Raw genomic sequence first — 106,837 nt, 5'->3', positions numbered from 1 at the left:
CAAAAAAGACTCCTGGCCAGTATATATGGTCGTAGGTCAACAATGGGGCCCGTTTCTTTAATGATCTCCGGTTTAAGACTCTTTGCTCTCCTGCACATTAGCTGACCTTTTAGTTGAAAGCAAATCCATCTAAAAATCTAGCCGTATTTTTGATCCTATTGATTCTCGGGATCGGCCGACCAAAGCACTGAACTGACTGAGCTATTAAAGTGCCATGGAGATTGGACGTGATATGTCTCCAAAATGGTGATACGGTAGCCTCTAGTCCAAATAGTGGCAACTATGATGCCGATGGCCCCGAGATAATGCTCGATGGAGAAGATCATACTCGAATCCTCATTTTATGTCGGATCCAACTTGAAACAACGAAGATAAAGAAGTCCTCTTACTGAAAAATATTCGGTAGAAATCCTCCGATATCTAAGTCAGACGGATTCTTAGGAAATAATGAAAGTATTATGAAAGCGGCAAAATGGCAGCACAAAAGTGTAAACAGGCTCTACAGTACTTACCTAGAGAATTCTCCGGAAGTGGTTTATATAGGCGAGGGTCGGTGCCCGTCATCGAAAATCGGAAATGCGGATGGGCTATTTTTGGTAGTTGATCACACATCCCGAAGATCACGTGTAGGCATTTCACTTGTGCATCTTGCTCCATGTATCTAGCATGTTCGTCACGCGGTTATGAAAACCATTTGCGTCATGGCCAAGATGTTGAAATTTGAAATTAAGACTCTCCGCATGCTTCTGAGTCAGCTATATAGTGGGCTTTGACTAGTTGGTTAGAAACTTCATGGCGAGCTTTAATTGGTCAATTTGCTACATCAGTAGTGGTCAGTTCCGAGGTGCATCGGATCCAAAGTTTATCTTTTCAAAATTCATATAATACGCCGCTATGATTGAGTAAGAAAAAAAGTGGTAGATCTTTTATAAGACCTGATAGGTCAATCCTTTAAAGTCTTCCAGTCTAAATCAAGCTCAAATATAATGGTCATACTTGAAGGCCCAGGTTTGATGTAGCATTGGCCTATGATCATCGTCAAGATACATAATTAATACAGTGCTCTATTACTCGTACCATATAAAATGCATGTAATGGTACCTTTTATATATGAATACTGAACAACGTAGAATCAGACAATCGAGTAAATCCTAGGCACATGCGGCCGCGAGATCTCTTCGGGTGGTTTGCAAAGTTCAGTCAGAGATACCTGCCTCTGATTGCCTCCATTATGAACTACTCTCACCAGGAACTCCAATATAAGTTCCTCCAAGATGTCATACCGATGTTCCAGGGGATAAGATATATATACTGCTTTCATAGCTATCTATGCTTTTGGTGCTAGCGGTAGAGTACTTCGTATAGCTAGAGATGATCAGTCTTGGATTTGGATTACCATTAGGCAGGTATAATTGTGTATATAGATGGATCGAATTACTGCTAATGTGAAAACGTTAACAACTATGCACATATATCATCTTTGTAGTAATATATTGTTTTAATACAAAGTACTCTTCTGCAACTTGGAAAACTACCAGCTTCGACAGCTACCTTCCCCCTTGCACCACTCCCCCGTTTACGGACCTGAATCGTATAGCTTATTTATGTTTTGTAAATAACATAATCTTAAATTTACCATTTTTTTAATGCAAAGCTAATCCCATGGATGTGAGGGCTCGTGGAGTTCCATTCAATGGCGGGTCTTTGTCGAGGACCGGGGAGGATGTTAATGGGTCAAAAGCCTTCTTTTCTTTGTTTGTTTTAAATTAAGATAGAGAGAGAGAGAGCTATTTAATTCTCATCTTTTCTACTTAGTAACTAGCCATCTCTTGGGAAGCTGACTCCAACAACATGAAGATACATTGAGAGAGAGAGAGAGAGAGAGAGATTATGAAAATAAAAGATTTTATTAGGAGTTTACAACTTCTACTATTATGACTCCACTTATCTTAGTGGCATGAAGTGATGTTATCCAAGCAATTACTGTGTCCTTTGCTACCCATGTATTTATGTTAGAGAGCAGACACATTTTACCAGTACTTCTGGCGAACAGTGAATCTTAACCAACTAAACCTTTAAATCCAATTCTTCAACCAAATTATATGGACAACTCGCAAAAACGAAGGTACCCAGTTTTAATTTGCAGAACTTCCTGGCAGGCCTGGTCGTCCTCGATTTCCCAGTTTTAATTAGCATTTCACGATTTGCTTGAACCGTCCCTTTCAGTATAAAAGTCGCAGAACTTATAATTATTTTGAGGGTTGAATCGATGATATATAAAGTAGCATACTCCATTAAGTGATCTAAACTCCTCACAAACATTTAGTACAGCAAAGTTTTTAAGATAACCTACTCTCTCCAACTTATTGCTCCTTCTTAATATATAGTAGCTAGATCACATGCTACGTCAATAAGGTGGTTTTCTGCTCCCCAGGAAACTCATTATCATTGAACAACACCAGACCGCCCCCTTTGCTTAGACCCGAGAATTACCTGCACATACCATAAGGAAACCACCAAAAGCTTGTTTATTTGGCCTCAGAAATCTGTCGACATAAGCTAACCACTAAAGAAAACAAGGAAAGTGTGTGAGAGTTAATAATAAAAGCATGAAATTAGTATAACAAATCTAGCTAGCAAACAAGTAATTCGACAACCTTCTGATGCATTATCAGATGGCTGTTATCAGGGGGAGGAAGATAGGGAAGATGATTTACATGGCGCAAAGTTGACAGTGCATTTGCCCGGGAGCTGCATGGCCATGTTGCGGTCGACACCGGTGATGGGTGGTCCGTCGACAAGTGCACAAAGGCAGGGCTGCCCCAAAGTCTCGACAGCATTGCAGCATGCTTCACTTGGTGGGGCTGGACTGAAGGATGCGACCGCCGGCCTGCATGGCATCAGCTGCACCAGGGCTGAGAATTAAGAAGGTTCTTGTGCACGCCTGGCCTGCTGCAATGCCCAGCAAGCCTACGGACAACACTAGCATTACAAGCCAAACTCTGGCCATGGTGATCTTGGTAGCAGCACCAGACTTCATAGCTAAGGGGACGAGTGCATTCTGAGATGCAGTACTCAGTGAGGTTGTGAGGGTGCTTAAATACATGAGGTCTGCGAAGTGCCTGAATTCAAGGGATTTTTGTGGCAGAGTTAATTAGGTGGCAGGGCTGATTTGCGTGTACTCGGCTGTATTCATTGCATGAGGTTGCATGGGCGGTTAAAAGTTGTTGCTGTGTTCATGCTTCATGAGGGATAATGCTGACGGGGAGGGGAGTGAGGGGGAAGAGATTGATCAATGTTTACATGGAAGTAGTTGTCAGGAGAAAGTTATTTGGTTGGATTCACATTTTAATTTAGTATCAGTTGATGCATGTAATAATGATATATCCACAAGAAATGTGACAATAATATGGTTCCATCAAATAAATGAAGGACAATCACAGATCAATTAGTTATATAGAAATGCATGGAGCCAACCATTTTAGAATTATGATGAGTTCACCAACCCCATAAAAACTTGAACTGCAATTGCTTTTCTAAACATTCATCTGAATTTGATCGTTTTTAACTCGACTAATTTTGAATGGTTTTCTAATTATGAGGAACGGTTTCACCGACATCTGCCTCAGAGAATCAGATTTTGAACTAGCGGCCAACTATGCCCATAAACTAATTTCATCTTGTTGGTTTGAATCAACGGTAATTATCTTTTTTGTTTGATGGCAGCATTTGTGGTAATTATCAATCTCTAATGACAGCACCCTTCGCTGATGGAATTTGAGTAGTTACCAGGTTCCATTTCGTTGATTAGAATTATGGTTTAGAAAGTTTCGAACTCCAATGGTGTTTGTGAGCAAATCTGAAGCCATGTCACTTCATCTACCATTATGTGTGTATCCATTCTTAGTTCTTTATGCCCTTTCTTTGTTTCTTGAACAGATAATCGAGCACTACTCTGTGGAGAGCTAAAATATCGATACGTTCTTAAGAATTTTCTTTTGATGATGTTTGACAAGAAATTAAACTCATATGGAAGTCTAGCAGATGAAGCATTGTAAGTCTTAGCTCTAGGTTGTACTGTTTTTTGTTGCTTTTTCAGTTGGTGTAGTTTTTGTTGTTGATGCTCAGGCACCTTCTCTTGTAGTCTCTCTTATTTCATTTTCTCGATGAACAAAATGGCCTTCTCTATCAAAAGGTCATTAATCTCGTGTTTCAGTTACTCGTTTGCCTTCACTTTCTTAAGCTTACAGATTAACATCCGACTGGTCATCGAACTCTAGTTAATATATTGAACATACTCTCACATGCAAACTTTGCAAGGACAAAAGCAGAGGAGCTGTCAATCTGTTGTTGTTAGACAGAAGAAGCCATGGAAGTATGTCTCGGAACTCAAGGTTTATATCCATGTTCATCCTTTGTTTAGACTAGCGCATCTATTTCTTCTTTAAGGTTGGTGTTGAAGACAAGAAGAAGCGACGGAGAACACATAGTTTTCATGGTAGTCATGATCATTAAGTCATCATGAGCTCTTGTGTATTCTTGACTAGTTAGCCTTAATATGTCCAACAACTCTTTTTCTTTTATTATTACTATAGGAGAGGCAAGAGCCACCCAGAATTTATTAAAGGAGATATATACATTTATATAGAACTGCAGTGAAAAATTACACACAGGGAAGAGTACAGCCAAGTAGCTAAGATGCTGAGCCATCTAGAAACAAAGCAGAGAACGAAAACGAAGAACAGCCACACCAGGATGTATGGAAATCAACCAGACGCTACAGACTTCCTGAATCCTGATTCACAAACAAGAGGATCATAGAGCCAAAGAAAGGAGACAAAAGAGCTATGTTCCAGTCAATGCATCCAAACGAGAAATGTCAAATAGAAGAATTCTGCCAGGAGAGGAAAGAAACTCGAGATCAGAACGGCTGGAAGGCAATTAAATTCCATGGCGTCATATAGGCTCAGCCAAGGCACCAGCCTCATCATTTACAGAGTAAAATGAGATCGAGTGTGGTATCACGGAGCCGAAATATTTCACAAGGCAATAGAGCGGATAGGGTAACCCGAACAAGAATTGCGACGTGTCATAGGGGTGACCGAGACAACCGAGAGCAACAAAGTTATCGATATTGTTGATTACTTTGTCGCTACAAACGAAATGGTTTCACTGCTGGTATCATTATCTGGTAGCTGAGAAGGTAATTTAAGCCAAGTCTACTAAAAATTACGATGAGTAAGATTCTGTCCACGATAATTTCATTCTAAACGCAGATTTAGTACTTAATGTCTTGATTCACAAATAGATGGAAAGATATCTCTTTTAAAACAAGTAATTCAGTTCCTCATCCACACAAAAAACCCTTATTTTTATTTAATGTCCGCAAGTTCCAACTGGAAATCATAGTTTAATGTACTTTTTGTTTTTAGTATTTGTTCATGTTCTCATCATTTTTAAATCATCTCTTCATTGCAATTTCAGCCGTCCTAAGAATAAGATGGCTTCTTATTTGTCTGAGAGCCTTCTCCAAGCCGAGGAAGGCCTTTAAGAACAACCTCTCCAATTTCCTCCCCCACATCACCAAAAGTGCCTACATCAAACTCTCACAGCAAAACCACTGACCATGGGAGGAGAAGACCTCAAATCTTATGCCATCCTCTCCTTCATATGGATTCTCTCCATGTACGTCATCCACGCCCTCTTCTTCAAGTCCCGCACCCGGTTCCGCCTTCCACCAAGCCCGGTCGCCCTGCCTATCATCGGCCACCTCCACCTACTTGCCCCCATCCCTCACCAAGCCCTCTACAAGCTCTCCCTTCGCTACGGCCCCCTGATCCACCTCCGACTAGGCTCGGTCCCATGCGTCGTGGCCTGCTCGGCTGAGACCGCGAAAGAGTTCCTCAAGACTCATGATCTCGCCTTCTCTGACCGTCCTCAATCCCAGGCAGTCAGCTACCTCACCTATGGCTCCGCTGACTTCTCCTTCGCCCCCTACGGCCCCTACTGGAAGTTCATGAAGAAGCTCTGCATGTTGGAACTCCTGGGGGGACGAACACTGGAGCGACTCCTACCAATAAGGCGTGAGGAGATATTGCGGCTCTTACAAGCCGTGAACACTAAGTCCGAGAAACGGAAACCTGTGGACGTGGGTTCGGAGCTTCTTAGGCTAACCAACAATGTCATTTCCCGGATGACAATGAGCAGGAGGTGTTCGGGGACCGACGGAGAGGCGGAGGAGGCGAGGAAGCTGGTCGAGGAGACCGCGGAGCTCACAGGAAAGTTTAATTTAGCTGATTATATTGGTTTCTGCAAGAATTTGGACTTGCAGGGGTTCGATAAGAGACTCGAGGACGTTCGTCGCCGGTTTGATGCGATGATGGAGAGGATAATGAAGGAGAAGGAGGAGGCAAGGAAGGAGAGGAAGGAGATGAGAAATGGTGATAGAGCGAAGGATTTGCTTGATATATTGCTTGATATATCGGAGGATGAGACTGCGGAAATGAAGCTGAGCAGAGAGAACATCAAGGCCTTCATTCTGGTATGACCGTAAGAATCCCCTGCTTCTTTTGTTCTTATTGCATTCTGCTGGCGTGGTTGTGTGAAAGGCTTCAGCAAGTTCTTTTATTAGCGAAAGTTTGATTTGCATCAACAGAACTATACGTTTTCCTCAAAGAGCTCCTGGTATTTTTCAAGTTTTTGCAACAAAAAATTTAAGGCTTGAAAAGAGAAAATATTTTTTTTTCATAATGTAGAATAGATAATTTACTTCATTAAAAACATACAATGCATCATAACTATGTTGCATTTCCATGGCAGAACGGTTTTAAACATATGAACATATGTAATCTATTGAATGTGTTGGTGGGTATATAACCTGAGAACATTAAAATTCCTTGAGATCTTCCTGAGCTGTTCGAAGCTCTGATAAGCTAGAATGAGTTTTGTTACTACAATGATCATCATGATATACTGCAAAGCATGAACTAGGGTTTATAACAGATATATTTATACAAAAAAGTATCGCTTATTCAGAAACAATTTGGTTTGGCAGGATATCTTTGCTGCCGGCACCGACACGTCGGCAATTACGATAGAATGGGCATTAGCAGAGTTAATCAATCATCCTAACATACTGCAGAAAGCAAGAGAAGAGATTGATGCAGTCGTCGGCAAGAATAGGCTGGTCGAGGAGTCCGACATCCCCAACCTCCCATACCTTCAGGCGATCGTGAAGGAGACGCTGAGGCTGCACCCAACAGGCCCACTGATCGTTCGAGAATCGACTGAGGATTGCATGATCAATGGCTGCAACATCCCAGCAAAGACAAGGCTCTTCGTCAACGTATGGGCCATTGGAAGGGACCCCAACCACTGGGTCGAGCCACTTGAATTCCAGCCAGAAAGACTTATGGTAGGCGAACAAAGTATGATTGATGTCCGAGGGCAACACTACCACTTGATACCATTTGGGAGTGGAAGAAGGGTCTGCCCTGGTACTTCATTAGCGCTACAGATCATCCAGCCAGCTCTTGGAGCGCTGATACAGTGCTTCAAATGGAAGGTTAATGGAGGTGGAACTGTGGACATGACAGAGGGACCAGGCTTGACACTTCCAAGGGCACAAGCACTGGTGTGCACTGTAGAGCCACGCTTGAATCCATTGCCATTCCTTTAAAAATGTGTTCTTCGCTTTACAAAGTTGAAGTAATCTTGGCCACACCACCTTTGCTGTGGGAATCCTACTTTTGATTAGTTGGGCGTGCCTTAGGCTTTTAGCTATTGCGCAAATTCTGTCATTATAAGGAATTGTGGGTGCACATAATTTAGAACTTTAGAGACAAGGATTGATCATTTGATCTCATGGAGGAAAGCAGCCTTCCAAAAGAAAAAAAAAAAGAGGAACCAACTACACCTACATATGGTTAACCTCAATTCCAGAAACAATATGATTCACTTGCTCGAAATAAGCAACAATATAACTCAATACAAAATTGCATCTATTCTACTCTCATGTACTGAAATCAAAGCTGGGGGAGAAAAGAAAGACCAACAATAGAAGCTAAATTGCAATGAAACTGTTGGGGGAAAAAATATGACATATTGCATGAAAATGATATTTGAAACATGATCATGAGGCTTGTTCCAGAGCCCGGGCATATGAGACGGGTGTTTCCAAATCCTACAGATGCGTTTTGGAGAGAAACAAAATCGGTGAAGGGTTAAGTGCAGCGCATGCGCGCGTTTGGACTCCGAAACCCAACATCTAGCAGGGGAGCCCCGTGTTTTCCCTCATGTGGGCCCGATGGTCACGTGCCCCGCGCAGGCGAACCATGATATTTATGAACTTGCCTGGCCATAACATATATTGTTTTATAACGGATTTTTGAATATATTCTTTATGAAATGTTTTATTTTGTTACAAGTGCTATCTCCTTTAAATGATGATAATCGTGTGAATCCTTATGCTTGATCCGGTAAGATAGTACATGGTCACTTACTGAGCCACATAGCTCATATATCTTCTGTTGTTTTTCTTTCAGATATATAGAGTGCTAGGAGCAGAGAGCCGGAAGATTTTTGGGTGGGGAAATTCATTTTAGATGTACAAATTTAGAGCTTTGTACTGCTCTATTTTGAAGAAATACTTTATGAATGAAATGACCCTCTTGTTTATGAATTATTAGTAATAAGGCTTCGTGTTATTGCGGGCAGTAGGTTGCAGTAGCACGGCCGTGCCGCTACCTGATCCGGGCGTGACAGCATGTATCCAAGATACCGAGCAGAACGTGAGGAGCACTTATCATTGGGCAAAATGTAAGAAGCAATTATAAATCTGCATGGTTAAATATGCTCCTCTTAGAGTTGGTCGCACTCATAGATCTCCTTTCTTCTGTTGCCCTATCAGAGCTCTGTCTAATTTAAACATGGAAAGATCCCCACTGAATCGGATCCGGCTACCTTTAATCTTTTAGATCATACTTCTAGTCTGAGCAAATCGGCCAACCTATGCCCATTTGCCACTCCATGAGATCGGATTTTGGGCAGCAGCACGTTCATTACTCTTTGTGAATCGTGCTTCATATAGTTGACTAGTAAAACCAATATTCTGGAGCTGCATCGTCGATGACCATCTTTTAACAGTGTTAATTACAATGATGGCATAGTGGCCGCTTCTAGCTCATAAAATATATAATCCGGTGCACCGTTACAAAAATAAGTGGTTGTGATTGGTGGTATGCACATAGTTAATTTCTGATTACCCGGTAGGTAAATGTTCTAGGTTGCCGACTTTCAGGTGCGGCTACCATGGAACGATTGTTTACTGCAGCCGTCTTTTCATGACTTTCGGCCCAGGCACCAGCTAGAAATCATGACTTTCGTTTCTTTTGACTCGACTTGCAAGGCCTTCCACATTTTCTGGTTGATCATGCAAAAGTCCTTGAAGTAAATGCATGGAGATGAGTAACCAAATATTGTGGTTCAAGTGGTTTATAGGAGTCATATACAAAATGGAAAAGTATATGCTTCAAGAAGAAAAAGAAGAAAAAAAAAGTGAGAGCATTCCACTGAAAAATAGGGGACAAGCCTCCAAGCGGGCGTCGAGAGTTTCGCCAATGAAAATTCTAGGTTGGAAATATATGGGTAGTCATGGAACGGATAGTAATGGAATGACCATTCAGGTCAAGCATATATTTCGAAAGGCAAATAGTGCTGCTGATTAGGTGGCTTTTTTTGTAGCTCATCACTCGGAAGTACGCCTGCGGTGGGCGAGACAGAGTTGCCGAGTGCTCTCCGAGATGTTTTGCTTTTTGATTTTTTTTATTTGTATCCATACACGTACTGTATGGTATTTCCACTGTCCGCAAAATAAATAAATAAATAAATAAATATATATATATATATATATATATATATATATATATATATATATATATATATATATATATATATATATATATATATATATATATATATATATATATATATATATGGGTTGGAAAATTAGAAAGCGCCTCCCATGGCTCAACCCGAGAGTTAAAAAGGAGAGGTGCAGCCTGGGCTTATGCCAATTTCATAACTTCATCTGCTCGGTTTCCTGCATAAACTCTCTTTTGGACGAAACCAAAATGCTCCAACCCTGACACAAAACGTTAGATACCATACCGAATTTTTCAGGGATTAGGCATTCCACGGTTTCCAATATCACAAGGGCATAACCATGCAAGAGTAATTTTATTCTCTCAGAACTCAAGAAACCTCTTTCAGGCTGGTTCTAGCTTTCAACTACAGCAGGAACCAGTCGGCATTCATAATCACACCTAGGATTCTAAGCACCAAGGGAGAGTGATAAGTGCTAACGTGGAGGCAAGGACCTCCTCACAGATCACTCCCACAGATACATAGCAGAAGCTGGCATGGTTGAAGAAGATCATACCCAATTATTTGGAAGTGAGAAGTTGTGAAATCTGAAGGACGCATCCCCTGCCGTGTCCCTACCGAGCGCCGCCTCGGATCCATCCCCGAAGACCAAGTCCCCTGGCACTTCATCTTCTGGAGGTGGCGGAACAAATGATGGTGGAGGTGCCGTAGCCTCAGATCGTTCGACCCCTCCGCTAAGATTGGAAGGAGACGTCTCCCACAAGAGCACATGAAGTAAGATGGGCCTCAATGCATGGCGGTGCAGCGAGAGCTTTTGGCTGAGAGAGACCGTGTCGAAGCATCGGATCGCTCCCGAGGTGGAAACCATCCAAGGAAGGACCTTCTCGTTCCCAACCCTTGAGATCACCAACAACTTCGATGCTCTTGCTGCTTCTTTATACAGCTCCCTGAGCCCTGATCGAGTTGCAGCCACCCCTATGCTGTCGTCGTCCGTTACTGATGATATGTAGATAAAACCCTGTACGAAAGAAAGTTGAAAAGAGCATACTTCATCTATATAAGAAGTTCACACCATTATGGCATGGCCGTATATAGCTATGAGCATGATATCAAACAATGTTAATAGCAACAATAAAAGTAACAACAAATTATCCATAAATATATTCATGAATGAATCATGAATAGTATGTGCAAACTCAGGTCGCATGGTGCATGGTCGACTCAATTATTCAAGGACAGGTGAAAAAAGAAAACCACAAACAAAAGCGCATGATGAGCAAACCACTCAGTGTTTAGAGAATATAGTGAAAATATTCTTGAGCCTTGCAACAGTGGAGATGAATAGGATATAAAGCCCAGAGAGAGAGAAAACATGCATGGACCGCGCAGTTTGGGATGACGCATTAGAATTAGAAAGAATACCTCTTCGGTGCGACTAATTGCAAAGCCCAGCCTGGTGTCGCCTTCCTGCAGTTTGACCTCCAGTGCCATTTCTCCTGCGGCCGGTGTGTACCAGAGCCGAACTGCCCTAACCACCCCAATGTCCACACCATGGTAATCCTCAAACCCATACAAGCTCACGTTTGCCAAGTCTGAAAGGTCGGCCAGCGATCCCATGTTTACAGTAGAGGAGGCTGTCTCTCCAGAGATCTGTCAACATAAAAACATCATCTTTTTCACTTACAAACTATATAAGAAAAGGTCTCACCACAGCCACAGGATCTTCAGCAATCTTTTCCCTAGCTATAGAGATCCCGGGCATTAAATTGAATTACCTTGGTGAGGAGGGCTTCGGTCTGTATATTCGTGAACACAATGGGAACTCCAGAGGCCTGGGAGGTGTTTAGCCAAGCATTGGCCCGGGCTAAGGTGTCCTCGAGAGAGTTGTAGCGAGTGGCTGAAGGATCCGATGCCTTTGGAAGTACAAGCAGCGACAGGAAGCAGCTCGAATTTGACGTGGGCACTGATTCCCTCATCGTCTTCTCCCAAGGATACGACACATAACCGTCTTGGAGCTGCGCTTTGTCCAGTGCGCACACCACCCTCGAGCTCCTCGAGCCTTCTCATATGGAGATAACATGCATCAGCGTGACGACATGTGTTTAGTCTTATATAATTATCTATGCATTAAATTTTTTTAATATATATATATAGAATTAAAAAAATTAAATAATATTTTTAGTTATTTTTTTAATAAAATTTTGAGCTGTGACAAATACCAGAGCAGATTCCGTCCATGATCTAAATGGACTAGAGGTGGAATTAGAATAAGCTCCACAGGGTTGTAGTTGACTAATATATGGAGTACAGTTTTTTTTTTCTTCCAGATATTGGAGGTACGGTAGCAGACAGATTATTTTTGTTTCGTGTTTGACTAAACAATAGATAAAGAAATAGGCATTCTTTAGTACACGATGCATCTAGAAGACTAGGACTAATTTCTATCCAGACTTAAACGTATAGCTAATTGTTTCATGGCAACGCGTGGGCATGGTTGGTAAACTAGATTACTTTTAACTCTTCACCGCTCACAAATCCCAAGTTGTGGTATATGACTGGTTTACGAGGAACAGCCCCTCGCCATGGTTTTCTTGAGCAACATCCTAATTATTTAATTTTACCAAAAATCCAGCATGCAGGTTTTTTATCATTATTATTATGATTATTATGTTTGTTACCATAATTTGAATCAGCACAACGGATTCCTTTGCCATTACAACAATTTGATTGGTTAGATGACCTGGTCGGATTTGTCGAAGAGATATCGTGCAAAAATTTTCTTTTATTTCCAATCAAAAAGCAAGCTACAAAACTGTAAACTAAATAAACTTCATCCAGATTATTGTAACAACTATATTAATTATTGTAACATCATGAAAACACTTCATTACAGTTTTGAAAAAACTTCAGATTGATCCAAATCAGCAAAGTTTCAATGGATTGCAACAGTAGGAATAACACCATAAGGGAATGCCAATAACACCAAAAGGAATGCTATTATTTACTAACTTCTCAAAAACAGAATATATAGTACATTATGGTGATCAAATTTCATTCACTCTTCCTACGATGATTATAGAAATCGAGCTAACTAAAAAGCAAAGTGTCTTTAAATAATGGCTTATAGCAGATGCTCGTACGCGCAGTTGCATATATACAACCATAATACCAAATGTTAACAAATAAAAATGCAGAAATCCTAAGCAGAGTGATATGTATATGAGCGCATACAACCACTAAAATTCTTGATGAGAATTATAGGAGCTCTCTACCAAGACTTTCTTGAGGTAGACTTTCTCATAAGCTATGTAAATGACCGAATACAATAAATTATGGGAAATTACCCGTTCCTATGCTGAAGAATAACGAAGTAAAAAAAGTTTATAGTCTAATTTTTCCTCCAACGGCTCATCTTTGATCCCTCCCTTTGCACCCATCTGAAGCTCAAATACAACATTGGGGGACCTCCCAAGTTTTGTCTTAAAATATTTCTTTATGACTCGTTTGGTTCATATTTTTCTGAGAAGTTGATTTCTGAGAATACGATGCCTGAAAAAATAGTATTAACATGTTTGCTTGATCATCGAAAAATGGCACATTCCACAATAGTTTATGTTTGGTTGAGCATCTAGTATTCTAGAAAAGTTGTATGAAATATCAATTATACTCTTAATATAGAAAAAGACCTTACCTATAGATTTTGATGGCTTAAAGGTATTTTTAGAAAAAAAATTCTAATTTTCAACCTGTGGAAAAGTAGTTTTTCTATATTCCATGAGAATGCTATTCTTCTATCTCTCTCTTTTAAAAACTACAACCAAACCAAAGATATTTTTTTGTTTTTATGTTGGCCATACTTTTTTTTCTTCTTTTTCTCAAACTAAATGAGTACTTAATTTGTTGAATCAATCCAAGTGGCACGAATACATCCACGTAGATCAGAAGATACTGAAATCTTTTTTCAGTATGTCTAATTAATCCACTACTAGAGTACTAGGTGGAGCGGAGTCCCTAGTCAATGGTGGTATATTGTCCATCAAACTATTAAATTCACCACCCACCACATTAAATAATACTAATTGCCGGCTGCAAAGACCCAGTCGAGCAGCCGGCCAATTAGAAACCATTTTAAATATTTCCACACAAAAACCCCTAACTTTAACACCTTCCCATAAATTCAGATTTGCTAAGGGGCTGACTGCAAATGAAGAGATCCATCAAGTGAAGTAAATCAGAATGATATGTGGAGGTTATGTGTAAAGTGCCAAAAATCGTACGCACAAAGCTCGCATAAAAAGTAGGCAGACGGGATATTGGTAGATAACAATATCGGACGGCAGATGTGGCATTCGCATAAAAATAATTCTATGAGGACGACGTTTGAAGGGCGTTTACCTTGTATCTCGAGGCACTCGCCTTCGGAGCGATCGACGAAGCCGACGGCGTAGTTGGGGTCGTGGAGAGAACGCAGGACGTATTGGCGGCGGCCGGCGGCGGGGTGGGGAACGATGCAGGCCTGGAGCTCGGCGGCGTCGTTGCCGCGGCCCCGGCGGGCCCGGACGTGGATAGACGTGTCGCCGCGTTTGAACGCGGCGTGGAGGAGCTTCTGGACGCCGGCCCGCCCGCCCTTGAACGGCGATCCGACGGCGGGGGAGTTCCCGATCTTGATCTCCTCCACCACGTCCCCCGTCTGCAGCAGCGGCTCCGCGCCTCCACCCCACTCCTCCGCCTTCCTGCTCCCCGCCACGCACTCGATCGCCACCACCACCGCCCCCTCTTCCGCCGTCATCTCTTTTTCCCTCTCTCTGCTTCCTCCTTCCGTCTAATGGCCATACCGGAGAACATCAAGGAGCTTTCTTGGTGAAAGATTTTACAAACAAGAAGATTGTTTTCCTCGAAAAATTCATTTTTTTTGTTGTTGTTATCGTTGTTGTTTCCTTACCTCTCAAGAATTCGTCGATCGAGAAACCGTGACTCGGACCTGGAGGAGTGGAATCCGAACAAGAAAGCTAGATTTCCTCCTCCAGAATTCTCCGGTGAGATCGAAAAGAGGGAGGAGAATTAAGGAGAGCAAATGACCCCCCCAAAAAAAATTCTTTTCTTGTATCCTTAAAAAACCTTCTTCATGGAGAAAAAGGAGAGGAGGAGAAGGAGAAGAAGAGAACCCGAGAGCATATAAACCCTAAATAGACTTGCTATGAGAGTTGCTGTTCACGGAGGGAAGATGGCGACGAGAGTCACGAAATCTAGAGTCCCCCCAGCTCACGCTCTCCTAAAATTTCCAGTAAAGAATTAATATGGTTCGTTGAATAAAAGAAAGATATATCAAGGGAAAAGTCTTGACGCAGCCGTCGGTTTCGTGCAAGATAGCGTTGTCTGGACCGGTCCACTGTACCGTGGTTACACCAACGCGGTTCGGGGGAGGGCGAGTCTGGAAAAGCTGACAGCCCTCCGATTGGTGGAGTTCACGGGTCAGATATGTATCGGCTTACTAGCTAACGTGCAAGTCTAACCGTGGGGGAGGACATGTCTCCAGATTCATAGCAGTGGAAGGATGATGCACCTTTGAGGAGTCAATCATCGGAGTAGAGTTGAGAGCAATCTGAAAAAATCTTATCCATGCTAGGCGTGCATTAAGCGCAGGTAGAATTCATATTAGAGGCGACCCGGCCTCGACACGACTCCAAATTTATAGCAGCAAAAGGATGATGCACCTTTGAGAAGTCAATCATGGAAGTAGAGTTGAGAGCAGTCTGAGAAAGTCTTATCCATGCTAGGCATGCATTGGGCGCAGGTAGCATTCATATGGAGGCAACTCGACCTTGGCACGACTCCAAATTTATAGCAGCTGGAGGATGATGCACCTTCTGAGGAGTTGGTCATCGAAGTAAAGTTGAGAGTAGCCTGAAAGAGTTTCATCCATGCTTGGCATGCTTTAGGCGCAAGTAGCATTCACATGGAGGCGACCAAGGCCTCGCTGGATATAAATAAATTCACCGGACGCCGAAGCTGCGAGTCGCATCCATTCAAGAATGGAGGGGGGAGTTGTATGCGGACTCGTGGGTTCCATGAGGTGTGAATAAGAAGGAAGAAATTTCTTAGAACTTCGTGGCTAGGTTTCATTTGGCTGCCAGCTTTCCTTTCGCTTCTGACCATCCTCTGATTTAGGTGGAGATAGGATCTTGCTAATGTCTATTATCAGTCAAAATCTAGGATTCTAGGCCTTTTTTAAGCAGACACATGATTCCCAACCACCCCATCTTTGGCCTTTATTTATCTATTTATTTATTTATTTTGTTTATTTATTTTTAACTAAAAATATAATCTCAAACAAAAGATACTCTTAGAATTAGACTTTGAGAAGTGCTTGATTATCGACACCTAGCCCAATTTTCAACCAATACACATTTCATTCATCTCCAAGAAAAAGAAAAAAAAAAAAAGATGACATGTTGCCTAGAAATGAAATTTACAGTTCGTCTTATCGTTATACTAATTTTTCATGGGAAAGTGATTTTATGTATAATTACCGATCTCAATCCAGGCTGGAGTGCGAGATCTACTCGTGTTCTATTCATGTGTTTTTTTTAATCTAGTTGATTTAATCAAATTAACCATTATAAGGACTTGTAAGTCCAACCTATCCATCTTAGTTATTGTGTTGTTTTTTCTTGTTTCAATTATCTATTGTTAATCACTAGAGATAAATATGGTAGTCAATAGAGCTTTGGTGAAGAATAGAGCTTTGATGAAAGTTTAATGGCAGTCAATAGAGCTCACATGTCAATAAAAAGCAGCTACAAATTTGAAGGGTCAAAAATGAGGATATCAAGTTCTAACATGTCATTTCATCAAAACCCACATCCCAATCCACTTGCTTTTGATCGCATCATTCCTTTCCTTCTTTTTTCTTTTCCATGCATTCGATAAGGTGTGCATGTTTGTTAATTTATTTTATTTTATTCAAATGCACGGAAGATGGCTTGGAAAGTAAGCTTTAATACAATTCTTTAATATATTTTAAAATAATTTTTTTTACATATATACCCTCCTAAATATATAAAATTATATGAATACCCTCAAAAAAAATTACTATTTATAGTATATATTTTTTTTATATGTACTCATACTATGTATCATCGTTAAAAAATAAATGGCTTAAAACTAAAATAATTGAAATACCCTTATGAGTAGATATATATGCAAGAAAAAGTTAGAAGGGTATACATGCGAATAGCAACTTTATGAGGATATTTATATAATTTTTCATATTTAGAAGGCTATACATTTAAAAAATAAAACTCGGCTGAAACTTGCCAAATCTTTTATGATTCAGTTGGATCAAAAGTCAAAAAAAGATTGAACCATATTATCAATTTTCTTTTTTAAGAAATCGACTAGGTCAAGTTGGAATATTAGGTGATCATGTTGGTAATATTATTCTCTATTTGATTTTGATATAATTACAATTACTGAATCTATGACATCTATATATTCTTCATTATTTTTAAAAGATTAAAACATATTGAATTTAAATTAATTATAGATACTTAAATTAATAAATTATTTTTGGGTGATTTGTAAATGTTGAGTTGTTTGTTTTTTATTCAAGAATTTCATAAAAAAATATAATTTATTTTATAAGAATTGATATTAACATAAGATCATGTGACATGATAAAATTAAATTTTTTTATTATTTTTTATCAAGAATAATTAAATTATTTTTACTGAATTTTGATATTTTTTATTTTTTTAACTATATATCTCCTAAATATGCATAAATGCATAAATATCCTTGCAAAGTTGCTATTTGCATGTATATCTTTATAAAGATTTTTTTTATATGTACTCATAAAATTTTTTTAGTAATTAAAATTTAAATCATTTATTTTTTAATGGCGTTAGATGATATGGGTACGTATATATATAAAAAATAAAAAGAAGGATATATATGCAAAATAAGTATTTGATAATGGTATACATGCAAATAGCAATTTTATAAAAATATTCATATTTAGTATATTTAAAGAGTATATATATGTAAAAAAAATTAAAATATTTTATTTCTTCTTCTGGGGGAGGGGGCATTATCGTTTTGTTTCTAGCTCTTTCTAGAAACAAAAAAATATATAAAAGAAATGGCGCCGTTGCGTCACTAGTCGCTGGTCACTGTTATACTATTCCTCCTTCGCGAGCCTCATGAGCATGGACCGCAGACTAGAACAACATGCGTCGGGTAGGACCAATCAGACCCGATTTGTATCGGATCCGATCCAGAATCCGGATCCATGTCTAAATTTTGAATCTAGAACCGGGTTTGGCCATGAAAACGGGTCAGATACGGGTATAATGTACAGTAGATGTTCTCCGGTTGGTCCAGACTCCAGACCCAATGAACCTTGGGGGATTGTAGCTCGCCAATTTAGATCCGAAGCGAATCCGACCCGTTTCAGTAGCCTGCCCGCTTAGCACGGAGTCACGGTCACGCGTGGGGTGGCGTCAGCGGAACGTCGCAACCTTCAACCTTTTATTCCCCCGGCTGCGTAAGCGTGTGTTCACGCGTGCCAAGAATGAACGGAATACAATTTCATATACCTCGTTACAGGACAATGGATTGGAGGACGTCGACAACGTGGCACGTGCCATTCCAAATGCAAGCGCAAACCATAGACGGATTATTGTTTCTAAGCTCAAATTTATGCACTAAAACTGCATAGGGTTTTGTGGGCATGAACAAGCTAATTATTTCGCAACAGCTCATTATGTACATATATTTCGAAATAGAAGGAGCTTACTTTTACCAATCCATCATATATTCATCCCAATCAAACCTCCATCCGCTTACTAAAGTAACAAAAAATAATATAACTTAATATAATTTAAAAAATTATTTATACTTAATTTTTATTAGTTGTTAGTATATACTATGCATATGCAAAAAAAAATAATATATATATATATATATATATATATATATATATATATATATATATATACAGAAAGCTATATTTTATTTTTTTTATTAGCACGCAGGGTCTCCGTATAGTTTTTAAGCTAAAAAATTAGGGGTAAATAAATGGATTGGCTTCTCTGCTTTGGTAGAAGAGTTCAATAAAGATTTGAACTCTAAAATCTAATTTAACTTGGGTGTGGTCCCAAAGAAGATGTCCGGCTGAAGTTTAGAGAAAAAAATTAGAAAAGCTAAAGCGTACGCTAACTACTTTGGAGCTATGCCGGGTGCCTAACTCCAAGAGTTATCTTTATATAATAGATGATGACAATATTAGCAAGCAGTCTCTTTTTTTTTTTTTTTTAGCTCCAGACTTCGACTATATATTTTTGGAATACAATAATGATTATAACTATACGTGCCACTTGCCATTAGGAACTAATGATAAAATAAGTAGATAATAACTGAAAAATAATAATGTTATTTGAAAAAAAAACCACTTATCATGAAGTATGATATTCTTTACATTTAAAATATCTGTATTTCTAAAATACAAAATAATATTATTTTGGTATGTAAAAGTGAGTTGAAGAACAACTATTATAATGCTGTGTACAATTATCATAATGTTTCTATAATGGAAATTTTATATTGACTGTTTTATATTACTGTAATAAAGTGGTGGTGCCCCAGCACCATTACACAGACCATTATAACATTGCAGAGGCTTTAATTTAAAATTGAGTCCAGGCTAGTCCATAGATGTGATGATCTGAGCCAAATCCACATCACATATGATTGGAGATTTGAACCACTGGCCGACTCGGTCCATTTTCCAAACTTGGGACCCAAATTCACAACCAGGGCTGCATTTGCCGTCCATTATCAAACATTTCAGAGAATTAATTAGTAGATGTAGAACTATTTAATATTAACTATTAAACTCGGAACAGTTGCCTTCCAAGAAAATCTCTTAGATCTCAAAATTTCCTGATAAGCTAAACAAAATCTATGGGGATTTAGTAATTAAAAATTATTTAAATATTAGTGAAAAAAATTGATGAAGCAATTATAAATTATACAAGTCCATGATGACTTGCGTAATTAAATAGAGATTTGATGTCAGCCATCAGATGGTCTGACAAGGACCCGCAACTTATTAAAGCACAGCAGTGCAATAACAGCGAATGATGAGGAGAAGACTTGTTCAAAGAGCAATTGTTCGTATGAAAACAGACAAATTGGATATCTATGTTGCATGAAAGTGTTGATAGAAGAGGAAGAGGGGAAGGCAAAAAACACTTTTAAGTACATCATTGTTCCCTATCTCATAAGAGATAATGCCATGTATGGCAACAAGATAAAGGTCTTTTCTCATGAACGAAACCAGGAAATGGCCTTAGAGAGGTACATTGTTCTGGAAAATTGCTACTTGATCCCTTCCATTACCATAGAAGTAGACCCTAGGGTAGCCGGCCCGTCGCAAGCCCAGCCTGAGGAGAGCCCCCCAAAGCCCAAGCCATCGCCTTCCATCCCAAGGAATCGCAGCAAACCACACTGGCACGGGCAACGGCGGCCATGGAGGGGGTGCCAGCCCCACGGTGGTTGATTCGGAGGTGGAGCAGGGCATAGGGGGCGGAGGGTCTAGATCAGACCGGCCGAGAGGTGCCACCAATGACCATCCACAGTAACCAATGAGGCCAACGAGGCGGCCGGGGCTGCTAGAGTTCATGCATGATCAATCTTCAGGGTGCCTCGAGTGGACGAAGCCTCATGGCGGTCAAGTTCATGTTTTCTCTCTTATTTCTTAGCTAGTTTTGGGTTCCATGAAGTGTGGATTAAACGGATTATGGCTTGTGTTCGGTACCCGTCTTTTGCTATCCTAGTGAACGGGGCACCCATGGCCTTCTTCCACTCCATCATCGTCCTGCGCCAAGGTTGCCCTCTATCCTCCTACATATTTATTATTTGTGCTGATGCTTTGTCTAGAGCCCTCTATACTACCTCCATGACCTAGGTGATTGAGGCCTATAGGCCTACCCTATCCGTTGAGCCGATCTCTCATCTCCTCTTTGTAGATGACTATCGAGCACGTCCTGTTTAGTTATCCGAGGCACGTCCTGTGTAGCAACTGGCCGGAGCCAACTAGTGTTTCTTGCAGTCTTCGACCCCGGTTACAACCTTCCTTGCTTACTTGAAAGGCTCCCTGCAGAGATCCGTCACTAGTGCTAAAGGTGTCAGTTCTGCTTATATTGCTTATCATATTTGGCTGAACAAAAACTTCAGGATCTTTGAGGGACAGAGATAGAACCTCAGGGCAGTAGTTGATAAGGCGCTTCACCATGCTAATGAGTTCTCCCTAGCGCAGATAGTCAGAGAACTTAGTGTTGTGAGGGACATCTGAGTTTTTCATTCAGCTCTTAGAGCTACTCAAATGATATTCATCTCTTGGAAGCCCTTTTCTCCGAGCTTTCTCAAAGTAAACTTATCATGACAGTGTGTCTGATTATGGGAGAAGATGAAGTGTTGGGTTTGTGATCAGAGATGCTGATTTCAGATTGGTTGCAGCTGGGAGTAGTTGACTCTACGACACTTCTGTTCTTGGAGCCAATCTCAAAGCCGCATAGGAGGAGATTACCTACGTGCGGCTCACCCTAGGGGCAAATCAGGTTCATCTGGAAGGAGATTCGGCGATAGTTATTGGGTGAATTTAGGGTCACACCAGAGCTGGTGAGAGCACCCACTGTTACAGAATATCTGGAACCTATTGAGGAACTGCATGGCCTCCCAGATCACCTATGTTTATTGAGAGGTGAATGGGGATGCTGGTTGGGTCGTCTCGTATATTGCACATCACTCTGGTGCCTGGATATATAATAGCTATGAGTTCTCACTACCCCCTCTTCATTATCTTCTATTTTCTGATTTTCTTACATGTATTCATATGAGGACGATATGATGTATCCGTCTTACCTTACCGAGAGAGAGAATAACAAACAACTGCCGAGGTCCGTATCAAGTAACTACCACTAATCCTAGATGCACGATGAATGTGAACAAATCAAAACTAGGATGGAAAGCGGCAGCAGTTGATGGCGCGCCAGAAGCATCTTTTCCTTGGAAGGCAGTAGTCATAGAAGTTGATATTTGTTCTGCAAAAATATCACAAACATTTGTCTAGTAAGAGCAAGAACAAGACATTCTTTTCCTTGGTTTTATTACTTGATTTCAGGATTTGAGATAGGAAACTTCTGAACAACGTAGCTTGAACTAGCTAGATGTACATGAGCAGGCAAGAAAAATCCACTAGAAGTGGAAAAAGAAAATACTTTTTGTTTATCGAAGAAAAGAAACTATTTTTTGCAGCTCAAGTTATTAAAACAAGCTACTATTATATTAACTCATGTTAAGAGACACTCGTCTCATTCCAAAGGGAAGCCCCAAACTTTATAGCCGCCCTTCGGGGAGCTAAGTAAAGCTCTCTACCTGTAGACCGGCTTCTTGAGGTCCTCCCTGGAGCCCAAATGCTTCCAATGACTTGCGTGCTTCAGGAGATCCTAGAGCATATGCATTTCTCATTGGCACTAACGGAGAAAATTTGTTGCTATCAGATGCTCCGGTTTGGTCTTTGGGGCCACTGGGAGTCTTCAAACAGCAAATTTCAGTTTTGAAAGGAAAATGTCAGAGAAGGTACAATGGTAATGGTGGGATTTTAATTTCACTTGACTGCTGTAGGATGACAGAAATTTGGAAAAGAAAAAAAGAAAAATTGTGATTCTGGACAATAATTGAAATTCATCCAGTAAATCTATAGCACAAAACAAGACCCTGCGAAGCTTAACCCACAACATTCATGACAGAAACAAACTCTGCTTCAGGCTGGATAATCCTTTTTAGTGCCCAGTGATCTACCCATGGAAATCTGTGGTAAACACTCAAAAGCAAGTAATCTCCTCATCACTACTTTCATACGTCAAAAGGATGGATTACAAGATCAAAAAGGATAGATTTGATAAAATTGAAAAGCACAGAAGACTTGGCACATAACAATTGAACTATATATCCACTAATTTCTGCACCTTAAAATCGTTCCATATGCTCTCATTATATTACAGAAGATGAAATCAGGAAGAGACAGAAAAGCGGGAAAAAAAGGGGGAAAGAGTACAGCCTTTTAACAATCCAGTAAATGGTGTTCTTTGCAAACTTTTCAAAAATGGCAGGCATCAAAATCCTTGGGATATGGAAAAATCTTCCAAGATTGGAACATAATTGTAACAAAAAAGGTGGCTTGATGAGAGACTGCCACCTACGAGGACATACAACATGCAGATTTGGTCCCACTTGGTGGCACCTCGCCAGGGACGACTATCTTAGTTCCTTTTAGTAGGCTTGAATTTCCCCCAGCCTCAAGCTCCTCATTGGCAACAAGAGCCTTCTTGCTAATGATGCGGTAAATCTCAGTAAGGACAGTCAGGAAAGCAGTCTCAACATTAGTGGCCTCAAGTGCGGAGGTCTCCATGAAGAACAGGTTCTCACGCTGCGCAAATTCCTTTGCATCCTCGGTGGGGACAGCACGAAGGGTTCCAAGGTCAGACTTGTTCCCAATGAGCATGATAACAATGTTCTTGTCGGCATGCCCACGTAGTTCCTCTAGCCACCTCGCCACGTGATCAAATGACTGGCGCTTTGTCATATCGTAGACCAGCAATGCCCCCACCGCACCTCTGTAGTATGCACTTGTCACGGCACGGTACCTAGCACCCATCACCAGACGGAGCATCAGAGTTAGAAGTCCCGAGGAACATGACACGAAACAGATATTCCAAAGGAAAATGAAATCAATAGCTTAGGTTCCTTGATCCTGTATAAGTACCCAAGATCTACCCAGCGAATAACCGATGTGGGACTAAACACACGCCCGCACAGGTCCTCACATATTACAAATGGTATCATAGCAAACCCGGCCTATAACCTATGTGGACTTGGGGACACTGCAGCACAGATCTATTGGGACTGATCACAGGCCGATCGTGGTGTTTGTGATTAGATTTGAATAGATTTGAACCCTTAGCCTGACGAGGACGTCAGGGCTTGAACGGAGAAAGTATGTGAGGACCCATGCGGGCATGTGTTTAGTCCCACATCGGTTATTCGCTAGGTAAATCTTGGATACTTATACAGGATCAAGGAACCCAAATAATACCTTCCGGCTAGCCTTTTTGGGCGAGGTCCTGAGTCGTTACAGTTAATAAGCAAGTTGCACACATTTCCTCATGGTTACATTATTTTGAGCTTCATGCATAATTTTTATTAGATATTAGTTAGGTGCTTAAATGCAATTTTTCTGTAAATGTCAGCATTAACATACATGAGGCTACAGCAAACAAGTAAATCTTAAAGAAAGTGGCTGAACTTAAGGATCATTCACTGATTATCTAAAAGGTTTTAGCAGACTGCTTGTAAAAATGTTACAACAAAATCAATGAGAATGGAACCACGGCTGAAATTCCATTTCTACCCTTCTAGGGCACAAATATTGGTTCATAAGTTAAGAAGCAAAGTTAACAAGGAAAAATAGTTACGGGTCAATCACATTTGACCATATCAGGAAAATATTTAATCTATTTAATGAAACTTAATAATATACAGATTGTTTGCATGTGTAAAGTTGGAAGAATAAATTGCTCTTTCTAGACAAAGATCTTATTTAAATTTAAAATCAGGTGGATAAGAATACCAATCGAACTTAAAGATGAGCCACCACTCTATTAAACCACCTCAACCTTGTTTTCCTGTCTCCTTGCCATCTGAATAGCCATCACTCTCTCACCTCTCCAACCATCCATTCCACATATCTTCCTACTAACAGCAAGAACCTCCTCTGAATCTTATGTTTACATATACTGTATATTTTTTTATATTCATAAACTTATTTTTTCTTTTCTTTTTGGACTCAATGAGCATCAAGGACTAGTACAGATAAAAGACAAACAAAATATAATAACAACAAAGACAAGATAGCAAAGGAGTCAACCCATCCAAGAAAAGTCATCAAAGATCAGACATTCATTCTCATCATACAGACAACATCATGACAGCCAAATTGAGCTTTTCAACTTATTCCGCACCTCCCATCAAATGGTGAGAATCATATTTCACAAAACTCAAAATCTACAGAAATTCTTGATTTGATCCAGCCACGATTGACATCAGGTTACTAAAATTTCATTAAATAGATTAACCAAGATCGAGTGTAACAATGAATAAATAACTATTACACCTTTCAAAGAAGATAGCACCTGGTAAGCCTTCTTCCTCTCTTCTAAATCTTACTCTAAGAAGAGAATCAGTAATAAGTCACTGATTAAACAAAAGCATGAAATTTAAGCAGGGAACCTAGGCTATATATCCCTACAAATTTTTAAACAAAATCTCCACATGTTTTTTTTCAATATATATATATATATATATATATATATATATATATATATATATATATATATATATATATATATATATATATATATATATATATATATCTTTTTCTCTGAGGGTAGTTTTCAATACAGATATCTTGCTAGGAATCTTAAGTGTTGACCCATATCGTCCATGCTGACTCTGTGATGAAGCCAATGTCGGCACCGGGCATGGGGTTGGTACCGACTATTGAGCAAAAGTTGGTGACCCTGTGTTACTTTTCCACTTAGGAGGGGTCAACAAGTTGCGTTTGAGTTGGGTTTGGCCATATCTGTACCCAAACCAAAAAAATACTTATTAAATCCAAATCCAAACCGAACCCAATTAAAACTCTGTAAAAAAGAAAAAAACTGTACCCAATTAAAACTCTATATCCATACCCAATCTTGGACCCAACAAAAGGTCAGGTATCAGGTATTTTGCTAAATTTTTGAAATATTTTTCAAGATTATTTAACACTATCTCAAAGATCGGGAACACAAAAAAAATAAAGATATACAAAATATTAAAAAGTTGTATCTAAAAGAGGATATCCATTCAACTATTACTTTTGTTACCTAAACATTCACGCAATGAAAAGACATGAAGAATGAAAACGATTCTATAATAATCCGGCTCAATAAAAATATTAAATCAAAACAAATATATTATAAAAAAATACCACCACAAGGATAGGAATTTGGTGGAACAAGTTGTGTTACGATTTCACTACTCTTTCACTTGATTTTTATCCTGTATGATTAAAAAGAAAATTTAATAGATACACACAAACATGTATTTTTATATGAGTTTATATATTTCTATGATGTACTCAGGTTTTTGGGTATCGATCTACCTAAACCCAAACCTGACCTTATGACAGGCCGATTACAGATTGGGTTAGTGGGTTATAAGTCTCCATTGACACCTTTATTTCCACTATATTAATTGTTGGAGGTACGTATATATTAGGAGAAGACCATGACAACACATAAACAAAGCAAATCTTATGTACATAAAAATCATTTAAGTAAATCTCCAATTACTGAAAATATTACATATAAGGAAAAACACTTCATTAGAGTTCAATAAAAAAAGCATAAATTTAAATTTTATCTACGTGAGATAAACTTTCCAACTCAAGAACAAATTCCACATTCCATGATTAGGTCAAATAGTTGCTTTTAATACTAGGAAATTTCTTAAATCTAAAAAACTTAGAGGTTTTATTATATTGAAACATTGATAAGACCCAGAGATCCTGCAAGAAAAGTCTTATATCTTAATCACCAATTTTTTTTACCTAATATGACTCTAATTAACCAATAACAATTCAACCTGCATATATGCCTTGTTCTTTACAAATATTAGACTCCAAAAAGTTTTGAATTTTACAAGCGATAATTATCTATTTTATTTACAAATATGGAAAAATAACAGCATAGTAAAAATTTATGGAGTCCATAACTTTAGAGTCTCATGAAATTCCACAACTCTATTCATACATTTTTTACTTATAGTTTTAATTATCATGCAAAATTGCAAAACTTCTCAATATATAAATGGGATTAAATAGTGGCAGAAAATTCAGCCTTTAGTATGGAGCTTACTTTCCGCTTACCAAGGTTTTAAATACCAGTGGCACAAAATTAGACCTTGAGTGTAGAGCTTACTTTCCGCTAACCAAAGTTTTAAATACTGGTACAGAACCTTGACCATTTTGTCATTGAATTAGTATAGTACCGGTATGTACAATACATACCAAGAATAACAGCCTGGAAAAATAAAAAGCTATTGGTATGCACTGGTGCAGTACTATCAATATGTATTGGTGTAGCTGGTACATAGTAGTACACAGGATTTCAACATTCCAGCAACCATACTGGCGTTGGTTCGTAACATCCCATTCTAGCGGTTTTTAAATCCTTGCCGCTAACAAATTTTATTATAAAAATATCATTGAAAATTTAATTTAGATGTTAGATTATGCTTTTTTAACAAAACTATGGCCATCTAATTAGGTTATTTTATAGTTATCGTAACTATTTTATGAGTTTCACGGTAAATCATTGAATTACGTGGCACTAAGATCTGAGCAGTGTAATATGTCTTGTTGATTATTTGAAAAGGCAAAGCATCTCTTTAGATTTCAGCAGAACCAGAGCATAGACAAGAGAGTTAAGAATTACCGCGTAGACCTGATCCACTTTGTTAAATAAGAAAAGGAATAGTATAATCCTTCTTTTTCATCAACATATCACTATACATGCTACCATGTGAGCAATAAATCAACTGTTGTCAGCCATACCATTTGGCTTCCAATTAAGCACGTGTAAGAATTGTGCTTTGATTCAAATATAACAACTATTCTGCTACCATTGACAACCAACCATGAACCATATCAAAGGTCATATGAGTGGAGCTAGAAATCAGATGCCAACAGGCTGCGATACAAGTATTTATAAACCAAACAAAATTCCAGTATCTCGAGTGCACAACTCTCATCACACAATGAAAAAAAATACGCAATATGAACCTCATGTAAGCATGAATACTACTTATAACCATCCCTCAAAAATAAGAAAGAAAATTCTAACAATAGTTCTTTGGACCAATGGGAAGAGGACGTTATACCCAGGAAACGCCATAAGAACCATGATATCATAAAATAGTTGCGGAGGCATCGATAGTTTTGAGAGAAAAGCCTATGATTTCCCAGAGATAATTGAAAAACAAATCACAGAAAAGCTCAGTTACCAACGGAAGAAAAAGGAATGAAACAAGAAGAATATAGAGATCAAGGGGTAGGGGTGGGGGTGGGGGAGCGACCACTACCATCAAAAAAAAAAAAAAGAGGTACACGTTCCTGCCACGGTATCCAAGCAACAACTAGGACCCAGAACTCGAAGAAGAAAACCAATCCATAACCTAACGATCCTATCCATAGAAGAGACTTATGACGTTTCTCAAAAAAATTCAATTAGAGATCAATTTAGACATTTAAGTGACACCCATAATTCAAAAAAGAGGATAGTTCACAGACCCTAACAAATCGATCCAAATAAACAACTCTTAAAAAGGCTCGATACGGCCGGTAAAGAATTATAAATTTCAAAACCCTATACAATCCTGATACAGATCAGACAACAGTGCTAAACACAGATCCAGAATCCGGTAGAGAGAATCAAAATTTGATGCACATATCCATGAAACTCTTAAAAAAATAATGTAAAACCAAACAAAAATAACAGAATTTCGCAGGGAAAAAACGAAAAGGAAAGAGAACGGGAAAATAAAAAGAAAAGAAAAGAAAAGAAAGGACCTACCTTTCTTGGCCGGCGGTGTCCCAAATCTGGGCCTTGACAGTCTTGTGGTCGATGGTGAGGGTGCGGGTCTGGAACTCGACGCCAATGGTGGCCTTGGAATCCAAGCTGAACTCGTTGCGGGCGAAGCGCGCCAGCAGCTGCGATTTCCCAACCGCCGAGTCCCCGATCAGCACCACCTTGAATACATAGTCGATCTTCTGGTTGAATTCCCCGTAAAGATTCGACATCCTCCCTTACTCTCACCGCGGTGGACCACAGACCCCCCCTTGCTCTTCCACGGAGCTCTAGGACCGAGGCGACGAGGAGAACCGAATCCGATTGGGAGAGATCGAGGAGGAGGTGAACACCATCAGATGCGGATATTCTTATTCTCCCTTCTCTTCAACTCCGTAATATTTCCTTCGGAGGGATCAGCCGATCAAAAAGAGATGAGGACGAGAAGAAATGAATAGGAAAACGAAAGAAGAGAAGCGAGCGAGAAAGAGAGAGCAAGGTCTATCTAAATCGCCTTCCCCCAGCCTTTTTTTTTATTTTTAGTAACTAATTTAATACTTTTTTTTTGGTGAATCATTTAATATTTTTTTTTTTTACCATGTAAAAATTGTTGCCTCCCAAGCTAGTAGAGATGCAAATGGCCGGGTCGGATCGGATCCTGGGTGGCCCCGATCCGACCTATTTTTTTATTCGGATTCTTATTTTGGACCCAGATCCAACCCGGTTGAAGATCGGGTTGGGTCGGATCGGATCCGAGTCGGATTGGATCCGGTCCAAATTGAGTCCAATTTTTTATGCTTTTGGAAAAAAATTTGGATAAATCTAATTTGATCATATCATAGCTGGGTGACCCATGACTTGAAAGACTTGCAATTGACCTCCAGTCAGAACAGGTGACCCTTGACTAAGTCGGTCTACAAGCCAAATTTTTTCATATCACACTATTTTTTGTTCATATGACTGATTGGACGGAACTTGGTGTCTCCTGGCTCCCCACTCACGAGGACAAAAAAAATCCCATACCTTCTTCCAAAATCCAATTCCATTGCAGAAAACTGGCACATGACCCATATTCAGTTCGGTGTTCCCTCACTTCCTCCCTGCAAAAGTTAAAAAAAATAGAAACCAAAAAACAGAGGGAAAAAAAGAAAAAAAAGCCTGCTACCGAGACACCAGAGGTATCAACAGTGTAATAGACCGAGAGAGAATACTCACAGACCAATAGTGCCACGACCCACACAAAAAAAAAAAAAACTTTCTTTTACTTTTTCCCCCTCTTTTTTTCTCTTTTCGGATCCATTCGGATTATATCCGTTCGGTGAACCCAGATCCGACCTAGAAAATAATTCGGATCCAATTTTAGGACCCGACCCGGACCCGCGGATCCTAAAATTCGAGTCGGATCGGATCTACGCGGGTCGGGCCGGGTCGGGTCTCGGGTCGACCCGACCCATTTGCAGCGTTACAAGCTAGAGACTAAACAAGGAATATACAATTTAATCTTAGTCTGGAGAAATTAGTCCCAGACAAATATAGGCATGCCTGCAAAGGCCAAACAGAGCCCACCTGTCATGTAGGATCTATCTGGTCATCATGATAGGGCCCACACAACCTCCAAGGGAGGGCCCCCATATGTGCGTGTATACGTGCCAATGTGCTTGCGCACGTATAAGCAGGCACTAACGAATTGAATCTTGAACATTGCAGCCATCTGCAGCAACTTTTCTTTCATGATTTTTTTTAATAATTTAATTAAAATTGACTAAGAGAGAACCATTTTATCCTATTCAACGGAGAGGACATCATCAAGGCATCTTGAAGCTAAATGATCATGAAGACGTTTCCTTATTTATCTTTTGTTAAAAATTGTAGATTTTCAGTGTTTTGAATCCATAATACTTAAGTTACAAATAGAACTTTACCGCCGTGCCAATACCCATCTTCTATATAAAGGAACTATGAATAAAGTACAGTCGTAGGTGCTATCAAACAAAAATACCAGATATATTTCAAGAATCTGATTGAACAAGTTCTCGCAGCTCTTCTAAAAATTCATGCGACCGGATTATATTTGTAACATTTTGGTTTGGGATGCATCAAACATACAAGTGATTCAATATGAGCTCCTAAGCGGCCTTAAAATTCAAACAAACATGTTATAGCTAAAGCGGAGTTTATCATACCTCTACTTTTGCTTCTCCTTCCCCCAGTCATTCCCTGGTTCTGTGGCCTTGTGAATTATGCTTTATTACGATGCAATAAAAGTTTTGTACAATGCCATAATTCCCCTCCCTGCCCTGTTACATGCAAAGAGGTGGAAGATGAGGGTGACGTGATATTGTAATCACCATGGAAGTTTCTTTGCTGACAGAACAGTGGACGACCAAGATTTGTCAAATCCCAAGTACAAAAGAATTTCATTCTACCTAGTTCAAGAGTAAATTGACATCAATTAAGAGATCAAAATTTTATCATCAGAGTATATATGAACCTCAGAGTTGGCATGAACTGCCATTACCTCAAGCAGATGAAGCATTGATGAGAGGTCATAGATCATAAAGGGAAAAAAAATGGATAGCTGAGTGTGCAGAAAAAGAAGTGAAGGATTAACCACTTCCGATTAAAATTGAATGAAATCATTTTTTTCCAATAGACTATGGTAATTAAATTATCAGATGTTATGACAGTTGTCAGGTAAACAAGCACAAAATTAAGACCAAAGGTGTCCTTTTGTCAAAATTGGAAACAAAACTCTAAGAGATTAAAATATCAAAAATATAGTGCGCTAATGGATGGAATAATGTAATATCTAGCTTGAATGATGTCCTTCCTTTGCATATGTCTCTGAGTATATTTGATCAAGCACTTCCGACACAGATGGCATTGCATCTATCTCTTGAAGTACTAACTTCTATATGCCACTTTCCTTTAAATTCCAATATCTGAAAATGAAGGAGTCCAAGGCATTAGATAAACTCAAAGTAGGTATGAATCATAAACAGAAACGGATAAAGAACCAATTGATAAAATAGGTTACAAGATGGTGGGTAGTTATAATTACTTTTCAGATCTTAAGGGCATCTCGAAGTATTAAAATGCTAGCAATTATTACTACAAATAAATGTCCAATCCCAACAGAACTTATTCTTTACATTTCAAATTTCAAGAAAGCCACAAAAAGCACATAATGTTCAATAACATATGATTCCATAAACTGGGCAAAATTGCCAATCATAAAACTTGATTGAAATGTCAAAACGTCATTAGGATTGCAGCACTAGGAAATGTTAATGATCCCAGTGCCTCACTGGCCGTCTATGCAACAGCCCTAGGTCCACGCATTGGCAACAATTACAGCTTTTCAGCTCAATCATTCTATCAATCATGAAGTAATATTACTGCCGTAAAACTATAATTTTTAACCATAAGTAGTATTAATAAATGCATGTGAGTGGGACTCCTGTTTAACCTAGCTCCTATACATATGAAATCAAGATTGGTTAAAAGTAAGAATGAAAACCTGGCACTGATGCTCAACATTCAAATAATGAAAATCCACTGCCCTCATCATGTTCTAAGGGGCACACTCGTTTTAAGGAATAACCAGTCTCTAATCTGCCTGTCAGCTATCTGCCAAAGTGATGGTCTGGAGGAATCATTGCAGTAGTAACTTATGGAGTGCTTCTCTAGACATATATGATGAATGTGCCGCATGAGGCCCACTTGAATGCATATAATAATGTAAAGAAAACAGCAGAGTTTGTGCATTTGTGTGCGTGTTCCCAACTAAGAACTATTATTGATAGTACACATAGTCCTGTGGTACATTATGCAAAAATTTGTCAAATTAGCTTATAAAATGTATAAGTTTGGAAACATTGAGTAATACCTAAGAAATTACATGCCGCGAAAGAAAAGTAGAACACTCATTCATGACAAATTTATATCATGTTGGCTTCTAATATTTCCAGGGTAACATATGCACCATGAGTTACCAAATGATGTATCATTTTAACAATAATGCAGATTTTCTTTTTGCCTTAGTTATCTGACGTTCTGCTCAGTTGTATTGGTGGATGCATCATGAAACAATTAAAAAGTCCAATAAAGTAGACCCTCAACCTAAAACCTTTCCAAACCGCACCTGAACCTATATCCATAACCTCAAGTTGAGATCTAATTAAGATAAATTCTCCGTAATTAACATATCTTTTCATCTCTTTAGTTCTTTCTCTAGCCTAGAAAGCTCCTGCTCTGGTCTAGATCAAATTAGAAATATGATGGCTGTTCCAAAACTTGGTTGAAATTTTTGGTGCAAAGTTTTAAAAGTCTCTGAAACTGATGGCAAAAAATTTGCAATATGAAACTAAAAACGTAGTTTCTATAAAAATCAAACGGGGAAAATACCAAGGTGATATTGAGAATCTGAACCCATCGCTTCTGTGAAACTCTGCTCTCTGATTCGGACTGAGTATGCAGCCTAGTTCTCTTGAAATCTCCGCCAGAAGATCCTGATCTCTTTGGTTTCAATGCCACAGCTGAGTCAGCTCTGTGAATACTATAATTTTCTACAATGGGATATACAGATCCCTGCCTCCGGAAGCAATCTCGTGATCTGGACATGGAACTAGCAAATTTTGACAAAGGTTGAGCCTGACTCTTGATTGCTAAAGTGGTGCACTCTTGCAGACTCTCATAGGTATGAGGACCATGGGAGTCTTTTATCAGAACTAACAGAGTGCTGCTTCGGGAACCTGTCTGTTGGGATGTTTGAGGAGCCACATGATTTTGCTGAGGTCAGACTTGTAACAGCTACTGAGCAGCACCACTGAGGACTACCATGTGTAACTGGGTCACATCATTGGCATTCTTTTCCCTCAACTGAAGAATCACAGTCTAACGACGATGAACTTGTGCCACTCAGGTCATAGAAAATATTATTTGTCATGATTGGAAGTTGCGAGCTAATTTTTGATGCAGTGGAAAATGGTCTTTGAAGCCTCATCAGCTGAATAACATGTATTCATATTCCAATTCAGTACTGTCATTTATAGAGAAAGCTAATGACGATCTTTTTGTTATATAAACCCAAAGTAATCAATATAGTTCCGTTTTACCTTTTGTTCTAGAACCACCATATCTTTCTTTAATCTTGTGATCACCATGTTTCCCCTTTTCGTGATCTCTTCCAGCTCTGCAATTCTCTGTCATAGAGAAAAAGACAAGATGAGACACCAATCATCAAATCTCTTCAAGCTAAAACAAGATTAAAATACATAAATACTTTAGAGGCTGCAGCAGTAGATGCATGTGCAGCAGCTGTCAGTTCCCTTATGGTGGCATCTCTCTCTTCACAATCCTTTTGGAGATTTGATGGTCAGGGAGATGCCCTCAACAAAGTTCTCTTTTAGAAATCCTATATCTATAATACGATGTCTAACACATATCTCCCACGGCTAGAGTCCTTGAGGACCTTGAAGATCAAACCACCAAACAGAAATAGGAAGACAATGAAAATAATTTAAAATAGGGGGAAAAAATGGCTTGAGAGAAGACGGCCAACAGATTTTATGTTCTGGCTTTGTCCACCCTCTTAAAGCAAATGATGGATACCTTAGGCTGTGTTTGAGGGTTAAGTTGTTTCACTTGCGCAGCCCGATAAAAACACTTTTTTGCAAGGGCAAATATATATATATATTGGAAATCTGGTTTGAAATAAATGCTTCACTTTATGTCCTCCAAACCCACATAGCCTAACTTGAGCAGGGAATGATACTCTCTTGGAAAGATGGAAGGGTTTAGCCCTCCATTTCTTCTTCCAACTTACACCACTTAGTCTAGTTACCCTGGCTTTTTTTCGTGAACCTGAGTAAAGAATGCGGCTTTTGATATCCATATAAAACTTTTCACAGTTCTTGTGGACATTTACTAAAGGGTCTTGCACTTAGCCCAATGATTCAGAACCCAGCAGTCTAAAAAGCAATGACTTCAGAGCTAGACCGTTTTGAAAACCAGACAGCTAAATCAACTTGGCCTAAATTGTAAATTTGATTGGAAAGAACTGTCAGATATCTCCTCTTCAGATGCAGTCCCCTTATTCTTTCTTCTTATTCCATTTTTTTTTCCTTCCTGATAAGTGTGCTGTCGAATCTCCTCATGTTTGTATCATTTGGAGACGCCTCACATGAAAGGAATAGGCATGCCTTATGAAGAAAGGCTGCCACTCTCCTCACACCTTCAATGTGGGAGTAGGCCACAAATTCCACCGTGGAAAGAGAAGACACGTTTAGAGCAAGAGAAGCCACATTTAGAGAGAGAGAGAGATTTTTAGATTTTAATTTCTATATATCATAGTTTGTCTTGGTGTTTTTCCTTTTCATTATCTTCTTTCATGAGTAACACAGATATGGGATTCATGATTCATTAATTTCTTTACAATTAGGAAATGCGTGCATAAAGATATGACCCACAAACCCAAAATATTGACATCAAAAAACCCTGTCTAAAAACTAAAAATTAAGTCCAAGTCTGAGACAGAACAACCTTATCAAAAGTTTAACTCAATGCTATCAATATATAATATCTAAGCCGGGAGTATGCAAATACCCGAGCAATGTTGACAGGTCAAATCAAAATCATGTTCCTAGAGCAACCTCACCTGAATGTCCACAGAAGATGTGATGCTGGAGCAAAAATCCGAACGATCAGACATCCTCTCCTATGTTCATGTGATCTGTCTTAAAAACATCTTCTTAGCAGTGTCCATTTCATTAACATCCTGCGAAAATCGCAAGAGATGAAAAAAAAAAGAAAAAAAGATCGTTCACAAACAACACCGCCAATTATTCTTATTCTCCAGAATGCAGCACTGCAAACAATCCCACTTTGGGGATTCAGCTCAGGAAGTGGATGACCACAGCTGCAAATTTCAGCATCTTTCTGTTGTAGCATTCCATCAGCCACAAACTGATCATCCTCTGGGAAAAAAATTTTCTGGCAATTTCAAATGATTTATCCTTTGAAGAGTTCAACTGTTCACACAGGTCGTCAAGTTTCTGCTGCAAGTTTAGTAGCACTTGGTCCTGCATGATCAAATGGTACCAAGTAAAAATACCTAATATATCCTATCAACCTGGACTCCTTGTAGAACCCACATGTACTAACTCTTCACTCCTTGTAAATAGTATGTAAATATTTTCTTTTTTAATAACAGTCAGGTGGGCCTCCCTCCTGTTTCATCAAAAAAACTACCTAATATCTATCGAATTCTTTGGGCATAAACAAAACTAAAGTCTAAAAGGAAGCCCTGCAATCATAAAATGAAACAACTAAGAGCAAAATCCTGACAGAACAAAACCTATTCAAGTTAAAAAGTTCTCTAGAAGATCATTTCCATACTAAATTGATATATCTGAGTAAAGGTTAATGTGTGGGCCTTATTTCAAACTCTCCCTGATTCTGGAAAAATTATTAAAAGCTGGTCTTAACACAGATTTTTTTATATAAAAATCCCAGCAGCCTTGCCAATGAATCATTCAGAAGAGTTGATTATTTTCCGCAAACACTGAAAACAACAAACTTCTCAAAAATTTCTATTTAATATTTTACCAGAAAAAAGTTTTTCATTTAATCACTAAGTGACTGATTTAGAGCGAGTTAAAAACATGTGTTTGATTAAAAAGAAAAATCTTTTAACCCAGCATCGGCAAAGAAGCTTTGAGGACAATAAACATCTAGTTCTACTCGACCTAACACTAATTCATAGATAAAAGATAACCTAGAACTGTAAAAGAAATTTTTTTCCTTTTCTTTTCCGCAAAGAACCATACCTCTTCCTGTTTTCCATCTTTTTTTAAAAAAACCATTAAAAGACATAATTTTTGGTAACCCGGAATAGATTAAAAGAAAATAGCAGCAAAAATAAAAATAAAAAGTAAAGAGACCTCGGCAGTCCTATGAAAGACGCCATGGGATTCTATTTCGATAACACTAAATCTCCGAAGAATACGAAATAAATGAGAAGTATATAGACCATATAATGGAAAAGGAAGAGGAATTATACAAAGATAATCGCACGATCCGGTGTATTCACCAAACCAGGGCTTCCAAATCTCCAAATAAATCCCAAGGAAACTTTATTAAAGAAGGAGATTTTTTGAATAAAAACTGACCCTGAGATCAACGGATCGCTTCTACTGAGATATCCTCTGAGGTCTCTTGGACTCGGCGGCGACGGCGGCAACAATGGCGACGATGAGGACGCGATGGAGGGGGCTGAAGAGCCTCCAAGCCGCGGCCTCCTTTGGGCTCAAGCCCCGGCCGACGGCTCTCGCGGGCGTGGCCTCCTGGACGCCGACCGGCCGGCCCCTGTAGGGAGACCCAGGCCAGCGTCCTCCTCGCCAAGGGGACCGCCCGGCTTAGCTCGCTGAAGCAGCTCGAGAGCCGGCGGAGGGATAGAGATGGGTGGGGCAAGAAGGAGGCGAGAGAGACGAGAGAAGGAAGCGAGGGAGTTGGGCCCCCGCCGAGCCGGTACGCGTCCTCGTCGTCCTCCATGGCGAGACGGTCGGGGGAGAAGAAGGCGAAGAGGCGTGGTATGAGAGAGAGAGCGGGGGGTGGTTCAAATTTTGGGCGCTGGGAGGGAAGGATTCGGAATGCTGGGTGTGTGGCAAATGAGGGCGGTGCCACCTGGACGACGATGGAGAGATTACTAGCTGCTGGAATAACTAAAAATTTCGGTAATAATACTGATAAAATAAAACACGCTCTTTCCTGCCACGAAGGGATTTTGTTTTGGCATGAATTAAAAAAGTAGCATTCTACGGCAAACAGATGCAAGACAAAGCCCCAAAGGATGAAGTATTTTTTGAAATCCGTGTAGATTGATAAATGATAAAAGATTGAACACTTTAAGATATATACAAACGAATGAATAATAATAGATGATGAAGCACTTTGAGATGCATACAAATAGATAGATAGCATCAAATGAAGTGTTTCAAGATCTATGCAGATGGATGGTTTATAAAAAATATAGCACTTCGAGATTTATACAAGTAAATAGTTGATAGAAGATGTATTTTGAGATCGATGAATAATAAAAAATGGAGTGCTTTCAGATCTATCCAAACAGATCGATGACAGATGATGAAGTGCTTTAAGACATGTGTAGAAGAATGGATAATAAAGAATAAAGCACTTTGAGATTTATGCATATAGATAGATAACAGAAGATGAAGTGCTTTGAGATCTATATGGATAGATGGATGACAGAGAATGGAACGCTTTGAAATCTATATAAACGAATGAATGATAAAGGATAGAACGCTTTAAAATGGTGCAGACGGATGGATGACAAAACATGGAGTGCTATTAGATTTGTGCAAAATGGAAGAATAATAGAAGATGGAGTGCTTTAAAATCTATACAAGCGAATAGATGATAAGGATGGAGTACTTTTGAAATCTATGCAAGTAAATGGATGATAGAAGATGAAACACTTTAAAATCTATACATCTATATATGAATGATAAAAAATCAAGTGCTTTGAGATCCGTCCACTTTGATGATAGACAATGGAGCACTTTTACAATTTACACATACGAATGTGCGACAAAGGACGACATGCATTTAAGATCTGCACAAGAGAATGGATGATAGAAAAAATAGCATTTTAAAATCTGTGCAAGTGAATTGATGATAGTGAATAGAGTGCTTTAAGATTTATATAAGCAAGCACATAACAATGAACGAAATACATTGGGATATAAATAAAACACTTTGAGATCTATATAAGCAAGTGAATGATCCATATAAAGAATAAAATGTTTTAAAATCAATGCAGGTGGCTAGATGATGAAAGATGGAGCGCTTTAAAATTCTAGATGAACGACAAATAATGAAATGCTCTAAAAACTATAATCACGGATGAATGCTATAAATGCACTTTCAGATCACGCGAAAGCCACGATATGATCTCTCTAAATTGAGAATATTTTATTTTTTTCTCGCTTCGTTATCGATGTAAGAATCCACGGAAATGATTGGACCAAAATGCAACAATTTTAAAGTTTCGATAGTTAATTGATACTTTCTAAACTTTTAGATCTAAATATAAATAGTCCAAATTTAAAGATGTGCTTATGTAAGTTTTCCTACAAAACTTAATATTATAGAAGTAAGATTGCTCTATCATAACGGGAAGGTCACGGATTCCAAACATGAAAACCATCTATCCATATATAGGGATAAAGCTACATATATGGTACACCATATGATGAGGGCTGCCTTGTGCACCAGACTATTCTTTTTTTCATTAACAAATTTGAAGTCAAGTAGACCAAAACAAGTTAAATTTGGGAGAAACAACAGGAAGGAAAAAGAAGAAAAAGAGGACAAAGGAAAAGCAGAAGAAACAAATCTCATAAGACTAAATAATTCTCATATGTTTTCCCCTCCTGCTAGTTTGAAAGCATGATATCCTTACAGAACATAAACTCTGATTAATCAGAGTACCAGAAAATTCCTATAACTCATAATTCTCTTTTTCAAAGAGCATTGGAAAATACAGAACTCCCCATCATTCCTGCAAGATGAAAAGATCCAATCATGATAATAACAAACAATCAAGACCAAATCCACAAGAAGAGACCAGTATATATGCAGTTCATTAAATATTTTTTCAATCAGATTCTATCATAAAAGTTCAAAAACCATACATATATGGGTGTCTTGCAGCATGACTAGTCCATGGATGCTTTCGTTAGTAATATGCTTTCCGGGGATTGTTCTGCATTATAAAAGAAATTGTACCCATATGCTCAACAGTTGTCACATGTGATAATACAAAACGAAATAAGATAATAAACAGGGTTTACCAGCGGGTTTGGTCTATAACGGTAACCAAGCATCATCCGCTTCTTGTACTGCTCATAGATGTCATCATCTGGTGCAACCTCGCCAGGTTCCTGTGCACCAACACCTAAATTGTTCAATTTGACATTTCTTGCCATCACAGGATCTGCACGGCCACTTTTATCGCTGCCAAGCCCCTCGCCTGTATTCGAAACATATGTTATAGCCAACATACAATCATCATATAATGTGATAACACAAAAGGATGACAGACTGTGGTGGAAAATGACGGGAGCCTGTTCACTTAGCTTCCTGTATGGAAAAAATGAGGCACACCTATTTAAGAACTAACAAATATAACCGGCACCTAATAGCATCATCTATGCTGCAAATAATGGCTAGCTCAAGAATCCAGGACTGTCTAGAGCACAATAAACTATCACCAAGTTCAGAAAGCGTGAATAACATCATAATTTTACGAGTAGAGCACTTCTCAGCATGGAAAAGCCATGAATCAACTGCCAAGTTGCAGCCACAAAGACAAGGGTGATACCATACAAGAGATGGTCTTCATAAGGCCATATCTATCACCAAGGTAATCTTCGAAGTAGATTAGGCTCCACTGGCAAAGGCATAAAAGTAGCCAGTCCTTCAAGGTTTAGGCTCCATGAGCGAAAGTCCAAAGAAATTAACAACACAATCATTGATATTACCTTCTTTCCAGCCCATCTTTGATAAAAGCTTGTGTCCAATATTGTCAGCCTGGATTTTATCCTTCTCAGCAGCCTCTCTAGCAGCTCTCTGTGCAGCAGCATCATTGCATGAAGCCAGAAACTTCTCCAGCTCGTCTGGTGGAATGTAGTCACCCATGTGATGGCCCTTCTTGCCAGGAGCTGCAAAACCGGAAAAAAAAAAACCTTAAAAGCTCTAGCTAATATTAGTGCCCTTTTCTTGCGCCTATTGGTGAACTATATAGATAATAAAATAATCATCAGAGCTACAAACTTTCAATGAGTCCTAAATCAGAAAAGGAGAGGGGTTAGCTTTAACATTGGAAATTTCGAACTCAACCACATATTAGTCAGTTTTATGCCATGCAAGAATATATAATATCAGAACGAAACTTAAAAAAAAAAAAAAGATGAGAAAGTAAGACCTTGAAGAGAAGCAGGTGGTGGCATTTCATCTTTCGACTGCTTCGGTTGCCTCCTTCGTTCTTCTTCTGCAGCTTTCTTCATGTAAAATTCCATCATTGCTATAGGATCTGAAGCTAGAGGTCCACTGGATTCACCTGTAAGCAAGCACGCCCAATGCAATCCGCATTCAGGGGACAATTTGAAGGTCAAACTTATTAAAAATCAATGCGTAGATACTTCATTCCGGTGATATTTTTTTCTAATCCACAGACCACACAACCCATTAAAGAGGTCATTTAGTTTCTAAAACTACATAATTCAACAAGATGTGGTCAATCTACACACAAACTTTCAGATCCATTTGACGACATGAACATGAAAAGCTGCATAAAGCTTTCAACCTACATGAACAACAAAGTGCATTTTTTGAAACTAGATTTATAACAAATAGTGAGTATAAATCTGTTTTATGAGGAAACAGAGAAAGTTGCTGGCTCCTCATCCTATCTCAAATTGGTGAGGGCCAGTGTTACCCAGACAAGGGCACAGGTATCAAACATCCATGTGCCCAAGAATCTGACACGGAAAGATTAAAAAACTTGGCCATGCAGACACTGCTGCACAAGTTAATTATATATACAATGCATGCATATTATGTGTCTACATATGTCGAATTTATTTCAAATCATTTTGAGAATTAACTTGTGTGGAATTCAAAATATTCAGACTACATTTAAGCAACAGTTTCTTTTAAGGACTTTTCTCTCTATAGTCTCCACACCCCCAAGACCATAGCACCAGATAAGAGCATAGGCTACACCCTTACACTCAATTACAGGTTCCCTCAGCCCCTCAAGAACCAATCGGGAGTTAAAAGCACTGGAACCATTGCCATGGCATTAGGAGGAACAAGCATGCATGACCTTGCAGATAAGCAGACCCACAAAACAAAATTAGGCTGAGATAGGACAGACTTTAGAAGAATACAGGCTGAAACAAGTCAACATACCCAATTTCTGCTGGATTTCCTAAATAGGCCCTTACCAATATTTAAAAAACCTGAGCATGATAGAACTACCAATCCAAAAAATTATCCTCATGTGCATAAACCAGGTTATAATAGAGTAGAAATAGAATAAAAATCCACTGCAAATTAAATATCAGAAAAGGTTAAAGAGGGCCAGCAACTGAATGAAAAGGAAGATATAGAGCATGCTCAACCAACTACACATTCCAGAATTTGTCATCCAGAATCTGAGATACGTGTTCCCTACTGATTCAACATATAAATCTAAAAGAGAAAAAAGAGAGGTTTTCTTCGTGGTTAGCCATGTCAAGAATAGTCTTTAGACCACTAGACTGAAGTTCTGATACACAATTGCTGGAACTAGGTGGAAAAAAATATTACTGCCAATTCCGGATTCCCAAAATTGCAATTCTGGTCCACGTTAGATGCAACTCACCAAGCTTCTGATGAGTCACTTTCGTCAAAGGAAAGATCAAAGTTTTCTAGAAGTAATATAAATCGCAATTTTGCAATTATCTTTTATTTTAACAAATGGTATATATAATCAACAGTAGAAATTATGCAATAAGAAACAAATATGGAAATTTAGATTTTGTAGCGAGACAGCTAGTCATGGATGTGATTCTGTAATCAAGCGAAAAAACATGTCAAATAATTTCCCTGCTAAGAAAAACATATCTTCAATTTCCAAACAAGAATCAACCTATTTAATTTCATAAAGAAAAAATATCACTCTCCAAATGGTCATTAGTACAGTTACACAAGAAAATAATGTTACTTAAGTACCTCTCTACCTCAACCAGCACACACCAACTTGACAGACATTCAAATGAAAGAACAGTAATAGCTCTCATGCAGTTCAACCAATAATTGTTGGGATATCATACAGCTAGAATATTTCCATTAGTGCCTCTAAAAACGCCAACCTCATTAACTTGCAAGCAAAATGCCAAATTCAGTGGCAGCTAATTTATGAAAACCACATTAGAACTAGCACAAAATGAAATCTTAAATGTACAATAGATTTATCCAAGGATGTCGATTGAAACAATTAATCAAATAAAAGATGGTAAAGGGTATACCATGACTGGAGACTGTTCCTGCAGATGCCAACTCCTCGTAAGTCCCATATAATGCCGAAGCAGGAGTTTGGTAATCAGAATGTTGTTGGGTGTTGCTCCTTTGAGAACCACTTGATGTTCTAGACGTTGAAGCACTTGCATTAGCTGTCAAAAAGAGAAGGTTAGAACTCTGAAGTCACTACCTAAATATATTAGATTGCATTCAGGCCCGAAAACTCTTCTCTTCTGTCTTCAAATTGAAGAAGCTACTCAGAATTTGGAAAAGATGTAAGACGTAGGCTACACTAACCAGCTTGTGATGCCTGGGACTCTTTCAACTGTGCAAGCGCCTTTTCTTCCTCAAGAAGCTGAAACTCATAGTATTTATAATCTGGACAGCTTGAATCAAACAAAAATCTGCAAAGCACGCAATTCAGTAAAAATCTTTAACATACTAGATGAAAAAAAAAATTCAGATTCATAGACATAAAAGACTACATCCACACACAATGTCTTAGCCATTAAACATCATGCTCATTTAAGATGTCTGCTAAAGAAGATCTGGTAGGTCTGAAAGTCTGATAATAGCATAAAAAGACCTATGAAGAAGCTCTTAAGATAAAGTTATGCAGAAGATCAACTGCTCACAGAATTATCACAGAATCAGATAGGCAAGCACCAAATCCATTTTTTGTGCAGGATCAAATGTTCTTAAACTACAATAAAACACGTAACACATCCCCAAATCCAATTTTTATCCACAACTGGCTCCTGAAAGAAAGACCCACAAAGTATGCTGCTTCAGAACTAGAGGACTAGGCTGCATCCCTGCTGGTGTCCACATACATGAAGAAGCTTTAACCAATGGGCATGGAAGTGATAGGACTGTTTGACCATTGAATCATGTTGAAGGTGAAGCACTTGCAGCAAGTTCTTGATCATCAGCAGATCCTGAGAATGGATCAAGGTGTCTTGCCATACTGAGATAATCATGTCATCAGATTATGTGAAGGCACTTGCTGCCATTTTAAGGCATTGCGCTAACAATGTAATCTAGTAATATATTTTCCGGATTTAAACCCAAAGATTCTTTTCTCCTGTCAATTATCAATATTTTGTGAAAAAAAACTGAAGTCAAACCTCCTGCATAAATTAAAGAAACTATTTTCCCACAGCACCTTAAATCCTCTAACTTTCAAGACATTCCATTATAACTCAATGTTTTCTTCTTTAGTTCCCAAACTTGTCAAGGCAGAGTTTTCGGCTGATCAAGCACATCAAAACCCTAAAACCTATTCCCATATCCCATAGCCATTCTATCATAATGCATGTGAACAAAGATTAGTTTGAATTTACGAATAAGCATAAAGGACTAGGAAAAATCTCTTTAGAGTTCAATATTACGGCCCTTCCTTGTGATCCCTGTCAAGCAAGTGTGGCCCCCTTGCAATATAAGAGATTTATCCAAGTACTAAATAACCAATTAACCAATGTATCCCGATCGACCCACCTTTTCAGAAAGTAGGACCCTTCTATTAGGTTCCTTGAATAGAAAGGAGAGAGACAAAGAGAGTATGGAGAGAAGGGAATAGTTTGTCATAATAAAATGGGAAATTAAGAGAAAGAATGGAACATGGCAGTTACTAGGAAGAGAGGAGAGGAGGGATGATGGCATGGCAGAGAAGTGGTGGCATGGCAGTAAATAAGAAACGAGTAGAGAGAAAGGTCTAGGCATTTTACCTTTCTCTATCATTAAAATAAGCTTATTTGCTTACCAAACAACTTTTTTCACCTTTCTGAATAGCACATCACATCTAACTATAGCTGGATTCGATTAGAAATATTTGGAAATTAAGTTATATTAGTATTAAATTAGATTTTACACAGAACAGTCTTCACAAAGCAAGGAGAGGAGGAGGGGGGAGGAGAGAGGGAGAGGGGAGAGAGAGAGAAAGGAAGGGGGACGGAGAGGCTATGTTGCACATAGAATCAAGTGGTGCAGTGAATAGAGGGAGGAAAGATCTTCTCAGCATCAAGAATGGCTACTAGGTTTTTCATCTTTAGAATTATTCTCCTAACACACCTTTTTTGTTGATTCTTCTGGCTCAATTTCACTTGCCTCCAGTCTAAAAAAATTCAACTGCTTGTATGCACATATATTAAAATATTTCATCATATTTCAGCAACGTTAGAAACTACAATTTTTGTTACCTAAATTCTCAAATCTAAAGAAAAATTAAAGTATTGTCGAGCTTCTTTCATGGATATAGTGCACAAATTAATATATATTATAATTTTGGTGAATAAAATTTTGACTCGTTCCATCCTGGAGCATACCAAAAATTGAGCACTTTTTTCCTAGCAAATAAGCACCAGCATCAGAAGTTAAGACTCTTGAGAACTGGATCTCATGTAGCACTAGATATTTTAATCTGCAAGAATATCTCATCCTTTTGATGATTCTCCTCACTGACATCATAACTGACTTTGCCCCTTAACACATACAATTCAAAAAAAAAAAAAAAAAAACACAAACTGAACGAGTTAGCATACAAGGAAATGCAGATAGAAGAAAATAAAGACCACTATATATCTATTCGAGTCGATGTCTTTAAGGAACGTGCTCCAAAAAGGATACTGTGACGTCTTTCTTTATAAGAAATTAAGATAATTACCATTGTTGCCGAATACTACTCATCAACAATGCATTACTAATAGCAAATAGACAAAATTAATTTAAAGTAGCTCCCTATAACAACAGTTTAAATCTACCATGCAGAGACATCAGGTCTGTTGTAAAAGCACACTTCATAGGAAAACATTTTATGTATCTGCATAGACTGTATGAAAGCATACATACTGAAAGGCACTCCAGGATTCCTGGCGTGTGATGCTCAAACTGCTACCATTTTTGCAAAACAAAACTTGCTAATTTGTCAGCAACTTTCCTCACTGCAGATCGCTTGGGATATGGTGCTGCATGTCACTTAAGAACATTAATACAAGAGCATGAACAAGGGAATGCAAATAACTGTTGTACAGGCGTGCCACATTTTTCCAATTCTTTCAATCAACATCTCTTCCACCAAGTTGATAGATATTTAGATACAGCTGCATTCATGAGACAAAGAACCAAGAACACTTACACAGATCATTACATGTGATAGAAACACTCTTGTGCAATGGCAATGAAAACTCCTGAAACTGAAAAATTATATCTCATAGTAAAGTAATATTGAATGTGCATGCAAACCTCAAGCATCCGAGATGCTCCCTCAATTTTTCGGTAAAATATCGACCAATTGGGCTGTCACTGAATATACAAATATGAATTAATATAAGGGTAGGATAAAATCAGAAAATTTGCTGAATTATGCAACAATGATCATCTGAATTTGGCAACTATAGATCACATGGAAGAAAGGCCTGGTAGGGTTCAGCTCTTGCATATTTCACACACCAGCTACTCTTACTGGATCACCATGAGAAACTTACAACCTGGGGTTGATGCTAAAGGGCGTTTTAATTACACTAATAGAACTGCAGCTGAAAAGTGCTTACCGAGCTTGGAAAGGAAAAGAAGAAGTAGCAGAACAGGAAGGTTGGTCCCGTGCACTCCCAGTCCTTTTGGTCAGTATATTAGCATAGAGAAAACAATTCTGCTTTCTTTCCAGATAAATCTAGTAGGTGACTTCAAGATTTGTTAGACCTTAAAAAAAATAGTAAACTGATGAAAGGAAAAGGGTAAGGGTTGCTAGCTCCTTTAACTAAAGCATCTACAATTTCTCAAAGAGAAACGAAGGCCGACCGACAATTCATGCAGTGAAAACTATATTCAGTAGCAAGAAACTAAATACCTACTGAATTCTAAGCGCTACAGTCCAAAGATGAATATTAACCATCAATGTAACAAATAATCAGATAGAATTGTTTGATTGATGTATGTAAATATTGACGGCCATTTCTGAAATACTGTCAGCAATCCCTTGCATCATTGAACATAGATGATTTTTAATAAGCAGAAAAAAGCATAACCAGTATCAAAGAAAACATTATAAGAACACATCATATAAAAAAGGATGAAGCATTAGCATGGTCTCCTATACAAATCCTCTATGCAAAAAGCAACTTAGAAGAAAGTCAGCTTCACATGGAATCCATTTAAAGCCCGATCGCGTTCAGAGAGAGAGAAAGAGGAGAGAGGAAGGAGGGGAAGGAGAAGAAATTTTTGTAGCTGCATATCTACATCTAGCACACACTACTACAAAGACTGAATAAATAAAACAATATAAATACCAATAGAAGAAGAACCATTAGTATCAAAAAAAGATGGAAAGAAAATATGACAAGCTTAATCCAGAACAACCCCACCCCACTATGGCAAAAATAAATTAAAAAAAGGTAATAGAAAAAGGTTTGTGAACAGCCACTCAACCAATTTACATTTATAACATAGCACGCACTCATGCAAAAATTGAAAGTAATAGAAAAGGCTTTCATCAAATTGATATAAGTAAAAGAACCAGTGCATATTTATATTGGTTCCATACTCTTTCATGTTAGGGCTTTTGTGTCCAGCTTCCATGTAAGATCATATAAAAAGTAGCACCTAAGGGAGCTTGACATATAATAAAGCAAAATATCTAAAAATTCATTACTTAAGATAAAGTAGACAATCAGCAATACCCGCAAATATTAACAATAGTGTAAAAATACTAAAGCTTCAACCGCAATTGCAAGCATATAACAAACATGAAAACAGGTATTACCAACATCCCGATGTGACAATGCTCGGGCCTCTTGACCCAATTCTGCCTTTCCTGGCTGTCGCTAGACCCAGCCTTACATCCTCCCTCCTCCTCTTCATCGCAGCAAACTTCACTGGGCCACGCAATCTGGTCTTCGTTCAAGCTGAAGGCAAGCTTTCCACCAGATGCAGGAGGTTAGGCTTCGCCTTCATATCCAATGGCCTTTGTTCACTAGAATGCTGGCTTCACAACAATAGAAAGCCAGCGAGCACTAGATTTAGCTCCTCAATGGCCGCCTTCTCCTGTTTTTTGCTGGAGTTGCTTAAACTTTTCCATAAAAGAACCATCGTTTACAAAGAGGTCAGATCCAACTCCTTTCTTCATGGTCGGTTTCTCGTGGTGGTTAAGAAGTCACTGGAATCGCTATATTGGGAATCAAAGTGCACTCTTTAAGCTGCGATTCGAAGAAGACTTAGCAGTTTTTTCAAATAAAAATAAAAAAATAAAGCCCTAGCCATCTTGTCGATCAAGAAACGGAATCCATACAAATACAAAAGAAAGAACCCAATCAAAAGATCAAGATCAAGATCAAGATGAGCAAGATTCCTCATAGAAACCCTAAACCGCTCGCTTTTCAAAAAAAAGCAAGATTGGGGAAATTAATCCTCGTTATCGTAATAACCGGAAATCCCCAGATCAGAAAACATGAGAAAAACGGAAAAATCGTAAAAGATCGAACGAGAAGTTTCGTAAATATCTTTCTTTCGCATACCTCGGACTCGGCGAGCCGTCGACTTCGAAAAACTGAGACAAAAGGGGAAGAGGGCCGAGAAAACCCTAAACGTCGAGAAGCCAGGCGTGCCTCACGATTCGAGCCTCTGGGGGAATCCTACGATCTCTCTCGCCACAAAGAGAGCGGAGGACCCGGGAGCAGCAACGGGAGTCAAACGACGAAATGCCGAGGCCGTGGGGTTTGCGATGAGGCCCGATGACGCCTATATAATACGAAGCCCCAAACCACCGCACCCATAATTATAATTTAGCTTTACTTACCGGCCTTTAAAATTACAACAATTTTATACAAAACGCAAAGTATCTATAGCAGGTAGAAAAACTAATTTAAAATAATTTTTTACATAAATACTCTTCTAAAAATAAGTTATATAAACCCTCTTAAATTTATTTATTTTTGTATCTATAAAAAATATTATTTTACATAAATACCTCTAATACAATAGTTCTTTTAACACTATTATAAAAATATATTATTTAATTTAAAATAAAACAAAATTTTAAAATATTTTTTATCTTCTATCGCTATCGTCTTATCAATGTTCTTTTTGCATATCTACCAATTAGAAGTATTTTTAATCATTTTAATTTGAACCATTAATTTTTAACGACGTTAGATGGCGTGGATATATATAAAAAATAAAAATAGAATAGTAAAATAAGTAGTTTACAAAAGTATATAAATATTAATTTTGAAAGAGATCATGCAAAATCGATATTTAAATAGATATTATGTAAAAAAATTAGTTAAAATTTATCCCTATTTAAATACATTTTAAGACCCTAAATCCATATTATATTACTTACTGTTCTAAATTATTAATTTCAACAATGGCTGCAAAGTTTTGCAGTTTCACATTCTAAAAAATTGATCGTGTATCCCTCATGTGTACCATATTACCTACTATCTCTAATTATTAGTGTCATATATGCAACCTTTTAGTAGTATTGTGAAATACATTCAAAAGTAAGCATACGAGCATGTACAATCATTGAATGAATGCCAAATTTCAAACAAAGTAACAAAAGTTCTAGGTATATTTTATTTTACCGGTCCTGAACTATTAACATAATTTAACAAATGGCAAACTATCTATAGTCTCTAATGAAGTATATATGGAAAATTAATTTTAAGTACTGTATAAATATATCTCAGATGCTAAGTAGATACTATGTTACCTTCTACTCTTAAATTTGGAGTGTTCATATGAATACAGTGTATACTATGTTATTTTTCCCAATCATTAATTCATATATACAATTTATTATTAATTGCTATTGGATGGACCAGCAGGCCAATTCAGCCACTTGGCAGTCCCTATTTTACAAGTTTTTGCAGTTTATTTTTTTTTCAAGTCTCCATACAATACCCAAAGTGACTCAGCTTGCTTGAAGATCTGTAAGTTACAAGGATTAATAAGATCTTAAATGGCACACTTTCTTACATTAAAATCTTATATTTTATACTGTTGAAAAAAAAATATTAGAAATCTAGCCAGATCTAACCCAACAGCTCAATGGCAAGGGAAATGCAAGGTAAACCAGGGCCATTCAACATTTTGAACTCCATGGGATTTGGTCTGTCTTCTAATCTTTTACAGAGAATTAGCTTTCGGTCTTGGTTTGGTGGGGAAGTAAGATTACATGAACAGACGAGCCAGGGAGTATCTGTGTGTGTGTGTGTGTGTGAAAGAGAGAGAGAGAGATTGGACCATTGATAAGATTACATGAACAGATATGCATACAACCCTATAGATCTTCCACCACAATTCATTGCCTACCATGATATCAAAACACAAGGATGAAATGTTGCACCAACAACAATTTCTCAAACGGAGATGAAGGAATCAGCATACATATATCTTTTATGACAAAAAGTTGATTCAAGATTTTCTTCATTAAACTAGCATATATTCTTTCTTTGTGTTGACAATACATTTGTGGCACATCAAAAAAAACAAACAACAAATTGGTGGTTCCTGTGAATATCACACATATTCATATAAACAGATCACAATGAGATAGGAGGTTCCATAGACATTAGGGGGGAGAGAGAGAGACTTGATATTGGATAGCTACCATGAAACTCAAAATTTCAATGAACATTCAGTGATCCAGATTTGATCAAATCATTTCCCCTAATAGTTATACAAGAACATTTCACACACCCTAGCCTTATACTTCAAGAAAGCCCTTTTCATTCACAACTAAAATCCTAGCTTAGATCTTAACTGTCCAACTTTTAAAAAAATGTAGGCCAAAATAAATTTTTAAGGGCATTAGATAAACTATATCATGGCTAGAAAAAGATCAGGATATCATGCTGCATTCCATGGATGTCAAAGTGCTGTGATGACGACATCTTATACGTCAATTTTAGTTTCCATGTTGTCCCAAGAAATTTATCAGGTCATGCCCTGTCTGTCGGTCTACGATTATGAAAGACCCTATAGCTTGCTCTGCAAAAAAATATAGCATCAATTATTTTCCAATTCTAATGAAAGAATGATAGACACAATATCATAATATGAGCTCCTACTTTATTCTAGCATGGTTAATGAAGCAAGATCCATTAGAAATATAATTGAGGTAAATGACTTGAATCATTTAAGCATGAGATCTTAATACCTAGCATTCTAAATTTTTCTTTGGCAACATAGAATCTGTTACAAGATGTAACAAATGATCAATGGAGAGAACTTTCAGTACCCGGAGAAGACAAGAGATCTGTCCAGAAAATGAAGTCACAACAGATTTTCCAATTGTGCCAGTCACTGACAAAACTTTGATATTTTGAGGCAATAACTTTGCTGCAAAGTCCAAATCTGACAATCACTTGCCTTCCCTGCAGTTTCACAATAGCAAAGCAACCTCCTTTTATCAACAGTATTATGCTTAAGATATGGAGTGATCCACTTTTGATAGATTAAGTAAACCGATATTATGTGGCCAGTGACACATCATAATCTGCCTCTACCTTTTCCGATAGGGGAAAAAAAAATTAAACCAGCATGTGACATCACTTCCACTAGGGTTCATTTTAAGAATCGCGGTTCTCCTACGAAGGCTGAATGATCAGACAATGCAAGCTTCTTCAGATGAAGTCCAGCGTAATAGTCATGGTAAATATAGGGCTGTACATGGGTTGGACTTAGGTCAGATCCATGCATCCACATCCAAACTTGACAGGGCAAGTCCAATTCAGATTTGCATTCCGACCCATCAAAATGAGTAAGCTTCAAATTCAAATCCAAATTCGATTAATAGTTGGATTGGTGTTTGGATTCTAGTTTTTTGAGGTTTGATTCAGCACATGAACTTATCTTTATATTTTTCATAATATATTTTTTATTTTTATTCTCCTCAACCATTCATTAGAATTAATAAATTTATAACTTGATAAGTATTAATTATAACAAGCATAACAACTAATATGAGTGAATGGTTGGTTTCGAAAAATCCAATCACTTCAGGAACAAATTTAAGTTCTTCTATATTTGATGTGCTAGAAATGAAATTGGCTCACATGGCAGTGGGTGTAAGGAGGGTGGAGAAAAGTACATATCCAAATATGCAGAAAAGGAATTAATGAAAGTCACGTAGCCAATCCTCTTTATATTCTTATATTCTTATATATGTATATAGTATGATATGTATCTGGTTATTGGGTTCTTGGATTTGAATATAGCTAGATCTGATAAGGATTCAGATCCTATGTATAGAATCAGACTTGGATTTGTTAAGGTTATGGAGACTTAAAATGGACCTGTATCTGATTATTAGAAAATAAAATCAGATCAAACTATTGGGTTCTGAGGTAGCATTTACGCCCATAGATAGATACTAGTCAAGGCCATATGCCGTGCAGAAATGCATTTAAGTATGCACAAGAAAAGTTTATTACAAGCAATAAAAATTATGACGCAGCATCTTCGGTAACAAGCACAAACAACAACAACAACAACAAAATGAGAAAGGAAAAGGGGTCAGGAGAGCTTACAGAGTGCGGCAAAGTGGAAAGATCATACTCCTCAAGAGAACTCGAGGGAAACAACTATCCTGTCTGCACTTTCGCAAAGCATATCATTACAATAACAAAGATTTGTTTGCAAATCAGCATATTCTTCAAATTGAGGATCATTCTGGAATCATAAAAAAAAAAAATCATGGTTATTAGAAGGTTTAAAGAAAAGAACAGTTTTTTTTTCTGATAATTCAATCATCATTAGACATACTTCTAATGAGACCAACTTTTCACTCTTATGTGGCAAGAACAGAAGCACCTCTAGCGAGAGCAACTCTTGCTGCAGCCCTCCAAGATTACCCCAGGCCTACAACCTGCCAAAAAACAAGTAAAATGAACTAAAGAAATTGGTGTGGCAACAAAAACTGCTTAAACGGAGCTGCATGCTTTCACCCAGTGTTTACATCATATAATTCCAATTCCAGTGGAACATCACCTATGAACATGTCATATAATTCAAATTCCAGTTGAACATCAGTCATGAACCATCTAGCTTGGCTTTCATATACATTTATTTGGAAATCACTATTCATTTGTTAAGCTCAAGCAAGCTAACCCAGTCAGTTTGGATTTCTTCAGAACAACCTACATATATTCTGTAACAGCTGCCATGCATCATTGATTTCTAGAGAGTCTGGTCTGCAGAAGCTGAGATTTATTAGAGTTAGATCACTTAAGTCTTATTCTCATATTGAGTTATGAAGCAGCAAACTAGGGGACAATTTAAGATTATTGGACTGATAGAGCTTTGTTCAAACAAATAACAACAAACCAAACAGTTAGCCGCACCCCACCCTTTCCATTCTACATAGACTCCATCTCTAATTAGGAATATTGCCTATAGATAAGTTTCTTAGCTTGATTTCTTGATGCATTAGCATAATGAAAACCATTTTCAAGTGAAAATGGATGGTGCCTACGACACCATCCTCTCGATCAATAAATAAGTAGGTATCTATTTAAGGCAGAGTGAGGACCTAAAAAAAACAAGGTGCACGGGAAAATATATGGCTTTCACAATATACAATAAAAAAAAACTAAGGTACATCAACTTGGTACTGAGCTCAATACCAGTGCCACTCTATTACTATGTCAGTATGCCTGATATGGAGCCGGTTCATTGTACTAAGTGTCGGTATGTTCTTCATACCGCATACTGGTATAATATAATGCAGTATATTTTGTACTGCTCGGTTTAATACAATATGGTGTACCTTAGTTAAACTGATCTGTTGTACCTTATATGCAGCTATAAATCAAAGTTATTTTAAAAAATAAATGTACTCAAACTCCAATCCAATAGTACAAAATGTGATTAAATATTACTCATACTAAACATAGTAGAAAGTTCCCTAAACATCCTAAAAACCATCTGCACGCACAAACTTCAATCTTTCATCAAACTTCGCTAAAACTTCATCACCGCATGTCCGCATGATATATAGACTGAAAAATGGCATGAAATCAGAAAGAAGAGTAATATTATTACTGAGTGCTGCTGTGAATGAATATCCGACAATCAGTTGCAAGAAACTGAATTAGATCAATAAAATATAACTCCCCACATTCTCTTACTAAAAATTTATCTAAAAAGAAGAGGAGACTGACCATAAACCTCCGGCCTTTGAGGTCTTCGAAGGAGGACCGAACCCGGCGGTGGGCGGAAGCCGGGGGCCCGGGGGCGAGGCTCGGGTTCCGGGGTTGGACTAGAACTGAGGGAGAGGAAGGGGACTACCGTTTCGCCGGGAGAGGCCAAGCTCCCGGCGATTCCCCGTTTCCCTCCGGACGGGTTCGGGCTGAGGAAACTATAATATAACGACGGAAAAAGCAAAGGGAAAGAGATCGTGGGGAAACGGGAAACTGGGGCTTTCCTTCGTCTGTTAGCGGGTGAAAGCCCACCTGCTTGGGTCATGATTCTGGGTCATATGCTGAGCCCAAAAAGGCTTGGGTTGGGTTCGGCCTGGCATGGGTGTAAGGGTATAAGTTTGCTTCAAACAATAGCTCTCCACACTTGAACAAGCCTTTTTTTTTTTTCTATTTTTTTTCCTAAAACATACTGTACATGAACGAATATACTCAATAAAATCACAAAACAAAAGATCACAGAGTGCCCGAAGTAACTCTCCTTTTCCAACCCACATGGTACTTCCGGAATGATGGGCCACGTAAGCAACCACCCAATCCGCAGTCTCATTAGCCTTTCTAAATGCATGCTTGGCCTGAAAAGTCTCTCCATCCCTATCCATCACTCAGATATCTCGGAGTAAGGGATGGTCCATACCACCACCCCTTGGAGCCTTCTGGATCCAACTAATCACCGTGGTCGAGTCACCTTCCAAGATGATTAAGCTGGCCCGTAGTACTCGCCGCGTGTGACAGAGGCCCTTCCGACAGTCCTCAGCTCCGCGCTGGAGATCGAAATGTCAAATAATTGGCAGTGCCTGCGCCGGAAACAAGCTTATTTGAGTCATTTCTAACATTCCAATGCACCGGGCTAATCTCATAGAGGGAGAAATCAAATATAGTAGTGTTGTTGTCGTCCGCCGCCTTGATGTATTCTCTGGCATCAGCTCATACAGAAAGAAAGAGCATCTAGCCCCAGCTCGACCTGCAAAATCCACTAACATGAAGCGTGGAGCTGAGCTTGAATTGGATGCACATAACAAGTTTATGGCTGCTTGGACATGTTACTGACAATTTACTGAAGAGTCGTCATTGGGGGCACCGACACCACTGTAACAATATGTACCACACCCAATCTCAAGGGAAAAAATTAGGCGAATTTCTTCAATAAAATGTTGGGGTTTATAACGTGGTCATGTCGTCATGACAAAACTGATGTTTGCCGTACAATGTCCACGGTCAAAACTCAAGGTAAAGCTGTTTCACGTTATAATATCATGATCAGCACTTCTCTGGGTAAAGCTCCGAAACATTTGACTGTTTTCTATGCTCATCACTTTTACAACAGCTAGTGTAACTGAAAATTGGACCCGAGGATGACCACTGACTGAAAAGAAGGAGCTCCGGTAAAAATGGCGGTGGCGGTCCGTCAGCGGACTACGTCTTTCAGAAGATCTGCAAGAAGCCGGTGGCCGGGTTTCTGGCGCCGGCTCTCTGATGCTTAAGTCAGAGGGGGATCTTATGTAGAGGGAGAGAAATTATCACCGAAAGTTTTTTTTTAGAGTTTCAGCCTCCTCTCTAAGAAGGAGAGGTTTTCCTTTATAGAGGAGCACAAGATTACCTATGATGTGACGGGGCAAACGAGTTACCGTCATGATTGAGCACGATCGTGTGAGTTAATGCATTGCCGTGGAAAATCAGGCTGGAGTCAATGAGTCGTCGTGGGTGATCGGACATAGCCGAGTGGGTCAACTGGTTGCCATGGAGGGCCTGAGATCCGTGGATAGCACATGCATTAATTATTAAGTGAGCCGGAGATCTACGGAGGCCATGCGCATTAATTGTTGAATGAGTCGAAGAGGCTTGCGCATTAACTGTTGACAGCGGTAGCAAGGCGTGGTCGAGCTGCAGAAGGATAGGACCGCAATAGGTGAATGGTGGGGTCGGGCTTCCAAGGTCAAGAATGCTGAAGTCGGGTGCCCAGGTCGGACGCCTCGAAGTCGAGCACCTGGTCGGTCGGGCGCCTTCAGTCACGTGCTATCGATGCGTTCACATGCTTCGGGGCGATCCATTTTTCTTCCAACAGCTAGTATTAGAAAAAAAAAAAAAAAAAAAAAAGCTAAGATGCTACATTGACTCTATTAGTATTTTATGTTCAATATTTTTATATGTTATAATATTATAGAAATACAAATGCGGATATATTGGTCATTTCATTATTAGACCATTAAATATATTGTGCTGCAACGGCAAAACCCTGACACTGTTACTATGGCTGTTTGATGACGTTATAAGCCTGATGACAGCTCTTGATTGAATCATGATTCATAGGTCCATCATTATTTGGTGAAATGAAGTAAATCAAATCAAAAAAAAACTCACAAAGTGCCACCATCATTTGGACATCAAAAAACACCAAAAGGAGAAAAATAAAGGCAGTAAAATAGAAACCACCCTTTGCTTCAGAATATTTATACCATCATGAGCGGTGGAATGGCTTTTCAGAATATATTGTATTCAAAGAGGCAAATATAGCTACGGATCGAGTGGCATTTTACGTAGCTGATCATTCTGGAGATACCATATGGGTTGGAAAAGAAGGACTGCATAAGGATCTTTTATTTTTTGATTTTATTGAATGTATTTATGTCAGATATGTATGAATTATTGGACTGAGATGGAAAAAAAAAATTGTGGGGGGTATTCTAATCGTGCCTTTTGGATCATCAAAAAGCTAAAGGATAAGGGGTCTTATCATCAGACAAACAGCAGGACATGATGGGGACTCTCCATTTGGCGATTAAGAGGCTGGTGGGGGAACAGCCATAGCTGTGCTGATTGGCATTGGCTGCTGAAGTGGATCCGAGTGGACCATGAGAAAAGGCTTCCTCCACCGTCGCATCATAGGGTTTTGTCGGGGATATCAGACGGCGAACAACGAAAAGGGCGTGGTCACGTGTCACCAACCCACTACCGGTTTGGGCTGGTTCATGTGATTGCCGAATAGGCCTGGATTGGTCACGTGACAAGGCCTCCACCACCTACAAATGTGGTTGATTTAAAGATAACCTAAATTCAATGGGCTTCACAGTTTTATTTGGCCTAACTGATATTTGATCAAATATCTGGTTATCATAGATGCACTTAAAGAAAGATGTTGAGCGGACAATTAGATTCGGGATCAGATATAAGAATTTTGATATTTTTAATAAACCATCACTAGGAGACGATAGGAGGTGCTAACTCAGTGAGTATATATACACACATATACTTATATACGATGATCGAATAAAATACATAAAAATAGTAACCCAAATAACAATGGATCCAAGCTATAGTAGTTCGGTCTAAAATCTTAATCATAGAAGAAATAAAAATAATTCTAAACTTTGCTCGAAATACCAACTAGTGCATTTGATAAAATTATTAGGTTTGATCCCAATGACATGAATTTGTTCATTTTTGGCCAAATTTCTTGCTAGCCTAGTTATTATTATTATTATTATTATTATTGTTTTGCATATTAGAAAGAAAGAGAGATAACTAGCAAAGTACTCTCACATTCATTCATCGTATATCGCACTTGGAAATCTATCGAATAGTAGTTAAAATTGGTAAAACTCGACCTCCGTTGCAATGATTCAATCATAAACAAGACAACAATTATGAGACCGAGCGCATCATATTGGTATCACTCATTTGGAGATATGCTAATATGGATGCACTGTTCTCAGAGACATTTCTTTGCATGTCTTAGAAAAACCTTTATGATTCATGCAGTTCCGTTGACATCATTTAGTGTCTAAGATTGCTTCCAACGTCATTACATGTCGACAGCTCATTCAGCACCTAAAGGTGTACCCTGTTCTACAAGACCCAGATGATTGGTGCATTGGACCCACGATAACCGATAAAAGGGAGCGGAGCACTGGGTCAGGCAGCGCTCAGGCACATCGGGCGGAGATCAGATGCTGCCTGGATACGGATCGTGACCGTAAAATGGGCATCCTTCCTGCGATGATATACGGTTCGCGGGTACAACGTATCGTATGTGGATGTTATCGCTGTCTCAGTTGCCGGCTTCTTGTCGAGGCCCGGCAGAACGGCCCGGCCAGATGGCAGATTCCCGCGCAATGGAGAACACCGGGGACCACCGAATCTTCTCTGATCACCTTGCGATGGGTGCACTCAAGGCTGATCTGGGCCGTCCATCACACGGCTTCCCCGTCCCCACCTCGTTCCAGCTGCGCAAAGTTATGTACGTCCGGTTGTCCATGGGCGGAGAATCTGGTCAGCGAGATATTCCGAAGATCCATCTGACGGACGGCTGGGGACCACCTATCAGAAATGCATTCATTCTTAGCCTGGCATAAAGGAAGCCAATTGGATGATGCCTGAAACCTGGATGATGACTCAAACCAGACCAGGGTTGGGTCCATTGCCGGTGGCCTATGACCAAATTATGAAGTTGGGTGTCTATTTGACGGTCTAAATTGCTATAGTATGGTTGTGTCGAATTATTGTCTAAATTGCTATTTGTGCTTGTATTGAATAATCTTGTATGATGCTACATGATTAAAATATGCAGAATTGATGAATTTCATACGTAAAATACAAATAAAAAACTTTTTTTTACCTTCTTCAGTAATTTATAATACCTTCTTTGGTACGAGAATACCACCGCAACTATAACCACTATCACCGTCTATTAGAATTTATATCTTCTATTAAATTCAAACTTTTCAAATATTTTTGACCATATCAGAAAGTTCAATAGATAAGAACAAGCTGATTGGATAACTCCCTTTGTTTTCTTGCGCTCTAACTATGATGGAACTTCATGGAGAGTTTTTGCACCGAACGAGTCCGCGATAGGATTTCCATAAAGTGCTTAATTGCGAGGAAATTTTTGAAGAATCATCTGAATGAGTATGATAGTGATGAGCACTATCTGTGGGTATATATTTAGGCTAAACCCTAGATCACCCATGAATTGAGATACTGGTGGCACGACCTTTAATGCGCACCTTGAATTGGGCAAGTCTTATGGTATATGTGTAGCTGGCAGAAGTTTGAATTATAAAAGCCGAGTCAGAAGCTTTGATTCACTATAGTTTCTTTCATATGAAACCTAGTCTACACTAAGTGAAGATTCAAAGTTGAAGTGCACCTTTAGTCTTTGCATACTAAATGTCATTTCAAAACTCTTATTATTTTTATTTATTTTTTTGACTTTGAAAAGTTTTGAAACACGTAGAGATTGCTAGAATTTTAACTCCCCGTAAGTCTATTTAATTCAAACTTTCCAGATCTTTTGTAGCCGTTGAGGCTATTTCCAGAGTTCCAAACACTTACAAAGTGAAAAGTTCCATTTCAACTTTCAAAGTTCCGTCTTTTGTAGAAATACTATTTCACAAATAGCATGTATTTACCGAGTCGATGTGATGAAAAGTGCCTTTTTAAATCATAAGGATATCTTAATAAGAGAATGCATCCCTTCATGGATACTGGATTCCTTTTTTTTTGGGGGGGGGGGGGGAGAAAGTCTCAACCATACTCCCCCTCTATCTTTATCTACCATGGTATGCTTCTCTTTCTCCACTTGATGTTTTTATGAGAGTAAATGGTGACTAGAGATTGCTGATATGCCTCTACCACCAAGATTCTTCTAAACCTTGAATTTTATTATTTATTGATCTAAATTTATTTATTTACTTACATCTTTATTTATTATTTAAATAAATTCTAGATGGCCGTAGATATTTTATTGTTTTTTATATCTTTCTATCATCAACATAATCATGAAAATGTTATAGCTCTCTTGCATCTAGCCATATCCATTTAATGGACATAACCATGCAAGTTTCATTGAATTGCTCTAATTCCACGAGTTTAGCGCAAGCGCACATTTAATCACGTTATATGAGATCTTTGAAAAAAGAAAGAACACTTTACTTGGATATCTTCGATCACTTGCCAAACCAAGGTTAGCTTGGTTACCTTTGCTTCTAATTTCTAAGAGACATGTTAAAACACCGATGATAGGTGATGCTATTGCATTTTTCCAAATATGAACGTCTTTGATTGTGACTTGGATTTTGAAATGGTGACCCTTATAACATTATTAAAAGGATGGAAGAATATTTTGTGGCTGTGGCTAGGCATATTTTTTCTTTATCTTCATTTTATTTATGTTAAAACTGAAAATTTTTATATGAAATGGAGTTCAAAGACTGTATTAATGTCTTCTTTAATTTGATTATTTGAATAAATAGGGAGAGAGATAGAACCTAGGAGAAAAGAGCTAGGTAAGTGGATCTAGAATGACACATTATGCACGAGATCTTAATCAGAAGAGGCTCGACAAGATTGGAGCTTGCTTTTGTTGGTTGTTGTTATTTTTTATAAGATATGATCATGGCATACAAATATCATATTTACATAACAGTAAAAATGAGAAGTTTGATCTACCTTTATATATATATATGGCATGCATACTTTCTTTAAAAAATTCATTCGAATTGAGAACCCGACATGGATCCTCAAATTATAATAGTGTAACCATTGATCAAATACCTCTTTAACCTAAATAGGCCGCAATCGAAAAAATATGCCAAATCCTATTACACATAATGAATATTTACCTTGTCGTATGCCCATCATATTAAAGAATAGCATTTGCAATAATTAGTGTAGTTTGATAAAAAAGTAAATTTTAGGATCTGCTTTGAAAAAAATAATGTCTGCTTTAAAATAGAATCAAATAGTTATCATAATTAAGTTATGTCGGATAAAACAAATGTGCAATTACATGTTATTTATAGGCATAAAATGCATGCAGAAATGAATACGTGTTCTTGTAAAGGTATCAATAATTTTTATGATAAACAATTCAATCAAATGAGGTGTAGACCAAATAACAACCAACATTTGCATGATACTTGTAAACAATAATTTTAGGGTCTGAGGACTCTATTTGGGCAGCCCAAAAGAACACAACTCCAAATTAAGACCATCACAAGTAAATCTATTTAGCATCACCTCGTCAAATTAACTATCATAGAGGATTAGCGATCACTATCATTTAACCCTCCATACTCATCTAATTAAAACAGCATTTTGAACTAATTGTGCAAACGGCGTCGTGACGGGAAAACGGCGTTGTCGAAGCGAAAAGTAGTGGAACGGACGGTAGGGATCTGACGCCTGAACCAATAAATGCCGAGAAAATGACGTGTCGGGCCGCGGATTAGAAAAAGGCTGTCGGCTTTTTTTAACGACGAGAACTCGGTCCCCCACCGCCCGCGAGCCCCACGTACAGTTACCAAAAAAAAAAAAAAGTTTTTTTTTCATTAATATCCTCCTTAAAATTTAAATTTACATAAATATCCTTTCAAATTTATATTTATTTCTATAACTTTATAAAATACTATTTTTACTCAAATACCCTAATACAACGTTTGTTCAAACACCGTTATAAAACTTATATATATTTTAATTAAAAATAAAATAAAATTTTAAAATTAATTTTTTTTCTTCATCGCAATCATCTTATAAATTTTTTTTGCACATCTACCATTAGATGACGTAAATACATATGCAAAAAATAAAGATGCAAAAAAAATAGAATAGCAAAATAAGTATTTTATGAGGATATATATATATATTAATATCAATATTGAGAGGATATTTTATAAAATTTGATATTTAGAAGGTATTCATGCAGAAAACTTTAAAAAAACCTACATGATGTTGCTTCTCACCATACAGATACCACTGTATGAAGATAGTTACAGCGTTTGGTCGGCATACAGACCGCAGTCCCCGTCCTCCAAAAACACCGTTCTCCGAAAACTTTTAATTTCTTAGTATTTTTTTCTGTTCTTGTCCTCCATATTTGTCTCCTCTTTCTCTTCTCTTTTCTTCTCTTACCTTCTTGTCCTCCTTTTCCTCGGACTGGTAGGCATTCAGTTAACGTCCGGTGAGCTCACCTTGTTTTACGTTCCTATCCGTCCATAACTTGCCACGCTACTTCTGGTATGGAAGAGAAATTTTACGTTGTTATTAATACTTATCATGACAAAGAGGGCTTGGATTGTTTTTTGCCTCAAGGTTTAGTAGTTAGAAAGTTAAAATATTAGTATTTCGCAAGCTAGGTCTATTTAAGGTTGGTGTTTACCCATTTCATTGAAGAATAAATATATATTGTTAGAAATATTTTGATTAAAATTGCTATATATATTATCCTAAGAACGTAATTCGCTCTCTAAGTAGAGGTTTGTAGTGATTTGAGCACGATCACTGTGGAGGCTTGACTCGTCCAACTCATTTAGATGCTTATAAAATAAAATAAGATAGAAAATAAAAAGTTGAAGAGTAAAAAAACTTCTGTTGTAGAACAAACTCTCGGAAGATATCGTACCAGTAAGAAAGAGAGATATTGGATTATTTTTTGATTAACTTCGGAGAAGTCTATTTATAGACTATATCTGAAAGACCGAAAAAACGCGATAGTTTCGAAGATATGTCATGTTTCGGAAACACCATATTTTTTCGGAAATCAGCGTTATCTTTTGAAGAATCACAACTCTTCTAAAGAGGCGTCTCAAAAAAAAAATATTTTAAAGCATTTAAAACAACTAAAATTTAGAGAATAAGAAAATTTATTTTTTTAATTAAAACTCCAATATATATATATATATATAATATTTAATTTTTTAAAGTTGCAGAATATATTGTGTGAGAGACTAGAATAGAAACTCAAATTTGATGATGTGAACAGAGATAGGAGATACTTGAGGATTGGAAGTGAATGATTTGTAGAATGCATGATATTTGAAGCTGCAAAACAACCGATAACTTTGGATCCCATTCCACCATCCTTGGAAGCTGTTTTGGCATATAAAGTACCTACAGTATGGATCATATCAACATAAAAATTCATATGATAGATCCTAGACATAGAGCCATCAAACTGAAGAATTTCAATTCCATATTTGTTATATGATCTCCGCTACTAATTTTCTCAAACCTTATAGATACGATTAGAGTTATCTTTTCAGAATAAGTTACTCGTATGTAGAAAGCCTTTTTCAGTCAATGTGGAGACGCATTAAGCTATTAACCTAGATAACTAAAACTACACCAACCAATATTTTGTCCACAAAATTATCAGCATTTGATTTAGAGCTTTCTTTTCATCCACATGAATACTAGGAGTTTATATTTTTGTAGTGTTGCAAATACTCTACGCTCAATATCATAGCATTCAATATTAGAATTAATGCATATAATGTGAATCACTCAACTTAGAAACACGTAAATAAGGCAAAAAATGAAAGGTTTATTAACACAAGTTAAAATTAACATTATTTTTTTAAAATTTTTTCTAAGATGTGAAAAAAGTTATATGCCCACTTGAATATAACTAGTATTATTACTTAAGTTAAATATATCTAGTGGGCCTTTCTTATTTTTAATATATATATATATATATATATATATATATATATATATATATATATATATATATATATATATATATTAAAAATTCATATGTGAATTTACTATAGTTCTTTAATTAAATTTGTTCATTATAACTAGGTCAAAAAGTTTTATGACGAGCTCTATATGGAAAGCTTTGAATTTATTTGTAGCTCTTCATCTAGCAATATGATGATAAAAAGTTTCTTGAGTGAGATCTGCCACTTTTAACTCAGAAGAGTGTTTTGATGGAAAACAATGTGGAAAACATTTTAGATGAAGCCAAGAAGTGGATAGAATCATTAGCACATTATGTTGAAGGCGGTTCTAGAATGCTAGCTGTAATCAAGAAATTTATAATTACACATGAAATGTTCATTGGTTGATTAAGAGATGCATTTCTTCCTTGCAAAAAAAGAAAAAAAATATAAATCCATTTTTATAACTTTAAATACCATATAATTTTTTAGAAAAAGTAAGAGTTGCACTTCTAAAGCCAGCCTATCTCTTGTTTAAAAAAATGCGGCTTTTAGTTGATAGATAAAAGTTCACAAACATCTTCTGGTGATGTTGTTTAGCTTTTGGTGATCAATATAACTGAGCCCAACTAAACTAAAGGGCAAATGAGGGTTATTTAAATCAGAATCAGGGAAGTGCTACCGTGCACTGTAAGCTCCATATAAACACGTAAAAATAGCCATTCATTAGACGATGGATGGTCTAGAATACAAGATAGCTAACTGATTTCTCCTACCAGTCAACAGTTTTTCGACCCTTTCTTATCCCAGCCGATGGGAGGAAAGCATGAAAGCTAACCTCTTGCCTCCCTTGGCCGCGCTTATCATTGTTGGTGGTGACGGTGGCGGTGGTCCGTGTCTTATGGTCTCTGTCAAGAGCGGAGCTCTTCGAGGCGCTGGAGTTGGGATCTTACAACAAGAACGGCATGGTTTAGGATAGATGGGGATCGAATAGCATCTATTGCCGCTGAGAATCGGTCCGATCTAGATATTGTGTTAGTGGAGGTCACTAAAGATATCGGTTCGTCTATCGTCCAGATTGAAGAGATTGGATGGAATTGCTGCATGTCTCCCGATGTTGAAAAGATATGAGGGGAAGAGAGGTAGCATAAGAGAGTTGAAAAAGAATTTATTTGATAAGCTATTGAGGATGTAATATATAGACAACAACCAGAGCCCATTCATAAATAGTTTGGACAGTATGTTGGTTGATATGGTAACAAACTGCATATTTTACCTACCCTTTTCAATCACGAAATTTAGATAGCCATTATGGCTGAGTTATTATCCGGAGAAAGTTTATAATATAGAGGACTCCACTTACCTTTTTGGATTGGTCATGTGGCAAGATTTGAATGGTTAGCCTATGATTAAGTGGTAAATTTTAATGAGTTAATTCATCTTATCAGTAAAAATCGATCTCAACATCCGTCCCGAGGAGAGGATGGTTTGGTCGAGGTCGCAGGACCGGCTGTTCAAACTGAACGGCTATCCGCCACCAAAACTCGGGTAAGCGGACGAACCGTTTGATGGGGAAAGGAACGACTTTATGATTAGTTCACTAATGATGGTGACAATCAGGCAATCACTATTAGCTGAAATATGATTAGGACGCAGGGGCGTAATTGGGTAATTTACAGACTGCCGTTCCTAAAAGGTTAAACTGGCTCCTATCCTCACCGCAGGTGACCATATTCTCCGCTTCTTTTTCTGATCCCTCTCGTTGCAACCTTTTCATACGGCTCTCAGACGTTGCTTTCAGGAGCGACTCTTTCCGGTAGTAAAACCGCAACGAGAAAAAGAAGAGGGGCGCATAGGGACAGACGAAGAGCTCCCTTCTTTATATAGTGCTCTGTAGCTCCACTAAGCGGCCATTTCCTCCGCCGGGAATACCACGTTTGCTTGCGAGGGCGTTTTCCCCATCCCAGGGCCGGGTTTTCTCCGGAGCGAACTGGTTTTCTCGGCCTACTCCTCTCTCGCTAGGGTTTCGATCGCTCCCGGGAGCTGTTCTGGTGTTTCATCTCCTCATTCCGAGGAAATCAGGGTCAGCGAGTTGCTGAAATTTCTAGTGTTTGGGGAATTGACGCTCGATTTGGGGGGAATCTGCTTGGTTTTGACGCGATCCATGGAGCCAACGCGAAGCTCCGGCGCCGGATCTGGGAATTCCGGCACCTACACGCCGGAAATCGCGGAATCCCTCCGGTTCGAGGAGGAGATCCAGAGCTTGATGAGGGAAAACACGGTGCACCCCAGCCTCGAGCCCCCGCCGGCTACCGGCGGCAGCTCGTTCACGGCCCTTCTCGGCCTTCCGGCCAACCAGGCCGTGGAGCTCCTGCACGACCCGGACTCCGGAGACTCCCCTGCCGCCTCCGGCGGCTGCGAGATGTGGCGGTTCCGGCTGAGGGATCCCAAAGTCATGACCCTCCCATCCGGCTGCTCCCCGACCTTCCCCTCCAACGCCTCCCTGGTCGAGCGGGCGGCGAGGTTCTCCATCTTCGCCGCCGAGGACTCTCCGGAGGCGGCCTCCGTCCCGTCTCACACCCACTCCAGCGACCACTCCCCGAAGCCCAAGGCCGAGCCTCCAGACTCCGACTCCCAGCCGATCTGCCCAATCCCCGGCGAGCGGCCGCAGCGGCCGGCGAAGAGGAAAGAGGCAGAGAAAGGCATCAAGGTAACGAAGTGCTTCTTAGGGTTTCCGTTTCTGGTAACCGGGATTTCGAGCTGAGGGGCGAACGAAATATTTGCATTTCTCGAATTTCGTAGGTAAAAGGGCCCGCGAAGAAGGGCAGGAGCGCGGAGGAGGGGAGCGCGAAGGTCGCGGAGGACAATACCGGCGGTGATAAGCTCCCCTACGTGCACGTCCGAGCTCGTCGAGGTCAAGCCACGGATAGTCACAGCCTCGCGGAGAGAGTAATCCCCTTAATTAACGGATGTTCCTTAATTAATTAAAGTATCTCCCCCTAATTATTTTAAAATAAAGTACTGATGTAATTAAATTATCTCTTTCAGGCGCGAAGGGGAAAAATAAATGCTCGGATGAAGCTCCTCCAAGAACTGGTCCCCGGCTGCAGCAAGGTTAGTTTCTCTCTTTCCTCTGTGTTTGATATAACCACTCCCCCTATCAAACAACTTTCTTCCACTCTGCTGTTAAAATTTAAGCACACGCATGGGAAAGTTGGTCGGACCTTTTTGTTGACCAACTTATTCGTATTTTTAGAAAAATGAGAATGCTAAGTTAATTTTTTAGGGACGGCATTTTTCTATAAAGTGGAGAGAAATATTTATCCACACAAAAGATGGATAAATTGATTTTCCATCAACTAGGTAAATGATTCTAATTTTATTCTTAAAATGCTCGTTTTTTATATTGACACACTAATAAAACCTAATCTTTTACTTTACTAGCTGCTGATGAATTCGAGCAAAATTTTTTTTCTCTTATTTGTATTTAATTGAATGCATTTATATTTTTGTATAGTCTAATCCTCTAATTTTATATGGGCCAAAAGTTTAGTTTACTATGTGAAAATTGAGCTTCAATTACGAGAAGGCAGTACACTGTAATTATGCAAATTAGGTCTGGAAGCATGAAGAAAATTGTGAGAAAAGTAATAGATTCCAAAGCCACTTAAGTATTTTCTGGGTGACATTATAAAAAAGTATAAATTTTTGGTAAGCTTCGTACCCTCCGGAAGCATGAGTTCTAAAGATATTTAAAAAGATACGATTTGGTCGGTCTTAATGAGGGGTGGTGCGGTAAAAATTATTTATTATATATGAACTTTAGGACTTCTTTCAGATCCCATTTTATCTTTTTTAGTAAGTAGATGATCCCAATCGTTTATCTTGGAAGATGTGCTGATTGGACGATCAGGATGGATTAGCTTAGCTATATTACTTTCAATCTTTTCATAAATTTGTTGTGGATTGGGGCTCGTTTGGGTGGTCGGTGGTTGCACGGTCGGGATCGAATGAAGCCACGTGAGTCCGGTTTGGCCTACCTAACGAACGGTTGGCTTGGATCGCACGCTATGGTGTCGGGTCTTCAATTGGAATCAGCTCAAAATCAAAAGCAAGCAAAGGCGAGATGGTGTTATTTGGAGAGCTTTTTTTGGGCTGTCCTTCTGGATTTTAGAATGGTTTCTCCTTTTCTTGACACAGGTACAGATACAGGTTCTCCCTGCCAATCATTATAAAATGATTTTTTCACATCACACCCTGAGGCTGATGCAATTCAAAAAATTAAATAGTCTATTGTATTGATATAAATTTTATATATCAAGTCAAACATCTTCTCTAAGACTCTTTTTGGCGATGGTACTGACGCTTCTGTTATTTAGTTATGGGGTGTCGCGCTCCCAAAGTAGTAAACCAGATAGGGAACCAGTTAACCTTCCGTGCAAAAAAAAAAAAAAAAACTAGTTAAAATTGAGCAACGAGCATGATATGAAAACATAGATAAGCGGAGCTAATAGTTTAATTATGTTGACAGCGTATGCTAGGTTTCAAAATTACTTGAGCTGTGGTCAAGCTCGTTTTTAATTTAACACAAGTCCAGATTGAGCGTGCGTTGGTGAGCTTTGCAAGATTGTGCGTAGCTAATAATGGACTCTTGGTTCCGTCTTTCTTTTCTTTCCTAAATTACGCTTTGTTGTAGTTTTTTAAGCTTTCTGAAAATTGTTTGAATTTGACCTGCCATGAGATCATAACTTGTAGTTCATAGAGGAAAAAAGAGGAAGTAATGTTCGTCTTTCCAATTTGTGGTGCAGATATCGGGTACGGCCCTAGTGCTGGATGAAATCATCAACCATGTACAGTCCCTCCAACGGCAGGTTGAGGTGCGTCTTTACGATCCCACCACCAGCCCCAACTTCTCTGCCTTCCAAATTATCACTCCCTCGAATTTACCAAAAAGGCCGCCCCCTCCGAGCTTCGTCGAATTTACCAAAAACCCCCTACTTGCATTGGGAATTCATGTCGTCCTTTCTTGTTTTTATTTCCTCTTATCTTTTGTTTTATTAAATAATGAATGATGGATTGTGTTGTTATTAGTAATGATAACTCTTCTCTCTCTTTTTGGATTTCAGCTCTTGTCGATGAGGCTGGCAGCGGTGAACCCCAGGATCGACTTTAGCGGCGTCGACAGCTTTTTATCGGCGGAGGTAACGCCTCGGTCGCCGTTTTCTTTGCTCCCTATCCCTCTCTTCCTCTGAATCCCATGCCGCAATCTTAAAATTAAATGACACCGCACCTCACCAGTGCTGTCAAACAACAGCAATTACTAGAGTACCAATAATGGTAAGGATCTTCGCGGGCCACCTTTAATTTAATTTTGTTACCTCCGACCGTGGAACGGACGGCCGCTGTCACTTCCCGGATCGAATCCTGAACGCTAACTCCATCCCCTTCTTCCCTTCCGTTGTCGGGCACATAGCTGCGCCATTTCGCTACTAAATTACAACTGGCTCCAGCAGAACGTTTTAGACAAGCAGGTCCGTAGTGTCCTGCCATTTAAGGAATCGTTCATGAAATCCGAAACCCGAAACAGTTGGCGTACGAAAATAAAATATAGCCGATATCCACTTTCACACAAGTTTCCCCTGTTATCCCTATCCCCCCCCCCTCTGTAGTCATCCTGCGGATATTTCTGCTCCAAATACGTTTCCCAGTGGAATCCACGGGATTTTGCTTTCTTTCCTTCTTTCATTTCTTTTTTTTTTCCCTAAAAAATAAGTATGACATCTGGTGTTTTGGTTGTTGGGACACAGTGTGGACGTGTGGCGGTGGGCAATGGACGGGGTGGGGTCGGGATGGAGCAGTCGGCGTGGATGGAGGCCCCGGCGGTAAACGGGGGTCGACGGCAGCAGCAGCAGCTACAGCAACAGCAGATCTGGCATGTTGACTCGGTGCACCCGCATCAGATGCCGTCCGTGTGGGAAAGGGACGATCCATCCCACCTCTTCAACCCGGGAAGCTCGCTTTTGGGCTACGAGCCCGCCAATTCCGGTAGGCCTCATCATCATTCATCCCCCACTGAAAAAAGAAATACTTAGATCCGCTTGACTCTCTTCGTTATAATATAATGTTCAAATCTAAAATCCATTATAGTGGACTATTACGTATAAGAGAGCAGAAAGTTATTTAATGAGTTTTTTTTAATTTTTACAAAGACTTTTTCGAGTACTGAATACTAGTAGAAACGGGAAAGTGGTACATGAAACTGGGAAATCTATAGAATTTATTCAGAAGGCACAGGTATTGGGCAACTGGAGATCCGCTGGCTTGCAAATCCTCACTGCAGCGGTGCTGATAGATTGGTTGGCCTTTCCTTTCCCTGTCGGGCCCGAATTTATTAATGATTGGTCGAAACAGTGAGGCTGTCGCATTTACTTGCCCTTCAAAGCTCCCACGCCACTTCAAATTTCTTCCGAGTGGTCCTTCCCCGCCATCTCTTGTACAACTGTCTTTTGTTGCCGAGCATAACTCCATTTCCTTGCCCCTTGAGGTGTTATTTTCATGTTCCTAGCTCGTATTCCAAATTAAGTCCTCAATCAACTGTTTCTAGTGCCATGTGCTTTGCTTGCGCTGATCAACCCTCGCTCTCATTGGATGTTGCACTTATACACTGTTTTTCTCAGGGCCAGCTGTTCTAACACTGAGGTTGGTGCAAACCAGCTCACATACAAGTCTATTTACACTGTTGGAATCTATCTATCTAATTTACGTTACTGCTGGTTCTGGGCCAGCTCTTTAAACCACTTAAAGCCCCGGTTGCTTTCTCTTGACACACGGACACACGGTGAAAGTTGAGTTTGAATATTACCTTGATTTTATGAGTTTACGTCTGTGTTTAGCTTTTTCGGCCCCTTCCAAGCACCTAAGTCCCTTGAGACACTCTTGAAGAACTTCTGCTTCTGCAGACTGTCTAATAAATTTTTAGTTTCGCTGTTGAGCGTTAGAGAAGTTAGGAAGTGGTTACCCATACATGTTTGAGAGGGTCCACAGGTGTTTGATAATCTCTGAATCCTGCAGCAGATTCATGTATAATATTATCAGATAACATCTCGATTTAACATCTTCACTCAAACGATGCTTCTCTTGTTACTCTCATCCATTGTTTTAGTGGCAAATGACAACCTAGTAAGGAGTGAGAAACTTAGCGACCTACAAACACATGCTCTCTTGTCATGTTAGATTCCTTTTTTTACTTCACCTGGCAAAACCGAATCTGATCCCTCCGTGTAACAAAAAAAATATTTGGTTCTGAACTAGAAAGGCACCTGCCCACGTGCCTATGTAAACCTAAAGCGAGTATGGTAGATGATGAAAGTACCTTCAGTTCAGGGGAAGAGACAAACTTAGGATTTAAGGTGATTGTATTGTATAGCCACTTAAAAGAATATTTATAAGATTTTTGTCTTTTTTCTGTTTCCCCCAAATGTTTGAACTACTATTTTCACATCTAAAGCTACTAAGAAAAATGCTATTCAGCAGACTACTTAACCAAATTAGCCTTTTAGGTTTCCCAGCTAGCACTCCTTGTTTTTTCACTCAAAAACCAGAAAAAGAAAGATCCCCTAATACGACTCAAAACATACACTCCACGGGCTTGATGCATGGCTTTAGAAAGAGCATAGGTGCAGTGCATGTTGGTCCAGATCTCTACGGCCTTGAAGATGATTTCTGAAAAGGGGTTCAAGTCTTTGTTGGCCCATGCTACATGTTAACTTCGATACTTTATAAAGTGTTTTTGCGATTTGATGGACCACCCAGAGTAATGCATGGATTCATAAAACATAGTGTGGACCCAAACTATATGGGGGACCAGAATTCAGAACTCCTGCTGCTGCAAGTATGTCTACATGATGCCTCTAGTGAATTATTGCTGCTGGCTTTTGCCTGAGTACTGGGGTTGTCTTCATCCAATTTATCTCATCTTTGTGGTCCTGTGCCAGATATTATACCTGGCTGACTTTTTTTTTTCGAGAATCAGTTACGGAATGAAATAGGAAGAAGACTTGGAAGCTTGCTTACTGACATTAATTATATCCCTTAAGATGTCTGTAACCATATAACCAATGAAGTTATGATACTGGTAATTGCGTGTAAGTTTATAGCCATCTCAATCTGATGATTACTGCAAGTCCTGTTACCATATTGTCATGAAAATTGATCTGTTGATGTTTACATTTATGAGTGTCTCTACAAATTTCAATATCTGAAGATGCATGCTTGCACTTCATACTGTATAAAGAAATTTGTGTGGAGATATTTACAAGCATTCAATTTCTTCTAATTTAACTTGGCTGACTTGTTTCATGTTCTCTTTCTGTTGTTTCTGGAGTAGCATCGCTGCACATCAACCAGTTAAAGACGGAACTCTGAAGCCGTTGTGGTTTGCCGCCATATTACCAGTATGCTCATCTGATGTACATAGCGAAGATACTACTGTTAGGTTGAGTAGAGTTGAAGGCAAGGGAGCTACCTCCACATTCTTTAGTTACTAGCTCTTTGCTCATTAATTGCAGAATATGATAAAACTCTAATTTTACTATATAATATCCCTGTCGGTCTTATTTCCAGTGTTCTCAAATGAACGGCAGATACACATGCTGCAATTTAAACACATTTCCGACTCTGAAAGAATGCAAAACAACGCGTCATGATCTTCAGCAGAAGTGTTGTGGCTTTTGCCATAAAGATATAATATAATAAAGTTATTACTGAGCAGTACTCTAGATCAGGAAACCAACATCATGAGCTGCTGTTTTTAAATTTCCAGTGTTTAAGGAAACATAGATCATATATATGTTTTGTTTTCAACAAATTTATATAAACTATGGCATGCGGGACGATAACAAGCTATTAGTATTTATTGCCTGCAGTAGCTATTTGATTATTTCTCGTCTCACCAGTTGTATACCTGCTTAGTTATTTCTCGCAATTGGATAGATTCTTTCTAACACAAAGTTTAATGCTTCTGTATAAGATAGGAGTGTGAGTGAGCAAGTGAATGGGTTTGTGTGGTGGAGAAGGCATAACCAACGGGCGAGCGGCTGATAGCAAGCCTGGATTGCAAGGTCAAGGATGTCTCCACTGGTGGCCAACCGAGACGGCCCTAAGCAGATGGACTGAGGGGTGGATCCTGATGGTGTTGGGTGACCCAGCTTCCAACGCCGGCCATTTTGGTTTGGTTTGCCAAGGCCATCGTCTTTGAGGATGTAGAGTTGGAGAGGCTACCCCGACCATGGAAGTAATGTCTTGTCAGAAACTTTTTGGGCTACTGGTCTTGACCGGCATTATCTGCAAGAGTGCTCAAGTTAAAGTGGAAATTGGGACACGAGTCCCACCTTTGGGAGGTGCCGAAGGAGGTCTTGGGCTTGTGGTTTCACAATGAGCAGGACATGCTCAAGATATGGATGATGGAGCGTGGACGATTGATGATCGTGTGAAGATTGGTGGCTGAACCTTGGATTCGCGGGGGACACCATCAGGTGCAGTTGCCATGGCTACCGCGGGAATAGAGGAATAAATCAGCGGCAATGAACACCTTGGTGGCTGGAGTTCCTGCAAAGATGTTGGCTTCGGAGCTATTCAACAGAAGACCAGACCAGCTCCACTATAATCTAAATTACTAAAGAAAAATTAAGCTAACTTTTAAAGTAAGAAGGTAGAAAAATAAATTATCATAACTAAAGGTCAAGAGAAACTAGGGAACTAAACTATCTAGGGGATAATTATTAGCCTTCCACCCGGTAACCAAGAAGGTTTCTCCATGCCAAGGATTTCACCAAATGACTCTTCAAAGCATGGCACGACCAAGGTTTCAATTAACAAGCCTCCTCTTGTCCTCAAAATCCACCAAAGCCTGCGCAGAATACTCCATGTAAAAGAAAAAGGAGTAGGCGAAAAGAATAATTGGTTGACCGACCATAATAGAAAGTACATAGGAGCTATTTATAGGCTCCAGAGTATCCTCAAAGTTTAAAAATAAGTACAAAAACAATCTCCTAGTATTTACTAAGTATTCGCGCCAAAAGGATGATTCTAGCCACTAGACTTGCTCATCGGCAATTGATGCTTAGGGCATGTAAGCGAGCTTGGCTTGGCCCGACCGACTAGCAATTATGGCCTCTCTATGTTGCTAAAATTATAGCACATACTATCGATTACCACCTTTGTTATTGACCTAAATTACGGTACTTGCCCCTTGTACTTAGGCTTCCCGCCGTATATGGCTGGTTGTCATGAGAGAAATCAGCACCATTCATTTTACGATGGTCAATAACTAGAAATTTAAAAGATTATATTGCAAAAATTTTAAGAGGCACCATAGCAAATTCCATATTTCTATATATATATATATATAGAAAACACACACACATGAAAAGAAAACAAAATTGCTGGTAGGCTAGTAACTTGTGCAACTTGTGAAAAAAAATGAATGAAATAAAGAGCAATGCTACAGATATCTTCCACCCAATCATAGATGCACTGAGTTTGGATCCACTAGCCAATAGCCTGGTTGCTAGCCCAACCCAACTAAAGGAGCTTGGACTAGTTAAACAAATAGCAAGCCGATATTTATAAGAAAAATAAAGAATCTATAAATCTCAAAAGAATATCTAAAGAGCCAGAAGAGAGGAAGAGTGTGGTTTCTTTCCATGCAAACTTTTTCATTGCCTAAAGACTACGAATGCTCGTAAATCGATCTCTCCGCCCTCTCCATTCCAAAACCAACGCTCTCTCCTCTCTCGCCCGCCAACTTGTGCACCAAACCCCGGCAGATTCAAATTTGAAATCCCTATGCCTCAACGGTCGATTGAAGGAGGCCCTGTTTGAAATGGCCGTTCTAGGAACCGAAGTAAAATTTAGCTGCTACGATTCTCTCATCACGGAATGTCTGAACCAGAGGGCCCTCAGAGAAGGCCAGAGGATCCACGCCCACATGATCAAGAGCCACTACCTTCCTCCCGTGTATCTCGGGACGAGGCTTGTGATCATGTACTCGAAGTGCGACTCGTTGGAGGATGCTCGGAATGTACTCGATGGAATGCCTGAGAGGAATATAGTATCGTGGACTGCCCTGATTTCAGGTTATTCTCAGAGGGGACGCCACGCCGAGGCTCTGGAGCTATTTGTTCGGATGTTGCGAACTGGTACTGTTTCATGTTATGCAATTTCGTTCGCACTTTAGATACAAAATGGTTTTCTCCTTAATGTTTGCATATAAGACTTATCCCTGGGATGAACAAAGACTTTGAAAGGTGCCCTGCGAGAATCCATCTTATGTGAAGTCCATTGTTATGTGTCATGATCGATTCAAATGTGCCCACCTGATTAGCTTGTTCAGCTTTAGGGTCCATAGGATTCACTGAAGGATGGGATGTAGCACGCTCAGCAGGGATGTCTTCTGTACCTAGCCAAATCTTTTGTTATGACTGTAGCAGCATGACATAACGAGCTAAAAAGTTCTTCAAGTATTTTGGTATAAATTTTGATCAAAACCATGCCCTTAGATTGGACATCATAAAATGTGGAAAAAGATTCAAATGAGAACGTAAAATTGTTCAATCCAAATGATAATTACGTGTAAGAATATAACTACACATATGCTGCAGACTATATAGATCAGCAGGTATTGAAAATGGATGCTTTGCAGAATTTTCCCCTTGAACTTGTAGGTTCTTCAATGAACTCTTCATATCTGCATTGCTTGCCTACTAACAACACCCCACCCCACCCCCACACCCCCCCACCCAAACCAACCACAAAAAAAAAAAGGTAAGGAGTGTTTTTGGCCACATGCATGGCCCTGTAATAGGAAAGCAAAAAATCTAGTTCTTTTGTTGCATTCTCTTCTAATTCCTATCAGCTTCATGTTAGCTTTGTAGCATTGCTCTGCTGCAGTGGTACATAAATCCAAAATATTTCTTTTAGTCATGACTTTCTCTGTACAATATTCTCATTGATCAAATTACTCCATGATGCATGCCCATTTGCAATAATCAACATAACTCAGGTGCTTCTATTTTTCAAAATTAACCATCTGTAATAACTTGACAGGTCTGCTGCCAAACGAATTCACTTTGGCTACTGTGCTTACCTCTTGTGCTGTTCCTTGTGGGTTTGAGCATGGCAGGCAGGTGCACTCCCTTGTAGTGAAGACAAACTTCGAATCCCATATATTCGTCGGAAGTTCCCTTCTTGACATGTATGCAAAGGCCAATAAAATCCATGAAGCTCGAAGGGTTTTTGACATGTTGCCTGAAAGGGATGTTGTTTCTTGTACTGCGATTATTTCTGGATATGCCCAGTTGGGCCTTGATGACGAAGCCTTGGAGCTATTCAGGAAGCTGTATGAAGAGGGAATGGAATGCAACTATGTTACATTTGCTAGTCTTCTAAATGCATTGTCTGGGCTTTCTGCTCTGGATTACGGCAGGCAAGTGCATGGTCTAACAATTCGACGCAAACTACCATTTTATGTTGTTCTACAGAATTCTCTGATCGATATGTACTCCAAATGTGGGAGCCTGATATATGCAAGAAGAGTCTTTGACAGCATGCCTGAGAGGACTGTGATCAGCTGGAATGCAATGCTCGTGGGATTAGGTAAGCATGGATTAGGGAGACAGGTTCTTCAACTTTTTAAGTCTATGCGTGAAGAACTGAAACCCGATGGTGTCACTTTTATGGCTGTTTTGTCTGGCTGTAGCCATGGTGGATTGATTGACGAGGCTTTAGATGTCTTTGATTATATGCTTAATGAGCAAGGCCTGAAGCCAGAACTTGGACATTATGGTTGTGTTGTTGATCTTCTTGGACGTGCTGGAAGGATAGAAAAGGCTGTTGATTTCATAAAAGATATGCCATTTGAGCCAACAGCAGCTATGTGGGGTTCATTACTAGGTGCTTGTAGAGTTCATGCTAATGTTTCGGTTGGAGAATTTGTTGCTCAGCGGCTTCTTGAGATTGAGTCAGAAAATGCTGGAAACTATGTAATTCTCTCTAATATATATGCTGCAGCCGGAAGGTGGGAAGATGTGGTCAGGGTGCGTGAGTTGATGAAGGAGAAGACAGTGATGAAAGAGCCAGGAAGGAGTTGGATCAATCTCGATAGAACCATCCATACATTTCATTCTGGTGATCGTTCCCATCCTCAGAAGGAAGCAATGGATTCCAAGCTGAAGGAGCTATTTGTGAAGATCAAAGAGGCTGGTTATGTTCCTGATCTGAGCTGTGTATTGCATGATGTGGATGATGAGCAGAAGGAGCGCATGCTTCTTGGGCACAGCGAGAAATTGGCAATAACATTCGGACTGATAGGCGCTTTTAGAGGTGGGATGATTCGGGTTACAAAGAATCTTCGTATCTGTGTTGATTGCCATAATTTTGCCAAGTTTGTGTCAAAGGTATATGGAAGAGATTTATCTCTGAGGGATAGCAACCGCTTCCATCTGATCATAGGAGGGGTATGCTCTTGTGGGGATTACTGGTGAATGGTAAAGTCTCATGCTCCTCTGCTGTCCTCTACCCAGTGGACTGGTGAATGCTATAACACATGGTGCATGTTGACACTTAGCATAATTTATATCTCCCCTACTGATTCTTGAACATCTGCAATTTAGAATTTTGGATCAATAGAGAGTTATAACGTGGTGCTATTTATATGTAAAGATGGAAGATATGGAGTTCTTGCAGGAGAGATATTGGATGACTGTAAATTCTATCTCATTATGGTTGGAAGCAATCTATAGGTGAGCAGGAGCGATGGAATCAATACAGAACTTTTAGGAGAAGATGGGATCGATATCAGTCTGCAATATTCAGAGTAGTCGGCTTTGCAATGTATTTGGTTGCTGAGAAAAGGCTACGATTTAAAATCATCTATTAAGAGTCTGACATTTGCTTTTTGGAAGGATGAAAAAGACAACTGATTATTTCATTCATGAGTTGTAGCTGCATCTGCATTAAAGAGAGAAAATAGGGGAGCAGAATGGTGTTGATCATCAGATTAACTAGAAAATTCTTATGTGTGGATCCCCAAATGCTTCAAAGATTTATAAATTTACATGGTGTAGAGAATAAAACAATATGACGACAATAATGTCATCTGGCGGTGTTTCAAGCCCAATGGTGGTGATTTAGAAGTCAGCAATGGCTAATTTTTGAGACATGCTTATGCGATGAAGGCGTTGAAAAGAGAAGTTTGTTTTTTCATTTTCGAGCTTGCAGTCATAGTAGCCATCCATGCAGAAACCAATCAGCCGAAGCAGCCATTAACCATGAGGGTAATTGCAAATGATCATCAATACAAGTGCAAGCATGAAGTTTCATCTTCCATCTGTTCTATTCCATAATATTGATGCTAGTGGGCTCAGTTTCTGCACCAAATTGCAGTCATCTACCAGGGCAAGTAAGTCTCTCCTTATCATTAAGGATACAAGAAAAAAGATTTTGTCAACGCTTTTAAATGTTATGATGAATACATTCTTTAATTTCAGGGGCTGTTGGGATGTCTTGATCCCATATCCGTGTATTATCTCATACAGGAAAGAAAGAAGGAATTAGAAAGTGGATGCAATCAGTTAGTCCACTGACCTCATAACATAGATTCCAGGATAAAGGGATGCATATCTAGGATTAGTACTATCCTAGATAATATTCTTCGGAAAATTGTGGCACTAGGTAACAATAAATCCTGAAAATAGTATTTCAAAATGGAAACTACCGTAGATATGCTGCCCCAACAACTTTCAAAAGTTACAGACGTGCACGCAAAGTGGAAATTTACCACATTAGATGGATAATATCTTTTGTGATTATCCTAAAATCCAAGCAAGCATTTCAAATGCTCTGATGGTGCAGTACTTTACCTCCATTCATGGCTTCTAAATGTAACTTCTTTTCCTCATGTATACACTCCTTTTGGTTCAGGTACCGCTCGGTTGAAGGAAGAGGAACAAGAGAAGCATACGAAAGTTCATAAATCATCATGTAAGTAATAAACAATAAAATATACATATTTGTTGAGGTAAGATCTTTAATTACATGGATATCAAGGGATGTCGGTGGGCCGCATTGCATTATGTTGGGGTTGAGTTATTAGGCCGAGCCTGCTGAAAATCTTGCCTATTCATCTATCTTATGTGTGTGACTGTCACTGATCAGTTATTACCTAATTATTAAGCTGGCTATATCATAGCAGGATGAAAAATTATTGCCTACACTATATGCACCATGTGGCCATGCATCATGTCGATCGCCTTGTATTATTCCTATAGGCTATAGGAGATATTTTATCTGGTGCTGAGGATATCTAAGTCTTGGGATTAAAACTAATTTTTTTTGCCTGTTTTTCAAGATTTTTTATTTATTTATTTATTGCTTCTCATGTTTTTGATGCTTTCTATCGTTCTTTAGCTTAGATCCGTCGGGTTGAGTTTCAGAGGATGACAATCTTTGATTCATTTTTTTTCAAAATTTGTGAGTCCTTTTGCTCGTTTCTTAGATTTAAAAGAGAAAGAGGAACGGCGAATGTCAAATTCTTAGGTTAGAACTAAATTTTCACTACCTTCTCTCAAGGTTCTTGAGCCTTTGAATATTTTCTTTGCTTGTCAAGTTTTTGGTACTCTTTCCATTGTTCTCTTTTATCTGTTTGGATTTGATAGAGTTTGTCATGATGCCAAGTTCTTCGGTTTAGAATTAAATTTTTGATTCTCTCTTTTTTCAAGAATCTTGAGCGTTTGCTAGTTTTCTTTATTTGTCTTGTGTTTTCTGTGTTAACGTGCTACAGAGGAGGTTGAAATTCTCTGAATTAAAGTGAACTTTTAACATATCCTTTGTGCTCTTTCTATTGTTAACTAACCAGTTGACTATGCTTACATATAATTAAAAACAGAAGACAGTGACTAGATTCATCGAGGAAGGATAACCCATAATCATGTTCAAGTTCTACTAAATCTTTGACAGACAAGGAAATATAGGAACAAATCATGGTTCTACACATCAAAATATAACATAACACAAAATAATATTAAGCAAATATGACAAAAAAAGGATAGAAGATTCAAAATATCTGAATTGCAAGCAAAGTTCCCTACAGAATCTTAAACTAATGTCTCTTCACCACCATGACCTGAGAGTAACAAAAGAAGACAGTTTAGTCTGCTTCCTCTACGACCTTGGTTCCCAGTCCCTTGAGCCCCTCCGGGGGAACCTCTGCAACAGTTACCAGTGAATAGAGCTCCTCTTTGGCATCCTCCTCTTCATTCCTTTTGCGAGCGATTCTCACACGCACACGTCTCGGCACGCTTCGAATCCCCCTACTCCAGATGTGCTTGTTAAGCTTCACATCAACCCTCACATCTGTTGTACCCATTGCCTTCTGTGCAAACTTCCTAATTTCCTTGATAGCATTGGGGGCCATCTTCTTGAAAGTGCTGCTCAGAAATAAATAATAAGCGAGAAATCAGCACACAGAAAGGTTTAAAGAAATGATGCAAAGGTAACATGCAGGCAGGAAAATAACAAAATTCTAATGCCTTTGCACATCTCCAATAAAAGAAAGGATGAAGGATTATAATGTTTATACCATTGCATCAGACTTTTGTATGCAGTTAGGATATGCCACCTTACATAAAAGTGTCTGAGAATGCATATGCATTAGGAGACAAAATTAAGCTCATGAAAGCATGTCTCCGTGTCTCAAACATGTGTGTGTGTGTGTGTGTGTGAGAGAGAGAGAGAGAGATCATATTGTTCAGATCAACACATACACAAATCGCACCCTGGCGAGCATAAGAAATCTCCTTACTCATCGAGATTGGATACAAGCTTCTCACCAAATATTGACTTTTCATCGGAGAGCTTTGGTATCCCAAATTTTGGCACAAATTAAGGTTGTAAAAATTTTCCAATTATGCTAAAAAGAATAATAGAACCCAAAGCTACCTTCATGTAGAAATCACCATGCAATGTACATAATACACAAAAAACACTACTCAAAAAGGAGGAAAATATCATTTCAACACACAGAAGAAGTAGCTAAAGTAGATAAAATACGAATTTTAAAAGCCTATATGAAAGAAGAATTGCAAGAGAAGCCAATATTTCTACACATATGATCTCACATGTCCCCATCTTAATTCCATGCTGCTGCAAAAAAGTAGAATGCTCCTTATTCCCTTTTCCATCTCTCCAATAGAATGGTCACAAATAACCAATTCTTTGTCAAAATCAAAGAGTCGATCAATGCTAAACGCAGCTTTATTTATTTAAAATCAAATTACAATAGGTAACCAATTTGCAATCAACTAAATGTATAACCTCAAAATAGTGCAATAAAAGATGAGACTGCCCTAAGAAGACTACTAATGCTACTATAAATTAGCAAAAAAAGGCCATCAGCTTGGTCAAAACAAAGTCTAATTTATCAATCCAGCAAGCCTGGAAACTTAAATTATCACATCACTGGACATGGAACGAGAGAAGCCAGCGGAAATCGCCTATCTCTGATTCCAACCAAAACATTTCAGAAGTATAACTACACATCTATTATTCACTCTAATACCCAAGGACAACAGAAACAGCTAACAATAATATTTCCTCGCAATAAAATGGACCAAAATGTACCCTAATTTTAGTTAAAAGAGACGGAATTCGATAAATTTCTATGTGGATGTCATAGATTCGAGTATTTGATCGATAATCACAAAGGGCAAAACATAAAAAGCCAAAGACTATGGAAGAATCTAACCTCGAGATAAATGTTACGCTAAAGGAGACGCCTTTCGATTTAGCGATCAGAGAACCAAACAAAAGGCTAAATATTGGCACAAAAGGGGAAGAAAATTGGGAAAAAAATAGTATCGTACCATCCATGGAGGCGTTTGTGTAGATTGATGGTGTACTCCCTCGTGACCACCTCCTCCTTCCTCCCTTTACTCGCCTTTTCCACCATTGTCGCCGCCCGCCTCTCTCTCGCCCCCGCCCCCGAAACCCTAATTCCCTTATCGCAGCGAAAAAGGGAACCCTAGGGCGGCCCGCCGTAGCATATGGGTAAAAAGAATCAAATTTTCAGGAAGGCCCTTATCAAAATTAAAATACGAAATATGTCCCGCAATGGGTGCATCATTTTTCGGGTAATACCCGCAATGGGTCGGTCGTAGACGGATCATTATGGGGTAGTGCCGCCTAGAGTTGACGCGTGGACAAAAGCGTTCGAATCTTAGAGCGAATTGTAACTCTGCCTTTGCACCGTCAGGGTTCATTTTAGAAAAAAGAAAAATATTTAGAATCCGTACAGTGATCCCATCTCTTAAATGTTCCAACACAATCGTCCAAATTATATTTGTTACCAAATAATCTTTACATCGTCGATGACCGAGCATAAATAATTAATCTTTTATTTTTTAAAAAAATAAAATTTAATGTTTTTCTCCATTCTCTCTTTATTTTTCTCTTAAAAAATTTCTCCTTACATCACCCCATAGGAAGATGTGTGCTGTCACTAGAGTTTTAGAGAAAAGATTATTGATTGGACAAGATCTATCACTGAGATGGTGAACCAGTTCAACCGCCAAGTAACATAAACATGGATAGAAAAAAGAGAGCTCAATATACATATTTTCATAAATATTGCTTCACGATTGGACTGGTCTATGCAAATTGCTGTCATGAAAATGAAAAAGAGTAGCAGTCCGAGAAAGGATCTACTCTCCCTTCTTTCTTCTGCCAAGAAAGCCATAAAAGAAGGGCCAAGCTATTCCAAGGCCTTGTTGTTGCATTGATAAAGTCACTTTTTCCTTCTTTAAGAACGGGTGATAGACGGGCTTTGGGCCTAAACTCTATTCATTTTTAATTAAGTTTCAGGCTAAATTTATATAAAATTTGATATTTTTTAATCCAAATCCGGCCCATGATGATCTGTACTAGTCAGATATGTGGCTTCAGCACCATAGCTGATCATGGGCCAAGCTTCGGCATGGAAATATTAAATTTTATATAGACTCGATCCGAAACTTGAATAAAAATGAATAGAGTTTACTCGACCATGATCAGCACAAAATCCTCTCCTCGAAAATCTCTTACATTCATGTTAATCCCAATCAGGCAACCGGTATAAAGCAGCACAACTTTAATGTCATCACCCCACTTGAAAGGGCCGGCCAGGAAGAAAGCCTCAACCAAAAAACTACGGGTTTGGTTGCGAAGAGGTTATCGTTGCGGACACACTTCGTTCATGGTGACATCAGAAGCGGTTCCACAGCAGGTCGATTGAGACTCAGTGCGATGCGTCACCAATAAATCTTTTGAGTGGTTTTCTAGATTTTGAACTGGATTCTCAAAATCTACTATTAAGTCTCTACCAAAAAAAAAAAAACTCTTAATTGCAAGTGGTCTCCAGAAAAATTAAAAAAAAATTGTTGGGGTTATCATGGACTTCAAAGTATAAAGTTCTTGCGTTTTGTTTTTACGTGCTGCTCCACATTAATTGGCGTTCTGTTTGCTTTTTGAAGTTTAGTGGGAATGGAAGGGTCTGGAGTTGTTTTTTCTGAATATAAGTGAGCCCCTCTTTGGGGCGTCCTTTTCGTGTGACGTGAGGAAGAAAGTGGGGAAGATTTTTTTGGCCCAAAGTCTTTCGTGGTTGGGAGAATTTTCATGAGGCTTCTCGCAAGAAACATGAGGTATATTGTTTTGATTTTTATTTTTATAAATAAATATATTTTTTCTTCTAATGTTTTCTCTGTTATATTTATTTGATTTAATTGGTATATGTTTTGGCTTTTGAGCCGGCACGATCGATCCACTTTGTATAGCATGCTGCTCTACATGGTATCAAAGTTATAAACTTCGAAATTGATTGTTCGTATATTCATCAGCTTGGCGTAGTTGAAGAGCTTTTAGTATTTCGCTGCACGGCGATGCAAGCATATGGATTCTTATTCGGTGATTTAAGAGGTGAAGCTGAAGTTACTACCGTCTCTAGCATGGGGATTAAAAAATTGAACCACACTATTTTAATTGATTATGCAAGATTTATGAAAGATCATGAACTCGTGAACGGAATAGATACGGTCATGCCATTGGAAACTCTTGATAATGTAGAAGTGAGAAAAAAAAGAGAGTAGAAAATCAAAGTTGGTAATGCTATGTATGTTCTTAGGAGTAACGTAGATGAAGCTAATCATCAACATATTCAAAATACAAAGTAGCCGAAGATAATATGAGATATTCTTGCTACTTTTCACTCAAAGTTTAATAAAGTTTGGCTTCAATTTTTAGAGAACGAGACTGGTGCTCTCAGATAAGAAAATTTTACAATTTCCTAGTATATTCTTAAAGAAAAAAAATTATTTGATAAGCTTAGCATGCTTGATCCAAATTCTTATACGATGAAAATAAAAGACATAGAATGTTGGTTCGTGATTTGAATAAGGAGTATAGCATTTTTATATTACTATTTTTGGATAGCATAAACAACCTATATTAGCAGAGTTAAAAAATATACTTTTTAATTGACAAGTATTTAATACTCAGATTAGTGATTTGACAAGATAATCTCAAAACGAAGAGGTTTTTTTTTGGTAGTAGAAATAAAAATGAGAAGCCGAATAATAAATTTAAAAATTCAAAATAAAAGTCAGTTAGAGAATCTCATAAAGGTAAAAATCCTATTAGAAGAACAATTATAAATTCAAGATAAAGTATCATAGATATGGAAAATTTATCTAAGGTTAACAACAAGATCCTGCTAATCCTGATGCAAAACCAACCTTTTCTCCCACATCTAGGTACAAATCATTATTTGCCATGTTTGCAAGAATTATTTTTTTTTTGAAATCCTCCCTGTTAGTTTGTGATAAATGTGAGCTTGGTTTGGACACAACTAACCATAAAAAAAATTGTTGGTGTTGGCATTCGTTGTTAGGAAATGCAGAGACCTCCATTTGAGTGCCTTAAATTTCAAAAACAGCCCTCATATGCACCTAGGTATGCAAAGAACTTTTGGCCTAAATTTTAAGCTCTCATTTAATTTAAGAACAAGCACAGGTTACCGCATTGATGGCACCCAACATCAATTGCCACTTGTTCACTTTGGCCAAACAACCAAATGAAGCTTTTCCATGGCAATCTCTATCCATCACCTTGATATTAGAAACTCTCCAAGAAAACCCAGTTTGCTGAAATGCAAAGGTTCCTATGACCATCTAAATTCCAACAAGAGAAAATTGGCATAAATGGAAGGGGGGGGGGGGGGGGGGGTGTATATTTTCTGGTGGGAGTGGGGTTGTATTAAATACAAAGGAAAGTTTGGTAGATCTCTGAGTCCCTTGATTAAATTCCGTCTGACCTTTATGGCTTGAATAAGTCACCAGCCAACCAAGTATTGCTAAGATTAAGTTTGATGCATGGATGTTCCAACGACATGAACTCAATTTCTGAAAGTTAATGGATGACTTTAACTACGGGCTCTTATTTGAACTTAGCACAAGCATAAGTTACAACAGCTGCCACCCTTATTTTTTTTTTTTTTTGGTATATCAGCTGCTCATACTGCTCTCGCATGAGCACAACCAGCTATATCGGTTGCTCTCTATTCATCACCTAGACAGAAGAAGAAACTCTCCAAGAAAAGAAAACAACCACCAGATAATTGAGACGCCAAGGTTTCTATTGCCATCTAAATTTTAACAAGAGAAGTATATTTCTTTTGGTGGGAGTTTGGTTGTATTAAAAAAGCCGGAAAGTTTGGTAGATCTGCTAGTCCTTTGAAACCCTACCGTCTGACACCCTAACCCAGCTTGAATAAATCACCAACCGACCAACAAAGTTTTATTTCCATGGAGGTGGACCCGCTTATGGACGCATACTTCTCAGGACACCCTCTCACTAGCATCACGCATTGGAATTTTTAGGGTATCACCTTTCTCTTTTTTTTTTTTTTGTTCATGTTTCTCTATATTCAGACTGATATTATTAGAAAAATGAAAAGAAATAAGTATGATTATAGGAAAATATATCCCTGAATTCTACTCCAACAATATTCAAGAAATAAGTCTAAATCCAACCGATCTGATGAAACAATATCTATTTCTCCTACAAACCAAAAACAATATGTATATGTAGCTACTGTAGATGATATATTATAGAATTTTTTTGTATGAATATTTTTCTAAACATCAAATTTTGCATGAATATCTTTCAAAATTAATATTTGCATGTATCTTCTCGTAAAATACTTAATTTGCTTTTTTATCTTTATTTTTACATATGTACTTACGCCATCTAATGCCGTTAAAAAATAGTGTAGGCTGGTGATCTTTGGGCTATATAGTGGAGCCATGGGTTGTTGAGGATGGAATGAAGGAGAAAATATTATTTTCACAAAACCCCCTTTCTTATCTAGATATTACATATGAAAGATTCAGTGGATCATATAACACCTTATAGAGTTTAAATATCGTATATAAATCTGTCAATCGAGCCTTTAAAGAAATACCAACGGCGTTGTCTCAAAGTGCGTTATTATTTTCACAAAACCCGCTTTCTTATCTAGATATTACATATGAAAGATTCAGTGTATCATATAACACCTTATAGAGTTTAAATATCGTATATAAATCTGTCACTCGAGCCTTTAAAGAAATACCAAGGACGTTGTCTCAAAGTGCGTTGAGAAAAAGATAAGAAATGGAAGCTATCCTTGGAGATTCCGTGTAGGCTCGCCACCACAAGAATCTACTCCCCGGGTCCCACCTCGCGTGTCAGAAGAAGCCGCCAACTTTCCCCATAATTTTTTTTTTCTTTTTTTTCGAAAAAAATGCCCAAGATCCTGAAGCTAACCCTAACCCAAGTCTCAAATCCTAAACCTAATCGATCGATTGGAGCCAGAGTGACGCAACGGTTCCTTCTCCTCCTTTCTTTCCCGCTGCAGATGGAGCGGAGCTGTCGGTTGCAGATGACGCCAATTCCACCACCGATGGCGATCGATCGAGATAGTGACGCCGACCGAGGGTGTAGAACTGGTAAATGGGGCTACAGAAGGAGGGAGGTGGCCTTGGGGCCGAGAGCCGAGGTTGAAGGATCACATGGCGCCGTAAAACCCCGTGATCTTTTCTGGATTTGTCCTTTCCCCGGTTAATCCCCCCTTTCCTTCCTTTTTTTTGTTTCTTTTTTGGTAATGAGAATGCCTCCTTTCCTTCTCAATTCTTTCGTTCACGGGAGCAAAAATTGCACCGCACCGGCCTTATCCTTTCGAGACAGCTTATAAATAATCCGTGTCGTAATCAATCTACTTCTTGCGGCTTGTTGGTATCTTGGTTGTCTTCGTACTTGGAGCTGGATTCCTTTGAAGGCCGGTCGCTGGGTACAGAAACTATCCATTTACTTGAAAAAAGATCGTATCTTTTTGTGCTCCTCTGGCGTTAAATCTTGACCCCTCGCAATTCTCTGTGTGTTCTTGCTACGCTGGTATCTGTTCCTGACTGATTCTTCGCCTTTCTTGATGTTTTGTTAGTAGATATGAAAAAGATCCGATTTTTAGCTTAGTCCCGGCACGCACTTCACACTCTGTCTAGAATTTTGTGTTTTCTCCAATGATGTTGAATCATATGTCGGAATTTCAAAGAAAATTTCGAAGATTTCTTTTAAGTTCGCTGGCTTCTTTCTCTTTATATCTTTGTTTTTTTTGTAGAATTTAGTCACTGTGCTTGTCGAGTTTCAATTGGCATAACACTCTTATCTTCTTCGAAAATTCCAGGTTTTCTCATTCTCCTTCAGTGTATGTCCGATAGTTTATCTTCTAGTCGGGCGTTCTTACTTGAACAATAGACGGAAAATGGCATATGGGCTGTTGCTTGGTTTCTTATTCCTAGCATCCACGCTATCAGGCCAAGTCTCTGCAAAGGAATGTACGAACACTCCTACTCAGCTATCCTCGCACACAGTCCGTGCTCAGCTTATGTCTACCAAGAATGAAACATGGAAGGAGGAGATGCTTTCTCATTACCACTTGAATCCAACTGATGAGTCCACATGGATGGACTTGCGCCCTCGAAAGCTTCTGAACACTAAAGCTCCGCTCGAGGAGTTTGATTGGTTGATGTTATACCGGAGCATGAAGGGGTTGGGAGGGGTCTATGCGTGGCAGAAAGGAGGAGATTTCCTCAGCCAAGTCTCACTCCATGATGTCCGCCTGGATCCAGATTCGATGTATGCGCAAGCACAGCAGACAAATTTGGAGTACCTGTTGTTGCTGGACGTGGATCGGTTGGTTTGGAACTATCGAAATCAGGCCGGTCTATCTGCTCCTGGTAAACCATATGGAGGGTGGGAGGGGCCAGATGTTCAGCTTAGAGGGCATTTTGTGGGTTAGTGTTTTCTGTTCTTCAAACATAATAGCTGGCATGTGTTTAATTTTGATCGTGGATGCATATTTTCTGACAATTTGTGGAGCCTTACTATCCTGCTTAGATATTGGTTTGGCTTCAATTGCTTAAAGTCCTGTGTTCTGTCGATCTAGTCACAGATGAACTCAATTCTGGGAAGATCACAAAGTTGTGGTTCATTAAGCTGCTGAGCTCTGTCTATATGCCTTTTTAAACCATTTCTGCTTAAAATTGATGTTTGGAAATGAGTGTGCAGGTTTTCTTCTATTACATGCATTACTAATTTGATTAATGGCTGTTACCTGATCAACTAAATTTAATTCAGGATCTCGAATGGACTGTTTGAACTAATTTGAAAAGAAAAAAGGGGAAAGTGTTGCTCTTTTTGTCATATTGTTGAAGAAATTCTCCAATTCTTCAACTTCTTTTATTGGCTGACTAGTGCTGCAAATTGCTTCTGAAATACTCACAAACCTTCTTATTATTTATGAAAAATTAAGGAATAATACAAAATTATTACTCATGAAATATGTGCAAATCATTGAATATTCTCTTGTAATTTGTTTTTCATCATCACTGTTTTGTGGTGTTACTGATCATGGTGGTTGCTTTTACAGACCATTGCTTGTTTATAAATCCATCAACTATTTAGATTATTTCGAAAAAAAAATTCTCGTAGTCTCAGTCTGGATGATATCCACATGTTCCAAGTAATAAATTTTGACCTATGCTGAATTCATTGTTCATGAATGCCAAACTGGTGATTATGCTACTACGTTCTCTAACACTTGGTGAATCAGAGTGATTGCACTGAATGGTAGCTATCATTTTTGTAGGGCATTACATGAGTGCGTCTGCTATGATGTGGGCTAGTACACACAATGATACTCTCTATGAGAGAATGTCAGCAGTTGTTGATGCACTTGATGCTTGCCAGAAGAAAATGGGAACAGGATATCTTTCTGCTTTTCCTCCCAGTTTTTTTGACCTCTTTGAAGCTATAAAAAATGTCTGGGCTCCATATTACACCATACACAAGGTAAGCCTCAGGTGTTAATTGTAATACTCCAGGGAATATTCTTTGTGCATAATGTTCAGTGACCCCGGCTTTGGTTACTTACATCTTCATGTTTGCTCTCATTGTAATTTATTACATAGAAACTAATTCTGCTTTTTTAACAGATCATGGCAGGTCTTCTTGATCAATATTCGTGGGCTGGGAACAGTAAAGCATTACAAATGGTGGTCTGGATGGCTGAATACTTTGGGAACCGTGTGAAAAATGTCATACTGAAATATAGTATAGAGAGACATTGGTTATCTCTAAATGAAGAAACTGGTGGAATGAATGATGTTCTTTATAGGTTGTACAGCATAACGGTAAATTTATTTCATTGCAGTCATTACTTTTTTATCAATAATTCACATTGAACTAACTTATTTGCCAGAATAGTTCTAGTACAATGTAGTTGACATTCATCTACCTAGGCAACCTTTGCTATTTAGTAATGATCAAGATATTTGAAGATTATAAATCAAACAATGTGTGTCTCTTAGCTGTTTGAAGAACATGTAAAGCTTAGCTGTATTAGTTGGTTCAAAGTTTCAAATCAAATACGTATTTCAACTAGGCAAACATTCTTGAAGATATATGCTATGGGAATTAGTTACTTCAGGATGTAGTTTCTTGTTTCTGTTTTTCCCTAGAACCAAAAAAAAGCAAGATATATGATATTAGGAACTGTTAGATCTAAGTTATCACCTTGTTTTGGGAAGCATATTTATGATGGAAAATAGTATCCGCTGACTCTTTACTGAACCTCACATTTGATTCCTGGCTGAACTGTCTGGTAATGTATGTGGAACTGTCTAGTATTGTATGTGGAAGTTCTATTTTTGTGGACTATTGTTGTTGAGCATTTATACTAGAAGCAAAATGTCCAACTTTACTGTGGCACATTTTTTCCTCCAAAAAATATGTTTTAGCAAGTAGATTTCTTTACATCTAACATAGAGAACTTTTGCCATCAAATATATTGCAACAACTTTTGCCATCAAATATATTGCAACTTTCTAACAAATCTGTTTTTGGTTGATTATAAATTTTAATGCACGGATGACATCCATGTGCAGTGTGAGTGCATGAGTCTCTAGATTTGAGTGTCTCTTATTCAGTTCATGTAGGTCTGATTCATATCAGCATTTATTCAAGAATATAAAATTTTAAATGCATGAACCTCCTTGTGGATAATTACTTGCATTGGTTTCATATTCTTCATCTAAGATATCTAAATGTCCAAAATATGAGAGTATGAGAGAGACACACACACAGAGAGAGAGAGAGAGAGAGAGAGTTTTTTTTTTTTTTTTTTTTTTGGGCCCCGGGGGGGGGGAGGGGGATTTCACTATTTCTCTATTCAGAATATTTCAGTTGGTATGACCTCCCCATAACACATCCATCTAGTCAATTTCTTGAACTCGTGAGTGGGTGAATGATGAAATCAAATGGGAAATAGTTTTCCTGCAAAAACGTAAATTTAAAAAGCCATCATCTCATCTTTTTATAGAGAAAATTTTGTAAGAAATTTTGTCCTAATTCTTAAAAATGTTTTATGAAGGGTACCATGTTATTGGTTCCAATAAAGCCAAACTCTTTTTTAATAATACAATTTGAGTATGTAGAACCTTTTCTTTTATTTGGTAAACATTCAGTACATTACTTCATAAACTTCACAATCGTCCAGTCCTCAGATCCTCCTGCACCCTGGTTCTCTAGGTCAGTATATTTGTTACTCTATTTTTTTTAATCTAATGTAAACTTTATTCATTCAGTCATTTATAATTACTTCAACTGATTCCTTGTATACAATATGTGTAGTTGGTTTTCCTTGAAGCATATAAAGTCCATCTCAAATATAATGTTTGTTGGAGAATATGTTATCATGGTCCTTTGGCATCTCATATTGACTTTGAAAATATAACATGAATTATGGGAAAATTACTGCAATATATATTAGAATTTCTTTGATAATATTTATATCTAGATGGAAATTGTGTAGCTTGAAATAACTAGTTTTGTTCACATATATTGATGGGGAAATGATGGTAAAATAACTTAACCACACATTGATGGTGAAATAGATTTTGTATCCAATGCTTTTGCATATCTATAACTGTTGTATTGTAGTTTGATTCTATGTGATTTAACATGAATGATTTCCATTGGAGAACTAGTATACCTGCTGCAATCTGGAAAACTCTACCTCAAAATGCAACTTTGTTGATACTAGTTTTAGTTATATTTATGAACTAGAATTGTTGGCACAAATAATTGGGGAAATTTGCAAGTCCACTTTATTTTAATTTTTGCAAAAATGATCCACTTTTACTTTTTGCCCTGCATAAATGGTGTTTGGACTTTACTGGACTGTTATCCCCTGTCCTTATAACTACTATAAGAACATTCTTACATTTGCACCATTCTACTGCATGTGCATCTCTTAGCATCATGTGTCTTTGTCTAGTGCTTTTTGAGCTAAATATATGCATTTATCTATGGGTTAGATGCATATATGGTTCAGTAGAGTCCAAAACATACTTTTCCTGAAAAAAGGTATCTCATTGTTGCTAAGTGAAAATAAAGTTTTTTTTTATGCAACATCCCCATATCAAGTTATCCATTTATCTTCTTTTTTAGCGTATTTGGTAGGTTTCTTTTATTCCTTTTGTAATATGTGAATTTCTATGTTGACTTTTATTCTAATTTTTATGTTGACTTCATGCAGAATGATCAGAAGCATTTGATATTGGCTCATCTTTTTGACAAACCATGTTTTCTTGGTTTTCTTGCTCTGCAGGTCAGCATCATTCCTAGCTAAAATCATGGATTTGCTCCTTATTAACTTGCAGTATTTTCCTTTTTCATTTTACCAGTAAATTTCATTCTAAACAAAAGAAATGGAATTTATATGAATCTGCTATTTTGACTTGGAGGTTCTTTGTCAGACAAGATTAATTTAGCGCATGGACTTCACAGATTTCTATTTATTGGTAATCTTGTTTGCAATTCAGTAGTTACTATCAAATGTGTAACAGGTATTATGATAGCAAACACTGTTTTCAACTAGCTAATTACTACTACTTACCAAAAAAATCAGACTTTAGCCAATAAGGCTTATGTCATCTCTGTGCATTTCAATTTAAATATGGATCAAGGTACAATGCGTCAGTTTTTTTGATTTTTTCTGAATGCCAATTCTCAGTCAATTGGAGCCACCTTCTTGTTTAATAAAAATTTTGGCAAGAGAGTGGTCTGCAGTCGTTGAAGGCCCACTTGGTGGGCATAGCAACACACTTTATTGGTTATGGAGCTTAAGCTGATGGTTGAATGTGGCGAGCCTCCAATGTTCAGTCTGAATAAAGTGAAGGTTTGACTATACATTTGCCTCTAAAGCACACTATTTGAGTGATAAACCCTAATTAAAATACAATCCAAACAAAAGGCCCGTGGATGATAAGTAACTATGCAGGTGCTGAAGCTTTAAAAGAAACACCTGAATTTGGAAATTATAAATTTTTCAGGGGGCAAGATAAAAGAAATATGGTAATTTTTAATCTATACTATATGAGCAAACAATATGTTTAAATTTTAGACTATCACTCAAAATATTCTACCCATATACCCTAAGAAACTTTACTTAAATTTTATTCCGAAATTTTCAATTGTTTTTCTATGCAATCTCTATGCTTTTGATTCTTGATCACTCAAATCTAACCCGAACTTTGCACTTCTTGCTCGTTTCTAATTTGTTGGCTTAATTAGGAATTCTTTCTCCAAATTTTCCTAAATTTGTCCTAAATCACTCCGATTCAAGTAGACTATCTTTTCCTTTTCTTATGTGATTAAGGAAAAGGAAAGAGCTGAGCTATCTAACACGTCATAATTTTCACTTTTCTATATTTGTAACCACTGAATTTTTGACATGTGAATCACTCCTAAACTATGAAGGTGTATTGTTTTTTTCCTTTTTTTTTATAATAAAGAAGTATGCTCTCTTGAATGCACTGTTTCTCAGCTATTTACAGTTTTTTATCAACAATATGCATTCCAAATCATGCATTTCTTGATGAATCCTATTTCTTTCCTTTCTGAATCTCCTTTCCCTCAAATCTTTCCTAAACCCTAAACTGCTAAAAGTATTTGACCTTGGTGGCCTTCTACTTGATATATGATAACATGTAATGTCCGTTTCTAACAGGCATTGAATGTGACCATTTGCTTGTACCTTGAAATATCTAATGTGGTTACGAAAGGGACATTACGAGAAGGTTGTTCACATATAGCCTTGAAGCTGAAGGCAATCATATTATGTTTTCCATCAAATCCCCTTGCTTGTATGAGGTTAAACGAGCTGCACTATGAGGTCACTATGGCATTGCCAGACATCCTAGTGTTACGTGTTACGCCTAGAGCCAAGGCTTTTTAGACTCATATTGCAGTCATTATTTGGGAAAATAATATCATGATGATACTCAGCAAACCTTGTTCGAAAAAGATACATAGAGATACATGTTGAAAGTTACTAGAGATACAAGAAGACAAGCTTGACCTTCTTCTGTTATTGTCTCTGTGCTATATTTGATTGTTTTAAAGATGAAACTAGTAACATGACTGAACCTTAAAGGGCTCTTGTTTTACTCTTTCCAAGAAGATTCCTTCCTAATTAATGTAACTAGTGCATCCATAGAATTTCACTGTCTTCTTCTCACTATAATGTTAAAAGAAAATAATATTAAATAAATAAACAAACTTGTCCAGATCAAGTGGCAAGTCTTCCAGTCCCAATTTCTCTTATTCAATAAACCTAGAGCCTTGTGTTAATGCATAATCTTCCTGATGCCCCAGTTGTTTACCTAATTTTCCATAAACAGGTGCATATTTAGTGTTCTTACACTCGAAATAACAGTCCTCACAGTGAATCTTGATCGATATAATGAAACCTAGCTTGCAAATTTAAAGCCAACAATTTAACAATTGTAGAAGTTTTATAGCATACAATTTGAACATTCAATGGGTTGCTAAGCTACATGCTTTGATGGATTCTCATCTGCGATCAATAACCTAACCTCTCCTCTGGTTAAAAGTGAATATGAATATTTTAATACTTACAAAATAAAGCTTCTCTCTTCATCCCATCTTCTTGAAGTTCTAGTAAAATATGAGCAATTTTTCCCAATCCCTACTTTTGTATATTTACATGTAAAACTTGTTCCTCCAAGAAGCTTGACCTTGTCAATTGAATGTCGAGACTTTTAATGTCAGCACAAGAAATATGAATGTGATTCAAATTTTAATGTGATGATGTCCATCATATGGACAGTATTTTATGAGCTGTGATAAGCCACAACATGCACATTCTTCCATATCTGCAACAGTTGATAAAAAAGTTGCTTATATTGAATAAGTTTGGACTCACCATGGAAACAGGCTTTGTTGTATGATGGGATTGCATCAAGATATAAAAAATCAACTATCCTTGCATCACCTCTGAGTAAGGTTGATGCAATACTTGATGCAACCAGCCAACCATAGTCTTCATTTCATATAAAACTTGAATTGTTGCTTATTTGCGAGGACAAGGTCTTTCTATGTCATCTGCAGCACTTCTGTTTTTTTAAATAAATTATTCTTAGCCATGATAATAGGAACACTTATTTTCATCTTACTAAAATAATAATCCACATGTAGCTTTGAGTTCTAAGTTAGTTGAAACTAAGGCCTAAATTTTGTAGGTAATTATGTAGCTGAGTGAAAATTAAAAGCCCCAATTTTTTGCCTGTTTTGTTTGGACAAGTCCAGTCGCAACTAAAATATATTAGTGTTTGCTATCTTAATATATCCATGTGATTATTCTATACAAAAAACTCTATTATTTGTTTCATGTTGCTTTCTTCCATCGCGGAGAGATGATCTTTCATTTGAATCCCATAGATAATTCTTGGAATTGGACATGTAGAACAAACATCATAAGCATGGCAATTATCATATCAATGAATGATTGTAGCTACTGTATTAATGGCTTCAGGGAAGCTGCTTTGATCACTATAAATAATTCATGGAAAATGGTAGCATGTTTTCTAAGAACTGTGAACATATTAAGATGGAATATTAAGTTTATGAGAGTGAAAACCTGAGATCCATTGTATAGCCAATAAATCTAATGCCATTTAGCATGTTCCCCAAGTATCTTATTTCTTATAATAATGCATTTTCACCATCATTACTTTTGATAATAAATATATATCCATTTTTTTCTTTAATCCTAGATGATGCCACCTTTACATGTTGGTTGCAGACTGATAGCCTTTCTGGCTTTCATGCCAATACACATATCCCAGTTGTTATAGGAGCGCAAATGCGATATGAAGTCACTGGTGATGCTCTTTACAAGGTAAAACTTATTAATGGTATATGCCAGTGCACTTAGCTGGCTGTGTAATGATCTGGAAGCTAGTTCCTTATTTTTTGTTTCCTTGGAAAATAACATCATTCTTAGTCCAAAAAGTTATTTTCAAAAGGTATAAGTTGTCTTAAAGGTCTAGTTAGAAGCCACAATTCCTCTGTAAGAATTGGCAGTTCACTACAACCATTAGCAAGATTTCCAAGTTCTAGACTTCTTTTGAATTCAATTGTTCCTACTTGCTTGTACTGCACTCTTCCATTTGGAACAGCGATCATATGCTTGTATGATGGTTGAACGGTCCACTTGTAGTGTTAAGAGTATCATGGTCTATATATTCTTTTCCACATTTTTACATGGTCTACTGGAGCTTGCTGTATCAGTGACATCAGCTGGAATATTGTACAACTTTGTTTTATAGCACCTCCATTCAGTCCACAAATTAAAGAGCAACATGGCTCGTGTTTAACATTTATATTTTTCCTCTGAATATTTGATTTCTATAAGTTTAATGGTGTCGTAGCATTGTTATGACCTTGCTGGATGAATTGAAGATAATTTTTATCCAACTCACAGGAAATTGGAACATTCTTTATGGATATTGTGAATTCTTCCCACAGCTATGCAACAGGAGGAACCTCCGTCAGTGAATTCTGGTAATAAAACAAGGCAATATATTTTTTTTTATTACCATTTTTCACAACAATAGAGTTTTTTTTAATTTGGGTGTTTTTGTTTTTGGGGGGGAGGAGTGTTGATGCAGCTGGTTTTTTGAACTACTGATTAATTCTTTGTTTTTGAGAAATGATATGCTTGAAGATGCTTTTGTTGTTAATTGTGGGTTCATTCCTTTAATTTTCATACAGGTCTGATCCAAAACGTTTAGCAGACACTCTAAGTACAGAAAATGAAGAGTCCTGTACAACATACAACATGCTTAAGGTGTCTAAAACTTGATTTCAGTATTGATGCTATCAAAATTATGTTGGAAAGTTAACTAGCCTAATGGCATTTGGTTTGCACGTAAAGCTTTTCTTTTTTTATAGGTACTAATTTTATGTGCAAATGCCCTATCTATACAGGTTTCTCGCAACTTATTCAGATGGACGAAGGAAATGATGTATGCTGATTATTATGAGAGAGCCCTGATGAATGGTGTGCTAAGCATTCAAAGAGGCAGGGAGCCTGGAGTAATGATCTATATGCTACCACAGGGGCCTGGGAAGTCAAAGGCACGAAGCTATCATGGATGGGGAACTAAGTTTGATTCATTTTGGTGTTGTTATGGAACAGGTAATGCTATATTATTACCTCAGCACATTGTGTTCCTTAAGTAATCCGTGATATTATATGAAGCTTTCTGTGATACTAATACTTCCTGAATCTTGGTTTTCTGTATTCTAAAAGTAATGTGACCTATAATGCAAGTATTCCCTAAACCATACTGTGTTGTCGTTAAATTTCTCTTGCTCAAGAAAACCCATAGCTGAACTTCTACATCGCTTGGGTTTTAAAGCTGTCTTTTGAGACCTGAGATAACATGACTCTAGCATTTCTATTGCTATTCCAGACTTATAATCGTCAATCAGTTTAATGAAAAAGGTCCTTTAGTAAGGCACCATTTACAGGCGTCGGTGCATCAATATCTATTAGCAGTAGATCGACTGATATTGCAATGCCTATGCATGTCCAGATGTTAGATTTTGTCTGCTCCAAACATGCTATTTTTCATCTGGTCTGTTCACACCTACTGTTTTTAAACACATTATGTTGTTGGTGAGTACATGCATCTTCTTTTGTTTTCCAGGAATAGAATCATTCTCGAAGCTTGGAGATTCTATTTACTTTGAGGAGAAGGGAAGTACACCCGGACTCTATATCATACAATATATACCAAGTTCTTTTAATTGGAAATCCGGAGAGATTGCACTTCACCAAAAAATAAAACCTGTTAGCTCACAGGACCCTTACCTTCAAGTCACATTGACCATTTCTGCAAATGAGGTATTTCTGAGAGCATCATTGTTTTAACTGCTTAAAGGATTGCCAAGTAGTAACTAAAGCTTACTTCTTGAATATCATGGTTCTTACTTCTGCAATTAGCTGACAATTACACTCTTCTAATGGCTCTTGGCTTCCTTCCCATAGGAAAAAGGAAATATTTTTTAATATATAAAATTCCACTTCAACGTTGGCCTTGAGATCATTTTATTTATTAGTGGACATAACAAATAGCTTTTCTCAATTTGTAGACATTTCAGGGAGCTAAATTGTGTTCTTTTGACTCTTGTATCTCACTGTAACAGTCAATTAGTCAGTCTTCAACCCTGAACCTGCGGATACCTTCTTGGACATCTTTAGATGGTGCAAGAGCAGCATTAAATGGTCAAGATATGCAACTACCATATCCAGGTGACTTGTTTTGATCTTTGTTCCTTTTAGTTGATCTATCCAGATCTTATGCATATTTCTTCTGGACCTCTTTAGATTAAAAGCTAGAAAATCACTCACATTTGAAGGTAATATTTGAACTGAAGAAACAGACATGTTCATAACAGATTTGGCATGTAAGGTGATAAGAATACTGGAGGAGGTGCCTTCATATGTGGATAACAAGAAGCAGCATAATATTGCCACTTGAAATTAAATAGTTTTACAATGCCATTCAAGCCAGTATCTTTGGTTATGCAAAATTGATAAACAAAGTAGAAATTAGTGTATTTAAATAAATGTGTGACATCAGAGAAATAAACAGAATTGAGGACTTCATAGGCAGATTCGAAATAAGATTGGGGGAGGTCTAGCACTAGGAGAAAAATTTTGTGCATTAAGAGAGAGAAAGTCATTATACCGAAAGTGTCAAGGCTGGTTCAAACATTCTGTAGCTAAGACTAGATTTCGATGAAGTCACCAGAAAAAGTTCAGAGTGTTACATTTTAAAAGTAACAAAAAAAAAAAACAGTAGTTTGTGCCGAGTTCTTTATGTCCTTCCAGCATTTTGTATTTTGTGCATCTTGTCCCACTGTTTACATAAGTAGTCATAAATCATGAGTTTTAGCATCTCACTTCTTTGTAATTGACACATAGCTGGAGTCTGACAGTCATCTGGATAGTTTATGGATGTTAAAATCTTAGACATCGACATGAGGCTCTTAAATAGCCTCATCTATTTCGGAACTTCATTCATTCTAGGAGAGAGAATATTTGGTTATTCATATGTTAAAGAACTGATGCCGTTCATGACACTCCCTATTACTTTTTAACTACATTTCTCCATTACTTTTGAACTACATTTGATTGGTTGTTACTGGGAGTTGACGAGAGCTTAGATTTTAAACAGAAATGAAGGTATAATCACTTTGAACTTAGGAGGGGAAAAGAACATCACAATCTACATGCAACAGTCATAGCTGCTGTGACAATGAGCAGATGCATGATTCACCATGCTCTTTGCTCTCAAGTTCACACGAAATTATACTTCACTTTGTTAGAAGATCAATTGAAGTTCAGCCGATATCATATTTTCTTTAGTAAATGTACCTCATCATTGACTCCCCCACCTCCTCTCTTCTTTGTTCATTGGCAGGAAATTTCTTTGGTGTCACCAGAATATGGGCTTCAAATGACAACTTGGGTCTTCAGCTCCCCATCAATTTAAGAACAGAGGCCGTAAAAGGTTACATCATGGAACTCTTTGCCATGCCGTTATATAAATACATGCATGTTGTGCCCCCCCTCTCCTCCCCTCTCATCAAAAATTGGTTCTAGAAGACACACGAGGAACTAACCAAATAATTTGCATGTTCAAGAAGGTTAGCAAAATTGGAACTAATATAGCCTTGATTGGTATTGTTTTCCAATTTCACAGATGATCGACCTGGATATGGGTCCATCCAGGCAATCCTTTTTGGTCCGTACCTTCTTGCAGGTCTGACTGATGGCGATTGGGACATTAAGACTGGAAATTCCACCTCCCTTTCAGATTGGATCACTGCAGTACCAGCTTCATATACTTCTCAGCTGACATCACTCACCCAACAGTTCAACAACAAGACCATGGTCATCTCTAACTCAAATGGTTCTCTCGCGATGGAGAACTGGCCCGACGATGGAACTGATGGTGCTGTTCATGCAACGTTCCGAATTGTCACTCCAAACTCAAAGAGCTCACGTGTCTCTGCCCGTAAGATGGTTGTTGGAAGCTCTGTGATGCTTGAGCCATTTGATCTTCCTGGGATGGTGGTGCAGCAAGGGCCAAATAATGGCCTGATAATCTCTGGTGCCACTGGATCAAGATCTTTATTCCGCCTGGTTCCAGGATTGGATGGGAACCCAAACACTGTGTCTTTAGAATCAGTGAGCCAACAGGGCTGCTTTGTGTCTAGTGGAGCAAGTACTTCAACCAGGAGCATTCAGCTCATATGCCAAGGGGTTTCAGTATCAGATGACATATCCTTCCGTCAGGCGGCAAGTTTCACTCCTGTTTCTGGGTTGAGGCAGTACCATCCTGTCAGTTTTGTGGCCAAGGGTGCAAGAAGAAATTTCCTCTTGGAGCCGTTGCTGAACTTGAGAGATGAAACTTACACCATCTATTTCAACATTACAGCTTGAAGATGCTTATGGACCCAGCTAATTGGACCCTGAGAGTATCGTAACGACCACCACAAAGCATCACTTCTTGGTGAAGATCATAGACTGGATCTTGGGGCATCTGAAGAGTTTCGACCACCAAAACATAATGCTTCAATATGCTAGGTGCTACAATAAAGCCCTATTCATGGGATAATTCCCTTTGGCTCTGAACTATAGAATAAAATGCTGGTCCTATCAATAAAAGTGTATTTTCTGCATTTTTAATAATTGTGGGTGATGAATATTTGCACCTGTGATCTCTTCCACATCGGAGCTCGATAGCATCTCTCTGGTAACTGCATAAAAGTATTCTTTTCGACCATTTCCCATTTACACTCTTCCTCTGACCTGGTTCTTTAATGGCTTATAAATTTGAGCAATCTGATGTAAAGCTGCAGATCAGTCTGGAACTCTTCCGTGGATTACAAGTGTGCCTGCAGTGGCCTCTCCGAATCTGTCTGCGAAAAAATTGACATGGGAAGATCAACAGAATGACTTCTGTTTGATGATGCCAACTGGAAATGAGAAACATTTTTGACATGAAATTGGATCGCAATCCTATAAAAGAAGCAGATCCCGGTTTCTAAAACGCAAGTCTTTCAACCAGCAAAACATTATGATAAAGCTACTACAGGCAGGAGTCTAGTCAACCCTATCCCCCTGCACATTTGCGAGAGTTGTGTGTCCACAATTCATGGAAACCAGTAAACTCAACAATCATATTACATACCCATTCCAATCCAAGCGAACAACTTCGCCACACGACAAGAAGAAATTTATCCAGTAAATTTGATCTCTGTGTTTCTTTCCTCTCATTTCTTTGCAAGAGTAAGCATGCATACAAATAAACTAATAATACTCAGTAATATAGTCAATAAAGAATAACATATGTTCTTAACCCAACACTATTACTAACCTTTCGACTAGAGGACTCTAAAGACGTATTTGGCTGCAAGCAGTTATGCACGTCTAAATGGGATACAAGGAGCCAAATTTTGAAGAATCCAGCAGCATTCAAAAGTTAATGCCCTTCCAATGGATCTCCTGAACTAGGGCAATTGCACCCACCATTTATTTGGCGGTAGGTTTCAGATTATTCCAAAACATCATGTCGCATATGCAACTGCATCTAGAACAATATTACAGCATAAAATTAGATTTGCAGCAACTCCAATCTCGTCAACGGCCAAAAACCTCTACGGTCTATCGTGGCCAGTAAATTCCATTGTTAGCTTGACATGTACTTCTCATTAACATCAATTTTGACTTTCTACTCCCACATTTCCTATATCAAATATTTCCTATTTCATGCTCAATTTCCTCTAATGACTCACCATCGTAACTTTCTAGAGGTACTATCAAATAATAATAATAATAATAATAAAAAACATTGGACCCACCGTGGCCGGTCATATTGCCACTGTTGATATCAGTATAGTTGGAAGAGGAAGCCCATGATGCACCAATCAATGGGATTTGTCCAAGATACAGGAACTCCTAAGTCAAATCATTTCCCCAAACCATGTACATGGATCTTTCCCCAAACTAACATCCACAAACTGCTGCCCTTAGCAGATGTTCCACCTTGCCTCGATGAAGGTATCACAAATTTGCTACAACACATAGAAATCAGCAATATATAGATTGATAAAACGAGCAGCACCAAATACTTCCCGAGACCAATCGATCCTAGCATCAGGCTCGCAACCACATTAAGTTTTGGCAAGCACCCAAAGTTCACTCCAGACACCAATCTGCAATACAGGCCTGCAATTTGTTTGATACCATGCCAGGCGGATCACATCAGTAGAAATATTTGATCCGAGTTTCCCTAAACATCAAATCGGCGATTATCTAAGCAATTATCCCAACAAATCTTGCAAACAAAATGCACTAGAGTCAATCAACCAGCTCTCTCATTAGTATTTCTTGAAACATTATGCCATATCCACAAGTGAAATACACAAGGCTATTTACACATTTTGGTATTTGTCGAGCAGCAGTAAGCCGACTCATCTAACATAGATTCATCTCTCTAATAATAGCACCAACACTTGGAGATTACAGGTAGCCTACCTAGGAGCGAAGGGCTTCACAACCCACCATTTGGCAACAAAATTCTGATTCAAGTCAGCTTACGAGTTTGTATGGCTTGAAGAACACCTCATTCAATGATGTTTTGAAGAACAACAGCTTTTCAATATGTAGTGTCCCACACAGGGAAAGCAAGATAAATTTAAAAGCAGAATACAAAGTGGGAAAAACAAATTCACGGAGACCGAAGATAGTTGAAGCCCATTGAATCCATCTGAAGATCAACAAAAATTAAAGGATGCTCAGGCTTGAACTAAAATAGGAAAATACAGCTAATAGGAAAACACAGCTAAAATATTCCACCATTTCATGAACTGTAGGATCTTCAACTCCTTGATCTCATTATTTTTCTACCACCCGCCATCTCCTTATCTGCGGCCATTCCAGACCTCATCTCCCATATCAAATCTATAAAAGATCATCTTCCATTATGCTGTCATTGCAACTGGGTATTCCGTACTAAATCAATAAGTGCGTCACCATTTATTTCAACACATTTAATTATAAATAGACATAAGATAGTGCCATAGCCATGCATAACTCTTAAATCTAAAGTACCAAGTACCAACCAAGATAACTTGCTAATAATCTCATACTAAGTATGTATCAAAAATCAATCCCCCAGCTTCCTTTGTCATTGTCTACCAAAATCAACAGAAATATCTTTAATAGCATCTATGCTAAAAATCTGCAACAACAATCTAAAGTTATGAACAGAGAAGGTAACGAGGCAAAATGGTCCATCTAAATAAAGGTTTCATGGGGATACAGCACAATCTAAAAATAGCCCAAGTGTTCGCTACTAGTCAAACATATTGTAGAAGGTGAAAATAAGCCACCAAGCCCCCATCCACACTCCCTTCTCCTTGTAGCTTACAAGCAGAGCAACAAAAGAAATGGATATGTGATGCATAGTTAACATAAATAAACCCATATACATAAATGCATGCATACAATCTATGTCATACTTTATGGAGCCAGTGATATAACTATCAAATGTCTAGACATGATGGAAGCTATAAAAGAAATGCAATCACACACATGCACACAACCCCCTCAAATACACTATGCAAAAGCGTGGCAATACTCAAACAAAATTACAAAAAAAATAAAATGAAAAACATAAATACTTAACCAGGCATCACCAAATTACTGCCATCACTCTGTCCCTCCACCCCAACCTACACATACCCAAAAAAAGAAGAAGAAAGAAAACAAAAAACTTAACCAGGCATCACCAAATCACTGCCACCACTCCCTAGCCCCCCACTCCCCAATTAATTAACTTAAAAATACAACACAGAAACATGAGTAGAGATATGAACTTCCACACCATTTCATGCACCACTGCTGATACCACTGAGAAAATGTAACATGAGGACCACGGTAGCAGGTTACAAAGCTAGCCAAATCATAAGCCACATTAATGTCCATCAAACCAGCACGAATAAAAACTTACACACCAGATCCAACATGCAAACCTTTTCTGATCATCAAGAAAAAGTACTTGAGGCTGAGGCTGCAAGGATGCCCCAGAAATCATGCATCGGGCCATTTACGGCGACAAAGGACACTGAAAAGAAACCACCATCAACAGAAAAGGCATGGATAAGAAAGAGAAGCATCACTTTGGAGTTCCTTGGCCTTCTCTCTCGGCTCTCTAGATCTTGTCAAGTTTTTCAGCCTTAACTACAGGGTTTGCTTTAGCAATGGCATCCCTGGCAGCTGTTCGGTAGTCAAATGGACAGTTGTGCTTGTCGGAATAGCGATGCACAGCACAGAAAAGGTTCCCACACCGACAACTGAAGCCCGTCAAACCCACCCGTTTCCTACAAGTGTTGCATCTGTTCGGACCCTCCTCCATCTTTGCTTCTCCTCCCTCACCTGAGACCAAAGCATCAAATGGCTGTGATGAGATGGCCTTCAGATCTACTGGACCAGCCCCTATGTCCAGGTTTCCAGAAACAATGGGCTCTTTCCCACTTCCACTGCCACTGCCATTCACGATACTGCCCATGGAGGACGCCGCCAACTTGGCTTGTTCCTGCTTCAACATCATATCCTTGTGGCACTTGGAGCACATATTCATCGTAGCTGCACTTCCAAAGAAGCCGCAGTTGTTGATGCAGAGTCTTGGACCTTCAGGGGCCTGGCATCCAGTCTCATCGTGCTCCATCTTTTTTTTCTTTTTTTTTTTTAACTAACCTGAAACACCACAACCTCAAAATCTAAACAACAAAGCAATTTTATGCAAACCTCTATACAAACACTATGCTTTAATACTCTAAAAACCCTAGCCACCAATCTAACCATGTCCAAAGTATTGAAAGGTAAAAAAGCTAAACCTTCAAGAATCAAAGACCACAAATAGTCTAAGAGAGAACGATCACAGTTCAGAACCAACCTGCCAGTATAAACGCCAGTGATTGATCCAATTTAAGAACCTGATACACTAAACGCATCTAGATTTTATCTACAACTGCCCAAACCCAAAATCAAGAATAGTGATTCACCGAAATTGATCCAGTTCACAACTATTATCATCAGATAATCCTCAGAAATCTTTAAATTCAGCTGAAAACAACGAGATTATTCAAGCAATCAAATTAAAAAGAAAAACATCGTAACAAAGTCTAACCTTTATCGTGTAGCCTAACCAAATAGAGGATAAAAAGAGGACATCTCGGATTAAAACCGTAATTTAATAAAAAATGAAGCTGTTACGTTATAAAAAAATTTCAAAATTTCAAGAACCTACAACAAGAAGAAGGGGGGGAAACAAAAATAGAACTTCACAACAATTTCATGCAAAAGCTAATGCCTTTAAATCTAATCATGAGCCCAAAACTAGACAGAACCGAACTCAGACCGGTATAATATTTTAATTAGAGAAAAAAAAAAAAGGAGTAGGAGGCGGCGGAGGAGGAGGAGGAGAAGGGAATAAAAGCACCAGAACAACTCGTGATCAGTCATACAACTTTTTATTTCGAAATTATGAAGAAAAAAGAAGAGAAGGTAAAAAAGGGAACGTAACCTTTAAGCAATTAAATCAATTGAACCAGAAACCAAGCTTAACCCTCGGTTATAGCCCCCACCCTCCCCCACCCAAACTAAAAACACAAAGAAACCAAATCCGGGCTAATCAAAACCCTAGCATACCTGCTCGAAATGGCCTTCTTCCCGACTCCTCTGCAGCGTGATCCCCCACGATCCGCTGTCATCAAAACAAATAAATAAATAAACAAAACGGATCAAAACCCCCCGTTATCAGATCAAAAACTCCACGAAAAATAATCAACAGAAATAGGTCGAAACCCTAACCCTAGCGGCCAGAAATCGCCTCGGGATCGTGGAATCGAGGGCTCGGAAGAGGAAATGGAGATAAAAAGACGAAGGAGAGAGCGAGAAAGAGAGAGGTGGGTTGGGTTACCATTCCGCCCCTATTGAAGACGAGCCTTGCGTCTCCTAACCACAGTTCCGCAAATCATTTATATGCGATCAACTACATCGGCCGTCCATTCACCTAGGAAGGAGATCTCACCCGTTTGATGATGGTATACTCGTATGATGTCTTATGCGTTCGTTTAGATAAAGCCTTCGCCGCGAGACGATGCTGCCCGACCGCCATGCCCTCGCGGTTTAGACTTTAGAGTACCGAGTCGGGGTACTGATAACCCTGAGATCCAACCAAATTAATATATACCAATGACGTGGAGTGTTTGTTGCCGTCGGATGTTGTGGTTTTGAGATGCAACTGACTGCTTTTGGATCAAAGTCGACGTGTTCCGGCGGAGCGATTATGTTTTTTCGCCTCTTTTTGGTTGTTCTCGTGCGCAGAAATTACCATGCGGGCTGTCTTTCATCTTAGAACTCGGCGTTTACAGATTTTACTCTAGAATTTAATTCTAGTAGTCTTCACCAGCTTAGTCCTTGCAGTGGAACTGAGAGCCACTTCGAATGCTGATGCTTTTTAATGGAGAGTGATTCAGTGACTGTAATTAACTAAATCGAAGATCAAACTAGGAAGGCGGGCAAACATCACCTAATTTAGGGTATTTGATGCTTTGAGGCGAGGCACATCTATTAGAAGGCGATCAGGCTACAGATTGGATGACCTTCTTCGTAGTCGAGTACTTGGACAGAGTATTTTGAACTTCTGAGGTATAAGTGTCTAGAACTTTTTAGAAACATATTGTTTTTTGATTTTCTTCTATATATTCGCATCAAACAATGTAAAATACCCGTAAAAGGAAAAAATAAATAAATAAATAAATCCACCGATATTTAACCAAAAAAAAAAGTTAAAACCGCCGGATATTCTTGATAATAATCATAAAACAGCGAATGGCTCCATATTTAAGAAGTGACGCAAGTGTGGCATCACGTAGGAAAGAATAGTTTAGTGGTATTCCCACACATGCCCGGACATCGTATTACCGACGAAAATTTCCATGCATGAAAGCAGACAACTTTCTTTTATTTCCAACACATTCTTGTCGTGGAAATTTGTAAAGGATCTATTTGGATGCCGGTGCATACGACTCGTAATCCGGGACTCTCCAAGTAGCACCAAAATTCAATAAAACCATACGTCGAACTCTTTCAAAAGATAGTTCTTAGTATGTGTTCCCAAACTTCTTAGAGGTTATATCAATTCCCTGTATTTAGTAACAATTCCATGAGTTACATCAATTCCTTCCTGCCACTTGGTAAGATAATTGTTTGCATCACTCCTTAGTTACATGACTTAATTTTTCCCAACCGAAAGAGTTGTTTCCTTCCAGCATTAACTAACCCATAAGACTTCTACAAGCTCATGTCACTTACTTTCATGAGGCTTAGCATGCATAGACAGCTAACAGGACATGCATGGATTCACTA

The 106,837-nt window shown here is 38.4% G+C and overlaps 9 protein-coding genes and 2 long non-coding RNA genes across 17 annotated transcripts; 4 read left to right on the top strand and 7 right to left on the bottom strand.

The window, feature by feature from the left end:
- The first annotated feature begins 5,516 nt into the window (after nt 1–5,516).
- On the top strand, nt 5,517–7,935 carry LOC103702426 (cytochrome P450 93A3). Its single transcript, XM_008784865.4, has 2 exons — nt 5,517–6,541; nt 7,055–7,935. The coding sequence occupies exons 1-2, from the start codon at nt 5,627–5,629 to the stop codon at nt 7,676–7,678; spliced, it is 1,539 nt and encodes a 512-aa protein (XP_008783087.3). The 5' UTR covers nt 5,517–5,626; the 3' UTR covers nt 7,679–7,935.
- A 2,224-nt stretch (nt 7,936–10,159) lies between these two features.
- LOC103702304 lies at nt 10,160–15,159 on the bottom strand. The gene is made up of 5 exons (XM_008784670.4): nt 14,825–15,159; nt 14,278–14,704; nt 11,658–11,941; nt 11,305–11,532; nt 10,160–10,900 (listed from the first exon to the last, which is right to left on the bottom strand). The coding sequence occupies exons 2-5, from the start codon at nt 14,669–14,671 to the stop codon at nt 10,433–10,435; spliced, it is 1,374 nt and encodes a 457-aa protein (XP_008782892.1). The 5' UTR covers nt 14,672–14,704; nt 14,825–15,159; the 3' UTR covers nt 10,160–10,432.
- Nucleotides 15,160–22,870: 7,711 nt separating this feature from the next.
- LOC103702428 (ras-related protein RGP1) lies at nt 22,871–38,293 on the bottom strand. Its single transcript, XM_039127986.1, has 6 exons — nt 35,272–38,293; nt 33,731–33,817; nt 33,021–33,621; nt 30,797–31,555; nt 28,620–29,018; nt 22,871–23,591 (listed from the first exon to the last, which is right to left on the bottom strand). Exons 5-6 carry the CDS (start codon nt 28,844–28,846, stop codon nt 23,144–23,146), a joined length of 675 nt encoding a protein of 224 aa, XP_038983914.1. The 5' UTR covers nt 28,847–29,018; nt 30,797–31,555; nt 33,021–33,621; nt 33,731–33,817; nt 35,272–38,293; the 3' UTR covers nt 22,871–23,143.
- Nucleotides 38,294–38,882: 589 nt separating this feature from the next.
- Nucleotides 38,883–43,134, bottom strand: LOC103702305 (SURP and G-patch domain-containing protein 1-like protein; the record flags this gene model as incomplete). The annotated part of the gene is made up of 7 exons (XM_039128438.1): nt 38,883–39,195; nt 39,329–39,399; nt 39,488–39,666; nt 40,178–40,357; nt 40,621–40,755; nt 42,710–42,853; nt 42,999–43,134. Coding segments are annotated over 6 exons (801 nt in total), but the record flags the coding sequence as incomplete, so codon positions are not given.
- Nucleotides 43,135–47,596: 4,462 nt separating this feature from the next.
- LOC120111303 lies at nt 47,597–48,449 on the bottom strand. The gene is made up of 2 exons (XR_005512474.1): nt 48,209–48,449; nt 47,597–47,890 (listed from the first exon to the last, which is right to left on the bottom strand). It is a non-coding gene; the product is annotated as an uncharacterized LOC120111303 (long non-coding RNA).
- An 866-nt stretch (nt 48,450–49,315) lies between these two features.
- On the bottom strand, nt 49,316–54,034 carry LOC113462424. The gene is made up of 5 exons (XR_005512612.1): nt 53,861–54,034; nt 52,464–52,566; nt 52,229–52,370; nt 50,938–51,073; nt 49,316–50,687 (listed from the first exon to the last, which is right to left on the bottom strand). It is a non-coding gene; the product is annotated as an uncharacterized LOC113462424 (long non-coding RNA).
- An 11,118-nt stretch (nt 54,035–65,152) lies between these two features.
- Nucleotides 65,153–72,113, top strand: LOC103702306 (transcription factor bHLH48-like). The gene is made up of 7 exons (XM_008784673.4): nt 65,153–66,046; nt 66,139–66,285; nt 66,385–66,450; nt 68,145–68,213; nt 68,463–68,537; nt 69,144–69,381; nt 71,723–72,113. The coding sequence occupies exons 1-7, from the start codon at nt 65,501–65,503 to the stop codon at nt 71,758–71,760; spliced, it is 1,179 nt and encodes a 392-aa protein (XP_008782895.1). The 5' UTR covers nt 65,153–65,500; the 3' UTR covers nt 71,761–72,113.
- Nucleotides 72,114–72,760: 647 nt separating this feature from the next.
- Nucleotides 72,761–79,436, top strand: LOC103702307 (putative pentatricopeptide repeat-containing protein At3g13770, mitochondrial). Of its 3 annotated transcripts, none has more exons than XR_005512472.1 (3): nt 72,761–74,534; nt 75,442–77,794; nt 78,316–79,436. XR_005512472.1 is itself a non-coding variant. In XM_039127985.1 (2 exons), the coding sequence occupies exons 1-2, from the start codon at nt 74,072–74,074 to the stop codon at nt 76,875–76,877; spliced, it is 1,899 nt and encodes a 632-aa protein (XP_038983913.1). In that variant the 5' UTR covers nt 72,761–74,071; the 3' UTR covers nt 76,878–79,436. The 3 variants fall into 3 exon arrangements, 1 of the variants encoding a protein (XP_038983913.1); XR_005512473.1 differs by having other exon boundaries at nt 77,883–79,436; XM_039127985.1 differs by having other exon boundaries at nt 75,442–79,436.
- Nucleotides 79,295–81,442, bottom strand: LOC103702308 (60S ribosomal protein L31). Its single transcript, XM_008784675.4, has 2 exons — nt 81,255–81,442; nt 79,295–79,820 (listed from the first exon to the last, which is right to left on the bottom strand). The coding sequence occupies exons 1-2, from the start codon at nt 81,338–81,340 to the stop codon at nt 79,541–79,543; spliced, it is 366 nt and encodes a 121-aa protein (XP_008782897.1). The 5' UTR covers nt 81,341–81,442; the 3' UTR covers nt 79,295–79,540.
- Nucleotides 81,443–86,252: 4,810 nt separating this feature from the next.
- Nucleotides 86,253–100,195, top strand: LOC103702309. 5 transcript variants are annotated; one of them, XM_008784676.4, is made up of 13 exons: nt 86,253–86,479; nt 87,143–87,752; nt 88,607–88,809; nt 88,953–89,150; nt 91,556–91,627; nt 95,126–95,221; nt 95,807–95,886; nt 96,097–96,172; nt 96,313–96,523; nt 97,038–97,234; nt 97,537–97,642; nt 98,817–98,906; nt 99,099–100,195. In XM_008784676.4, the coding sequence occupies exons 1-13, from the start codon at nt 86,318–86,320 to the stop codon at nt 99,839–99,841; spliced, it is 2,844 nt and encodes a 947-aa protein (XP_008782898.2). In that variant the 5' UTR covers nt 86,253–86,317; the 3' UTR covers nt 99,842–100,195. The 5 variants fall into 5 exon arrangements, with proteins under 5 accessions (XP_008782898.2, XP_017697125.1, XP_017697122.1 ...); XM_017841636.3 differs by having other exon boundaries at nt 86,262–86,519; nt 99,099–99,841; XM_017841633.3 differs by having other exon boundaries at nt 86,263–86,853; nt 99,099–99,841.
- Nucleotides 100,196–103,268: 3,073 nt separating this feature from the next.
- On the bottom strand, nt 103,269–105,406 carry LOC103702310 (zinc finger A20 and AN1 domain-containing stress-associated protein 8-like). Its single transcript, XM_008784677.4, has 3 exons — nt 105,278–105,406; nt 105,116–105,170; nt 103,269–104,161 (listed from the first exon to the last, which is right to left on the bottom strand). Exon 3 carries the CDS (start codon nt 104,130–104,132, stop codon nt 103,617–103,619), a length of 516 nt encoding a protein of 171 aa, XP_008782899.1. The 5' UTR covers nt 104,133–104,161; nt 105,116–105,170; nt 105,278–105,406; the 3' UTR covers nt 103,269–103,616.
- Nucleotides 105,407–106,837: the final 1,431 nt, after the last annotated feature.

This window comes from Phoenix dactylifera, chromosome 7, assembly GCF_009389715.1.
Source record: "Phoenix dactylifera cultivar Barhee BC4 chromosome 7, palm_55x_up_171113_PBpolish2nd_filt_p, whole genome shotgun sequence".
In the NCBI taxonomy this organism is placed as follows: domain Eukaryota; kingdom Viridiplantae; phylum Streptophyta; class Magnoliopsida; order Arecales; family Arecaceae; genus Phoenix; species Phoenix dactylifera.
The sequence above is the reverse complement of the archived record's forward strand: the minus strand, read 5'-3'. Positions and strand labels throughout refer to the sequence as shown.

What these genes read in the sequence shown, in the direction of transcription:
- LOC103702426 (XM_008784865.4), top strand. Translation starts at nt 5,627, where the DNA reads ATGGGAGGAGAAGACCTCAAATCTTATGCCATCCTCTCCTTCATATGG. An exon ending in ACATCAAGGCCTTCATTCTG is followed by an intron (nt 6,542 to 7,054) that starts GTATGACCGTAA and finishes TTGGTTTGGCAG; the next exon opens with GATATCTTTGCTGCCGGCAC.
- LOC103702304 (XM_008784670.4), bottom strand. Translation starts at nt 14,671, where the DNA reads ATGACGGCGGAAGAGGGGGCGGTGGTGGTGGCGATCGAGTGCGTGGCG. An exon ending in CGAGTGCCTCGAGATACAAG is followed by an intron (nt 11,942 to 14,277) that starts GTAAACGCCCTT and finishes CCATATGAGAAG; the next exon opens with GCTCGAGGAGCTCGAGGGTG. An exon ending in CAATTAGTCGCACCGAAGAG is followed by an intron (nt 10,901 to 11,304) that starts GTATTCTTTCTA and finishes TCTTTCGTACAG; the next exon opens with GGTTTTATCTACATATCATC.
- LOC103702428 (XM_039127986.1), bottom strand. Translation starts at nt 28,846, where the DNA reads ATGTCGAATCTTTACGGGGAATTCAACCAGAAGATCGACTATGTATTC. An exon ending in GACACCGCCGGCCAAGAAAG is followed by an intron (nt 23,592 to 28,619) that starts GTAGGTCCTTTC and finishes GATGGGTGCTAG; the next exon opens with GTACCGTGCCGTGACAAGTG.
- LOC103702306 (XM_008784673.4), top strand. Translation starts at nt 65,501, where the DNA reads ATGGAGCCAACGCGAAGCTCCGGCGCCGGATCTGGGAATTCCGGCACC. An exon ending in AGGCAGAGAAAGGCATCAAG is followed by an intron (nt 66,047 to 66,138) that starts GTAACGAAGTGC and finishes CGAATTTCGTAG; the next exon opens with GTAAAAGGGCCCGCGAAGAA. An exon ending in CTACGAGCCCGCCAATTCCG is followed by an intron (nt 69,382 to 71,722) that starts GTAGGCCTCATC and finishes TTTCTGGAGTAG; the next exon opens with CATCGCTGCACATCAACCAG.
- LOC103702307 (XM_039127985.1), top strand. Translation starts at nt 74,072, where the DNA reads ATGCTCGTAAATCGATCTCTCCGCCCTCTCCATTCCAAAACCAACGCT. An exon ending in TGTTCGGATGTTGCGAACTG is followed by an intron (nt 74,535 to 75,441) that starts GTACTGTTTCAT and finishes ATAACTTGACAG; the next exon opens with GTCTGCTGCCAAACGAATTC.
- LOC103702308 (XM_008784675.4), bottom strand. Translation starts at nt 81,340, where the DNA reads ATGGTGGAAAAGGCGAGTAAAGGGAGGAAGGAGGAGGTGGTCACGAGG. An exon ending in CACAAACGCCTCCATGGATG is followed by an intron (nt 79,821 to 81,254) that starts GTACGATACTAT and finishes ATTTCTGAGCAG; the next exon opens with CACTTTCAAGAAGATGGCCC.
- LOC103702309 (XM_008784676.4), top strand. Translation starts at nt 86,318, where the DNA reads ATGGAGCGGAGCTGTCGGTTGCAGATGACGCCAATTCCACCACCGATG. An exon ending in TTGGTTTTCTTGCTCTGCAG is followed by an intron (nt 91,628 to 95,125) that starts GTCAGCATCATT and finishes TGTTGGTTGCAG; the next exon opens with ACTGATAGCCTTTCTGGCTT. An exon ending in CAACATACAACATGCTTAAG is followed by an intron (nt 96,173 to 96,312) that starts GTGTCTAAAACT and finishes CTATCTATACAG; the next exon opens with GTTTCTCGCAACTTATTCAG.
- LOC103702310 (XM_008784677.4), bottom strand. Translation starts at nt 104,132, where the DNA reads ATGGAGCACGATGAGACTGGATGCCAGGCCCCTGAAGGTCCAAGACTC.